Below are 144,179 nucleotides of genomic sequence, written 5' to 3' on the forward strand. Positions count from 1 at the left end.
CTGGGATGGCAGAATAAAAGCTCTTTCTCTGGATTTAACCCCTTGGTGTCGTTTGGCTCCTTTCGCCCCTGCTCGGGTGCAACGTTTTCCTATCCATTTTATGGGGCCTAGAAAGGCTACAATATCCCTCCTTGATCACGAGGGTCTTCCAGGGAGCCCCTCTTAGTGGTCCCCCAGGGCTCGGGTGGAGGGCTCTCACCCACCAGGAGCTAGCTATTCATTCAGTATTGCAGGCCGAATTTTGTGTAACTCCCTTTCACTTGGGATCAAATAGGCCCTCTCTCGGTTGAACTTCCAGCACTTATTGAGGACTGTTTTTTTAAAAAATAATAATAATCAGAAGGTTTTAAATATTGAGTTCTGATTTTACATTTTAAATTCATTTTTACCCTTATTGTATTGGGTTTCCTGTACACCAGTGCTTCGTAAGCTATCTGATGTGGTATGCTGTCACATGCTCTAATGTGCCAGGAACTGGTAGAGCCATTGGGGACCAGTGGTCAATGGCTTGTGGACCACCACTTTGAGTAGCCCTGCTGCAGCCCACTGGGAGATGGCCTTGATTAAGCAGTATACAAACTGTTGAAACATACAAACAAAATAAATAAATAAACTTCCTCATTTTGACTGTATGGCTTTTAATTGAGAAACTGGCTGAGTTACTAGCATGAATCTCAGTTTGGGCCAAGACACCATTTCCCCCAAACCACCCCCACCTGCCTCACAACTGGTGTGAAATAACACAATGAATATAAGCAAGCCTATCCAGACATGTAAATTTGATGTATATTTTAGTATGTGGGTGTACTTTATTTAAAAACAACATTCCTGCTGTATATTATTTATAGTTTGAATTTTTAATGGCAGACTTAAGGTATATTTTATGTAAGCTGCTGAGAGGTCAGGTGTCGGATACATGGAAATATGGCTGCCAACTAACTGGCACTGCTGGTGCAACACTCTTCTTTAGCGGCAATCAGAGCACTTGTTTAAATATTGAATTATCTGTTCAGCAGCTTACCACACAGTCAATTATCTCTCGTTATAGGCCTTTTGTTTTCAGCCATCATTGTTTGGCTCTTCTTTAATTTCTCTCTGGAGCAATTAGACACTCAGTGTTTTCGAGTTCTGTGGCTGCTGGATTCTTGCCCATCCTGCTTTCTGCGGTGGCCCACGAACATTTAATTGGGCAAGACATTCACTTCCGCAGATTTCCGCAGATTTCATTGTGCTCCTGATGGCTTTGGAAGGCCACTTGTCCCTTAAGAGCTGGCTCACTCGTTCATGTCTTGGTCAAAGAAGAGGCCATTTGGTCAGAAAACTTCAGATTCCATCCAAATGCACACTATCCAACCAGTGCTATTTTTCTAGAAAAGAGATGCCAGAATTCACCACGAATGTCTCCCTTCTTCTCTTATAATGGCAATGGCATCCACCTGAGAGGAGCCAGAACTGAGTTCCAATGAGCGTCCAAATCAGCCACAAGTTTCCAAATTATCTTCAAGGGCAGCCCCATAGAGCACATTGCAGTAAGGTAGTCAGTTAGTCAAATAAATTGAACCCCATACCATTTTTGACTTTAGATCACTGGTTGGGAACTTCAAGCCTGGGGTCTTAATGTGCCCCTCCAGGACTCTCTGTCTAGGCCTTGGGGTTTTCTGTAGACCTTGCCCCTTTCTAGCCCACACCCCACCCTGACAGTATTCCATGCCCTCTTCAAATGCCTTTGCCTTGGTTGAAATATGTCACTGAAATGTCATAATGCCTCTTGATTCCTTCATTGCTTGATTGGGAATCTGGGACAGAGAGACAGAGGTACAGGAACCACTGGCTTGTCATGGCTGGAATGTAGCCTACTGCGCAAAGGTAATTCCCTATAAACAGAAAATGGCTGCCCAACTTTTCTCTAATCTAGATAATATGGCCCTCATGATAAATATTTTTGTATGCAGTTTTGACTAATATGCTAATTTTGGCAAGCAGTTTCCCAAAATGCGATGTTTTTTGCATGTTAATTTATCTAATACAGTGGTACCTCAGGATACGCTTCAGGTTACATATGCTTCAGGTTACAAGGTTACAGACTCTGCTAACCCACAAATAGTGCTTCAAGTTAAGAACTTTGTTTCAGGATGAGAACAGAAATCGTGCTACGGCAGCGCGGCGGCAGCAGGAGGCCCCATTAGCCGGATGTGAGGGCGATCTGGCTGCGACATCTGTCACCCCATTGATCGCCAGGGTTGATTTGGCTGATCTGGCTGGCTAGGCGGGTGTCCCCTTCCTCCCTCACGGCTCCATGTGCGTCCCTCCCGAAGCTGCGCGCTCGGTGGAAGAGGACGACCATCCCAGATAGAAGGAGAGTACCGCTCTTCGGTCAAGGGTATACGATAGCTGCGCTCCCCTGCTAGAACCTCCAAACAAGCTCAAGGAGGCCCCATTAGCCAAAGTGGTGCTTCAGGTTAAGAACAATTTCAGATTAAGTACGGTCCTCCGGAACGAATTAAGTACTTAACCTGAGGTACCACTGTACAAGCTTTTACATGCACATGTTACACTAGTATATACATTTTTTTTGGTACAGATGACTGCACTGCAAGATTTAGAGAAATGTGAATTTTAAATCATATTTGTGTTTTGGTTTGCATATTTTTTTTGAAGTGTGAATTAGGTAGGTTCACCTTTAAATGAGAACCAAATCAAATTTCTCCCCTGTCCTTATCTAGAAGGCATTCCTGCTTCATATCATTTTCCTAACCTCCCCATGCAATAATATAACTTTGAGGTGATCCAAGGCCTGGAAAAAACCCAATATGGAGGTTGGCTGGCTGAAATATGAGGAAATTATAGAAAAAATTGGAGAAAATTGGAGACTGCAGAGTTATGAAAAATTAAAGACTAGGGTGCAAGATTGGTTTCATTATGCTCAAATACAAGAGGTTTTTAAGTTGGACAAAAAAACAGGTTTCCAGGTGGAAAAATCGAAACTAGAGACAGAGTTGTTAGAACCAAAGACTAAGGTACTTTCGAGAATGTATAACCTGCTGCTTAAATGGAATACAGTGGTACCCCGCAAGACGAATGCCTCGCAAGACGGAAAACCCGCAAGACGAAAGGGTTTTCTGTTTTGGAGGCGCTTCGCAAGACGAATTTCCCTATGGGCTTGCATCGCAAGACGAAAGCCCATAGGGAAATGCTGGCGGTCGGGAGCAAGGACTTTCGCCCACAGCCGGCCTTCAGAAGAGGACCTCTTCTGAAGGCCGGCAGGGGGCAAAAGTCTTTGCTCCCCCCCGCCTGCCTTCCCCCCGCCTGCCCCGGGCGATCTTAAAATGCTGGCGGGCAGGAGCGAAGCGTTAGCTGCCGACCCCCCAGCATTTTAAAATCTCCCCCTGTCCCAGCCGCCCCACTTCGGAAAGCTGTTCCGAAGTGGGGAGGGGGGGCGGGGACACCTGCCCCAGCCGCCCCACTTCGGAAAGCTGTTCCGAAGTGGGGAGGGGGGGCGGGGACACCTGCCCCAGCCGCCCCACTTCGGAAAGCTGTTCCGAAGTGGGGAGGGGGGGCGGGGACACCTGCCCCAGCCGCCCCACTTCGGAAAGCTGTTCCGAAGTGGGGAGGGGGGGCGGGGACACCTGCCCCAGCCGCCCCACTTCGGAAAGCTGTTCCGAAGTGGGGAGGGGGGGCGGGGACACCTGCCCCAGCCGCCCCACTTCGGAAAGCTGTTCCGAAGTGGGGAGGGGGGGCGGGGACACCTGCCCCAGCCGCCCCACTTCGGAAAGCTGTTCCGAAGTGGGGAGGGGGGGCGGGGACACCTGCCCCAGCCGCCCCACTTCGGAAAGCTGTTCCGAAGTGGGGAGGGGGGGCGGGGACACCTGCCCCAGCCGCCCCACTTCGGAAACCTGTTCCGAAGCGGGGCGGGGGGGGGGCGGGGACACCTGCCCCAGCCGCCCCACTTCGGAAAGCTGTTCCAAAGCGGGGAGGGGGGGCGGGGACACCTGCCCCAGCCGCCCCACTTCAGAACGTTGTTCCGAAGCGGGGAGGGGGGGCGGGGACACCTGCCCCAGCCGCCCCACTTCGGAAAGCTGTTCCGAAGTGGGGCGGGGGGGCGGGGACACCTTCTGAAGGCGGGCAGGGGGCGAAAGTCTTTGTCCCCCCTGCCTGCCTTCCCAGGGGCTTTTAAATCGCCCCGGACAGCGGAGAAGTCCTCCGCTGTCCGGGGCGATTTTAAAATGCCGCCCGCCAGCATTTTAAGATCGCCCCGGACAGCGGAGAATTCCTCCGCTGTCCCAGGGTTTTTTAAAATGCTGGGGGTGGGAAGAAAAGCCCTTGTCCCCCCCCCCCAGCCTTCAGAAGAGGTCCGGGGACAGACTGTCCCCGGACCTGGTCTGAAGGCGGTTTCCCTAGGAACGCATTAATTGATTTTCAATGCATTCCTATGGGAAACCGTGCATCGCAAGACGAAAAAACCGCAAGACGAAGAGACTTGCGGAACGAATTAATTTCGTCTTGCGAGGCACCACTGTACTCAGGATGAGACAGTCAAATCAGCCATGATAAAATGGACTCAGGACATTGGGTACAACATTATGTTTGAAGACTGGGAAAGGTTATGGACCACTGGTATGAAATTTACGGCATGTAATGCCTTGAAAGAGAATATTATGAAAATGATATACAGGTGGTACATGACCCCAGTCAAGCTTGCTAAGATATATCATTTGTCTGACAATAAATGTTGGAAATGCAAGGAGGCTAAAGGGACATTCTTTCACCTCTTGTGGACTTGCCCAAAAGTGAAGGTCTTCTGGGAAATGATTTACAATGAGTTAAAAAAGGTGTTTAAGTACACCTTTCCCAAGAAACCAGAGGCCTTTCTCCTGGGCATTGTTGGCCAGAAGGTGTTAAAGAAGGACAGAACTTTCTTTATGTATGCAACAACGGCAGCAAGAATACTCATTGCAAAATACTGGAAGACACAAGATTTGCCCACACTGGAAGAGTGGCAGACGCAGTTGATGGACTACATGGAATTGGCGGAAATGACTGGCAGAATTCGAGATTTGGGAGAAGAAACAATGGAAGAGGATTGGAAAAAATTCAAAGACTATTTACAAAAATATTATAAGTTATATGAATGTTAAGAGTTTTGTATGACTTGGAAAATTTTGCTTCTGCAATAAGATTCGGTATATGGGAAACTAAGTTATAATTATGAAAGGACTAATGTTTAAAATAATATCATATTTATTTTAAAGTAAAGTAATTTGATAATAAGTATCTTAAACATAAAATAGAACTATTCGAAAGTACAAAGGAATGTATGAAACAAGGAAATAATTTGCTGATATCTTTATTGTAAAGAATGCAGGGTGAGGGAGATGTGGGGAAGTCCAGTTGGTTATGAGAAAACATTCTGGAAAGATGGTTTTTTCTTTTTTTTTCTTCTTCTCTTTTCTTCTTTTTCTTTTACTGTTTATTTCTGTATACTCTACATTTGTATCTGAAAAAGCAATAAAAATATTTTAAAAAAATTAAAAAATATCATTTTCCTAACCTCCCCGTGCAATAATATAACTTTGAGGTGATCCAAGACTCCACAATGCTGTTTAAAGTTCAGAGCTGTTTATACTCTATGCATTCCCAAGAGCATCACCTCCTTCTAGATCTCTCAGCAGGGGCCTGTTATTCACAGACATGATGAATATTCAGCATTCGTTCCATATAATGGTCGCTATACCTTTAAGCCTGGCAACGGCACTCTCAGAATTTCAAATGACACATCAATAGGAAGTAGCTGATTAGAATTCTAAGGATGTGGGCTTCTTTGAAGAGGTAGTTTGGTACTGTAGTGGCTGTCATGTGAATGGGGGAAAGGAGATGGAATAGATGTGTTATCCTACACCTCTCCCTGAACCACTGAATGTTTCATCAATAGGGTACCATGCAGATGCCCTACTGGATTACCAAATAGGCAGAGTTGGCATCAACCTATGGGCCTTTTAGGGGACTCGCGACAATGGATCAAAATAATATTGATTTGATCTTGAAACAAAATTACAAAAGCCTATTAGGAGATAATTTGCAAGCTGCCTAGGGGCCTCCACAGGGTTTAATCTGGCAGAGGTCCATGGGAAGTCAAGGGGGATAGTTGCTCCCCTAAACGAACCATAATTCTCAGGATCACAGATTTCATTTTTTAAAAGCAGACGTTTCTAGCATTTGTAGAATGTGAGACAAAATGGAATAGCAGAGGGGAGAGCAGCATTGAGCCAAGGTGAATGCCCTACGACAGGGGTCGGCATGGTTTACCTCGCCTGGGCCGGTTCACTCCAGCGGAGATCTCTCCGTGGGTCGGATTGTGCTCACACAGGAACGCATGCTCCTGCGATTTCTGGCATCTGCGCAGACACGATTTCCAGTGCCATGGAAGTGAGTTCCTGTGCCACGCATTGCTGGTTTAGCACAGCTCGCGGGGGCTCGTCAAGCGGGTGGCTCGGTTCGGGGGTGGCTCGGGGGCCTTAGGTTGCCTACTCCTGCCCTTCGATATTTAGGCACATCCAGATTGCTTAGATATTCCATAAACGTTGCATAATAGCTCTGCAAAGTAATCTGAGAAACAGTGACAGGCCCAAGGTTACTCAGTGAACTTTGTGGCATAAGTGGAGATGTTGTTGTTTTAAAATTTTCAAAACTTTATTGTGAAGTTTAAACAACAGCCCAGTCATAAATATGAAATAAACCACCCAGTAATAAACATGGAATAAAATAAAATGTATTTTAAATACTGTACAAAAAACTCCAGGCAATATCAGTCTGACACTAACCACAACACCACACTGGTTACCACTGGTTGCCATTGACCTTACCTTAGAATCATAGAATCATAGAGTTGGAAGAGACCACAAGGGCCATCGAGTCCAACCCCCTGCCAAGCAGGAAACACCATTAGAGCACTCCTGACATATGGTTGTCAAGCCTCTGCTTAAAGACCTCCAAAGAAGGAGACTCCACCACACTCCTTGGCAGCAAATTCCACTGTCGAACAGCTCTTACTGTCAGGAAGTTCTTCCTAATGTTTAGGTGGAATCTTCTTTCTTGTAGTTTGGATCCATTGCTCCATGTCCGCTTCTCTGGAGCAGCAGAAAACAACCTTTCTCCCTCCTCTATATGACATCCTTTTATATATTTGAACATGGCTATCATATCACCCCTTAACCTCCTCTTCCCCAGGCTAAACATGCCCAGCTCCCTTAGCCGTTCCTCATAAGGCATCGTTTCCAGGCCACCTTGGGTGGCAGTGGGGTGGCTCAGGGGAGCACATTGGTAGATGGTGGCAATGCAGGGGCAGATAGATACATGAGAAGATGTGCCTCCAGGTACCTGGACCCCCAAGACGCATGATTCTTAATAGGTAAGCACCACACTGAACCGAGTTGGGGAATGGGTTGGGGTCCAACAAAGTTCTTTCAACACCAGCAAGGCATTACCCCAATGGTCAGTTCCAGTTAGTACTCTAATGTTTTCATGCATCCAATAGTGCCTCGTTCTTCTAGTTCAATGTCCTGAGAAAATTGATTTCTTTCCAAGCTGGACCATTCTAGGCTGACACCTAGGCTGGGCTGATGCCACAACAGGCACCATTTCACTTGTAGCCTGACAGGGCAGCAATATTGTCTGAAGCCTCCATATGTCTGCATTGCATTGGATTAATGTATGACTTCCACTTTCAAATGTGATGCATTCAAGCAATTACAGTGGTACCTCGGGTTACATACGCTTCAGGTTACAGACTCTGCTAACCCAGAAATAGTGCTTCAGGTTAAGAACTTTGCTTCAGGATGAGAACAGAAATTGTGCTCCAGCGGCACGGCGGCAGTAGGAGGCCACCATTAGCTAAAGTGGTGCTTCAGGTTAAGAACATTTTTAGGTTAAGTACGGACCTCCGGAACGAATTAAGTACTTAACCCGAGGTACCACTGTGAAAGAAACACGAATACTTACTCTTGTTCATCTCACCTGCTTCATGGCAAATGTTGTTAACTTGCAGTAGTGGCAGCCAACCACCAGAGGGCATAGCTCTTCAATTCATCTTGACAACGACTCCATAGATCAGTGTTTCCCAACCGGTGTTCCGCGGCACACTAGTGTGCCGTGAGACATTGGCTGGTGTGCCGTGGGAGGGAGGCGGGCGAGTCGGGCGGTGAGAGGCGGCGGCGGCGAGGATCCGCGTTGAGCCGGGGGCGGCTCCGCGGTGGTGGTGCCGAGCGGCGGGGCAGCGCGTGCAAAAGGGAGGAGCGCGAGACAGCGGAGGAGGAGGAGGAGGAGGCCGGCATGTCCGGGCAGCAGCAGCAACAACAGCAGCAGCAGCAACTCCCGGCGACGGCTCCTCAAGCCCCGCCGCCGCCCCCTCCTCCGCCCGCTATCGCCGCCACCACCACAACAGCCGCCGCCGCCTCAGTTGCCGCCGTCCCTCAGTCCCTCGCTCTGCTGCCTCCTCCCACCCCCAAAGCTTGGAGGTTCCCCGGCAAGGGGGAGGGAAAAAACTTTCACTTTCGTGCGTCCCTCCCGGCGTGACGCTGCGCGCTGACATCACGGGGCTGTAATGGTGGTGTGCCGCGAGATTTTTTTCATTAAACAGGTGTGCCGTTGCCCAAAAAAGGTTGGGAAACACTGCCATAGATATACTCTGCATTTTTTACATGAAGGACTTGGGTTGACTCCAGAAAGTTTGGGGTCAGCTTATTTAAAGTTCCTTCCTGTAAAAAGCCCACTGCTTTGCCTTGTGTAAATTTAGAAACCACACACACACACACACACACACACACACACACACGGGCCTGAAGTGCACCCAAGGATACCTTAACTTCAGTCAGTCACATCATTTGTTTTTGGTTTTTTTTAAAGATGCATTAAGAATTAAGAATGAAATGTCCTGAATTCAGCTATGATCAAGCCATAGATATTAGTGGTATGAATCCAGGGTCCTACAATAGTTTCTGATCTGGTTTAAGCCATATGGCTGGAAGAAGGATCTTTACAAGCTGGAGAGCAGCCAAGGTGATCAAGGGTCTGGGTACCAAGCCTTATGAGGAACGGTTGAAGGAGATGCTTATGTTTAGCCTGGAAAAGAGGAGACCTAGAGGAGATATGATAGCCATCTTCAAATATCTCAAGGGCTGTCACATGCAAAATGGAGCAAACCTGTTTCATTTACTCTGGACCAATGACTTGAACCAATGGCTTCAAATTACAAGGAAGGAGATTCCCACTAAACATTCGGAAAACCTTTCTGACAGGAATAGCTGTTCAACAGTGGAACGTCTCCCTCGGGAGGTTGTGGACTCTCCTTCCTAGGTTTTTCAGCAGAGGTTGGATGGCCGCCTGTCATGGATGCTTTAGCTGGAATTCCTGCATTGCAGGGAGTTGGACTAGATGACCCTCGTGGTCCCAACTCTACAATTCTGTGATTTTATGAACCTGTACCCATCTTTCGTTCAAGGAAGGGGATGGCAGAGCTTTGCACTAGGCTGGGGAGGGGTGGACTGTCCCTCTGGAGTTGTCCCTCTGCCCAGCCCTGCTGGCCTCCATGTGCAGGGTAATGCCAATCATTCTGCCAGGATGTGGTGCCCCCCCTTTTGCCTGCCAGATGTGAGGGTGAATTCAAGGGGGATGAGGTGTTCTGAGGGTGGGGAAGGAAAGGGGTGCAGCTGGCCCTGGTTCTGTTGCATCCTGAGCCAGCTCCATGGCCATCCCATGGCGGCACTGGGCCCATTCTGCCTCCTCCACGCTTCCCCTGCTAATGTGCATGCTCCGCAGGGCTGCAGATGCAGCAGTGTTCCTGCTGCTCTGTTAAATCCTGCATGGCAACACCTGGGCTTGGGATTATTGTTTATTATTTTTAATTGCAAATTCATTAAAGAAAAAAGAATGAGGGGAAAAACACAAAGAGGGTGGGCAAAGACGAATCAGCTCACATTAACAATACATTAGCTCTGTATGCAGGTGATTTAATAGTAGACTTGAAACTCTCCTCCGGGATTAGGCCTCACAGAGGCGCATCTGAGGGGGAGGGTTCTTCACAAAGTCCTGGGGGTCATGTGCTGCACTAGGGGTACCCTCTGATCCACCAATTATCCTCTGCCTACTCCCCAAGGCCAGTGCTGTGGCTGCGGCTGCTGGGGGTTTTAACTGGAGGACCACTGCTTAAGGGTTCTACTGCTCCCTAACTCTCAGCAGAGGGGCAAGTAACAACACGTTCTGGTGAGCCAGTGTGGTGTAGTGGTTAACAACAGTGGCCTCGTAATCTGATGAACCAGGTTCGCGTCTCCACTCCTCCACATGCAGCTGCTGGGTGACCCTGGGCTAGACACACTTCTCTGAAGTCTCTCAGCCCCACTCACCTCACAGGGTGTTTGTTGTGGGGGAGGCCACGTGGCCACCACCGCTTTTTCTGACCACGTGCAGGAGTCAGGAAGGGTAAGTAAATAGCTACTCTATTCTTATGGCCTAATTGCCTTGGCTTAATGAATCCTGGCCCCGTGCTAAGGGCATACTGTGTTGGAGGCAAGCATGCATGATGGGTCATATGAAATTTAATTTAGATGGGTTGATATATGGATTTAGGTTCATCAGTTTGCCTTAGAAAGCATCTATAAGTTATTATGTTAAGCTATAATGCTAAAAAAAGAAGCAAGCCTGTCCTGTAACTTAGAGTTAATAAGGTGCTCAAAGACGGGGTCTTTAACGTCCCACCTGGCAGTGGAGTCCTTTGCTGCCCTTTCTCTAAATGCTTTGTCATATTCTAGGCTTCACCAGCCATTGATTTAGCGTTTAAGATAATCTGCTGGTAGTTAAACAAATGCCAGCCCTTGTTGGGACAAACTGCTGAGACCACACCAGCATAAACTGAAAATGCCTCCGTATATTTAGAAAAAATGCACTCAGTTGTGATGTATTTCTTGTCCTTTCTGCACTGCTTGTTAGGTGCTGACTTAGAGCTACGGGCAGCGGATGGGAAAATGAGAGTGAATAGATTGATGTATTCCCCATTTAGGATATGTTCCCATATTTTTCTACAGAGATTGAAACCAGGGGGCTGGTCAGTATCAAATAACACTGGAGTCTGATCAGCATTACAGATTTGAGAAAGTGAGTATGACGTTTCCTGTCACATGCGCAAGACAAATCTATGAAAGCTTTCAAGCTTGTCAGGGAAATCAGGTGGCAACTTTTGTCATATTGTGGTTCTCCTTGCCTTAAACTGAGTTGTGGGAACGTTGTGTTTGCATGCTGCCTCCTGTGCCTTCATTTGCAACATCTCATACAATACACTGCAGCCCTTGTTTCACATTTCATTCACATACCCAAACAGTTTCATTGATTTGTGGAAACCTGCCAGTTTTAGAACCTCTAAACACATGTCTAGAAAGGTTTATGTTTTTTAGCTTGTCTTTCACTTCCTGCCAGTCTCACACCAACATTTCACTCACTGAAAACTGCCTTTCTGCAGCTCTGTTTCCATGCTGTTCAGCAAAACTGATCACTTCCAGCTTGAAGCCCGCAGAATACTTTTTATATTTACCCATAATCACAAAGAAAGAATCAGAATCAGATTCAGAACGCTGGTTCTGTAAGAATGAGAAAGAAATGCTTCACGCGTTAATGTGGCAGTGTACAGTTTAGCTGTCATGGGAAGATACAAGTCTCACGTGCTTTGCTTGTGAGATCCAAGTCTCTTGTGCCTCACTCATGGCAGCTTCGTCTGCCCACCCGCTCCCCTTGAGCCTTCGGCTGCCACTGAGAATGTGTGATGAGAATGCCATGTGACTATTATGCAGTGAATACTTTGGGACCGATTTTAGGGACTGAAAAAGGGGTGTGACTATTATGCAGTGAAATACAGCAAAATAAATTTAAACAGGTTGATCATGGAAATCTCCAGGGAATTGGAAAGATGGGCATCACTTAAACTTACTATTTGGGGTAAGGTCAATATGCTTACCCCTTCATGGGTCACTGCTCTGTAGTGGCAAAGGCACTTGAATAGCTATGTGCTTTGCCTTGCAGGGCCACCCAAGACGGACAGGTCATAGCCGGGAGTTTAAATGTGATCCACCTGGAGAAGGAACTGGCAAACCACTCCAGTATTTTGCCAAGAAAACTCCAGGGGAAGCTTTGAGAAGAAAGTGAGAGTTTCCATGGCATGCTCTGGTACATGGGGTCATGGAGAGTCGAACACGACTAAGACAACTAAACAACAACAGCAATATGCTTGAGATAAAATTTCTGCCACAAACAATATTTACGCTACATGGTATTTGTCTATGTATTCTCCAGCTGTGTTCTCAAAAGATCAGTGTGATATATTTCAAAAATTTATGTCGGGTAATTCTTCATCTCATTTATCTACCAAATGCAGTTGTCTATACAGGAAGGATTTAACTTACCAGACATTAGACCTTATCATAAGGCGTATCTGTTAGCACAGGACTGGGGGACCCTTTCTGGTCTTAATCTCCCCCACCCCATCACACCTTCAAAAGATGGGAGTCAGCAACATCCACCACATGGGCTGCCTCAGCCCTAAGGCAACAATTTCTCTTAGTAAACAATTCAAACAGATGAGGTGGGGAAATGGATAGGAAAATTGTATAGGATATTTGGACAAGCTTTCCTAAATAAAAATAATATTGGCATATTCATCCTGGCCATCTTCTCTCAGTTTCTCATTTTTCCAATCTTTAGGTCATCAGTCAGCACTGGCTTTTTTCTTCCTGCCTGTTCTTTCCCACTTTGTCTTGTGTCCATTAGATTATGAGTCTGTGGAGAGGAACTGTCTTAGAGTTGATTTTATCTCTAGTGTACGAATTGCCCTTAGACATTTTAAAGCCCTTTATGTGAATAGTAGCAGTAGATTACCTTATTTTCTAAAGCCATTTTAAAACTTCTAATGAAAGAAGGGTTCCATAGTTGGGAAAAGTCTATATTTTTGCTTCTTTATTACTTGTCTCCAGATAAACTTTGGAAAGCTTATATTTTAATTTCTATGAATAAGAAAAAGGATCAGCTGTTCTGTATCATAACTTTTTTTTAAAAAAAATCAACTCTTGCAGAGCTATTGTAGGCAGGATAAACAATTGGAGGCAAAGCACACAGGAACAGATTAGCTGTCCTGTAAATCTACTACTTCTCACCTTGTTGTCTGATACAGCCAAACTCATGTTGAAAGCAACATTTCTAATCTGAACACAACAGTGAATGCATGTACAGTGCAAGGTAACTAGGAAGTTAAGTTCTACCTCTGCTCAGTGTGACTATGGCTTCATCTACACTATATTTTTAAAGCACTATGATACCACTTCAAACACTCATGGTTCTCCCCAAATAACCCCTCACAGAGCTACAAATTTCAGTATCTAGCAAGAGTGTTTTATACAGTGCTGATTGCAAATCAAATAAGGCTTTGCATGTTGTGATTATGTCTTTAATATAATTTATAACCTAGAAAGAAGTCACAGCAAGAGGGAGGTCACAGTAACATCCTTCTTCCTCGTTCTTTTCTGAAAAAAGAAAAGAAAAAGAAAAGAAGAGCATAGCACTGCTGGAGGATGAGGAAATGAGTGAGCAACTGGCAGTGCTGGGAGCCGTCTAGTGGTGGCCTCGCCACATGCTGCTGTAGCAGCTGTTGGAACCCTTTGCTGCGACAGTTACCCGGTGGCTTCTGACCATATGGAGAGTTTCCATGGATTTCTGTGCAACAGCCCATCCAGATTTCAAACAGAAAGTGTGTGACAACACATTCATTTGCCCATGGCCTTTGATGCACAAATCTCAATGCATCCCAGTAGCTGTGTTTGGCAACCTATTATAGTTTTGACGATAACCCTCCAGAATGATTGTCAAGAAGTTGGAAGGCTGCAGTAAATGAATTCTGAGTTGCAGTTTGACTTGGTAGGTACCAGTCTGGGAAGGGATCGGGGACCTTTTCTGACCTTCTGGACTATATGTGAGTGGGGACAGATGCAAAAGTAGGAGGAGCAACTGATATAACTCCTACCTCTGTACAGTGAGCTAGTTTCTTCACAGTCATCACCATCATCCTGTTACACATATTCATTTTGCAACAAATGAAAATTTTGGGCAAAATATTGGGCCATTATTTGGTCCAATTTTTTCATTGGGTACGAAAACAAATGCACACCCCTTTCAGTTGTGCTGTTCTTTCTTGGGATGATGTCTGCAGTCTTCCGGTCCGTTTTGCTCATTCCACTTGGCTTGGTCCACTGGCTCTAAAAATAGGTCAAAATACAAAACAACCCCTTGAATTAAGGAGAGGAACATCTCAAGATAATATTAGCACTTCTCCGAGTTTGGAAGTGAAGTCTGATGCCCAGTGTTAAGGAATGAGAACTCCTATTTTGAGAACAGTAGTTTGGCCTCATGCCTGGTCTGTGGGTTTGATTTAGAAATAAGGAAAAGTCCAGATGCCACAGCTGTATATCTCTGCACTTCCTGGGCTGGAATTTATTCATATGATACTTCGCCTGTCTTCTCCTGCCTATGAAAGTTCATTCCCAAGCCAGATATGTAAGTCCTGAAGGAGCAGGGATGGGCAAATCTGAATTTCTCAGTTTCTCAGTCTTAAATCCAGTTCTTTTCATTTCCAGATCAGGTTGCATTTCCTCCCCCCAAAATTCGTCCTAAAATTCATCAGCATTTTAGTGTGATTTTCTCCTAACATACACATTTTTGCAAAGTATTTCCCCCCTTTAAATGCATTTGTGTGTGTTTATTTTCACCAATATATGCCTTTTTATACTCATTTTTATCTTAGTGTACACATTTCTGTACATATTACTTGGCTGGAGAACTGCATTGCAAAATTTAGAGAAGTATGAATTTTGAACAATCACTGCATTTCAGTTCACATATTGTTTCAGAAAATGTGAATTAGTTAGAGTCACTTTTCTCCCCCATGCCTATGCAAGGCTCACAGGCTCTGGGTTGTTTTTTCTGCAAGACACTAGAATGGCTACTTTTTTAAAAATACATTTTATATGAAAGTTCTCCCAGTGACTGGCATTGGCACTGAAGTTGGCAGGGTGACCAGTATGGTTGGTATTCTACTGTGTGATCTTTGGGGCTTCCATGTAAGGTAAAAGGTAAAGGACCTACATATGGCTAAGTCCAGTCAAAGGCGTCTATGGGGTGCGGCGCTCATCCCGCTTTTCAGGCCGAGGGAGCCAGTGTTTGTCCACAGACAGCTTTCTGAGTCAGGTGGTCAGCATGAATAAACCAACACGGAGGACCATGATGAGTGCCAGAATGCACGGAAACACTGTTTACCTTCCCACTGCAATGGTACCTGTTTATCTACTCACGCTGGTATGCTTTCAAACTGCTAGGTTGGCAGAAGCTGAGACAGAGCAACGGGAGTTCACCCCATCGTATTCCTATGAATATTTATTGAGGCTGAAAAGAAATACAGGCTCAGCAGAAGGTAATGAGTCCCAGCTGCTACACTCAGGCAAGCTGACAGAAAAGGTGAGGCCAGCCAGACTAGAAGCTGTGGTCCTAGTTTAAGTAGCCCAACATCAGGACAAGTAGTTCAGAACTGCATGGAAGCAATGGAGTTGTCTCAAAGGGTGGGCACCTCCACCTCCACCTGCTATAAACAGGAGCAGCCCATCCTGTTTTGCCACCTGAAGCAAAATAGCAAGGTGCTAACCTGTGCCTGCCCCCTTGTTGCCTCCTTCGAAGCCTTGCTTACTGGGGTTGTATGACTGCAGCTTCCATGTTCCAATGAAACCATGCAAGAGCCCTGAGAGATCAGGCGGAGGCCTCTGCACCATCTTGTGGGACTCTTGCACAATCTCCCAGGGTACTTTCTTGCAAGATTTTGCCAGAATCTGAAAGCCACTGCAGCTACTTCTCTTCAGTTTTTTGGTGCTGCTGCTGCCTGGGCAGGAGGCTCTTGGATTCCACCACCTGAGGTGCCTATCTCCGTCTGCCTCATGGATGGGCCGGCCCTGGCTATAAAGATGGACAAGGTGAGCTCAGTCATGAGACTCTTACGCAATGTAAGACTGTTGATCACACAGACACGCACTGCATCAGGAAGGATCTGTGTGTTTCTAGATATGTCGCTGGTCCTGGGTCCCCTTCTGACTCTGGTTCCACCACTAGAGTTTGGCTGATTCCCTCCCAGAATTGCTCTTTTCCCCAAGAGGGAAGGGGGGAGATGGGAGTCCTGCTTCCCCAGCCAGGGCAGCTCTATCCTGGGAGAGGGAAAGACCCGCTTCCTCCAGACTCTCTTCCCCCACTCTCAGCCCCACCCCGTGCCATCCTGTTTCCCCTTCCCTACTCTCCTGACCCTGGGGATGCCTTGGAGCGACATGGGCAAGTAGATTGGTGATGAGCTACAAGGCAGCTTTTGACTTTCTGTTTCTATACTCAGAATGGGTGACACTTCCAATTTTGGTTCTCTCAGATTCTCATTTTTCCAATCTTAAATTTCATTCATATGTTTTGGGCAACTTGTGCATTTTTGGGGCAACTTGTGCATCTTTATATGCAATTTTGCTTACGTTACACATTTTTGTAAAGCAGGAAATACTATTGTACTTTTTTATTAAAAAAAACCAAAAACTAACATATGCATTGTCATGCCCGCTCTGATTTGTGCATATTTGTACACATTACTTGGCTGGGGAAATGCATTGAAAAATGTGGAGAGGTGCAAATAGTGAAGCATGACAAGGTATCACCTCACATAGAGTTCCAGAGAAAGTGAATTTGGTAGCTTCATCTTTAATAGTGAACTTATTCTGATTTCTTGCCCATCCTAACTCCATACCAGATGCTCCAGCTGTCCCTGATTTCTGGTAACTGCCTCTGGTAAATTACTTTCCACTTGTATGACACTTTTCTGTGTAAATATTTGCCCAAAGCCACAACACAACACACTAAATGCAAATCAATATAGCATTACAATAACACCCCAATGCTAGATCGTTTCAAAGCTTCATATGACAATCCAAATAATTCCTTTTTATAACATAAACATTTTAACATTTTAAATTATTATAAAATAAGCTGTTATTAAAATGTACTGGTTAATGTCAAGCAAATATAATAAGCATTCCAAGTACAATCATTTTAACAATAACAGGAACAGGAACTCACTCCATCATAGTACTGTACAAAATACTAATACAACAAAGAGATTGGGCTCCTCCCTCCTCCCAAAAGGAATAATGCAAAGGGAAAACGCTCTTAGGTCTATGGCTTATTTTGTCCATAGAATGCCTTGTGGCTGTTATTATTATTTTTTAAGAAATGTGAGTGGTTAGATCTGTCATTCTTCAGAATCTCTAAAAGTGAACAAATCTCTTAGGGGCAGAGAGTTGCCACCTCTCTTCCACGTCACGCTAGTGGTGTCATTGTTGCTGGGGGAACTGCGCCTTGTGGGGCGGCCCCCAGCCAGTCAGCACTAAGAGGGGGTGTTGCTGCAGGAGATTTAACTACGGCACGACTGGCAGCACCCTCTCACTCGCCCTAACGCCAGATCACCCTACCCACCCACCCACCCACCCTCTTTTCATGCTTTGCTCAGATATGACCTTGCTATGGACAATTGTTGGTCACCATATTGTTGTGGCCAGGTAGGAATTTTTCCATTTGGCAAATTGGCACCGGCCATTTGGTTTTCACCTACCTGGTAGCAATCATCACAACTTTGTGTGAGGCATTGGGTAAGCCTTTGTTTGGATGGAGGGGAGGTTGCAGACTTCACCTGCCCCTTCTCAGTAAGAGTATCCTGTTAAAAGGATCTGGGGTGTGAATCCTGACCGATGCCTGGACATGGGCTAGGACCTTTCACAGCCTATGTGGGGACCCCTCGGATGCCTCTATTTGATGTAAGTCATAGGGTGCCCCCTATCAGTTGTTTACCCTTAGATAGACTCTCTGCAGATGGACAGGAGTCAAGCTATAGCTTGGTCTCACCCCAATGCCTAGGCCAGACAGCTCACATCTGTAACCAAGAAGGTTGTGGCCTATTTGAACCCATAAACCAAAATACTTTGTGTCTGGGTGTTTATTGTTCTCCTGGGAACTTTGAAGCATGGAGGCCTTGGCATGCAAATGACAATTGTTCACATTTTTTTAATCAGAGTAACCGACTGTTTTAATACTAGGAAGAGGTTGTACTCCAGGGAAAGTTTAGCTATTCTTCTTATGTTATGATTCACATTGAATGTACTGTATATGCATTCTGTTGGCTCTGACCTTGCCATTTGCTAAGGAGAGCTTTCATCTAAATTTAGGTTGGCCGGTTGTTAGCTGTAAAGGAAGGTATTCAGAACCCTAGGGATAAAAGTAATGATGCATTAATTTCAGTGGCCAGAAGAACATTGGATATGATCCTCCATTATTTAAGACATGACAGCCAACTTGGAAAATAGTGTTTGGCAACTACAGCCAAAGCCCTGGGAATATTGAGGTGGGATTACTAATCATAAAGTGCCCCAAACTACAGCAGATAGAACAATATTATCCAGAATGTACTGTTACTGTTGTAGGTGTGTTTGCAATATTTATGGCACACTGTTCAATTTTAAACTCCCCAGGGGCTAGTCATAAAAAGAGACAATTAAGACCTTACTTCTAAACAACAAAAGCATGAGTGTTTCTATAAATTGTTTCAACATTGTATTTTTAAATTGTTCTAAGTTTTTGTTGTTGTTTAGTCGTTTAGTCGTGTCCGACTCTTCGTGACCCCATGGACCAGAGCACGCCAGGCACCCCTGTCCTCCACTACCTCCCACAACTTGCTCAAACTCATGCCGGTAACCTTGACAACACCATCCAACCATCTCGTCCTCTGTCGCCCCCTTCTCCTTGTGCCCTCCATCTTTCCCAGCATCAGTGTCTTCTCCAGGGAGTCTTCTCTTCTCATGAGGTGGCCAAAGTACTGGAGCCTCAGCTTCACGATCTGTCCTTCCAGTGAGCACTCAGGGCTGATTTCCTTGAGAATGGATGCGTTTGATCTTCTTGCAGTCCATGGGACTCTCAAGAGTCTTCTCCAGCACCACAATTCAAAATCAAGAGTCTTCTCCAGCACCACAATTCAAAAATGTTCTAAGTTACCTTATAGTAAAGGGCAGGCAAAAAAAAAATCTAATTCTAATCACCACCTTCATCATCTTGACAATGCAGCCTCATCCGCCGCCCACTGTTCTTCACTGAAACTACAGGAGGAACAATCAAGAACAACTCCTCCTCAAGAGAGAGCCCAGGAGAGCAGTGTAGTCTTATAGTTAGATGCAATCATATGCTGGGGAAAAAAGAAATAAATTTATGGAGCAAAATGACCATTTCTGTTGTTGCCCAGTAGGGGTCAGGGATGATGGGACATATGGTCTCACTCAGCACACTGCAGATGGCACAGTGCTTCCGGGGGTGGTGTGGGGGAGCATGAAGCAGTAGCAGAGGCGTCAAGTTGCCCCCAAGATTGGGGGTGGCAGCTGGTGTGCATCACGCATGTCATGTTAGTATGACATCACATGCATCTTAAATCATGCATGTGTGACGACATGCGTGTTCCAGAGGAGGCAAGGGGGCTCTGGAGGAGCTGGCCACTGAACCTGCAATGTGCAATGCGGACACCTCAAGATTGAGGGAGCTCACCCCCATTAAAACAAATATTGAGGGGTCTGAGGTCCCCTTGGCCCCCTGGAGTTGGCGCACCTGAGCAGCAGTATAGATGTGCAAACCTCCTGCCCAACATTTACTCTTCCCCCTCCCTGGAATGACTTTGCCTTGTTGGATGTAGCATCCTGTCTCCAGCCAGTTGCCTCTGGGAAGCTCACAAGCTACACTTTCCCTCAATTGTCCACCAGCTACTGGTATTCGAAGGTCTGTACATACTACATATTTAGCAACTGGGATGAATATCTGTTGGGATACATACCTGATGAGGAAAGGGTGTGGATCAGGGGTAGAGCATCTGCTTTTCATGCAGAAGGACCCAGGTTCCATTCCTGGCCTTTCCAGGTCAGTTTGGGAGATACCCCGCCTGATACCACGTGCAGCCAAGGCCAGACAAGACTGACATTACTGAGGGAGCTGGACTAGTAGCTACATGGTGGTTAGCCCTGAGGGATATGTTCCAAGTCCACTGCTGGAGGCAGCGATGCTTCTGTATGCGAGCTGCTGGAAACCACAGAAGGGAGAGTGCTGTTGAACTCAAATCCTGCTTTTGGACTTTCAAGAGACATTTGTTGGAATAGATGGGCTACGGGCTGGATCCAGCAGCATCTTTTTAGGATATGACCAAAGGCCTGACAAATAAGGCCATAATGTTTTTACTGACATGTATAAAACATAATTCCATGTTTTATACATGTCAGTAAAACCAGCAGATTGAAGTAAATAAAATTGCTTGAGGGTTCCCCCCCTTGCCTCTTAATTATGTATCAGCTCAAATACATACACATATTCTGAAAATTGTAAGTGCTGTACTATCATGGAGTGCTTACTCTGAGTTCCTGCTACTTACAAGAGGCAGGTCATTCATCTCAACAATTTTCTCCTTTTTCTTTCAGCAGTCAAGGTAAAGGCTATGGACTTCTGTGAAGATAATCCAGCAGGATGTTAGAGGTGAGTCATCTCTCAAACAGAGGATTAAAGAACACAGTTTAGATGACTGCAACAAGATACACCTATTCTAGCCCAGCTTTTTAATTTTCCTCCAGTGCTCCTATCAGCTGGGTCTGGCAGCCATTATATAAATTTTCCTGCAATGCCCCTGATGCAGCAAAATCTGGGGCACTGTGGGAATTTAAAACGGTAGCTCTCAGCCTCTGAAGACTGAACGGAGCATTGCTGCTGCCCACCAGTGCTGTGAGGCAATCTCTCTGGGGCTCCCCGGAGGGCCCTTCAAACCTTCAAAGACAAAGCACGATGCAATTACTTGCCCTGCATACTTTTAAAAATCTTTTTTATTTATAATTTTTTCAAAATACAAACATAACAGATATAAAAAAGAAAGAAAAAGAAAAAATACAGATAATTGACTTTCCACCCATCCTTCCATGGTTTCCTTAAATTAACGGTTACTGCTGCATGTTCTATTTTAACACAATCTTGCTTGTCTCTGTATTTACTTCCATACAATTTTAAAGTGCTGAGCTTGCCTCCAAACTGACTAGTGTCTTAACACTTTTACAATAGTTTTTCAAATAATCTACAAATGGTTTCCAATCCTCTTTAAATATGGTCTCTTCTTCTCCTCTAATTTTATTTGTTAGATTTGCTAATTCTGCATACTCCATCAATTTCATGTGCTCTTCTTCCTTTGCAGGTACAGCATTTTCACACCATCTTAGGACATATAACATTCTTGCAGTGGTGGTCTCATACAAGAATAGATTCATTTCTTTAATGGTTACATCTGGACCTGTTACATCCAAAAGAAAAGCCTTTGGCTTCTTAGGAATACCTGTTTTAAATATATTTTTCAGCTCATTATGAATCATTTCCCAATATTCCTTAACTACTCTACAGGTCCACCACATAGGATAAAAAGTTCCTTTTTTACATTTTCAACATTTACTTGACTCTGACTTATACATTTTTGCTAATTTGCTTGGTGTCAGGTAACATCTATAGATCATTTTCATGTAATTTTCTTTCAGATCGTAACAGGCTGTTAATTTCAACCCTGATGTCATTCTCTCACATATTTCTAAGTCATTTTTAAACTTCTTTCCATAGTTATCTTGAAATATATTGGGGTTCTTAGTTGTCAGCCACAATCCTAAATACTTCACCTTTTTATCCACCTTCCATCCACTCAGTAATTCTAAATCCTTTTTCATCTACACATCCAGGTTTTTAACCAACATCTTGGTTTTCAATTTATTTATCTTAAATCCTGCTACTTTATTAAATTATTCATTTCTTCAATCACTTTGTGTATGCTGCTCCCTGGTTCCTCTAATGTAAGAACTACATCATCTGCAAATGCCTTCAATTTATATGTTTAACATCCTACTTTCGCACCTTTCGTATCTGCCCTGCATACTGTTAACTCTCATGCTGCTGCAAGAATGCATCCTTCCAGGAGTGCGCACTCTCTCTCTCTCTCTCTCTCTCTCTCTCTATATATATATATATGAGTGAAGGGAAATGAAGTGGAAGAAGCTTGGAGGGACTGGTGGTGCCCTTGGGCTACTCCTTGAAGAACAAGGGCTTAGCAAAATACAACCTGGGCGCTATACATACCATACATAGTGTACTTAACACACAGGTCTCTTGCTGAGAAGCATCAGGATTTACAATGTGACTTTTATGAGTTATCTGGATCCCCAGTAAACGTTCCCTAGCCCATATATAACTACAGTTTTCAAGGAGATTTATAGGCAAGTATTCCCCTGATGATGCCTGAAGATACTCCCAACATGCTATAAATGAAACGATTGGCGCAGAAGCCTTATCCTTCCATTTAGCTGCACATATTTTGAGATAGCTGTCATGCAAATATTCTGCAGAATACGATCAGGCAGTAAAAAGCTAATGCAAAGTTATAGAAGTCTGTAAAGATAGCAGTACAATAAACTCCTGAAATACTGATTCCTGGCAAAGGCCATTGAGGCATCTGGATTCATGTAATATGTATTCTTTTTTCCCTTTTCGTTAGTTAGTTTTCGAGTGATCATGCTCTTCTGAAGTTTACTATACAGCGGAAAGGAGCAGCCAAGCATACTAGGACTCAATTTCTTGACTTTAAGAAAGCCGACTTCATAAAACTTAGGGAAGTGCTGGGCGAGATCCCATGGACAGCAATACTAAAAGGAAAGGGAGTTCATGATGGCTGGGAGTTTGTTAAGAGGGAGATAGTAAAAGCACAACGTCAGGCAATACCAATGAGACGGAAACATGGAAGGTGCCTAAAGAAGCCAGGGTGGCTATCTAAAGAACTTTTAACTGAATTAAGATTAAAAAAGGATGTGTACAAAAAATGGAAAAGGGGGGAAACAACCAAAGAGGAATTCAAACAAATAGCCAGTACGTGTAGACACAAAGTCAGAAAAGCTAAAGCACAGAATGAACTGAGGCTTGCTAGAGAGGTTAAAAGCAACAAAAAAGGCTTTTATGGGTATGTTCGTAGCAAAAGGAAGAACAAAGAAACAGTGGGGTCACTCAGAGGAGAAGATGGTGAAATGCAAACAGGGGACACAGAAAGGGCTGAACTCCTCAATGCCTTCTTTGCCTCAGTCTTCTCCGATAAAGAAAACAATGCCCGACCTGAAGAATTTGGAGCAAATGATTCAGCAAAGGAAACACAGCCCAGAATAACTAAGGAGATAGTACAAGAATACTTGGCTAGTTTAGATGTATTCAAGTCTCCAGGGCCAGATGAACTGCATCCAAGAGTATTAAAAGAACTGGCAGATGTGATCTCAGAACCACTGGCAGTCATCTTTGAGAATTCCTGGAGAACAGGCGAAGTCCCGGCAGACTGGAGGAGGGCAAATGTTGTCCCTATTTTCAAAAAGGGGAAAAGAGAGGACCCAAATAATTACCGCCCAGTCAGTCTGACATCAATACCAGGGAAGATTCTGGAGCAGATCATTAAGAAAACAGTCTGTGAGCACCTAGAAAGGAATGCTGTGATCACCAATAGTCAGCATGGATTTCTGAAAAATAAGTCATGTCAGACTAACCTGATCTCGTTTTTTGACAGAATTACAAGCCTGGTAGATGAAGGGAACTCAGTGGATATAGCCTACCTTGATTTCAGTAAGGCATTTGACAAGGTGCCCCATGATATTCTTGTAAAGAAGCTGGTAAAATGCGGTCTTGACTATGCTACCACTCAGTGGATTTGTAACTGGCTGACTGACCGAACCCAAAGGGTGCTCATCAATGGTTCCTCTTCATCCTGGAGAAGAGTGACTAGTGGGGTGCCACAGGGTTCTGTCTTGGGCCCGGTCTTATTCAACATCTTTATCAACGACTTAGATGATGGACTCAAGGGCATCCTGATCAAATTTGCAGATGACACCAAACTGGGAGGGGTGGCTAACACCCCAGAGGACAGGATCACACTTCAAAACGACCTTGACAGATTAGAAAACTGGGCCAAAACAAACAAGATGAATTTTAACAGGGAGAAATGTAAAGTATTGCACTTGGGCAAAAAAAATGAGAGGCACAAATACAAGATGGGTGACACCTGGCTTGAGAGCAGTACATGTGAAAAGGATCTAGGAGTCTTGGTTGACCACAAACTTGACATGAGCCAACAGTGTGACGCGGCAGCTAAAAAAGCCAATGCAATTCTGGGCTGCATCAATAGGAGTATAGCATCTAGATCAAGGGAAGTAATAGTGCCACTGTATTCTGCTCTGGTCAGACCACACCTGGAGTACTGTGTCCAGTTCTGGGCACCACAATTCAAGAAGGACACTGACAAACTGGAACGTGTCCAGAGGAGGGCAACCAAAATGGTCAAAGGCCTGGAAACGATGCCTTATGAGGAACGGCTAAGGGAGCTGGGCATGTTTAGCCTGGAGAAGAGGAGGTTAAGGGGTGATATGATAGCCATGTTCAAATATATAAAAGGATGTCACATAGAGGAGGGAGAAAGGTTGTTTTCTGCTGCTCCAGAGAAGCGGACACGGAGCAATGGAGCCAAACTACAAGAAAGAAGATTCCACCTAAACATTAGGAAGAACTTCCTGACAGTAAGAGCTGTTCGACAGTGGAATTTGCTGCCAAGGAGTGTGGTGGAGTCTCCTACTTTGGAGGTCTTTAAGCAGAGGCTTGACAACCATATGTCAGGAGTGCTCTGATGGTGTTTCCTGCTTGGCAGGGGGTTGGACTCGATGGCCCTTGTGGTCTCTTCCAACTCTAGGATTCTATGATTCTATGATTCTAGTTGACACATTGGGGTTTTTCATAATCTTCCTATACAGTTTATGAGCTCTTAAGTAACTGTTCTTGCTGCTTCCCAGTACTCAGTCATATACTGATTCTCAGCTATCCTCCTAATAATTTTTTTTAAGAGGGAGCAGCTGTGCTAGCACACATTGCAAATTTCTCCTACATCCCCTTCCTCATTCAATTACAACTCAGGGGCAAAAGGGACACAAGCAAACCCTTTGCTGATGGCTTGTACAGTGAAGGCAGTTCTTGGTTTAAGCCAACATGTACCACATTTTAAAGTTTTAGGTAGGGCTCAGACAAATTGAGAAGTGTTACGGACTTTTCCAGGTGACCCCCCCCCCCCCATATCGTTCATCCTGATTTACTTGCACAGTTTACATAGAGGTTAGACTGTGTCTAGTCTCCTTTGAGCATTTGGTTTGGGGGAAGGTTATACAACAATGAGCATTCAGCCTAATTTGATTGTGGGCTGACTGAATATTATTAGTATCCATTCATCTCACTTTTCAGATCATTTCCCTGTCCCTGTCCCTTTCCTAACTGCCAAAAAGTTTATTTTGTTGATGTGCTTTAATCCCTTTTAATTGAGCAAATTAAATGGTATAAATTTATGGTATAGACTTGAATAAGTATGGAGGCAACTTCCGGGTTGGCTGTGGGCAATGGCAGACGATGGAGACCGCTCGCCCTGGGTTGTCCGATTGCTGTGAGGGGGCAGGAAGGGAGCACAGGCAAAGCACTTTCTCTAAAAAGCCCAAAAGGAAAAGTTTGGGTTCTGAAAGGTCCAGCAGTGTTGAAGGACACACTCTAGGAACTCCCAAAGCTCCGGAGGGAGCATGAGACCTCCGAGACTGAGCGCAGGTACATGGCGCAATTGAGACCCACAGCAAACTGCTCACCATTGAAGCAGCAACTTCTCCAAAAATAAAAGCAATTTGGACCAATTAGATGAGGTCAAAAGATAATATTAAGAAGAATAAACTAAACTACTCAAGAGGCCTTCAAGGTTTCGATCCAGGGAGGCTGGTGCAAGAAGGGTGCAACAGCCATGTTGCTTCGGGCTGGTGTCACCCATGCGGCCACAGGGGCTGGGGGGTCACAGTCCTCTGCCCCTTGCCCCACCCCACTCCGGTGCACGCACACACATGCACACCAGCTCCAGGCAGCATGGAGATGTGCTCCATTGCTGCTTAGCAGCACTATATTGGATACAATCCTATGTGTTCAATATTCTTTTTGGGAGGGTGTGGGTGTTTTGCATCGTTTTGTCATTTCAAAAGAGAATAACCAATCCCAATGCCTTGCAGACAGGCACAAGCAATACATGTGAAACATATATCAAATCGATGAAATGGGAATGTTCAGGCATGCACATGCTAAAAGTGCTACAGAAATAATGAATAAATGCCTTCTGTTCAGAAGGAGACAAATTCTTTATGATTTTGAAAATTGTTCTAGAACTGTCAAATGTGCAGTCATGTGCCCAGTCTGCAGCTATCAAACAGAATTAATGGTTTTTCATTCCCACTGGTTTCAGTGGGAGAGCTATGAACATAATTAAATATCTCAAAGGGGCTTTGCTCAGGGAAACTATAGATGTCTCTCTCTGTGTGCACATACAAACACAATTAGAAAATTGGGTTGTTTAACCTATGTCCTGTTTCAGACCTCCAAAAAGTAGCATTGACTCTAACATTTTATGATTCTCTAGGGAAACTGAGCATTCCTGATGCTGGAGTAACATTCTGGATTCCCTAGTATCTTTCTCAAGGAATAAATCATGAAAGATGACAGCCTTTGGAACATTTGGCTTAGGAGGCACCCAGCCAATAAACACGGAACAGTGATACTATCATCTGAGTCGCTGATAAACACTAAAGTAGATTGATTTAGGCCTAGTTGTCACTGAATTGGTAAGTGGTCTGGGCTGTTACACTTCACAAATTGCAGGTGAGGCTCAGTTGATATAAATACCTAATGTTAATTGTTTAGAATATCTACACCCCATTCTTCTGTATCAAAATAGGCAATAAATGTGCCTAACAAGCAACAAAAAACAGTGTGGTGTCAGGGGTGCCAACTTGAATAAAATATGGGGGGCAGGCATGCCCCACCCTGCATAATTGATCACATGATGTGGTGCACACACACCATTTGAATGGCAATGCCCGTCAACCTTGTGGGGGAGGACCTGGCCCCCTCAAATATTTTAATAATAATAATAATCCAACAACTAATGCTCATGGACTGCAATCCCCACCCTCCAAATCTTGTGGAGCAGCTGAACCCTTGGTGACGTTTAGTTAGTGTGACCTCCATGTAAGCCTTGTTCAAGTAAATTAGGATGAATGCTCAATAAAGAGATCATACGGAAGGGAAGGAAGGCTGGAAGGAGATGAGGGCCCTTGATAGCATTCTGGAAACATCGATTATGCTCTGATTTGCCTGTGAGAAGGTTACATGTCTTCCTGTTGAACATTAATTTACCCCACACTTTTCAGTGCATTTCTCCATTATTTTTCTAACTGCCAAAGTCCACTTTCCCCTGCAAAGTGGACTTCTTGTGCTAGAGTGGCCATTTCAGTTGCACGAAGCTGACTTTCCTGTGTGCGATTGAATCCCTCCCCCAAATACTGAAAGTCTGCAGTTGGCCAACAAGAAGCAGGAATGCTATTGAAAGGCAGCCTCAGGGGTGGTGTGGAGGGTTAGGGTTAAATCTGGTGGTGACACATTTCCTACAGGTTTGCATTTCATGGAGCTTTCTGATTCTCCCTTCTGTTCTTGCTTTTGTTATCATTACAGCCTTGCAGGTTGCTTTCTGCAGGTGGCAGGAACAGAGCAGCCAAGTATTTTAAAGCAGAGATCAAAACAGAAATTACAGAGCTGAAAGGCATTGTTCCAGTCTTTGAAACAGCTCCATAAACTTGCTCAAGCGTGGGATGGAATCTTAATTTCCCCCCAAATCATGTTCCTGAACTTCTACATGAGTAATGTTGTGTATGCTACTACTGTTGCATTAGCGCTGATATCCCTCTCTCAAATCTGTTGTATATATCTAGTTCCTCTACTTCGGTTGTTTTTATTATCTTGAGGTTACACGGATTCCTGGGCCTGAGGATGATTGCTTTTCACTGCTGTAAATGAGGAATAAATCGGAACAATAACAACAACAGTGTGGTGAAACCAGGGCAATCATAGACTCATCGTTGGAAAGGACCTGAGGGTCATTCTGCCTAACCCCTGACTGAGGTCTTCCTTGGCATTGCTTTCCTTCATCTTGATTTTTAATAGGTGGGTTCTTTCTGATCTTTCAGAGGGCTCTCAGACAACTCTAAAGTTATTGGAAAGTGCAAACCCATTTTGAATCGAGACAGTTAATATTAAGGTTTATGCAATAAAAACAGGATTGATGGTGACACCAGAAAACCAGGGCTCCATTGCTCTTATATTAATCACCATATAATATCACAATCCACCAAAATAATTACAGACAAATAATTACTCGCAAAATATGCATTCCTGCAATAATTTATTTGTCAACCTGTTAACATTCCAAATACAATGAATTGTGTTCAAGGTAACGATAAGCACTAATTGCACCATGTTGAATGAGGTACAAATATCTTTAAAAATGGCATGATAGAGAAAATTCATTAACGCTGAAAACAACATCCAAAATGCGCTTGGAGGTTCCTCCCCTAAATTCCATCTGCATGAATCTGAATTGCACAACAGATTTTTTTTGTAGAATCCTGAAGCAGAAACCCAGGCGTTATCCAAGATTCCCGACCCAGATTTATTGGTGAATGTGGAAGGGAGGGATTATGGAAAAGAAGCAATTGAATGAAGGGAAGTTGCCATGACCCTTCCCACACCCACCACTTTCCCTTTTCAATCCCCCCCAGAGGCACCACCCCAAGCCAATATTCTGTCCGAGCAGAGCCCAGCTAAAATCCAACAGAGAAGGGGAGCTGCTCAAGGAAGCTGAAGGATTAAGAACTCTCTTCCAGCCCACTGCTGCTTCTCTCCAAATGTCCCTGTGCCCACATCCATGGTCAGTGAAAATTACAGGTTTCGGGATCCCATGGCTTCTATGCTGTATCTAGTTCCAGTCTCACCTATTTCCAGCAGAGCAGCAGAAGTTCCTAACAGGACAGGCCACATGCATGTCCAAAATGTTGTGCTGTGAATTGGGAATGTGTGCCTTGGTTCTCAGTCCAAGAAAACAGAACACATTTTCTGCATTGGAACAACACATGAAAAGACACCACACTAGTTTTCAGGTCTCTCAACAGGCTCAACACTTCTGCAAAGAAAGATGGGGAAACATGGTTGATTCCGGCTATCAGTCTTTTTCACATAAGAGACACAGATTGCACTTTGCTGGGACTTGTGAAATAGCAAGGAGAAGAGAGCAGGACAGAGAGAACATTCAAGCCTGAAATCATTCTTATAGCATCAGTCCAGACATGTATGTTGCCAGGATTCACTTTGTCTACTACCGGTATGTTGACGGATGGGAAATGGGGTCACATTGCACATAGGCACTGTGTGGCTTCCATGTCTTAGAAGCAATAGTCACATTCACTTCCAGATACAACAAGGAACGAGTGGAAACATGCCGGACTAGCCCTTTAATGATGATGATGTATTTGTTTCCTGGCCTTCTTCCTAAGGTCCCAGGGTGGGTTTCAATATTAAAACACCATATTAAAAACAATTTAAAACAACTTAACACGCACACCAGCAACATTCCCCATCCAAAGCACAATCAGCTCAGTTCTCCAGGGAGCTGCTTCAATGAATGTAGTAATATTTCCTCTTGGCAGAGGTGGGAAACCTGTGGCCCCACAACTCCCATCACTCCCAGAAAGCATAGTCCAAGAGCCTCTGAAGGACCCTCAGTTCCCCACGCCTGCTCTAAAGGGACAAGAACCTTGACTGGTAGAAACCTTGGCTTATATGGAAGCTGGATGATTAATTGTGTGTTGTGGGACATTGCTAGTGTGTGTGATCGCATCAAGGGACTGGGGACAGTTCCACTCATGCCTGGTCCCATGTATTTAGAAACGAATGCTTGAATAGAGCTTCTGTGTGGGGACAAAGTAGAATTGCCCCCCCCAACCTTGTGTGGAAATGCCCTTGGAACTCCTGCTAATGATTCTATTGTATACAGAAACAGAGAAAAACTCTATTAGTGAGACCCCACTAAGTCAAATTGACTTGGAATGTAGTCTATTCTGCAGAACCCCAGGTCACAGATTTGAGGTATTGATCTTGGCCAAATGCTGAAAAGTTGCCTAGCCTCATATTCTTACTGTTTAAACTTTGTAACGGTCCGATGACTAGATTCAAATAAATGAATTTGATCACACTGAGGAGTGTGAAAAGGTCAGTGCCCTGCCTGCATTTATTTGCTGAAACCATTTATTTTGTCAGAGAAGGTTATCAGAAATCAGAAATGGAAGCTCAGTCTCACAGCTCTGCAAACCTCTTGTCTCTTCCAATTAAAACATTGCCCAGAAAATGGAATGAATTATATTCTATTTTGGCCGCAATACAAAACTTGGAAATGAAGATTCTTTACATAACTTCTTGGAGGAATGGTATGTGATCCCATATTTTTAAAAGTTGTTCAAATATTAGTGCACCCAAATGAGAGGGCTAAAAGAGTATTAAGGGTCTATGAAAATTTATAGCCTTCAGTACATTAATGCTGGCATTTTAGGTGTTTCCTTACATATGAGAAGTCCATTTTCATTAATGTTAAGCAAAAAAACACACACACCCTTTTAGTCCCATACACAGGCCAACAAAATGAGAGGCCTTTGGGACACTTTTGATAGCAGTGGCAGATTTCAGGATAGTTCCTACCATTAGGGAACTGTCTCAGGCGAGAGAAGTTGGGGAGAAGTGGTGGGAGCCTCCCAGCCTTTCCTGATGAGTCAATTTGCTGTTCCACTTGAAGAATACAACTGTGTGTGCCACATGGCCTTCTTAGCTTGCTGCTCCCAATGTGGCAGAGGAGTTTCAAGGGTTGGGGTGGGAAAACAGAACCTGCTCTTGGAGTGTCACCATATTTATCATGCTCTTCCTGCAAGGCATTCAGAACAGCAAACATTACAGTCTCCCCCTCCTTAAAAAAGCCCACAATGTAGGCTGAGAGATAGTGACTAGCCAGAGGACAACCACGGAGCTGCGTGGCCAGGTAGGGATTGAACCAGGGTCACCACAGTTCTAGTCTGACATTCTTGTGGGAGTGCATCCAAAAGGCTATGGAAAGAGTTAATGTAGTACAGAATCCTATGATGTCGCCACAGTAAGCAGTTTTTCAGTAAGGTCTCTTATCACCTGTAGAGTGTTAGAGAGTGAGTGCAGCAGGAGTTTGTTTTATGCTGCTATGTGCCTCAGAATACATCATAAGTCTGGCAGTCTCATATGGTCTCTCTCTCTCTCTCTCTCTCTCTCTCTCTCTCTCACACACACACACACACACACACAGAGAGAGAGAGAGAGAGAGAGAGAGAGAGAGAGAGAGAGATGTAAATTTGTTTTGGGATACCAATGAAAGTTATGTGTTATGTTTAAACTCTACAATTCTAACCACTACAACTGGAGATGGCCAAATCTGTCCTTTTCTGTGTCTCACATTTCTGACCTTCACTTCACTGTGCCCAACTTTAGTTTGCAAATATTCCTTTTAAAAGTTTGCATGAAAATTCATCAGCATTGCGTGGTGCAGGAGTTTTAGGGCTCGGCTAGGACATGGGAGACCAGGGTTAAAGTCCTACTTAGTCATGAAGCTCATTGGGTGACTTTGAGCCAGTTGCTGCTTCTTAGCCTAACCTCCCTCATAGGGCTGTTGTGAGGATCAAATGGGGATGGAAAAACAGGTATGCTGCCACCTCCAGCTATTTGGAAGCAAGGTAGGATATAAATCTAATAAATATATTTTTGAACACAAATTTGCCTAATATGCACATTTTTGGAAGCAATTTCCCTAGAATCTCCCTCTCTTTTCTCCCTTCCTCCAGTTTGGCTTAGACACACCCACCCACCTACCCCACAGTGTGGCTCCTAATATTTTAACAAATAAACTTGGGTAAGCTGGATCTTTCTGTCTACAGAGCTGTTTGTCATCCAGCTGATTCTCTGAATTTGACAGTCACTGTAAGGACTCTCCCCCTTCTCTAAACACAGTTCTTGAAATAGCTTTTGTAATCACTGATCCAGATGTCCATCAATTTAATGAACATTTTAATGAGCAGGGAGCCTCTTTGATTGCCCACAGCTGTGAGATTATTATTATTCTGAAAAGAGAAAACATTTCACCTTTGTCCAGTAGTTAGGAACACAGACGTCTGCCTCCATGCCAGGTGAGGATTTGTCTGTTTCACCTACAGGAACTAGGAAGGTGCTTTATACTGAATCAGACCATTGGTCCATCTAGGTCCGTACTGGCTACTCTACACTGAGTGGCAGAGGCTCTCCAGGATTTCAGATACTGGACATTTCTAGCTCTGTCGAGAGAAGCCAGGAACTGACCCTGGCGCCTTAAGGACACAAAGCCACCACTGAGCTCTTGTTTAGCAGCATAATCTTTCCCACCACCTGGCACGAAACACTTTTAATTGGAGGTGCCAGAGGCTGAACCTGGGACCTTCAGCAGCCTCGTGCCCACCAGAGCTTTTGAACTACAACTCCCACCAGCCCCACCCAGCATGGCCGTGCTGGCTGAAGCAGATGGAAATTGTAGTCCAAAACTTGTGGAAGGCACCAAGTTCTATAAGGCTGTTCTATATGCACTACCCCTGAGTTGCAATCAGGGTGGCAGCCTACCTCTTAGTGTGTGAGGGTTTGGCTGCAACTTTGGATTGTTCTGGGAGCACAAAAGTGAAGCATAGCTGCACCTCCCTGCAAGTGAAGCTGCCTTCTGCCATGTCAAATCATTGACTCGTCAGACCTGGTACCATCTCCTTTGACTGGCAGCAGTTCTGCAATATCCACTGGAAGTGTTGGGATGCAGCTCAGCTTGCTAAGGGGTTTGCATGGGGTTATATTATAGAGAAGGGAACCTTCACATGACCTTTCCTTTGATGTTACTGACATTCTCAGCTTGCAGCTTTTCCTTTTGAAGAAGAAGAAGAGTTTGGATTTTGTGCCTCCCCCTTCCTCTTGTTTGAGCTCTTTTGGAGACAGGACATATTTGGATGTATCTCTGTGGAGTGCAAGAGTCCTTTGCACCTCCACCTTAGTTAGTAAGAGCTAGGAACCTTTTCTACCGAGGTGTGCATTTCCTATAAAAAGAAACTAAGCCTTTTTCATGATTCCACAGCAAGGGTATCTCTGTGTGATTGCAGCCAAGGTAAGCCTGCCATCTCTCAGCAAAGGATCCATTGCACAGTCAGCTTCATGCTGTGTGCTAACTCTGCAAAGTAATTCAATATACTCAGGATCTTTTTAACCCAAGGATGATGGAGGACTTCTGCCCTATCTGTATGCTCTACAAAGTCACTTCAAAACAGTAAGAACAGTCAGGGGTGGTGTCAGCCCCTCTCGTCCTTGGGCAATTTCAAGGGCCCCAGTTCCTTCACAGGGCTCACTGACAATGTCTGCTCTACCCCCTTATTTATTTTTCTGACCCTGAAAGGCAAGCCATGTCAGGTCCAGTCTAGTGTTGGCCTGGGGCAGTGTGGGAAATTTATAGAGTGGCTAGACACAGCCATCCATTGGTACTTGTACAGCTGCCGCTGCAGCCAAGTAAGCTAATCAGGCACCATTGAGAGGGGCAGAAGAGGTCCATAGGAGGACATATTGTCCAGGGTCTCCTCAAACAAGGAGATGGCTGACTGCAGGTTTGGGCAGTGGCCCTTGGCGTGATGCCCTTGTGAGATGGCCTCTCCTTAGGAGATGTCCCCTCCACCTCGCTTGTCACCTGCTCACTTAGAGAGCGCTTAGCTGAGCAAGTCAGCAGGCAATGGCAGCTGTGATAGGTCAAAGATTGAAACTGGCCTTTCCAGAGGGTGCTTATGTCTTGGTAGCTTTCCAAGGACACCGGTTTTGAGGACAACTCATTATTCCAGAGATGCTGTTAACTTAGGGAGCAGAGAAGTCCATTGTTTTTTCTTTCTTTCCCCCCAGTAATCATGATGGGTGCACAAGAGACAGTCTTTTTAGATATAGCAGTTGACTAGAAGGTGTTTCCTTGGCAGTATATGATGCTTTGGCTGTGGAGCAGCAGCAGGTTAAGGAGCAAAGGAAGTGGAGGCTGGTCCATTTGGGTGAATGGGACACTGCACCACCTTCTTTCTTCCAACCAATACATGGGATGGCCCTGGCTGTCAGCTTCCTTCTCCTTAGTCCCAGTGGTTCTCCATGTAGAACTTGGCAGGCACAAAGCTAAAATTAGTTGGTTCCACCTGACATTGACTCTGGCACCACCTACTGCTGGCCTCCCTGTTTTTCACCAGCCACCACTATGGCTATATCTATAGCAAATGTTTAAATCAGTCTCATACCACTTTAAGCAGTCATGACTTCCCTCCAAAGAATCCTGGGAACCGCAGTTTGTTATACATGCTGAGAGTTGTTAGGAGACTCCTGTTCTCCCCACAGAGCTACAATTCCCAGAATTCCCTGGGAAGAGGGATTGACTGTTAAACCACTCTGGGAATAGCAAAATTTGTCTAGGAAACCTATAGCAGAACTGTGAGACAGAATACCACAATCCTGGGATTAAATGTTTTAGCAAATTACTTCCAACTCACAAACTGTCATTGGTTGCAGGTTCCTCCACGGGGTTTATTTGGCAAGCCTCTACCCTCCAAGTCCAGGGCTCTGTGTCAACCCAACCTTGACTTTCACACCTCATGGAATGATGCCGGCAGGAGTGTCACTTTTCTAATTTTAGCCTGTCCAAACACACTGACACCTTCCCGATAACATTTCAGTTCAGGAGCAGAGTGTTTAGTTTAGGATTAGTGTCTGAGGGACTGTACAGCGTGACCAAACCTTGGTACAGCTCAGTAAAAACTCCCCTGCTATAGATCTACAATTTGGGGTTTGTGTGTGGAGGGGGGGTGTATTATAGCAGGTAAAATCCTGCCCAAAATAGAATGGGTATGAGAAATGCAAACAATCCAACTAGCCATTCAGCAGCCGTGTCTGGAGCACCATAACAATCTGCGCAGGCTGTAATTCTCCCAAACACACCAATCTTAACAAACTCTTAATGAAAATAAATTGATATGGGGACTGGGAGGAAGAAGTCACCAAACTAGCAGTTTACTCGTGAGTTGCAATCAGATCAAACCGTGAGATGCGTCTGGCTCTGAGAATCTTGTAAAAGGCTCAGTGGGAGTCATGGAAAGCGGAGGAGATATTAGAGGCCGCCTCTTGAGGGGAGGAGGTAGCAGGAAGTGGGGAAAGCAATCCTGATTTCCCCAAAAGATCAGACTTTTTCCAAGGACAGGGAAATGCACTGGATGGTGTGAATAATGCTTGATGTGATGTTGTCTAACCTGCCTGCAAACAGATCAAAATGAATGCTCAGAATGCAGGTGATGTGGAATAGCAATGAGCAAGAAATTAGTTTGAAATGCATTGGAAATACCTTGTTTTGCAATTTCTGAAACAAAACAGAAATTGAAATTGTGCTCCTGTGAAATTTGCACATTTCTGAATTTTGTGGTACAGTTTGCCAACCAAACAATGTATATAACGGAGAAAGTATACAGTAAAATGCACAAATTAGTGGAAATTGCTTGCAAAAATTAGGAGAAAATGCACAGAAAAATGTGCATTTTGGGAGAAATTCACACAAATAATTTTCATGATGATTCCCCCCCCCCGAAAATAAATAAATCACAAGCTTATGCAGAAATGTGAAGAATGGGACTTAAGATGTGGGGTGGGGGTGGGGATGCGAAACTTAGAAAAATAAACATTTGACAAATTGGTTATCCCTAGCCTGGTAGTAACCCAAGGGTAATTGATTCCTATTTTGAGGAGGTTTGGACCCCAGAAACTGTGACAAAATAAAATCAGGGATGAGCAGAAGGTAGGTCTTGATCTGCTAGTCTTGATCCCTGGGTGACTTGCATAGAACAGCAAGGATTTTTGACTCCAAATAGTTTAAGAATAGTAAAAAGGAAATGATTTCCCCCAATATGAATAAATTGCGGAAAATAAGAGGACTGGAGGTAATCAGAAGTGGGATTTTTATAGGGAAGGACAATGAGCTTTGTTCAGTTCTGTTACAAATTCAGAATGATTTGAAGTTTATATCATTCGTACCGAGTTCTAGGTGGTGGGTATTTGGGTTCTAGTAAAAACAATGTAGATCCTTCAACCCTGAAATTGTCTACTTCCCTGCAGCTGAAATACTTATAATTAAATAATTGTATCAGTCCTGAATCTTCCAACTTCACTGGAAGTTGGTTTACGAGTTCTGGTGTTACGGCAGAGGGAGAAAAACTTTCCCCTATCCCTTTCTTCATGCTATGCATAATTTTATAATCTTCTGTCATATCGCCTCTAAGTCACTTTTTTTTTATAAAAAAGGCCCAAATGCTGTAACTGTTCCTCTTAGGGGAGTTCCTCCACCATCTTAATCACTTGGGTTGCCCTTTTCTGAACTATTCCAACTCTACACTATCCTTTCTGAGGTAATGAGCAATTTTAATGCTCATTAAAATCCGCAGTCCCTCAGGAGAAAGGGTTGATTCTGCATGCAAATCATATGCATTATTATCCTCCGCTGAAGTTTTTCTCTTTTCTTTTCTTTTCTTTTCTTTTCTTTTCTTTTCTTTTCTGCTGTTCCCACAATGCATCTCAAAAAATGCCCCCCTTCAAATGTATACTGTCAGCTTCTATTTATAGTCAGCCTTGTCCTGCGCTAGGGCTTGGGACCCTCTTGCAGCCTGAGGGCTACACTCCCTGAGGGCAGCAGAAACAAAGCACTGCATCAGGGCTCCCCAGACATGGTAGGGTTCCAGACTCGCCCAAGCTGTGGTCACTGGTGGTGGGAGGAGGAGGAGGAGGAGGCAGTGGCGGTGCAAGCAGCAGTGCCAGCGGTGCCCCTGGCTCGCCTTGTCTCATGGGGACGAAGGAGCAGCTCCATTCCATGCCCCATGCCAGAAGTTGGAGAAACTGGGCCTATCCCAGTGCTGCGCTCTGCTCAGCCTCCTCTACCCTCTCAATATTGGAGGGCGGGTGCTGAGCCCCCTGCTAAACAATATCTAGGGGGCTGAGGTGTCTTCAGCCCTAAGGAGTTGGCGCCTATGCCATACACCCTCCCAAACCAGGGCAGGGCCCAGTTCTGCTTGTAAGGGCCGCAGAATATGCTGCTGCTGTCATGCTCAGCCATCTAATTCAACCTCAATACAGTGGTCCGTCGGGTTACATACGCTTCAGGTTACATTCACTTCAGGTTACAGACTCCGCTAACCCAGAAATAGTACCTCGGGTTAAGAACTTTGCTTCAGGATGACAACAGAAATTGTGCTCCAGCGGCACTGCGGCAGCAGGAGGTCCCATTAGCTAAAGTGGTGATTCAGGTTAAGAACAGTTTCAGATTAAGACCGGACCTTCGGAACGAATTAAGTACGTAACCTGAGGTACCACTGTACTGAAATCCAGAGCTAGAGCTTCCTTCACAGATGGCTGCCCAGCTTCTGCTTAGAGACCTCCAGCAAAGCAGAGCACACCATCCCTCTAGGTAACTGTCATATTGCCCATACCATCAAGACATGTCTCCTAATGCTAAACCAAAATCTGCCTCCTTGTAACTTAAAGCAAGAAGCACTGTAGCTTAGTGGCAGAGGATCTGTGTTGCAGGCAGGTAGTCCCAGGTTTAAGCCCCAGCACTTCCTGGTGGGGCTGGGAGAGATCTCTGCCTGAATTCCTCAAAAACCACTAGCAGTCATTGCAGAACAATAATAAGCTGGCTGGATGAGTAGAAAAAGCAGCTTCCTATGTATTGGATACTGGAAAATTGTGAAGATTTAAGGATTAGCATGGAGTTCAATTCAGTTCTTAGAGTTTGCTTACTGCATTGAATCCCATTTTCTTCTGATGCTATAGATGCATTTTCTGCCTACATTACAAAGTTAATTGCCAGATTATTTCTATAGATAGCGTGTGGTGTACGGAGCTGAGAACTATTAATTCCAAATGTGTACTTTACCTCTTTTCTACAGAGGGTGCAGAAATCTCCTGACAGGCTGAAACTAAGGAAAACACCCAAATCAAATTACTTTCAAGCTTCCTTAAAGGTCAATTACTACATGGCAAACCTCACATTTGTTGTGAACTGCTTTTGGTCCTTCAATGTCTAAAACACATTCTATATAATCCCTATGAGGCTATAGCAATAGGGAGGAAAATGACAGCCATACTGTCAGGCCTCTAACAAGATATAACAAGATGGGAAAAGCTCTTATAAATATGTTTGGTCTTGTGAATCTTTGAATGACACTGGCATGGTATGAAGAGAGGTTATCTGAAAAGCTTTTCATGTTAGGCTCTCCAGAGAGAAAGCAAACTTTGGCAACCCGAAATCTATAGATTTTTTTTAAAAAATAAACATAATATTCCTGGTCCAATATATAGACTGATGTTGTGCTACGGTTGTCATATTTCAAAAAGTGAATGTCCAGATACAAACGTTGTTCAGCTTTTATCCCCCCCTCCCCCCCCTAAAATCTCAGTAAATAAATAAATGATTTTTTAAACCTATTTTTTAAGGGAAATTGCCAAAAAAATCTACACTTCTGATATGGGCTGCCATACACCCAGGTTTCCCTGAACATTTTTGCTGCTTTTCAAAAATTCCACCCGGACGCCATTTTTTGACAGACAAATCCTGGCTATGTCCAGGAAATTCCAGATGTATGACAGCCCTAGATAATGCAGACATGCCTTTTCACTGTTTTATTTGTCTAACATGATGACTGGCAGCTGAAAATGTGAGATGACTTCACTTAAAAGTATTGACTTAAATCTATATTAAGTTAGCCTTGCTTTAGTTCTATCAGAATCAATTGGACTTAAGGGCGTCATGATGAGCAACTTGTCCTACTGATTTTAATAGGGCTACTATCAACACATGTGATGGGAATGCGGTATCGGGGTGGGGCTGTAAGTATGGCCCCATTTCTGTTGCTACATGCAAGCTCTCTACATGTGAGTAGACACATGTCTAGTGCTTGAATCTGGATCCTTTCCAATGCATTTTGGTTTAGAAGTTCTGGTGTGACATTTGATCTTAAATGGCCCCTTCACCCACTTGCTCATCAAGCAAGAAATCATGCACGTGTGCATCAGCTTAGAGTCCACTAGCAGCAAAAGTGTCCTCATTAACCTCAGTGTTTAAGAAATGTTCCACACAGAGTTCCAATGAGCATGGGGCACATTTCCCAATGTTGGACCTAGTGTAGGAAGCTCTTGCTTATACAGAGCTCAATGGACAAATTCAAAGTTATTCAGAATTATGTATTGTGCGACTGCTATTCATTCCTGTTTGTTTAGGTTTCTGATCATCCAAATTCAGGTAATCTGGTTTAATGAGGGAACATGGTTTTGTTTTTTATTTTTTAATATATTAATGTAAAATACTCTCATTGACGTCAACAGTTGAAAGATAAATTGCTTCATCCTTGTTGCAGGGGATTGATTTATATTTTGGTAATCCCACAAAAAGCAATTTAATTTAGCCAAAGTCAATTGAAATAAATATCCATGGGCACAGTTATACAGCATACCTGAACTTGTTTAAATTCAATTCCCTTTCCCTGGGGTACTCTATGAAATCCAGGACCAAGAGAGGATCTAAGAAACAATTTTGAACAGAATTTCTTGCAGGAAAACATAAATTAAATTGACCCTGTTGTAAAGATGCACGGGGGGGCGGGGGGGAATAGAGGCTTCTTTGTGACACCATCAAACCTGAATGTCAATCAAGTTTACTGTAGACTGAAGTTTGCTTCAATTCAGCAGTAAAGAGCGGGTTTTTGCAGGAAATGCAGTGAGACAAACAGAAAACTGCTCAGACCCATGCCTAGAAACATGAGACAAGTGGAAGACCTCTTGGACTCATGCTTTCTAGGCACAGGACAAGCAGAAATGTGGACAAACTCTGAATCTTACTGAATCACTGTTTCATGCACTTTCACTTTTGTTTCCTTGAGATGGCTCCAAATAACCGTGTTCTCCAATCTCCAGCACACGATTTAAACAGATTGAATCTTTGATGTTGACTTGTGGCAAAGGCTGCCTTAAACCCTAGTCTTATCAATGGTTCAACAAGTATCCCCATAATGAATAACCCACATCACAGGGATCTGAACCTCTCTTTCATTGGTGCCTTAGTAAATCCTGCTGCTCCACAATTCTGCAAGTGATAATTACAAAAGGCTGCCTTGCAGTGCAGTGCTGGCTAGTGCCCATTTGGACTGGCAGGGTGGAAGGCAGGGAGGCCAATGGTACACGGAGCCAGAACAATGAAAGGCAGAGCCAACTAATTCTGGTTTTGTCTCCATCTTCCTCCCTAATGACTTCTGCAGGGACTAAAGAGGAGGGACCTAACAGCACAGGCCTCCCCTTGGGGTGGCTGTATGTAAGAAGTCAGGCAGGTAGGGGCTGGCTGAGGGCAGTGCCCCATTTGCCCTCATGGACCAGTGTTGCAGTGCAACCTTGTGATATGAATCTCCACAGTTTCCAATTATTTCACATTGCACGCGTACCCTAAGTGAGTGTGTATGACAACAATAATGGTTGGAATTCCCAAAAGGAAGCAAAAAGGGATTGAATGACCTGAAGTCTGTAGAGGTAGGCTATTGAAGGGAGAGGTGTGGCCCAGGGATGGGATGGAGTCAAACAAGTACAAAGGAAAGGCAATTGGTGTTGATGAAGGGGCTGGGAATTGCCCCACAAACTCAGAGGGCAGTTTCTTGGCATCATTATTATGCCAAAGGTACATTCTTTTGCTACAGAATATTTTCCACCATTACATGCTGCACTTCAAAAATGAATGTACCACAAGACAGGCAACAAAGAGGAACACAGAGAAGGTGAAGCTTCAAAACGACACACAGAGATTTTTGCAAATGCTTTTGGAATAAGGAAATGGTCCCTATGAGAGGGAGGGGAATAAGACCCACTTCACATCTGCACCACAAATTGTGGGAGCTGCTTCTCTTCGATGATGTCCCATGAGTGAATATTATAACTACATGCCCAGAACTAATCGTATGGATTAGTCCACTTGATTAGCACCCCAGAAGGAGGGAGTGTACTGGTTTGTTATCATAGACCCCCATATGATTTCCTTGCCTATGTGACTGTAGTGTTTCCCCTCCCACATTTTGACCACATGGGATGAAGGAGCTGTTCTCAGCAAGTCTGCCATCCATATGAAGGGTACACAAGCTTCTGAACAGTTGTTGCCAAGTGCAGAATCAGGGCCAGTTCTGAGCTGTGTACTTCCTATTGCAAAGGTGGAAAACTCCCCCCCCCCTGCATCCTCGAGGGCTGCATTTCTCCATGGACAACCTTCCAGTGGCCACATGCCAGTAGTGGGCAGGGCCAGAGGCAAAAGTGGAGGGCGCAATGGCTGTGCCTTGACTTTGTGCAGTAGACTATATTCCAGCCACACAAATGTCCAAGGTCCCTGTCCCCAGACCTCTCCATCCAGGCAAGCAAAAGGCATTATCACAGTTCAATGACATATTCCAGCCTGGCAAAAACAATTAAGGGATGTATGGAGCAGGGCCAACTAGAGGCCTGGGTGAAGGGATGTACCCCAGGAAGAGCCCCAAAGGCTGTTTGGAGAGGCCTAGGGGGTTGCATTCTGCTTCTGGGACTGAAGTCCCCCACCCTTACCCTTTTGGTGTCTTTTAAGCTATATGGTCCAAAGTTTCACAGGACTGGAATCAACAAAAAGAAAGGAGTGAAGTTAAAAGACCATCACATTTCTCCAATTAACTCATGGTTCTGCCTTGTCAAATTCCCCCTTTAGGTGTATGAAGTTACTCCACGACATAAAAGCTGAGAGCCAGAAAGAAGTTCCTGTGTTGAAACCAATAACAGATATTCATAGATCTCTATTGTAGGACACGCCACAACACTTTCCTCCACCCCACCCCCAAAGTTAAGAGCGCAATGGCTAAACAATTGTAAATAAAACTAACTGAACCTCAGAGCCTTGAAAATAGCAAGGAAATAATAGCAGAATCGCTTGAAGAAGTCCAGCCTCAAGTGGTCCCATTTCTGAACCCCACAGATTTCACCTTGCCTGAGATTCCCTCAATAACTTGGATTCAGTCGAAGCTCGCATGCTTTGTTCTACGTTAGCATCATTCCCTTGCTGGCATTCTCCCTTATGTATTACCCCATTAAAAGCAGCCCCCTCCTTGGGTTGCCCATATTGAAGTACTGCATGTAAACCTCTTCTGGTCCCACCGGAATGATGGATGCCTTTAAATATCCTCTCCATTATCGCTGACAGAGACAGTGTGTATTTTAATGGTGGGCACTTTCTGGTCCTTTGCAATGTTATCCCCTGATGTTCTTGCACAGCAGCAAACCTGCAGGAAACCTTTGCTCTTGACTTTTGCTGTCACACAGCTGGCCTTATCCCTGGAGGCTGTGCTCTTGGTGGACACACTCTGCATGGCCGAGAAGAGCTTCCACTCGCAGACACCGTCCGATTTGGAAATCTTATAGAAGGTTTCTCCGGAGCCGACGGGGATGCGGACAACGTCTTTTGGAGCTTCGGCGACGTGGTTGCTTGCATGATTGAGGTTGAAGCTAAGGGAATATTTGTTGGCTGAGTATCTCCGTGGTGGGAGGCACTGGGCCCTTAGAACATTCTGGAATGCCTTTTTAAACTCTTGACTTGAACAAGGGTAGATGATGGGGTTGATGCAGCTGTTCAGGTATCCCAGCCAAAATGCGATTTTAAAAATTGTCTCTGAGGGCTTGCTCTCGGGAAAGAAAGAACCTGGAATTGAAAATATATGAACCATTACTGGAAATAATAGAAGCACAATTCCTGATTATCAACTAGTTAAGAAAAAAGTGATGGCAGGGGATAAAGTTTTTGATTGTGCCCACCGGCACCACATTATTCGATTACGTCTCCGGAGATCAAGATGGCTAAAGCTCAGCTTCTAAGTCCTGTTTATTTCACTGCGGGAGACTGAAGCACATGCATGACTCTCTCACTAAAATGCTCTGCAGGGTGGGTGGGGTGGGGAACAAAAATGGTGGGTCAAGAGGGGGAGTGAGAATGCATAGGGTGAGGCAGCAGAAACACAAACACAGAAACACAGGGGCAGCTGCCGGGCAGAAGAGAGACGGACACACACTCAGACACAGATACCCATCCACTTGTCACATAATCCCATATTGCGAAGGGATGAGTGGGTGGGTGGAAGGCGCCCCACTCCCAGAAGTACCTGTTCAGGTAATGAGTGTGCTGCAACCCGTTGATGTGGTGCTGGCACTCACCCTTCCTCTGGTGGGAAATGTTCTGTGTGGTGGCTGAGGGACACCAAACAAGTGGGGGACAGTGAAGGTCAGCTGGGGGGGGATTAAGAACTACGGGGGGGCCCCCAGAAACACATATGGCAAAGGGGCAGCATAGCCTCCAACATTACTCAGATGAAACAGGAGGAAGGAGAAATGTTGGAGGGTATGACATTGCTGGTACTAGGCACATACATTTCACAGAGACTAAATCCACAAATCTTGGTTACAGCTGGTGGTTAAGTCTGGAAAAAGGTAAACCATGAGCCAATGTTCATATGATGTTCAAATCCAGCTATGGCTTAGCTCAGCATGGTGCAGTAGCAAAATAGCTAAGGAGCAGTGAAGCAGCTGTGATCTCCTTCCTAGGAGGCCGCACACTTGCACATCCACACTAAAACATGTTTTGACTTACTGTGACATGCAAACCAGGCAGCTGATTGGCACCTGCTCCCAAGGGTTCAGACAGAGGACATTTCTGGGCTACCTGCAGAGGCCGGGGACTGAACCTGAGACCTTCTGCATGGAAAGCAAATTCTTTTCCACTGAGTTACAGTTCTTGTCTTCCCCAAATAAATTTCTGGTGAGTCTGATTGTTTAACCTAGCTGATGTATTCTGGATCAGTCAACGTTTTATAAGGCAGGTCCATGCATTATTTACTTAGCTACTCATTTCTTCAATTACTTCTTGCCTTCCCTCTCATGCCTTGTGGGATCGAACTATCCACAGAAATAAATAAAAACAGCCTTAAGGTGGCTTACAATAAAATGATTAAAACTAGAATGAAATATAAATGCACTAATGAACAAACAGTGGAAGTCACATACATATTCAGTAACCTGGCAGCTGAAAAAGACAACTAATGCAAATAAAAAAGCTATTAAAATCAGATAATTTAAACAAATTGACTATCATAAACAGCCCATGAAAGGCTCCAAAGAACAGGACACGCAATAGCTCAGTTGCAGGGGTGGCAGAGTCCCCTGTTTGAAATCCTAGAGAGCTGGTTTCAGTCAGTGTACACAATACTGAGATAGATGGACCCATAATCTGAAACTGATAAGGCAGTTTCCGTCTTTCTCATGCACCTGGAAAAAACAAAAGTGATGGTGCCAGAGCATGCATAACTGTGGCAAAACTCATCTCTTTCCAGGAGGGAAAGCAGCAGACATAGGACATCCCGGCTTCATGCCTTCTCCCCCAGCTCTCACAATGCCTGCACTCAACACACCATGGGTTTCCTCATCTCTGGCTGCCATTGGTGGGGGCAGGAAAGCACATGGCATAATTATGTCCTCAAGTGGTACACTACAGGGTCAAGGGAGTGAACTCAGTATAGGGGGTGCCCAAAGCATCTCCCATTCATTTGTCTGCCATTTAGGATGGCCACACGGAGAACCCTTTATCTGAAAGAGGTGGTTTAAAGCAGGTGTGGCTAACCCTTTTCAGGCAAAGGGCTACATTAATTCCTGGTCAACCTGCCAGGGTTGGCATGTCAAACTGGGCATGGGGCAAGTATAAAAGTGGGTGTGGCCAAATAGTAATAATGGGTATGACCTTTTTTAAAAAAAGAAAATGTCATCTGGGGGTTGGTTGGCTGGCGCACTCTCACACACAGCTTTTGGCATAATGGCATTACAGCAGAGGACCCATAGGAGCAGTCTATTAAAACAAACTCCCGCCCCCCTTAAAAACAGCAAAAATAATTATTGGGGGCCCAGTTGTATCCTTCAACTGTGATAATGCCTCATGCTTGCCTGAATGGAAGAAGGAAGGAGCTGTGTGCTGAAACCTGTGCCTTTTTGCATGGAGCGTCGCCCACTGTAGAAAAGTGAGAGTCACATCCATTGATCTGCCTGCCATTGCCCCAGCACTGCCAACCACTGACATGGGGCTCCCAGAAGGTCCCCCATGAGGGAATGCTGCCCTCAGGCTGAAAAAGAAAGTGCTCAGGGCTGGCATCAGAGATGGGCATGGCTGGGCACCTGTCAAAACCCCACACCCTGGCAGGGGGGAAAGTACCACCACCAACAGCCCCCTCGATCTGTTTCTTTCCCCACTAGCTCATCTGTGTTGAGCTGCATATCTGTCCACCTTGTATATTTTGTTTACTTTGTACTAGTCATCCATTGCAAGATAGGAAGCAGAAATCTTTTCAAGCTCTGCTGCCTGGAAGCCTTTGAGGTGGAAATCACAGGGATCAAACATAGGACCTTCTCTGGGCAAAGCATGCTGCATCCCACTGAGCTATGCCCCCCTCTTTCCACATTGCCATTGTCTCCGCCTGACTCTGCTGTTAGCGCTCCAAGGCAGTTTGTAATTTCAGCTGTGATTGAATTGCGAGCTTTTCTCCCACCAAAGTAATTAAAACGGGAAGAGCAAAGTGGCTCAAAGCCAAAACAGACTTCCGATTTCTGCAGCTAAAGCCAGGCACAGACGAGTCATAGTTAGAAGTAAAATAACTTCAGTGAGAAATGTTTGTTCAGAGTGCTCACAATGCAAGAATGAGCCAGCAGCTTCTTCCACCCTTAATAACTTAGAGTTCAACCAGCATATAGCAAGCAAATGAATGGGAATGTATGCATGCACAGTGCCACAGTCTACTCAGAGTAGACCCATTAAAATTAATGAACATAAACTAGCCATGTCAATTAATTTCAGTTGGCCTACTCGGAGTAGGATTAGCATGGGCTACAACCCCATTCTTTTTATTGTGCCTTTGCAGAGGTTGAAAAGCATTTTGAACACTGTGCATCTTTCAGCAAAGAATACACCTTTGGGTTAAAACAGATGCAGAACTGAGCTGTACCAAATGTTCTCCTATTTTACATTTTAGGCAACTAATGCAGGGTTGTTTGTTGCCGTTGTTTTCCGATCTGCTACAATTTTTATTCCTCACATAGTGTTTTCACCTTCCAGGATTATTTGCTTGGCTGATACTGGCCAATTAGTGTGCAAGCAGTAAACAGAAAGATAACATGTTGCTACAATATAGTTTGGGTATATGACGTCATAGCCAACCAGTCATAGCCAACATAATAGTTATCAAGACTGCATTTAAACGTTTCTGGCACCCTGGGCAGGTTGTTGTGGCAGCTTCCATTTTCTCTTGGGGTGTAGATCTCGAGAGGATATGGGGATGCAAACTGCCCCACTCAGCTCTTCATAACTGCAGCACTTATGCTGTTTCCTGGCCTCCTCCATCTTGCCATGAATGGGCAATGTAAGATAAATGTTGTAAGCATTGGGATGGCACAGAGACCTCAGCAGCTGGGGTGGTGGAAAGGACAGGGAACTGCATGTTCCGGCTCCGAAACATGTGTAAACTGCTTGTTGGGGTGGGGGAAACTCTGGCAACTTTTGCAGCCAGAAAGGCAGGTGAGGCAGAGGCTGTGGGAGCAACGGGATGGAGGGAGCTCGCACTAACATAGCCAGAACCTCCTTTTTCACTGCTCCTCATTCCTGGCTCCCCAAAAGCACAGACGAGAATAGTCTGAGCAGTGAAGAAGGAAGCGCCTTCTGTTTGCACCCTTGAGAGCTTGCTCGTTTTCTGCGAATAGCATCACAAATCAGAAGTGATGGGCAGTTTTATCCAGCCCTACTCCCCACCCCCCACCTCTCTCAGAAAGCACCCAGGCGCCTCTATGGTGCTGGGCCACATGAATGTATTGATGTCTTGAGTCTGGGGTCCAAATCAGCATCTCTGGCCCTGGATAACACATCTAATATCTTGGACTCATTTAATACCTTGGATTTGACCCCCTCTGATCCTAGGCTGTTGTTAGTAGATGAATTATTGAAGCCTAGCAGTGAACTGGAGGCTAACACAGGGGAGCTCAGTTGGCATGTCCCAGTGCCATGGTGTGCCAAACTTGATAGCGCTCTTCCCCTGGCAGTCAGCCAGTCCCTCCTTCCATCATGGAGAGATGCTGCCAGTGACAGAGGGGGAATGGGTCCCAACTCAATGTTCACAGGTTGATACAGAAACTACTCCCAAGGACTCAAATCTCAAGGGGGCCCACCCAGAACACCATGATGCTGCCCAGAATTTGAGGCCAAAAGTCATCATACACAATTGGTCAGCTCAAAACTTTAGAGGAGCACTGAGGTCTGAGACTGAAATAATCCAGGACATTCAAGATATTCTGGGGACACATCTCAAATTATATAATGACCTGTGTTGTAATTGGGTGGATGTACTGTATACAAGGAGACGTGGGTGGCGTTGTGGGTTAAACCAGAGAGCCTAGGACTTGCCAATCAGAAGGTCGGCGGTTCGAATCCCCGCGACGGGGTGAGCTCCCGTTGCTCGGTCCCTGCTCCTGCTAACCTAGCAGTTCAAAAGCATGTCAAAGTGCAAGTAGATAAATAGGTACCTCTCCGGCAGGAAGGTAAACAGCGTTTCCATGCGCTGCTCTGGTTCGCCAGAAGTGGCTTAGTCATGCTGGCCACATGACCCGGAAGCTGTACGCCGGCTCCTTCGGCCAATAAAGCGAGATGAGCGCCGCAACCCCAGAGTCAGCCACGACTAGACCTAATGGTCAGGGGTCCCTTTACCTTTACCTTTACTGTATACAAGCAGTGAGGCAGCACTGAGTTGATTTTTCATGATTTTGAGTCTCAAGGTTCTGGTCCGTAATATATTTGTTGGCAAACAGAGATCTTCTTTCTGAGCTGAAAGGGCATCAAACAGAGCTTGGGAACAGACAGAGAAACCGAAGGCCCCCAATATTGAAGTTGGGGCCCGAGACCCAGGCCCAGAAATGGAGGTCAAAGCAGCAGAGGGAGGGGGCAATGGAGAGCTGAGATTCCAACGTTTGTCACCTTCTCAAATAACACTCAGACACAACCTAAGAAACCCACAGAGCCCAGGAGGTTTTCATCTAGGGAAGGGGAACTGACACTTGCCTGGTGCCATAATAGATTCACAGCTAAACACTTGGTATTCTCAAGAAAAGCTGGTGTAAAGCTGGTGACATGGGCAGGCGTAGTGATGCTGGCACTATGGGGAGACGGCCAGAGAGCTCCCCGTATTGACTTAGCAGGCACCAGAAAGATTGTAATATCCCCACATGGAATTTGGCAAGATGGGACAATAAGAAAAGCAAAGGGTTTATGACTCATACAAAGTGATGGATAGTGGCTTTGTAGAATATCTTAAGCAGTTTCATGTAATTTGCCTGCAGGAGACTCGGGTGGAAGAGATGACGATGCAAGGATATGCTATCTACTCCCAGCCAGCTATTAGAGTTAATAGCAAGGGAAGAAGAAGGGGTTGATTGACTCTGTGTGTCTTGACAAGTCTAAATGTGAGGGCAGAGGAAATAGGATCTCTCTCCCCAGAGTTCCAAGTGGTCCAGCTGTCCAGTGAAAATGGGTTTAAAATACCGTGTGCCAATGTTTATATACCAGTTACAGGCTCCGTCCACCCTGGGAGCAACATATGGGCTTTGTTAGATGCCCAGTTAGAGAAATTGCATAACCAATCACATTTGGCTACATGCTGACATCACTATGGGCAAACTTAGCAACTGACACCTGGATGAGAATGATAACACAATGCTACTTAATGGATCAGATGTGACTACATGTTAGCTTCACTTAGGCAAAATTGTGGTGTACGTTAGGAGAAATAGGATTGCTCAGCTGGTAGAGTGTGAGACTCTTAATCTCAGGATTGTGGGGTTGAGCTCCATGTTGGGCAAAAAGATTGCAGGGAGTTGGACTAGATGACCCTCGTGTGGCCCCTTCCAAATCTACAATTCTATGATTCTGTGAAATAATGTCAGTTCAGAGTCAAAGCTATTGTTACAGTAACAGGAGAATACTTTTGAAATTATAACTCCCCTCCTTCCCAAAACATTCCCAAAAGATAGGGCCCAAATCCATCAGTCCTTGAAATACTTTAGCTGAATTCTATGCATGAAATCATACGTTCTCTTTGGTATTCTGCCAAAGCTGGCAGAACAAAGTGGTAAAGCTTTCCCTGGACTGTACCATTTCAGGCTGCACATGAGATTTGGATGTCCCTTCATAAAAACAGCAAATAGCTGCTTGTACATTGACAGCATGTCAGGCAAAAGTGTTTTTTATGATGTGCTATTTGTATATGGACAGGGAACCCCACAACATGAGAGAGCATTTGAGCATGCTTACACCTATGCACTAATCTGCAGCCTGGAGTAGCAGATTTCTGGAAAACACTTGTCACTTAATTCTTTTCATGGTACAATCTGGCCTTGACATCTGGGCACTTTGTGAATCCAAAGGGGAATGAAAAGGCTGTTCTCTTATGCAGAGTTGACCAACTCCTGTGAAGTTAAGGTCAGCCCTGTGGCCTGACTGTAATAGTTGAACTGCAAGTCCGACTGGGAAATTCTAGAGCATGAGCGAGACTAATTTGATATGGGTCCTAATCAGATTTCAATGAGTCAGAGGAATCCAGCCTGAGACTTGGAGAAGTTCACATCTTCCTTAGTGGTGAGTTTCCAGTAACGTATCAGAAATTCTGCCTTAGTGGTCAGAGGCCCACTGGAAAGTGATGCTCCTCTTCAAAGAGCTGTGCTTGACAGTGGGGATCACTGACTGATAGGAATGTTGGAGCATATTGGAGAAGAAAATGGAAATGGCAGCTGAAATTGCCAGTGTTCACTTATTTGTCCCATCTCTGGAAGAGAACTTAGTCTAGTGAGCACAATAGGTATTCGTTACTGTTGTGTGCAGTCCACAAATGATGTGCGGCACCCTTTTGCATTGCACCTCCTTTGCACTGAAATGAATGGGGTGGAATAATGTAATGACAATTTAATCAATGTCGACAAGGGTGGGGGGAGGCCAGTACAAATTAAAATGGCCCAGTGGTCTAGAAGGGCCCCTGGCTATCTTGCATGTGTTTTATATAATTCTTAATGAAATATATGTTTCATGTTCAATGCATGCACAGTTCTGAAATATGGCATGCCATGAATTCAGCATTTCCAAGTATTTCCGACTCTACATGTACATTTGCCTAGCCAGTACAATGCAGTCTCATCTTAATTACACACGATCACATTTGTATGTTTTCATAACTGAACACCCTGCAAACACAACAAAGTTGTTGTGTGATATATATTGTGTTAAGTTACACATGCAAATTTAATGTTTAAAATGTATGGCTAGTTCAGCAATAATCATGTGGGTGCTTATATTATTTATATTAGTCATTAGGATCTTAATATTCTCTACAGGGATGAATATTATCATATTTATTATCAACATACAAATGACAGCACACATGTATTTTATATCCCATGTAAAGATTTCTAGCTGTTCTACCCTTGGTGGGGCCCCCGGAATTATTCCTCACCCTGGGGCCTGAACTCTTTCTCGGTGGCCCTGAATGTAATTTACAGTACATAAATTAGTTATGTAATTAATTTACAAAAGTTATATAATTTTGCCACAGTGAACAGTGGAAAAAATATTGTAGTTTTTGGCAGAAGATGAACTGCAGTGGAACAGAAACGGCGCTGCAAGTAGTGACTATAGGGCAGAATGGAGAATGGTGCCTTATTGCTTTACTGTTGACTAATCTCAAACAGAGCCAACCCAAAGGTGAAAGATTAGATAGAACACACACCATTCCATGTATAGAAACTGACTGGCCACTGAATCTTACTCCAATACTGGTAACAGAACAGTACCTACTACATTAAGGTAGGTTTTTTGGGGGTAGGGAGTAGGCAAGAGTACATACCATACACAGGCTGTCATCCAACAGAGGGAAATAACTGGGAATTTTAGGAGTGACAGCCAGAGGGCTGTTGCAGCTGCTTTCCAGTATCTGCCACTTGAGGCAGTTGCCTCACTCTGCTTTATGGGAGAGCCTGCCACAACTCCAAATTTAGGAGCATTAATATGGAAGCTATTACTTCCTGATACGCGAGAAGGAACATAGTTCAGTAATGATGAGGTTACTGTTGTTATTTTGCCTCAAAGTCTTCATTTTGGAAGAGTAATATTCATCTAGAGCAGGGAAGGGGAACCTGTGACTCCTCAGATGTTATTAGACTATGACTCTCAACATCCCTGGCAGGGGCTGGAGGGGGCTCAGAGCACAGCACCATCTGGAGAGCCATCAGTTCCCAACCATCATCCAGCACTCCAGGCTATAACCCAACATTCCCCAGCATATTTTAAAAAAATTTCAAAAGATTTACACCTTTCACCATGTGCTTGTGTTGTTCCAAATATAACCCGGTTGCAGCAATTTCCACTGATTCGGATGAAAAAATTGTTTTGCTGTCATCACTGAGATCTATCCACTATGCTGACTTAAACATGAAATCCTAAGGGAAGCAATATTTTGGCTGCTTTGTTTATGCAACAGCAGAGATTCAACAGTAAACAGCCATTTCTTGGTTTCGTTCCATGCTGTGGGCCACAAAGAGAGAGATGGATCTGAATCATGTCCAAATATTTTAATATCTCATTGGCTCCTGGGGGCAGCTGTTTGGTCTATAAAAAGCTCAGCCAGACCCCCCCCCACCCTGACCTCTTGCTGAGAATTTATTGTTTAACACTGAGGATGTTTGAGTCTGATTATTTCAATATAATTATATATACACATGTCATTTTCCCATATTGCACAAGGGTCCATCTGTTGGCTCACAAAATTTGAATGCTGAGGCTCCAAAGATTTAGATGTGTTCTCTTAGGCTTGATATCCCAGGGTTGTTATCATCGCACACACTATGCACCATGCTTAATTTTGCCTTCCTGCCTGCTTTCAACAATCTGCTCAACTGAGTTGTGCCAGCAAGGTTAAAAGATTGGGAGTGTAACATCTCCATGAGTCCAGTGTTCCAGAACACACTATGGGTTGCATTCAGCTAAATCCTGCTTAGAGTAAGCTCACTGAAATTAATGGACCTAAATTAGGCCACAGCCACACCATACAATTAAAGCACTATGACACTACTTTAAACAGTCACGGCTTTCTCCAAAGTGTACTGGGAGCTTCAGTTTGTTAAGGGTGCTGAGAGTTGTTAGGAGACACACAACCCAATCCTCCTCACAATTTCTTGAGTGGTTTATTAATCAACTGTCCCTCAAAGGGAATTCTGGGAATAGTAGCTACAGTCCTTGAGTCTGTCAGGGTTGATCCCTGCCCAGATCTCAAAATCACACAAGGACCAAAGCAGGTGGGGCCCTCTAGCAGATTTCCGCACCACTAATAACTCTGAAGAAACGTTGGACCAGGACATTCCTATCCCAAGGCTGGAAGTCTCCACACCAGCTGCCTGGGTTCCTGGCTAGCTTTTAGAAATCCCTGATCTTCCCCACGGCCCCAACAGCAAAGAAGATGATGAGCCAGGTAGAAAGCTGAAGTTGAGTGGTAGAAGACAAAAGGAAGAAGTTCCTCACAGCTCATAGTTACACTATAGTTACACGCTGGTGTGATCTGGGGCTGAGATTGTTGGGGAAGGGGGGTGGTCCAAGCAGCCTCTTCGGTTCTCGCATTGGGCTCTTCCCTGTTTGTTGTGGCCGTGGCGATTGCAGCGCTGGTGTCGGTGGCATGGGGACCAGCCAAACCATGCAGCTGGTGTTGGTGGTCCCTCACAGCTCTGCAAGGCCATGGCAACTGCCATCTTGCCTCCCTTTTCCTCTTTTTAAAAAGGGATTCTCTCCCTCTAATTTTTAAAGATTGTTACTACTCCCCCTTTTATTTTTGTTTCGTTATTATTTTATTTTATCTAAATACTCACCCCCCCTTTCCCTCTCACCCTCTCTGCCAATTTGAGGAGGTGGGAGAGAGCTGCGTTAACTTTCAGCTGAGTATACCAGGACCCAGAACTAGAGAGAACCTCACACTAGCTTGTTAAAAACTACCTCCAAAAAATTAACCTTTCAACTTTCAATTTTTGGTTTATTCCTTCAAACTTTAATTTGAATCTCCATTTAGGTCACTAACGAGGTTCAACCCTGCGGATTGTCTCATCTTTACTTTGAGTCTATGACGTACAATCAAGCTAGAGCTGTGATCTCCCGGAGACTGAGTGACATTGCCAGACAAGAGGACATAGCCCAGGTAAAACCAGGGATGTTCCTAGGGGACCAGATCTATTGGACCATACCAGCCCCCTACCTTGCAGAAATCCACTATGTGGAATACCGCAGACTTCTTACAGCGGCTAGATTAAATGTCCTTGACTCTGCGATATTGTGGGGAAGGTACAGGGGAGTACCATACGCCCAGAGAACCTGTCATTGTGCCATGGGTGTGGTTGAGTCCACTGAACACATTCTCTTGACTTGCCCTTCTTATGCAGAGCTTAGACAAAATTTTATAGACCCACTCCTATGTCAATTTAGCTCCCTACCCGGAGAAAACCAGGTTTTACACTTGCTGAATAATGTCGCTAGAGCTATACCTTCCTTGGTGGCCAAATTTCTTTTTTTAGCTTTTAAGCGCCGCAAGACTATAATTGACTGTATTGATATGGGGCTATCTGTTTAGCCCATTTTAGTGTTGGCTAAGTTCTAAAATCTTCTTTGATGTTTTAACTGTGTATTGACAAATGTACTTTTTTCTGACTGACAGTCGAATAAAAGGTTGATGATGATGAATCTCCATTTTGATTTTGCATTTTTATCCTCAAAGAAAGAGGGGGGATGTTTACATTTTGATTTTTTAACTTAACCTGCCATTTTTAACTTGATTCTCAGTCTTGAACTCTGACTTTTACCTCCAAACCCTTACTCCTACTCTCACACTTGCACTCTTTACCCTCATTCAATAATTTAATCTTCCCCTTCCCTCTCCCCTACACCATTTCCCTTCCTTTTCTTTTCATTTTAATCTTCATCTATCCTCTCATTCTACTCTTTCCTCTACACCCCTCCCCTCCCCTTCTCCTCCTCTCTTATATGAGTGCATAGATACACACACAAATTCAGACACACACACTAGGGTTGCCATTTGTTGGGTTAAAATTCCAATCTGTAGTTAAAAGTAGAAGTCGAAGAGGGGGGGGAAGATTTGCTCTTCCAAATATGGCAACCCTATCTGATACCCACACTTGCATAATATTTGCACAGTAAGACTGTGACAGCACCTTATTAAAACAAACAAACTCCTTTTACAAGTTAGTGTTAAACACCCTGCAGTAGTAAAGTACAGTAAATTATACATAATGTTTTAAGTATGCCATTACTGCCCACTTATTTTGTTCAGAAGGCTGTCAGCACTACAGGTGTTGGCAGCTGAATCTGATGACCAATCTAGCCCTGCTGATACTGTTGGATGTAGTTTCCATTATCCCTGGCTATTGGCCATGCTGGCTGGGGCTGATGGCAGCTGGAGTTCCACAACATCTGGAGGGTCTCAAATCAACCACCTTTTTGTAGAATAAACTCCCTATTGTAAGGGGCAGCAGGAATTATCTTGCAAGCTCTGTCTCTTCATCCCCCTCCTGCCACCATCATTCTAGTCACTATTCATGAATTGCAGGTTAACTGTGAAAATTGGGAGTCTCCTGCATGCATGGTGTTAGGTCAGTTTTTGGCATGAATCTCTGTGTGTGGTGAAACTGATCACCCTTGTAGCTGTGGGGTACAGTGGAAGCAAACTCTGGTCAAGAAGACTCTAGCTCATGGTTTAAATTAGCCCAAATGTCAATTTAAAGGACAGAAGTGTCAGTCAAGCTGAGATCATATATCAGGATGCAGCAGGCTTATGCACAGCTCTGAGTAAGCTTCATGAGGTTTCTAAGCCTTGAGAATATGTCAATTGCCCAAAATTGTTGATAAATAAAATAAAATAAAATAAAATAAAACATCTGTTTTGCAGGTGTGTGTCTCTAATGTCATTACCAATGTGGGTTTGAATTTTCATGAGAAAAAGTAGGGGGGGGGGGAGACAGGAAGTTGGAATTGTAGGGAGATTAAAAAGACTGCACCCTAGTGTTAACTTCACTACTTCTCCTTTGTTTCAAGTTTAGTTTTGCAAGGAACAACCTATTAAGAGTCTCATAGCTGTTGGGGAAGGAGAAAAAAACCCACCACCCAGTCATTCAACTTTGCTGTGACTTCTGGCAAACTTTAAGTGGAATCCTGATATGCTGCCAAAGTCTGTTAAAAATAGTGATGACAGATCTCCCATTCTTTTTGGGTGCAGGGGAAGTGAGCAAGATACAAACTTATTGGCCTGTCCTCAGTGTTGAAATGTCCTGTTTTGAAGAAGCATGCGCTCAATGAAAACACACACAAATTAAGAACAAATTAAGAACAAATTGTGCCACCACACATTTTCTTTAACTTCTTTATTTTTTAAATGTGTCCAACTTTCTCTTTTATGATTTGGTGAGTTTATCTCATGATAAAACAAATATACTAAATGGTAACACGTATGGAGCAGTGAGGATGGTAGTATGTATAGCTGCATTGTAATGCCAGTATTAGACATTTCTTCTCTTCCCTTCCTTTTATTTTATCAAAGGCTAAGAGCAGCAAGGCAGCAAAAGAAGTGGTAACCGATGCCCATTGGGGCAGGTGGGGTTGGGGGCAGGCAGACCAACCGAGCCAATTACAGGCATCCAGCTAATTCTAGCTTTGCCCCATCCTTCTCCCTGCTGAGCTGTACAAGGGGCAACACTAAGACTAAGGTGGAGGAAGCTGACTGGCTGGTGCTACCTCCTGGACTTTGTAAGTAAGAAAGCAGGGCAGGTGGCCTGGAGACTGGCTGAAGTCAAGTTGGTGGGGCAGTGCCCCATTCGCCTAAATGCAACAGCCTCCAGTGAAACAAAAGTGTCGCCCAAGGATTCCAACCAGTGATGACCCTTGAGATGCTAAAAGCCTCTCTGATCCTGCTCAGGCTACCATCAACAGAGCAAATAGCATTTTTGCTGAGTCCCCCATCTCTCCTGCATTTCACTCTCCCCCAAAATCTGTTTGGAAGAGTTGGGGTCACCTCTGGAACAGCAGAGGAGGAGGTTGTGTGAAGGGCCTGCAGGACTAGGGGGAATCAACAAAAACACATCCCGAACATGGAGGCTAAATGGCCAAAATACTGGGAAATTCTAGAACAGGAAGGTGACAAATTGAAATTGCAGAGTTATGACAAGCTTAAGGAGAAGGTGCGAGACTGGCTACATTACTTTCAAATAAGAGAGGTCTATAACTTGGACAAAAAAATTGGTTTCCAGGTGGAAAAATCAAAGTTAGAAACAGAATTGTTAGAACCCAATGTAAAGACACTTTCGAGAATGTATAATCTGCTGTTGAAATGGAATACTGAGGAAGAAACAGTAAAATCGGCAATGATAAAATGGGCACAAGACATAGGCCATAACATTATGTTTGCTGACTGGGAGAAGTTGTGGACCACCGGGATTAAATTCACGGCATGTAATGCCTTAAGAGAGAATATTATGAAAATGATGTACAGGTGGTACATGACCCCAGTCAAGCTTGCAAAGATTTATCATTTGTCCGATAATAAATGTTGGAAATGTAAAGAAATTGAAGGTACTTTCTTTCACCTTTGGTGGACGTGCCCAAGGACTAAGGCTTTCTGGGAAATGATATATAATGAATTGAAAAAGGTATTTAAATATACCTTCCCGAAGAAACCAGAGGCCTTTCTCCTGGGCATAGTCGACCAATCGGTGTTAAAGAATGATAGAACTTTCTTTATGTACGCTACAGCAGCAGCAAGAATTCTTATCGCAAAACATTGGAAGACAGAAGATCTACCCACCGTGGAAGACTGGCAGATGCAACTAATGGACTACATGGAGATGGTGGAGATGACTGGCAGAATCCGAGACCAGGGAGAAGACTCAGTGGAAGAAGATTGGGGGAAATTCAAAATCTATTTGCAGAAATATTGTAAAATTTCTGAATGTTGATGACATTGAAATGAATTGTGGGGGTTCTAGCAACAAGATAAAAACTAAGATTAAACCAACAACAGGTAAATTAACGGGCTATGAATTTGCTGAACTAACTTTGAAAAGGGATACAAGAATGGGGGATGCGAGGAAGTCAGGAGAATATGTGGATTTAAGTTCTAAAATTATGAAAGAAGGAATTTTTGTGTTTTTCTTATATGTGCTTTTTCTTTTTATTATTAGTTTTTAATGTATGTATTTTTTGTATTTTGTATTTTTGTGCTAAATGTGTGTATTGTTGTATTTTGTAGTATGCATTTGTGTTTTTTATCTTTCTCTTGTCCTTGTCTTTGTACTTTTTCTATATTTTGTAAAATCCAATAAAAATTTCTAAAACAACAACAACAAAACAACAACAACAAAAACACATCCCTCCTCATTCCATTGGCAAAAGAGCCTTTTCTCAGTGCAAATGCCACCATTAGGTAAAAGTGCAAAATCTGACTGATAAAGTTGAATTATCTCGATTGTAACTGAATCCTGATTCTGGGAAATGTTTCTGGAAAATGAGGTCTTACTGGCCATGGTGGCTCTGTCCTGCCTCCACAGTTGGAGGCAATGATGCTTCTGTGGCTCCCAGCAACTGGTATTCCGGAGGGGAGAGTGCTCTTGTGCTTGTTTGTGGGTTTCCCAGAGGCATCTAGTTGGCCACTGTGGGAACAGGATGATGGACTAGACCCAGAAGGCTCTTCTTATGTTCTTATAGTCCTCACAAGGATACTTATTACTCACTGACTTGTATATGTTAATGTGCCATCCCTGACTGACCACTCACTGAAGAAGTAAACCTATGTTTAGGCTCTACTATTTCAGACTGTAAGTGGGGCTAAAGTTGTCTATTAAAATAAAAATTCATCCACCCAGGAAACTAGCCATCAGTTCCAACTAAATATTTTCCATGATGTGCTAGTACTCCAGGCTCCCGCCCAAGAACAGCCACAGGTGTACTTTCTTGTAAGCAAAAAAGCCAAGATTTATTCTAGTGGACTGAGAGTGTATATACCGGTAATTGGAATGAGAAGAGCAGGAAGTAATTCAGGTGCCATGAGGCACCAGCAATGACAATGATCAAACCACCTCAGGAGAAGAGCTCCAGGGGACTCTAAAGGCAGGAGGCAGAATTCCAGGACCAGGAGCTTTGATCTGACGCTGCACAGGAGCAGGAAGTTGTTTCAACAATCAGCCCCGTTTGTCTCACATGGTTTTAAACAGAGGCTGGGAAATGCATGACTCACCAAGAGCTCCTGACCTGAAGATGGGCACCTCTGTTGCCTTGGAGAAAATGCATGGCTTTGCGCCTTCCCTGGAAGCTCAGTCCATGCTGAGGAACTCCCCCTCCTTCATAGCCTAGCAGGGGTCTCCTTGGCATTGGATGGACCCAGCTTCTACCCCTGAGCCAAGGAAGGGGGGGCCTGTGAGACTTCTAGAGGGAGAGTCTCAAAGGGAAGGCCCAAAGGCTTGAGGGGAAGGGCCCTGATCCAGAGCCAGTTGCTCCCATTCGCCATCCTGATGAGAATCCTCAGGGAAGGCCACAACACTGATTTCCTGTGTGCAGAATCTTTTATTTGTATTTTTGTAGTAAGGGACATTACATCCTGTGAGACTCTACCTGCAGTCTGAAGTGGGACAGCCCAGAAACAGGTTTACTGTCTCAATAAGTATAATGTAGCCACATGTCCTACTTTGCACAACAGAGTCCTCTCTTTGAATACTGCCTGAGTACAAGTAAAAATCAAGAGCCATCAGAAGGGAGAGCAAGGGGGCCCTTGAAGTCGCCCCTCAACAGTTAACATCTAATACTGATGAAGTTTCATGAGGGCTTAAAAAAAAGAGTAAACTGAAGTGGAAATGTGGAGAACCAAGATAAGAAAAATGAGAAACTGAAATTGATAGATTTGTCCATCGCTACTAAGGCAAGGGCAACACGATGCCTCCCCCATTCCATGCGACAAAGGCTACCAAATCAGCTGTTGGTGCTTCATTCAACACTGGTAACACCACATCTGAGGCATGGCTCACAGAGCTCTGTCCACTTCCCTTGAAGCAGCCAACTCTCTCTCTGCCTAATGGTGGGGCCAGCCCTGCTGGTACAAACTGTAATGACAAGAAATACAGAAATTGGTTCTTACCGTGAATATCTGTTTTCAGAGTAGATTGGAGGACGTTCATTTGACAGGATGACTCCTCCCAGGCCAGGGGGAGAATTAAACCTCTCAAACAAATGTCTTCCACTCAAATGTCTTGAAAATCCAACTGGAAGCTGCCATGGGGGACACACAACAGTGATATTACCTCGACTTTTATTGGCTGCCACTTTCACTCTAGACCCAGTTAAAAGGGTTTCAACCTTCAGAGCCTTTAAATGGCCTGGAACCATAATATTTGAAGGATTGCTCTTTACCATATAAATCTACCCACATTTAACTTATCTCTCTTACGATGACTATGATGGCTCAGTTAGATGTCAAGGACAGAGATATTTCCTATTTTGATGGACAATATCCTCACTTACCCCCAGCCCAATTATGCCTGTGCAGTTTGTTTCTTAATCACGGGTCATTTCTACCCATGGTCTTCAAGCGCATCAGCAGAAGCTACTCTTAGCAATTAATTCCCAAGGAGTGACAAGGGACAACATTAAATTATTCTCTGTGCGAGGATTCTTCCACATCCATATGTTTGCCGCCAAGTTAATTACTGGTTTCACTGCTAAGGGGGTTTGCTACTACTTAAACACACATGAATGCTTCGCAGCGTACCACACAATGCCAGACAGATGCAAAGTCTGGAAAAGAAGGAGAAGAAAGTGAACTTTATAAATAGATGCTCGAAGGTGATGCAGCTCTGCTGAACCAAATGCTTTGGAGAGATGAGAACCGGAATTGCAGCAAAAGGAGGTTCAATTTTCTGGGACTCATCAGTGCTCCAGATGAATTGTTTTCACTTTGGAAAAAAGGAAGACTAGATTGCAGCCCTGTGCAAAAATTCAAACGTGCGTCTGGGAAGAAATGCCTACTGTCACCATCTTCATTCTAGTCTCTCTCTCTCTCTCTCTCTCTCTCTCTGACACTGGCACACACACACACACACACACACACAAAAACTGAACAGGGTTCAATATTCAGCCAATCATATTGTATATGATGTGTACTGAAGCACCCTGTGCTTGTAACATGAAAAATAAAGCATATATAATATGATAATAATAATTTATTATTTATACCCCGCCCATCTGGCTGAGTTTCCCCAGCCACTCTGGGCAGCTCCCAATCAAGTATTAAAAACAATACAGCATTAAATATTAAAAACTTTCCTGAACAGGGCTGCCTTCAGATGTCTTTTAAAGATAGGATAGCTACTTATTTCCTTCACATCTGAAGGGAGGGTGTTCCACAGGGTGGGTGCCACTACCAAGAAGGCCCTCTGTCTGGTTCCCTGTAACCTCACTTCTCGCAATGAGGGAACTGCCAGAAGGCCCTCGGCGCTGGATCTCAGTGTCCGGGCTGAACGATGGGGGTGGAGACGCATCTGGAAACCTTTCTCTGTCTGTCCTCTTTATGTTAAGCTGGTGTGAGATTCTAGGCCAGGCATCCCCAAACTCGGCCCTCCAGCTGTTTTGGGACTACAACTCCCATCATCCCTACCTAACAGGACCTGTGGGTAAAATCCTAAGAAAACCTCAACAACTTTGGTTGGCCCTCACGGTCCTTCACTTCATCAAATCTGGCCCTCTTTGAAAAAAGTTTGGACACTATGCATTTTGACAGCTCTTGAGATACCAGCAGTGTAGCTAGCCGCTCGGGCCCCTGGGGGTGGGCAAACTGCCCATGGGGACGGGTCAAGCCACCCACAGGGCGGGGCGAACCTGGGCAGGGGCGCTGCACAGAGCCACTTTGGAGCCCACCCGCTGCCTCCCCCTCAGCCACCCTACAGCTGAGGGGGAGGCAACGGGCCGCCCCCACAGTGTAGCACCCAGTGCATCCCACCCCACCTCCTAGCTACGCCTCAATAAGACACCATAACCAATTTAAAAAACAATTTTATTCATAATTTTCCAACAATTAAAAATTCAACTTTTCAAATTTAGCAATCAATCATTCCACCTGCAACTTCGCCTCCCTCCCTCCATGGTTCCCTCAAAATTTCAATTTATGCTGCATATTGTAGCTACTCTATAGCAGGGGTGGCCAGCTCCCAAGAGACTGCAATCTACTCACAGAAGTTAAAAACTGGCACTGATATACCACCTTTTTGGGGCTGGGGGGGCTTTTTGGAGCTTTTTTTAGGGAAGAGGAAGGCCCATTTTTTAGGGGTTTAGGTCAAAGTTGTTGAACTTTTTTTAGGGAGGGGGAAAAGCCACATTTTTAGTGGTGCCGGGCAAAAATGATGAGCTTTTTTTTAGGGGAGCCAAATTTGCTGAGCTTCATTGGAGGGAGCCAGTGGACTACCAGTGATCTACCACAGATGTCCAGTGACCTACCGGTAGGTCATGATCTACCTGTTGAACGTACCTGTTCTATAGTATATCTTTACCTTTTCTCACAATACTGTAAAAACAATGTTCACCCCCACTGCTGTTATTACTCAAATCCTTTTTGCGTTTTAACATCTTTACACTAGGTTTTAAAGTAATCTGCATTTTCCAATCTTCTTTAAAATCAGTCTCTTTCTGATCTCAAGTTTACATGTCAAGCTTGCCAATTCTACATATTGTATCAATATCAGCTGCCATTATTCTTTAGTAGGTACCACCTCATTATGCCATTTTTGTGCGTGTGATATTTGTGCTGCCGTTGTTATGTAAAGAAATAGGTTTATCAGGTTTTTTTGGAATATCTCCTCCAGTTATCCCTACTAAAAAAGCTTCTGGTCCTTTTGGGAAAGTGAAATTTCCTTTTCATCTCCCAAAAGTCCTTAGCTACGAGCCTTCTACTATTTTACATTTCCAACAAAGGATTGATGTTGATTTATACATTTGGGTTAATTTACTAGGTGTTAGGAACCATCTATATATCATATTTGCTGTGAATTTCAACCTGGATTTCTACAACTTTCCCCATGATTCTAATTCTATGATATGTACTATATCTTTAGCCCAGTGGATCATAGCATATTTAACTATTTCATTGAAAGCATAACCAAATTTTGTTTGATGATAGTTATCTACATTTCAATACAATTGGATCCCATTTTCACTCAAGGTGGCAGACTGAACCTTTCAAAACTGCACTGTTTTGGGGGGTTTTCTTAGCATTCTGAAGCAAGGCTGGGCACTTTCCATTAGTTCTCTTTAAGTTCTCAAACAGCTTTTCCAGCTGAGGACTCCTTCAAACAGAGGACTGTGCTCCGTAAAGTAGATGTGGCCACTTCAGCAAAGTTGTGCTTTGGATCCCAACAACAGAGTTAAAAGGCTCATTAAGAGTCTTCAACATGCTTCAACAGGCCCTTATTAAAAACTAAAGCAGCCCCCCCCCCTTTTCTTTTGGTACATCTGCTTTCTAATTTACTTCATTTCCTGGGAGTTGCCCTCCTTCCATAAAAGTGGAAGATTTTGGTGGTGTTTTTTCATTTTATTCTGCAGCTAAGGGGTGTGTGGGTGTGTTTACTGCTCTGAGCTGACAGCTGTAACATTTCCATGTGCCTCCTGACGATAAAGTGCCAATTTGGTGGCATCCCTTGATTCCTCCGCAAATACATTACACAGAAGCTGTGATTACGGCTTGTTCAACAATCAGGCCTCACCTCATGCAGAGATGAGTTAAAATGGCAAGGCAATGGAATGAGGAGGAAGAAACACTGCGGAGTTCCAATTAATGCAACTACATGCCCATTAGGTAGGCATCACTTGGCCACACCTGGTCTGCGGACATGGTCCTTTCCTGCAGCACTCTTCCTGTCCCCATAAAGCTGTGTGACTGTTAAGGAGGAGGGGGGTTGCCTGAAGGGAGAGGTAAAGGAGAAGAGTGGGGAGGGATGTTGAGGGTAGAAGGAGGGAGAAACACAGAAGACACTCCTCACTTTCAGGGTTATTTTTAAATCCCTCCTTACAGAGTACACATACATCCAGGCACACACACCAAGAAGCTACCGTTGCTATTTCCTTGCATTTAGTTACTGAAGCTGGGGGAGATTTTTGTTTGTGTGTGAGAAAGATTTTAAGAAGATAAATAGTCATGCAAAAGTGTTTCCCTACTTTTTTTGGCCACTGTTTTATTTCAGGAAGAGAATGGGCTGCAAGTTAAAGTGACCGGTTCTTTTGAATGTTCGTCAGAGGGAAGGAGATAGAGATGATGCAGGAAGATATGGGCTGCAAGTTAATGAAAGGAGCCCCCACCTCAAGTCACCCCAGGGTGCCATGGAACACTGGTTGAAAACCACTGGCTTAAGGTGAATTCTGGCTATGAAAAGGTGAAGACGAAAGAGTCTCTCTCCCCCCCACCCCCGTTGTGCTGCAGTATCAGGGACAGGCAGGGGTCTGAAGGGTGGGCAGTGGAGAGAGGGAGCGGGATGATGGTCCAGGGGAAGGGGCCAGTGAATTGTGGGGTTTGTTGCCACCCATGAGGCAGAAGGAAGAGGAAGAGTCTGGGCAGTCAGAGATAGGAGAAGGGGAGGCAGGGGTAGAGTTGCACGAAGGTGAAGAGGGGGAGGAGCTGATCCCAGACAGAGTCCGGCCATTAGAATCTCCTCCATCCCCTACGCCACTGTCTCCAAAGATGAGAAGGGGTTTAATTTGTCAGGAGCTGCACAGGAGAAGTTGCCAATTTCCTGTGCACAGTATGCAAGAAGAGAGGGTTTAGATGTGCTGATGGAGGTGTTGGTCCAACTGTCTGGGTCAGAGCACAAGTCAGAAAAGGTGCATGTAATTCTTGCACCTTAGGAACTGGTGTAGCCAAGTGCTTTACCAATAAAGAAATAAACTTCCAATTGTGTATCTTCAGTGGTTTCAACCAGTCTGCCGTGGCACCCTGGGGTGCCTTGAATGATGGTCAGGGGTGCCACGGGCAACACTGGCATCTAAACCTCTTTCTTTCCCTCCCTCCTCTGATGCCCTCTTGCCGCTCTGCCTCCCAAAAGCTTGCACAGCAATGTTTTCCTCCACCGTATGCAAACTGTGTAGGTCTGTGTGGTAGTGAAGAGTTAGAAGTTGTAATGCATGTGTTACTACTGTGTAACTTTTATACTGACAAAAAACCCAGATTTATTAGTCCTTTGATTGCTTCCTTCGTGGGGAGGTCTTTAGAATAGTACATGAAGCGTGGGTGGGTTCATACATGACCCAAGACTGAGATTCAGCTCAAAAAGTATTAATTGGAACATCAAGAAGAATAAGAATAGCAAACAGGGCATTCAGCCCAGGCCTAAGGTACAAACTCTGTGCTATTTTTCTAGCAAAAGAGGTGCTGGAACTCACCACAAACGTCTTCCTTGTTCTCTTGTAATGGCAACAGGGCCAACCTGAGAGGAGCCGGAACTGAGTTCCAGTTTTTATTGTTGCCGTAAATACAATTCTGCCCCTTACAGCGTTTCCACAGTGATTTACAGCTAGGAATGACTTTGACAGAAGATCACAGGTATTTAGGAGCAGATTTCCCGCTACAACACGGCAAAATTGTTATCTATACAGAGATGCTGTGGCTTGGGCGCCCACACGCTCCGTGCTGCCCCAAACGGTCTACCCACTGCCTCTCCCTCAGCTGTAGGGAGGAGGCAGGCAGACTCCCCAGAGGCCCCACGGAGCGTCCTGTCCCCCGCCCTGCAGGCCGCTGGCATCGCCCCAGGGGCCCAATCGGCTTGCTCCGCCGCTGAGGGCAGTCTCCCATTCAGGGGTTCAGATTGGGATTGCTGGATATCCCCCTCATCATGAATTTACAAAGTGGCCCTAACTTAAGCAAGAAATTATTTCACAGTACCAGACGTCTCCACACCTCTGCCAGACAAATATGGAGATAATACTTGTCTGTCCCCATAGAGTTTTTATAAAAAATTTCATTTCTAGAAAAGGGATACTGGACTAGTCAGATCCACCAGTACTATCGAATAAAGTTGCTGTAATTCAAAGTGGTGTTCAAAACCAATGTTACTTGTTTATTTGTTTATTTCAAATCTTGCTCTCTCATTCCTTTGAAACTGGCAGCTGGGGTGTTTATTTCCACATTCTGTATCCAATCTTTGCATAAGCTTACATCTAACAAAAAAGTGTCTTTTAAAAGTTGCAGAATCGCACTGGTATTCAAATGCAAACTGCCTCCAAGCAGTTGCCAAATGTTCCAAACGACCAGTACCCTGGAGTTATGATTTGTGTTCTTCTGAGCGTTCAAAGCAAGCTGCATTCTAACTGCCTCAGAACTCCAAGGAGCAGTTGCTACGGTGCTCAGACCAGCTTCACTCTTTCCAGGTCCTCTCCTAGATCAGACGCTGGAAGAGAAAGACCTGGAAGAAGGCCTCGCTCTGGAAAAAGACTGGTTGAAGAACTGATTCACGCAGGTGCATATATGCAGCGCTCCTCAGTTCCCCACCAACATAGCAGAGTTTTCTCAGATAGGAACAAATTGACTTTTATTTCCTTTTCTCTTGAGAGCCACTTGGTAGGCTTTTCACAATGTGTGTATGTGTGTGTGTGTGTGTGTGAGAGAGAGAGAGAGAGAGAGACAGAGAGAGAGAGAGAGAGAGAGAGAGAGAGAGAGAGAGAGAATGAGGACTAAAGCCAGAAAGGATTCTTTCCTGAACAGGAGCTGTATTGGTCTGTTGCACCAACTTTCTTTCAAGGGTAGAATGCATAACTTTGGTGGGATCATGCCTGACATTTTACCAATGGAGAGGGAAGGGAAGGGAGCATAGGAATGCAGAGGAGGAGTGGACTAGACAAGAGCCCAATTATCTGCATGGAGGGGGTCCCTAGAACAAAAGGGGTTGTGCGGTTGTGCAATTTCTTCACCCCTGGGGAAGTCTGATTCCTGGCACTTATGATTGCAGGTACAGCAGACTTTTCCATTCCTACGTCTCAAAGTGGGAAATGCAGAATTTGCCCTAGAATGATGGCATTGTTTTAGCTGCACATCACTATTTGCTCAAACTTTAGGAGGTGTCCATATGATGCTGTGCCGAAGTATCTAACGGTTATCTTTTGTCTGTCTTTTTCTCCAGCATGCCTTCTATCGCCAGCCTTCCGAGCACTAAAGCAGAACTTCCACCCAGGCGCATGATGGGTCCTTCCCAGTCCGCCTCTTGTGCAGGGTGTCCTGCGTGCAACTGGCTGGCTTTCTCCTGGCTGTCCTGGGCTGCCTAATGAGCATCTGCTCCACATCTGCCAACCTTGACTGGAGAGTGTGGCAAGTAGACAAAATCATGGGCAGCAACCAGCAGGGCATTGTGGGCATTGGCATCTGGGGCGCCTGTTCTGTAAGAAGAGTTACTATGAAGAAAACCAACATGATATGTATACCATTCAATGAGGAGGAGTCCCTACCACCTGAAATCATCGTGGCCCAGGATTTGATGCCAATGGCCTCAGTGGCCAATGCGGTGACCGTTCTTTGGATGGCCTTTGCTCTATGCAACATCTTTGAGCCCGGAAAAGACGAGAATTTCATTGATACCTTCTTTTCAACTGGAGGAAGGATAGAGTTGGCAGAGGGTACTTGTGTACTGATTTCCATTTCATGGAATCTTCACTCTGTATTAAGAAACGAAGGAATTCCGCTTTCGGAGGTTTTGGGAGTGCCTCCGATTCCCACAGAACAACGTGCTGGAATGGCCATCTATATTGGGTTTCTTGCTGCAGCCTCGCAGCTTTTAAGTGGAACTCTGGTTCTGGGTGAAAAATATTTTTGGAAAAGGAGTGAAATAAACACTTCCAAGCCAAAATTTGTAAATGACCCAGAAAGTGTTACAGACACCGAAAACCCAAAGCTGAGGATGAAATACAGACAGGACTACTCTTCTGTGACACTGGAATGTGAAGAAGAAAAACCCACTATCTGGCGGAGATGTCATAGTCATATTAAAATGGAAACCATGCCAGGTTCACTAGCAATATGGCTAAGGAATGGTTCCCGTCCTGTGACTGGCTTTTTTTAACTGGAAGCAGGGGACGTTGTGTATATTTATTTTCTTATGCATATTCTGTTGGTTTTTTTTTTTTTAACTGAATGCTTCTGGGATGCTTACAACATAGTGTTAACTATAAATGGGGGAATAAATGAAAAGTATAAAACTGTTATATTTGCCTGTAGATATTTATGCTATATCTCTTTTAACAATAAAAAGAATGTTATCTCATTGCAAACTTATGCTGGAGTGCTTATTTTGCTGCAGACTCTACTGTCTATGGTGCTTTTTGAATTTTCTTCGGAAACACTGCAAATCGCAAAAGGTTCTGGGGCATGCTTCGTGTGTGTGTGTGTTTGCAGTCTGTTTTACAGAGAATACTGGCCAAGCCTTTGAGTGCCTGTGTGCTGCTCCCAGCCCTGGCCAGCAAGACCAATGATCAGGGACACCCGGTTTCAGGGGTCCAGAGAGACCTAGGCCACTTCCAGCTTTAGGCAGAGTAAAAAATTTTAAATGGTGGAACACAAAACAAAATAGCGCCACACACCAAAGAAGTGAGATGTAATTAAATATGATGAAATATCTGCGAACAAAAAAGAACCATGTCTTTTACCAAATCACATCTCTCATTTGCTTAAGTTTGCAGCTCTAAGCTGGGAGTGGGAGTCACATTTTGGTCTGCTGCAGGTAGAAACAAGTTGAGAGAAGAATCAAATACCAAAAATATTAAGAAGTGACTAAATCTGAGGCCCCCTTTGAGGTTTTGCCCCAGGCCAAATGCCCCCCTGCAACCCCTCCCCCCAACTGGCCCTGCTTACAGGATTCCTTCAAAAACTCCTGCTGCTGAACACCAAACATGACAGTGGAGCGGGCCCTAAGGAAGGTCAGGTGGTGCCTGGTGCGGAAAATTTCTTCTCACCCCCCCCCCACATTTATTTATTTATTTATTTTTAGTTTTGGCTGCAAAAATGGTTTTACTTTATTTCACATTTTCTTACAAAGAAATGTGGATTTTAGGCCTCTGATAACAAGTAGGCGACAGTGGACAGATACTTAAATCTACAGGATGGATTGTGTTTTGGCTTGTGATATTTTATTCATATTTATTGTTTATCTATTTTTAAAAACCTGGTTTACCAAAAAGTGGTTTACCAAAACAAAAAACAAAAAAACCCACAGCAGTAAAATAAAGAAAAATTAACAATTCTACTTTAAAACATACAAAAGCTAAAATATTAAGATTAAAATTACTACAACTTCCTAAGCATCTAGGTAAGCCTGCTTAAAGAAGAATGCTTTTAGAAGGTGCCCGAAAAGAGTCTAGCAAAGGCACGTGCTTTGTTGCAATAGGCGGGGAGTTCCAAATAATAATAATAATAATAATAATAATAATAATAATAATAATAATAATAAATTTTATTTATATCCCGCCCTCCCCAGCCGAAGCCGGTCTCAGAGCGGCTAACATCAAATGTATAACACATTAACATAAAATTAGACAATCAATTAAAATACATCCTCAAATCAGATCAGGATCAGAATAAAATCCAATCGGATGGCAACCCGCAGATTAGGGTTGGGGACCTTAAATGTTCACCAGGCCCAATGGTTTGTGCTGAACTTACATGGGCCTGTGAGAAAAATTGGAAGGCCACTTTCATGCAAGTTCTTATGAAAGGGGAGAGGAGTCAGACTGAACCCTGACCAAAGGCCTGGTGGAACAGCTCCATCTTGCAGGCCCTGCGGAAAGATGTCAAGTCCTGCAGGGCCCTGGTCTCTTGTGACAGAGCGTTCCACCAAGTAGGGGCCAGTGCTGAAAAGGCCCTGGCCCTAGTTGAGAGCAATCTAACCACCTTGCGACTTGGGACCTCCAAAGTGTTGTCATTTGTGGACCTTAGGGTCCTCTGTGGGGCATACCAGGAGAGGCGGTCCCGTAGGTACGAGGGTCCTAGGCCGTATAGGGCTTTAAAGTTAAAACCAGCACCTTAAAACTGATCCTGTACTCCACCGGGAGCCAGTGCAGCTGGTATAGCACTGGGTGAATGTGATCTCTACTACTGAAGGGGAGGTTTTATTTATTGTGATTTCACTGTGCTCTGTATTATCTGAAATGGAAAATGTTTATTTAAAAAACAGGACTGCACAGCAGCAATCTAGTCTCATCATGATCAGCGGGACCTATTCCTTAGCCGAAGTTGCATAAGATGGGCTGCAATCATTTGCACCCCTTGCATCCAACTTGTACCTAAACCTCTGCACAAGCCTGCACCAGAAAATTGTAGAGGAGGAGGGGACCCCTGAGGGTCATCTAGCCAAACCCCTGGGGCAATGCAGGAATCTCAACTAGACCATCCCTGACTCATGGCCATCTGTCTTCTGTTTTCCCCCTCAGCCAGGACACACAACAACGGAGACTGGAGTGGGGGGAAAGGTAAATTTTGACAATGGGGCAGATTTGTCAGGCGTGTGCAGGAACAGCATGAAGACTTTACACAGAGAGGAACCCCACATGGGTTTCCCCACATGTAACGTAACAGGCAGGGAGCCAGATCAGATAGAGGGAAAGACATTGGGGGAGGGGAGGGGAAAAGAGTGCCAAAGTCCGTCCATTTGATCCTCTTTGGGTTGTTGGCACTAGGGCTCTGGGACCACCCTCCCCAAAATATTTACTTGTCTTCAATGTATTGTTACCACTGTTCTTCTATAGTACAGATCCTTTTTCAATTAAACACTTTCTCTAAAATTAAAACAGCAGAGGTAATCAGTAGCATAGATATCAACGGAAAGGCGAGAGAATAGTCCCTAATAGATACAAGGGAGACGCAGATACACTGCAAGCACACAGAAGCCAATAATCCGGCCTTGGGGAGAGGGGTGGGAATGAACAGTTTTCTGGACTTAGCCTCGAGATGGGAGACTGAAAGGGCTTAAAAAATAACAAATAAAAGTCTTGTGTCTGGGAATATTTTTCTGCAAAAGCATCAGACTGGTTGCCAAAAGTGTGAACTTCATTAAAGGTAAAGGTACCCTGACCGTTAAGTCCAGTCATGGCTGACTCTGGGGTTGCGGCGATCATCTCGCTTTATTGGCTGAGGGAGCCAGCGTACAGCTTCCGGGTCATGTGGCCAGCATGACTAAACTGCTTCTGCCGAACCAGAGCAGCGCACAGAAATGCTGTTTACCTTCCCGCTGGAGCGGTACCTATTTATCTACTTGCACTTGGACGTGCTTTCGAACTGCTAGGTTGGCAGGAGCAGGGACCGAGCAATGGGAGCTCACCCCGTCACGTGGATTCGAACCGCCGACCTTCTGATCAGCAAGCCCCAGCTCAGGGGTTTAACCCAAAGCACTACCTGTGTCCCTTCATTAATAGACCCTATTTAGAGGAATTCTTCAATTAGCCACAGAATTGCTTTGCTGCTTTTTCTCCTCTTCTTTGAATTCCACAACTGCTTTTGGGGGTCCTCGCTTCTTGCAGGGGAGGCTGGGGGCAAAGGGGAGGCCGGCCTGCTGAGTGTCCAGGGTGGCACTGAGCTGCTCCTCCCGGTGCCACATGCAGGCAAAACGAGGCGGCAGCACTGCCATGGTCCCCCACGCTCCACTTTCGGGGGCAGAAGAGGCTTTCTGGAGGGGGATCGGGGCCCAAAGGGGGTGCACAGACCAGGCAGCGGCCTTGGCAGGCTTCCCCGGCAGCCCGGAAAGTCGCCTAGGTGAGGAAAAGGAGACTAGGCTGAGGAGATTCGGCCTGGCCTTGCCTTCGCCCCCAACCCAGCTGGCCAGTCTTGACCCTGCTTCCCTGAATGGAAATTTCAGCCTTCACAACATAGGAAAACAGCCAAGTAACCATCTCTTTTCGTGGAGGAGGATATGAACTGATATGCATGAAGTTTCATAATGCCTAGTGTAGTAAATAAGACCTTTGGAGCAGGCATTTTTTTTAAAAAAATGGTTTTTTTATGAACCGCCCTAATAGTGCAGTAATTGTTCCTTGATAATTTGTCACCCCCCTCCATGATGGCACCTCCAGCTCCTACAGCAAGCACAAGTACCCTTCAGGCTGCTTCCCTCAAAGATGGACCACAGCCTTCCTTCCCCCTCCTTCTGCCCAGAAAGCCTTGCTTCAAGCCTCCCTTTTCCTGTCCCCTCAAACACACAGTTACCCCCCCCCCGCAACCTTAGTGACATCTGACTCCCCAGGCCAAAGGGGAGTTCAAAGTTATCAGAGTTCAATGATACCTTCCAGCCAGGTAAGACACTCATGGAGGGTGCAGAGCTGGACTGGTGATGGATGTGGACCGGGGAGAGTCAGGATTAGGATTGGATGAAAGCATACTAAGGCCCTATGTCAAACTGAAAAGGCCCCATAGCAGGGCTGGATCAACCATTAAGCAAAATAAGCACGTGCTTACTTAGGGCATCAAGGGAAGGTGGGCACGGCAGAAATTCCCCACACAAATTGCTCAGCTGAGCATTCATTTTCTCAATTGAAGTATATTAAAAATCCCAACCGAACAACTATGCAACAAGGCAAGGCTGGATGCCTCCCCTCTACAGAAGCAGATGTGTTACGTAAGATCATTTCTGAGTATCTAATCAAACACTTTGCAATTAGAAAAAGTAGGAGATTTCCCCCCAAATATACATAAAGTGGAAGTATACAAAAATAAACATTATTTTCCATCTTAATGCAGGTTTCATTTCATTTCAAAGAATGCAATTTTATTTTACGGTTTACTATTGTTGATATTTTGAATTAGATTTTTGGCACACCAAAATCTTTTAGGTGCTTAGGGCCTCTAAAGGTCTTGATCCGGCCCTACTCCATAGCATTACCCCGCTGCTAAGTGCATTATTCTCACAGAAAGGACAGTGGAAATGGACCTCCAGGAGCTACAGGAGAGGAGCAGCATCCAGAACAACTACAGGAAAGGCAAACTTTCGCCACCTGTCCCTGCTCTGCTTTAGCTGCTGCTTTTCTCTTCAGGGAGAGAGAGATGTTCCCTCATCCCTGGAAGACATCCGCACCCACCAACCCAATTTGCAGCTGCCAGCCTTGAGGGGGGAAGAGCTACATTGCTGAGCTGACTTCTGAGCTAAGGGGTGGGTATCTGTGTTTTATATTTATCTGCTGGTCAGTGTGTGTATTATTTTCTAATGGAGCCAGGAATTATTTATCAAATCGATCATGTGCCTAGGAAAACGTACCTTGGGCCACGTGGGGGCAGTAGATGGGAGCCCATTTTCAGTGGCCTTGGATGAGGGGCAGCTATGGAGTTGGATCAAGGGTGCGTCACGTTGAGCGGAACTCACCTAGCCTGGACCACGGCACAGGGCGCTGCAGCCTGTGTTCTGTTCTGACACTTTTTCCAGCTGAAGGTTTGTTGGTGGCTGTGCCAGGCTGCCCGTGGGTCTTATAAATGCCAGGTTGGTTCACAATAAGATATCCCTTAAGCATGGTCTAACCAAGGATGAGAAGGCTGACCTTGCGTGCATAGCTGGGGGGGGGGTGCAGGGTGGAGTTTGCTTCTGCCCCCAACCAGTGTAGGCATTGCATCCAGGTACCAAGTGCCTGAACCTTATGTTAGACCAGTGGGAAAGATGGGGGGATTCTGTTATTGTACTTTTATATTTGGATATATATGAAGGTGAGGATGCCATGGAAAACCAGCAATCTAACTAAAGCATATATTGCAATAAGACTATTTGCATATGAAATACCTTTAAATGAAAATACCTTGTGATTTCGTACTTAGCATATACAGTATGAGTACTGTACAGTCGTACCTCTGCTTATGTATCCCTCTGGATACGTAAACTTTGGGATGCGAACGCAGCAAACCTGGAAGTATTTTTCCAGGTTTTGCCGCACATGCATACGCAGACGCGGTCCTCCGGTTGGGAATTCCTCGGGATGCGGCCGGATCTCCGGAACGGATCCCATTCACAACCAGAGATATCAGTGTACTAGTCTTACAGCTTTTCTGAACAGATTTATAAATACAATATGGCAAATGCTTGTGCAACTATTAAATAGAGTGGTATCTCGGGTTACAGATGCTTCAGGTTACAGACGCTTCAGGTTACAGACTCCGCTAACCCAGAAATAGTACCTCGGGTTAAGAACTTTGCTTCAGGATGAGAACAGAAACTGCATGGCGGCGGCGCGGCGGCAGGAGGCGCCATTAGCTAAAGTGGTACCTCAGGTTAAGAACAGTTTCAGGTTAAGAATGGACCTCCATAACAAATTAAGTTCTTAACCAGAGGTACCACATATGTCAGAGGTGTATGCTTTAGAGAGTCCCCCCCCCCCATTTCCATTATTTCTTAACCAATAATGTAAAACTTGGAATCCATTAATTTTGGGCATTTAGAGGTCCCTCATAAATGTGAAGCCTTAAGCTGCAGCTGATCCAGTTTGTGCCTGGATAGCTCCACCCCCCCCCCCAAGTTGGGCTTATTCTGATCTTGGAACCACTTTGCCCCCCTGGCCCCTGCCCAGCAGCCGACTCTCTTCTGGCCCCTGCCCCATTCCTCCTTTCCTGTCCCTTGCCCCTTTACGCTCCAGCTATAAGGCAATGGAGAAGAATGTCCTGGCCTGTATATTTCTGGCATACTCAGATTTGGCAGGAAGGAGCTGGAAAACCTCTTCCCACAAGCAAAAATTCAGTGAAATGACTGATACGTCTGTTAAGAGCCTGGAGATATATTGTGCCAGATGCACGACATTCTCCCAAATAGAGTGCATCAAATATGGTGCAAGGACTTTTCAGCAAGGTCTGCAGAGCTATTTGCAAAATCCCTATGGGCTAAAAGGATTCAGAGGATGCAAGCAGTATCCCAAGACTTTTGAAAAACCAAACTTAAAACATTGTAAGGCAACAACGTGACAATCACTTTCAGATTTCTGGCATTGCTTATATATTTTTGGCCATAGGGAAGATAGATGGAGCTTGTTCCCTAAAAAAGGCATTTTATTTTTTGTGTGTGGTGCAGCTCCTGTGGTTATTTTTATTTATTTATTTTTGCAAATGGACATTATCATAAATCTTCATGGAACCCATGGAAGAATGATTAGAATCTAGATGCAGCCAAGCACGTAGGCAGATGTGGAGGGTTTCAGAAACTGAATTTATAGAAGTGTGACTTGGTTGCACAGCAATGTCTCTTTGTCATGGATTCTTCCCATGGAATCTTGGGATTTTAGGCCCAGGTCTCTTTAGCAGAGAATTGTACAGTGGTACCTCGGGTTACATACGCTTCAGGTTACAGACTCCGCTAACCCAGAAATAGTGCTTCAGGTTAAGAACTTTGCTTCAGGATGAGAACAGAAATCATGCTCTGGTGGCGCAGTGGCAGCAGGAGGCCCCATTAGCTAAAGTGGTGCTTCAGGTTAAGAACAGTTTCAGGTGAAGTACGGACCTCCGGAACGCATTAAGTACTTAACCGGAGGTACCACTGTAATGATATTCAAAATGCTACAGTACTTTAAGCGCCATAAGACATATTTTGAATTCAATATATTACATATTCTGCTCTGTTAGTAGTTATCTTCTGTTCTGCCTTTGTCAGGCCACACCTGGAGTCATCTGTCCAGTTCTGGGCACCACAATTTAAAAAGGATATTGACAAGCTATAATACGTGCAAAGGAGAACAACCAAGATGACCAAGGGTGGTCTGCAAACCAAGCCTTATAAGGAAGAGCTGAGGGTATGTTTAGCCTGGAAAAGGTGAGACTGAGAGGAGATATGAAAGCCATTTTCAAATACTGTATTTAAAAGGCTGTCACATGGAGAATGGAGCAAGCTTGTTTTCTCCTGCTCTGGGGGGCAGGACCTGAACCAATGGATTCAGAGTACAAGAAATGAGATTCCAATGAAACATCAGGAAGAACTTTCTGACAATAAGAACTGCTTAGCAATAGAATAGTTTGCCTCATTCCTTGAAGGTTTCTAAGCAGAGGGTGGATAGCCTTTTGGAACATATGTTTTAGTTGAGATCCCTGCATTGCAGGGGGTTGGACTAGATGACCCTTGGGGTCGCTTCCAACTCTACAATGCTATGTCTACTCAGAAGACAGCCTCATTGATGATGGAGTCAGAAGTGGGGATTATTGCATTAGTTTTCCTGGTTCTACTGCTAGCACTTTTCCGGTTCCTGGTCCTCCTTTTACATTTCACATCATGGAATTATGGCTTTTTGATTTATTTACCCCCTTGTCACACTAAATTTCATTCACACCAGGGGCCATGGTGTGACACATCAGTGGACATGCCACCACACTATGTACTTGTTCTCCCATGATTCACACATGAAAATGGTGGGAAAGAACTGTATGCCAGAATACCATTCCAAATTTCATCACATTGTGTGACCATGAAAACCATTGGAGAATTATAATGCTAAACTCCCACAATTTCCCTGGTTATTGGGGGTTGCAAACAGATTCCCCCCACCCAGAAGCAATTCATGCAGAAATAAATGGTAAACTTCTCCTAGGTTCCATTAGATTTCCAGAAGTGAGTTTTACATTGTATGAAAGATCACATAAAACATAAAAGTTATCAGGTAAGGAAATGTCAGGAAAATGGAATAAAGTGCTGTCTGGGTGCAGCCAGTGTCATGCAAAGGAGTTGTTGATCACAGCTGACCTCCTAAGAAGTAAATGTATTACTGAAACTGGACAAATGTCCCAAAGTCCAGTGGTCACATTGGCACACACAATCTCTAGCCAGACTATTCGCAAATTATCAGCCATGTCTGGCAGTGACATACTCATTCTGGTGTCTGCTCAGAATCTGAGTAATAAACAACATATCTGGAACAATTACAATTGAAGTTTTATCAGGCTCTTCTAAGATTTTGTTACATGCAGTTTTCACTTACACAAAGTCAGGAGATGACTCTTGTCTGAATCATTTAACTTCATGTATTCTTAACTAGTTTCCCTGCCTTGTTGGAACAAGTGCTAAATAACTACAAATCCCAGTCAAGTGAGAGAATCTGTACATGGTGAATAAAAATAGGCCACGTTTCACTTCTCTTTCAGCGTGAAAGACCATTGATACCAAAATCCAGCATCGCCTGAGCTCTGCGAGTGCGGCTTTCTCCCAAATGAAGTGCAGAGTGTTTGAGGACCAGGACATTCGCAGGGAAACTAAAATGCTTGTTTACAAAGATATTGTACTACCAACCTTACTATATGCTTGTGAAACATGGACCCTTATAAATACCATCTCCAACTCCTCGAAAGATTCCATCAACGGTGTCTGCGAAAAATTTTACACATCACTTGGGAAGCAAAGATCACCAGTGTTGAAGCAATGATTCTTCAACTTCAACTTCGTTGGACTGGTCATGTTGTGCGGATGCCTGATGATCGTCTTCCAGAGCAACTACTCTATTCCGAACTTAAAAATGGAAAGCGTAATGCTGGTGGTCAAGAAAAGAGGTTTAAAGACTGTCTCAAGGTAAATCTAAAAAAATGTAGTATAAACACTGACAACTGGGAAGCACTGGCCTGCGAGTGCTCCAGTTGGAGAACAGTGTCATGGGCGTTGAAGACGCTTGAACTCAGGACACAAGGGAGAAATGTGCTAGGAGGAAGGCACGCTTGGCAAATCCACACCATGATCAACTCCCACCCGGAAACTAATGTACCCACTGCGGAAGGATGTGTGGATCCAGAATTGGCCTCCACAGTCACTGACAGACTCATTGTTAAAACCGTGTTTATGGAAGACAATCTTACTCGGCTACGAGTGATCACCAAAAAAGAAGAGACTGAAAGGCATGTGTGTGTGTGCCGAATGTGGGCTTCACACAGGATGCCGCTGAAATTTGAGATCCTATTGTTTAATCAGTCTCAAGGGCAATGCGTTATACATCGGGCTGCCTCTGAAGATAGTTCGGAAACTTCAGCTGGTGCAGAATTCAGTGGCCAGGTGGCTTACTGGAACAAGACGGTTTGAGCATATTACACTGATCCTGGTCTGACTGCACTGGCTACCAATTAGTTTCCGGGCCCAATTCAAAGTGCTGGTTTTGACCTATAAATCCTTAAATGGCTCAGCACTGCAGTACCTCAAGGACCGGTGTCAGGGAACTGCCATCAGCTCAGAGCCGAGAGGTGGAAGGGCACTTGTGTTATAGGGAACCTCCAAAGATCTTGCGAAGCAGTTCCTCCTCTGGCAAGGAGGAAAGCCCCGCCTCCAGTGGGGAGGAGGTGCAGGGACCAGGAGATGCTAGGGAGAGCCTCAACATGGAGCCTGAGCAAAGCGGAGGGGAGGGAAGTACCCCTTTGCCAGCACCCACTCTGCGCAGTAGGTTTCGGCGCAGAGAGGGGAGGAGAAGGATGGGGGTCATACGGCTGTTATGCTGGGGGAGGTACAAGGACCGGTCACTCCCAGATTCTGCTAGCAACTGAGCCAGACATGAAATTGCGATGCTCTTCACTGTAAATAGTTTGCACTAAGAATAAAGCTTCGAAAAGACAGGTCGGAGTCTTGCCTGTTTGCTCTCGATCAACCACACCACCACCTGACAACTGGGTATAGCGATTCAGGATGAGAGGAAGGAAGAAATTAAACAGCACCCACAGAGCATGTTCAAAGAGTGGCCATGTCTGCAAGTCGCGATTAGAAGCCAGCAAAAGCAGCTACAGGGCAGGCAAGTCAGGAGAGCCAGCCTACTCTCTCCTGCTGATTGGAGCAGAAGAAAGACACTCGGTTATTCACACAAGCAGCAGCTGCCACACAGCCAAATTCTGAATGAATTGCAATTCAACTCACTCAGGGATCTTTTTTCATTTGACTAAAAAACAAAAACCCCTGGACATTTTGCCAATATTTTTTTAAAAACCTGGGCAGAAATTTTAACCCTGAAAAAACCAGGAAAACCAGACATATGGTGCTCCTATATTTGCAATATATAAAATATTACTCCAAGACACCACAAACGCCCTCAACACAATTAAAACCAATGGGAACACAACATAGGATACAAAATAAACTCTACCCAGTGTTCAAAAATGTGGTCTAAACCATCATTTAAATCCATATCAGTGAGAAAGAGAGAGCTCACTCTGAAACTTAACTACAGGTGGTACCTAACACTAAAGTTGTCACTAATACAATATCAAAAGACAGTAACACAAAGTGAAGATACGCAAGTGAAGGCAAAAAATAAATGCAGTAGCTGCACAAGATTAATTGTGCCACTTGTCTAGGTCAAATAAACAGCAGCGGTGTGACCTGGTACCTAATAATATGCAATGTATGATCTAGGTTTCTTTTTTAATATTTAGTTTTATTTGTGTTTCTGATACAATTCCATATCAAAGAAATGAATGGAAATGATGCAAAGGACACAAAAAAGAAACTCTGAAATAGAAAAGAAAGAACAGTTTTAGGAAATCAGAAAGTAAGCAGAAAACCAGAAAGCATTCCTCCACTGACTTCTCATCCTCTCCTTCCATGGTTCCTGTTGTGACGTGTGGTTTGTGATTTCAGCTCTCTTGACATAATATGCTGGAGACAGTTCTCCAGTAACACTTCTTTATTACAGCAAACAAGACTAAGGTCTGGGGAGAGGAAAGCTACATTTATAGGGACAGGGAACTAGCAAGAAAGGATACATTTTGGAGGGAACAATATCAGGCAATCACAGTCCTGCCTTTTGGAGGGAACCAATAAGACAGAGGATCCAAATACAGCAGCTTAAATGAACCAATAGTAGCTGTACCTCTGGAACCAAAAGGCAGTTACTTTACCCTAATGCAAATACAGACAATAATAATACAAATATAAAATCCTTTGACTCAATACACAACAGTTCCTTTTGTGTCTTCTGTTTCTCACATTTTCTTGGTTCACCCCACCTATCGTAACTACTTAAATACACCTTAGTTTTTTCTTACACTGCTGAAAATCTTACTATCTTGCTCGGTTAATTGTTTGTTTATTATATTTTTCCACATATTCAATAAAAATTATCCAGTCCTCCTTATAGCTTTCATCTTTTTGATTTCTTATCATAGTGGTCATCCCTGCTAACTCCACGTATTCTAACAATTCAATACACCATTCTTTTTTTTTTTGGTGCCTTATCTGTTTTCCATTTTGGGGCTAGTAATACAGGTGCAGCGGTTGTTGCATAGAGGAACAAGTTTCTCTATTTTTTAGTCACTTCTGTTCTTATTAACTCCAGCAACAATACTTCTGGGTTTTTAGAAAAGGGTTTCTAAAACATTTTTTTTTTTACTTCATGATGGATTGCCCAGTAGTTTTTAATTATACTACGTGTCCACCACATGTGGTAAAAGGAACAACCTAGGTTTCTGTCCCAGGCCAACACATTCCAGAATCTGGATCCCACCATTGAAAAGGCCTTCCTTTGCAGTGCCTGCCCAGGGTTCTTGAGGCAGAGATGGAGTAAGCTTTGCCTCAGGGTAGCTACATGCAGGAAGGCTCTTTCAATGGGGAGAGGGAGCAAATGGGCTCCATTGTAGTATGAAGTTTTTAAGGATCAATAGGATCATTCCAAAATGAGTGATTTTTAAGAATACAGCTGCACTTGGTTGATGTCTCTCTTAATGAGAAGCCTGCAAACTTGAGTTATGGAACTCTGTGCTTGTTGGCTGGATCAAGATTTGCCCGTTGTTTCTAATGGGGTAGCTTTCATCATGTTAGCCTGACTGTTGTGTTCAATTTTCTGCATTACAAAAGGGGCAAAAAAGACTCCAAAAAGACTAACGATGTGATTCTAAAATAACACAGGAGTTGTGGAAAGTGATGGACACAAACCATGGGCAACTGCCCTTATAAGGGATCAAATATGTGAGGTCAGTTTCAAATTGAGGAAGATTTCTTAAAGCTCAACCCAAGGACTCTATGGCAACAGCTTGATTGCAGGCTCCATGTAAGCAGATAGAAGGGGGAATGTTATGTCTCTCCTTCTCTTTCTAATCCTTTTTGGGTATGTTTGTGGCTGTTTGGCAACCAGCATTCCAACATCATTACAGCCCCGGCATTGAAAGCTAGTCTGTTCAAGACTTTACCTTCTGAAGAGCCGAGCAAACCTTGTCCACAAGCCGTTAGTCAGAGCCCAATAATTGTTCTAAAGAATGAAATGTGAAATGTGATTACAGCTTTGTGAATTCAATAACTGAATTGTTCACTTTCTAAGCTTCCTTGAGTGTTTAAATGAAAACATGTAATTGAATTGTCTTTCTTGAAAAACAAAAACTTACAGACATCACTGGACATCCTTATGATTATAAACCATAATTGTCAATCATCAATTCAGTTTATCAATAAGGTATCATATTATAAGAATGTCTAAATGTAGAGACTCTTTTCAGTGTTGGCAAAATATATATGCAGCATTGAAATTCAATATATAAATATCAGAAAAGAAATGTTGAAATTGATATTTAAAAAAATTGTTAGATATCGTTTAACTTTATATGAAGCCAACTATGAATTATTTGCAATTGGATACTGAATGGGTGCTACCTTGCAATTTTGATAACATCTATAGAGATGTTTTGGAGCTCCTGGAGACTCATTCCCAGTCAGTGTAGACAATCCCAAGTTAGATGAACCAATGGTATAAAGCAGCTTTCCTTTTTTGCCCTGCCCTTCTATATTTCCCTTACACTTCCATGGGGCTTACACATGAAAAGACACACAAGGATTGTGCCAATTCATTTGTAAACGTCAATAGATATCAATTGTTTGTTAGTAAAGCCTGTAAAAGCGAGCGTCTGTGAAATGAAGAAATAAATATGCTCAAATTAGACTTATTAGAAGTAAAATGTTTTTGTGCAGTCCTAAATGTACTTGGTAGAGATGGGATTGAGCCTCATAGAACACCGTGGCAATTGCATCTGAGTAGACACACAGAGGATTGCAGTGTAAGTGGGTTTTGATAAGTTACATTAATTCTTATGTGTGTTAATAAGTTTCCCAGGCTGGCAGGTTGATTAGCATAATATTTCTCAATAACTTGTATTTTTTTCTTTACCTTGAATTATAAGGAAATGATCACTTTAAGAAATTTAGCTGCTAATTATCAACCAACAGACAAGCTTATCCAGATAAGAACTGTTCTTCCTATATTGCAAAAAGTACAAAAAATTCCCCATTTCATCTTGTTGGAGGCGCATATGATTCTGCTTTGTGATTAAGGTGTTGCAAAACTATGGGGCTGCATAAAATATTTTTTTCAAATATTAGCTTAATTATACTTTTCTGTTGGGGGGGGAGGTCAACAGTTACATTTATTCATGTTACATGTTTTTTCAGGGGTGTTTCTGTAATAGATAGACGAGGAGGCGATAAATGAACAAAGAGTCACAGAGTGAATACCCCAGGGATGCCAAACAACTGAATATTAATTAAAATCAATAAATAATTCAGAAAACGCTTATGTATACTCTCAGCTGAAAATAATGAACTCAATTACTCACCAATGAACTGTACCTAAATAATTTCTGTCTGACTTTATTCAGGACAGTTAACCAAATCATAACTAGCACAGGGAGCATTATGGTGTGGCACTTTCCCCCAAAACCCTCTTTTTATACAGTTTGCTATTTGAATGTAACAATTCAGTAAAAATATCTAAAAGATTTGGCCCCAAATTTTAATTTAATTTTAATCATTCCCACCCCACCTAACCCTTCCTCGTAAAACTATGTCACAGAATTGTAGCATTGGAAGGGACCACAAGGATCACGCAGTGCAGGAATCGTGTGCCCAACGTGGGGCTGAAAACCACATCCCTGAGATTAAGAGTCTTCCTTTAAGTGTCCTTCCACCCTCCCAAGCACCCCAGCCCTAGGATCTCCAAACCACAAAACTCATAAAACCAATGAACAAATAAGCAGTGTGGAGTGGAAGAGAGTAGATTAACATTTCTTTAAAATTAATTGAGTCCGACCCCTTGTGAGCAGCCTTGTTAAATCAGACTTGGCATTAGCACTGTACGGAATTACATTACAGCATTTCAAAGCTGTTTAATTCCCACTCACCCCCCTGCAAAAGAACGGCAGTTCGCTTGGCCACACCTAAGGATTTAGCCTGCTGGCAATTCTAGTGCTCTAACAAGTTTAAACTAGAACTAATCTAATATCCAGGATTAGTAAGCAATTCTTCATTCAGACTATTCCCTAAATAGGAGAAAAATCTGCATATAGTTCTTGGCCAGCAATTAGTTTTGTGGAAATCTGTATTTTCTTCTCTTGGCATACTTAAAAAAAAAAATAACAGAGAGAAAATCTCCATTGTGCTCACTTCCCAAATTTTCTAAAATTGTAATGATATACTAATGAGAATAGACTGAGACAACTTACTCAACATACCTTCTATTTTCCCATGATCTAAAATAAGCACAGTTAGAATCATATATCTCAGTTATGGGTGCATGCCACTGGTTTGCTTGTATATAGCACCTTCCACCCATAATGTGAAGAAGTCTGATGTTTATCAGAAACATAACTTCACAGATGGTCCTTTTAAAGCTATGCACTTGATATTTGAAAATATATTTAGGTCTCCAAGTTTCAAAATTCAAGAGACCCCCTTTTCTGAAAATAATCACCAGGAATATGACATTTCCAACAAGTATTGCATATTCAGATAATTCAGTCATTGTGTATTACACCTTCAGGTAACTATATATAACTTCCCATTTTAAAAACCTGTGCATTTTGATAGCAGTAAATTGTGATTTACATACAGAAACACGGTTCCGTATCCAAGTGGCCAAAGCAGAGGAGAAGAGAGATTCCTCATATCCAGTGGCCCCGATTGTACACATAGCTCTAGCCCCAATCAAATAATGGTAGAAACAATTAATGTGTTGGGACAGGAGTTGAACTCAGAGCAGGTACACTCTGCACACAACCTTGCCAATTATCTCTTCAAGAAGGTAATGGATTTGCAACAACTGCTGCTTTCACATATGTCTGGATTGGGGCCATTAAATAAAGGCCAAGCCAAATTGGTTCACACATGTATGTTTTTTGCTTGCAACACTGAGTGAATTGGCTTTCAGAGATCCAAAATCACTTTAGCTCCAGTCCAATGAGCTATAAGCATCAAGTGTTGAGAAAGCAAGTATTTTTGTAAATGCTTTGAGATTTTTTGCAATCAAGCAGTGTATAAATGTATTGATAGATAGATAGATAGATAGATAGATAGATAGATAGATAGATAGATAGATAAAATAGGACCATGCAAATGCATTTGGGAGTAAGCCCTAAACCAGCTTGCATCCAGGCTTATGATTTGAGTGTTTGACATATACAGATTGTACATTGAGCAGATGTCTGATCCCCAACACATTGATTATCAAGGAAAGATTTCTTCTGAAATAATCAAGAAAATCCACTCCTCCACAGGCACTAGAATAGGGTACCAACTCAGATTTGGTACTTCACTGACAATGATGGACTTTTGAAAACCACAAAGAGGATAGCTTCCAGCCAGTTAGTTATATCAGGTTAGTTTTAAAATACACAGATCTACCCCAGAGTCGATACTTTGCAGCCTGGTCTTAGGTCTCTTGACTAAAAGCAAGAGCATTCTGTGGGGTTTATTCCTATATAGGCACACACAGAATCACATCCTTCGTCCTTTGGGTCAAACTCAGCACAATGAAAGCAGTTCAACCCTATGCCCATGCTGTTAACATATCAAATAGACTGTGAAATCTTAGTCCGACATCAAAAGGGGGCCAAGCATGAGTGGGGGAGAACCACCCCCTTTCCTTGTCTCATTTCCCCATTGTTAGTTGTGCAAAGTTGTGCCTTCCCATTTTTCTCCAGCTCCAGGACTGGAAGCTGGGAAAGAAAAAAGCATGGGACCACAGGAAAGGAAAGGGAGAGCTCAGTTTCCTCTGCCATAGGTGCCAACTCCCTGGGGCCCTGGGTGCCTGAGCACCCAAAAAATTCCCCATGAAGGGGCCAGGCACCCACAGCACTCCTGCCCTCTGCTGTGCACTCCTTCTAAACAGAACCCACATACCACCATTTAGATGTGAATGAGAAGGACATGCAGCTAAAATGCCGCAGTGGCTGTCACATCTAGTTTAAGAAAAGCCCTACTGGATCAAACCAAAATCCATTCAGTTCAGCTTCCTGTTCTCATATTGGCCAACCATATTGCCCTATGGGAAGCCTCAAGGCAGGATTTGAGTGTGACAAAACTCACCCTGCTTGTAATTCCCAGCAGTTGGTCTTCAGCAGCATACTGCCTTCAAGGAACTTAGCCATGATGGCCTGTAGCCCCAGAAAGCCTTATCCAGTGCCTTTTTTCCTGGGGCTGCTCAAGGGTACTCAGCACCAGCACCGTCCCCCCCCCAAAAAAATGTTAAAAGTGTGGCACTTACTGTAACAACTTCATGGTGAGTACAGGCACCTTTCCCCCTAAAAATAAAGCACTGGCCTTATCCTCAATGGATTTGTTCCCTAGCTGTCCCAGAGTTACATGAGCACCAAATATCTCATTTACAATCACCAGAGGATCTGATGCAGAATCGTGGACGTTCATGCAATTCACCACAATAGTTGCGCAACCCCACCCCCTTCGTGACCAAATGCATTTGCTTGACTTACCAATGGGCATGATGATAAAGAAGGGGAGCCAGCAGAGTATGAAGCATCCCACCACAATCCCCAGACTCTTAGCTGCTTTCTTTTCCCTGGAGAACTTCAGGAGCCTCACGGAAAAATTGGATTTGTGCTTGGTGCTGGGTGTTGATCCAGTGGTTTCTGTGGTGGTTTTGCGGTGGATGCGAAGAGTCACTTCCTCTGAATGGGACTTCTCTGTTTTCAGGCCACAAGACAGTCCTTTGCTTTCCCTTTTTGCCACCACATACACCTGGCAGTACATTGCCAGTATGATGATCAAGGGGAGGTAGAAGGAGCCCAGGGCAGAGAATAAGACGTAACCAGGGTCAGTATTGATCTGACAGATAGTTTCATCTTCTGGAGCTGGCTGTTTCCAGCCAAAGAGGGGCCCTACTGATATCACAAGGGACAGTACCCAGACACACAGAAGGGCTAGCAGGCCCCTCTTTTCAGTCACTATGGCCGGATATCTTAGCGGGTAGCTCACCCCAATGTATCGGTCTATAGAGATGACACAAAGGCTCATGATGGAAGCTGTGCAGCATAGAACATCCACAGCTGCCCAGATGTTGCAGAAGATCCTCCCAAAAACCCAATACCCCAAAATCTCAAAAATAGCAGAGAAAGGGAGGACTGTCGAAGTCAACAGGAGGTCGGCCACAGCCAAGTTGATAATGTAATAGTGAGTTACGCTTTGCAGGTGCTTGTGACAGGCTACTGACAGGATAACCAAAATGTTACCCAGCACTCCAAAAACAATCAGCCCCCCCAAGATAACACCTAATAATATGGCTTTTGAAATGTTTACTTCCTCCACAGGCTGGGTGCAGTTGAAGCAGTCAGAGGCAGAGATGTTCTCGGAGTTCAAAGCCATTATATCAATACTGGTTAATGTTCATCCAGTGTTGTTTGTGATTCACTCTGCCCTTTCTTTGAAAGAGCGAAGAACAAATATTTGGTAGTGTTGCAAGAAGCTTTATTTCCACATTGTTGATAAAAACTAACTGGAAATGTGGTTCTTGCTTTATAAATGCAGAACCTGGAAGGACACCTCTGGCTGGGAAACTTATTTGAAAATCCACATTTATTCCTTGGTATCTGTTCCAGTTAGGCCAAATAAAAATACTGCTGCAATTTGGAAGACTCTCTTTAGGACGCTCTCCTTGATGTTCTCTGGACCTTGTGGGATGCTTGATGACACAGTATTGCAGAAGGGGTCAAAGATCTCTTTCCAAGTTTCTGTTGGGCTGTTAAAAAAAAGAGCCATCAGGTTACAGAATGCTTTCTGCCACTAAGCAAGGAAAATATGTTTGGGTTTGTAGCAAAGGAAAATATCTGAGTTCGTGGAAAGGCCATCAACATCTGAAGTGCGTCCATTTAAATTTGTCGCATTAGACACAAATGGCAGGAACATTCTCTTTTCTCCCACTTATTTGGGTCTTTATCATACTTGATTTTCAAATATGTTTAAAGTTGGAATAGTGGAAGACCACAAGGATGTTTCCAATTAAGCTTTGCTTTTGTTATCATCAGAGATGTGCATAACAGTCTTGAGATGTGGAACAAAGTTTGCTGCAGCCGTAAGATTCTCAGCGTTGTGCCAACTGCCTCCAGGATGTAAGCTTATTAACAAATGTTGGTCATAGCTCGAAACAGGGACTTCTGCTTGTTGTGCTCCTTGCAGGATAGATATGCTAACTCCTAAATAAGAAAAAAAGAAAAGGAAGCTTATTTTAAAAGCCATGGCTACCTGCTGCTGTAATGTCCTGACTGCAAAGGTTTTCTGGGACCTGGGAATCAACTTGACTGATTTTTCCTTATCATCTGCAGCACTAACTGCTGTTTACTAGTATATTGCTTGCTCAGTAGATGCTGTTGCTCAACCCCATTGCTTTTGACCAATGGTGGAGCATCCCCCACCTGCGTCCGGAGCAGGTGCACACCAGGGCGCATGCAGGGCATGCTGTGGGAGCAGGGGCAGGGCGCACCACAGGAGGGACCCCTGCCCACTGCTGCAAAATGGGATGAGTTCACAGTGCCCTGCAAGCCCAGTGTTGCTTTGCAAGACTCACAAAAATGGGCTTGTGGGGTGCTGCGAGCAGGCGTGCAACTCGGTCCTGCAAACCCAGTGCTGCTTTTGGAAGCAGTGCTGGGCTCGCAGGGAGGGTGCCGTGAGCTTTTGTGGACTTCTCATGGCATCCTCCAGTTGCATTGCGGCTGAGAAGGGCACAACAGGGCTGTGCCTTGGTCCCTGTGAATGCAGCACTATGGCACTGCTTGCAGGGGCCAGGGCGCATGCCTGTTGCCTCCTTCTCAGTTGCCCCCCAGCTGGAGGGCTCCGTGTGAAGGATGCAACAGCTCAGGGCATCTGCCCAGCAAGCAGAGCCACTAGGAAAAGCAGCGCTGGGCCCACAGGGGCCAGGGGGCACACCTATTGCATCATTCTCAGCTGCCCTCTAGCTGGAGGGTGCTGAGAAGGACGCAAGTGCTCACAATGGGGCAGGGTGCTAAATGGCACCAGGGGCAATGGCCTCCTCAGCCCCCCCCCCCAACATTACGCCATCCTTTCTGACTCTCAGTGCAAGAATGCTATTGCTGCCTGGTGGTTTTGTCAATCACAACCCTGCAGTCTCAATATAGGGACAATGCCACATATTTCAAAAGAAGTCTCTCCATGTTTTCCTTTTTCATCTGATGTAGACAGAAAAGCTTGTGGCTACACAGTGAGAACAAGTCTATGGACATTTTCACACTACAGGCTCAAAGTGATTTGTAGCGCAGACTAGCAGCTGGAATTACAATGATCTCCCACTTTCTCTTCCACATTAGCAATGGTCCCACATATGCATAAATAGTGGGCAAGATAGACTTTACACTGATTCAGCTCTTAGATACGAATATGCCATGGCTACTCTGTGGGGATTTTTCCAGCCTGGATTTTCTTTTTACAGCCAATGTTTTGTCCAGGCAAGAAGGCCTGATCCATGCTAGGGATGACCCCACTATCAATACTTAGATATAGCTCTGTGCCATATGTAGAATACCTTCAGCACTGAGTAATGAGTGACCACCAGCAGCCCTTGCGCATAAGAGAAGGTTCAATGACACAGCAAAATCAGAAGACCCCTGCTTCAATCACTGGCATCCCCACTTAAAATGATCTGGTAGCACATTAATGCTAAAGACTCCACTCTGATTGAGACCATTGCCAGACAAAGCAGAATAATGGGATGAATGGGTAAATTAGTCAGACTATGGGCAGTATCTAATTCACTCATTCCTTTACCGTTTTGTCTGCATGGGCCAAATTCGGCAGGTGAGTGGGGCCACCCATCTATCAATTTTCTGATGTCACAAATGGCACCAGGGGATTTGGTGCTCTGAGGTCCCAAAGTTGGGGCTTCAAAAAGCAGAACTGACTTTTATCTCATTCAGTTGCAACATCTTGGACATGCTGAACCACCAGGGCTCCTCAACCCCTTGGCTTCTCACCCCCCTTTCCCAAAGACAAAAAGCAGGCAGCCCCCGTTTGTTTCAGCAGCTGTTTCAGTGAAACCCCTTTGCAGTGAATGAACTGCTGAAATAAAGGCAGAAAATACACCCAGACCAAGGAAAGGTTGTCCTCCTTTCACATCAGCTGAAGGACAGGGGGAGGTTGCTTGGTGCTGGGTTTGGGTGCTCTCCCATAGACACAGATCAAGCAGGATCATTTGCTGTTGGCATCAGTTGGTGTGTGTGTGTGTGTGTGTGTGTGTGTGTGTGTGTGTGTGTGATCCTGCATAGCCCAGGCCTCCTGCTCTGTGCAGTGCTTCAAAGCCTTGTTGTTGGGCAAATTGGAAGCAAATCAAGCACAATGTTACTTGCACAATGTGGGGTGTAGGGTGGGTAGGTAGCCTTGCAGGCCAAATGGGGAAGCCTGGGTCGGGACTGGCCTGTGGGCTGGAGGGTCCCCATTCCTGCATTTGCACAAGGATTTATGCTTGTGCAATGAACCCTCACTTCTCCCTACATGTACACTCCATGCCTTCCCCAAATCTGCCCTGGAGGGTTGTGGGAACCCATAGAACAAATTTAGGGGGTGCAGTGGGAGTATGGAGGGAGAACATTCCATTGTGCAAGCAGAAATCCTTGCACTGTTGGACTGTTCCCATAGTACTACTTTGGATACAACCCCAGGCATTTGAATTAAAGCCCATAGCTTCCACCAAAGAGTCCTGGGAACTGTAGTTTATCCCCCAATGAATTACTTTTCCCAGCACCCTTAACAAACTACAGTTCCTAAGATGCTTTGAGTTAAGTAATGTTCAAAATGAGCCTATGATTAGGGTGTTGGGCATTCATAGATCGAATAAATAACTTTGGGGTACATGTGAACCCCAATGGCCCTCTTTTAAGAAACTAAAGCAATGGTATAACAAATAGTTTATAGCAAAACATTTTTAGAAGTTTGAAAACAGTGATTTTCACTCTGTATGAGAGCTGTGTATACTCCAGATATTGAAACAGCATGTGCACCTCTCCAAGTAAGGAAAGAGGACATATTCTCCAGATGGGCAGGGTAATAATAATAATAATAATAATAATAATAATAATAATAATCTTTGAATGTTCCAAACAAATAAACAGAGGAGCAGAAAGTACAACATGCTTTCTTCCCTCACTTGCAAAGAGATTCCGAAGTCTCCCCTGAGTCAAACCATGCAACTCATCCATCTCTTTAGTCATTAGAGATGGCAGCACCTCCCCAGAATCACAGAATCTTTCCTAGTCTTGCTCCCCAAGTTCTCTCTTCATTACATGGAGATGTCAGAGTACAAACTGTGACCAACAGACACACAATATTGTCTGCTCTGCACTGACTGTTCTGATTGCCTAAGTTTACAGACATCTTTCCAGCCCTACTTAGCTATTCCAGGGACTGGACTTAGGACCTTCTGCATTGCAAAATGTGTCCTCTGTCACTGATCTGTGACTTTCCCAAAAGGCTTCTACTAAGACTAATGCAGATAAAATAAATCACAGAAGAGCTGGACCCAATCCTTGTAGGATTTATACGGTTGGGAACACAAAAATTAGGTATCAACCGGGTAACAATGCCTCCTGTAACTGGTAATTGTCCAATTTCCCAGTATGCAACACTTGCTAGTATTTTGGGAAACAATATATTAAACCTCACAGATTCTTCTTCATTTTAGGACTTAAGTGAGACCTGAGATTTTTTAGCCACAGTAGGGATGAAATTAACACAGACAAGCTTGGAAAGTTATATTACAGCTAGTTATTGGTGGTTGCATGTATACATTTAAGCTTTGAATAAAATTGCTACAGATCGACTAGACTTATATAATTCCTGACCTTTTGGACCCAACATTCACATCTCTCCCCCCCCCCCCCCGTACATGGATGTCCACATGTGTACTCAGGCACACATATTTTGGCTACCTGAGGAAACAATTTGAGCATCTGATGAAACAGGTTCTAGACACAATAAATCTGTTAGTTTATAGAGTGCTACAAGTCTCTCTGTTAACAACAACAACAACAATGAAAGTTACTACCATCATCACTTGGTGCCATTAGGTCCCTGAGTAGGTTACAACAATTTAAAATTCAGTATTGAAAACAGTTAAAACAATTTACAATCAGGAAAAAGTCATTTCCCTCTTCTTCACACATGCTAGTCACTCGGAGAGAGAAATACTGCAGAATTTTCCCTCCGCAAGTAGTTTCACAGTTTTAGTTTTAAAATGTCAAGATATAAACACAAAGTAGCCTCTTGGACTGTTCTGAAGTTGTTTCCTTGTCAGAAGCAAAGAAAGAAAGAAAGAAAGAAAGAAAGAAAGAAAGAAAGAAAGAAAGAAAGAAAGAAAGAAAAGAAAAGAAAAGAAAAAGCGTATCGAAATGGTAAGTTCTAAGATGAACAAGTTATGAGGTAAAAATTATTGAGGGGGAAATGATGACAAATAATGAACACAGTTTCATTCAAATGGTATAGATGTTTCATAACAAGTGGGGAAAACTGGAGCATTAAGAGTATCCCCCCCCCCATACACATATACAAAATTGGGAGCAGAAAATGCACCAAGTCCCAGCAGAGGTCTAAACCGGTCTAAGCAAGTCTAAATAAACAACAACAGTGCCTATTGGGGGACTAGGAAATTAAAATGAGAAAATCGCGAATGGGTGTAAGGTGGGGAAACCCCAAACGGACAAACAAACCGTGTCAGCATTACCTGGGGGAAAAAGCAGCTGGCAGATGCAATTGGGGAACGCGGGTCTCTAGCTCCGACCACCGTCTCTAAGCTGCTGCTGCCTGCGCTTCTCCTTCAGGCTGAAGGGCTGCAGACCTCCTGTTGCAGAGCGCGCGAGGCAGGAGATGACAGGCAGGCATCTCCAGCGCACCGTGGGACATTCTGCTCGGAAGCAACACCAAACCATGCAAGCACTCTCCCCCCCCCCCCCATGTATTTTGATGACTCACATTTACACTTATTCCCTCTGTCCCAATGGCTGGCCGGGGATGGAGGCCAGCTCCGTGACCCCCCCTCCCAGCCGAATAATACTCCGCTTTGCACTGTCCAGGAGAAGCAGCAACTTCACGGCTGCTGAGCTGATGCAGCTGGCTGGGTCGGATCCCCTTCGATTTTACCGTAATCTCCCGCCTCTTACCGTATTGCAGCATAGTAAAGAGCACGTTTGACAGTTGTCAACGTCTCTCACTGCTGACTCTCCCTCCCTCCCTCTCCTTCCCCTTCCCTCCACCTACTAGCTGCAAAAGCAAGGATAGAATTTGGTTCGTTAGCTGCATCTCGTAAGCACGTAAAATAATATTATAGCAACAATATTTGGGAAATGTTTGTGAGCTATACATGCACACCGGGCTCGTGTGATACAAAGAAGAAAAGGGAAATGCAGAAAAGGAAAAAAAGAACGGAGGGGGTGATGTTAGAACTATTGTAAAAAGCTTGGTGTTTTTTTACGCAGAGGAAACTGTCACGACCTTTCTTGCCAATGCTTTGGAGTACATTCAGAGGACCTGTTTATCGAGCATTTCCCTTGACGTCTTTGCAGGAAGGTCTGATAATATTGTATCCACCAAGTGCCATCGCACACTTCTCGGCGCATTTCCCTTATCGCAAAAAGTCCAATCTTTCAGGGAAGCGGTTTATTGTGCAAGGCTTCCCTGTCAGCTGTAATGGAGCAGCCTGAATTTGCTGGCATGTGATTGAACGGTCCTCAAAATATCAGCAGCTTGGAAGTGCCTTTAATTAAAAAACAAAGCGAGATGAATGTGACCTCTCCTACTATCAGCACTGCGGTGCACATTCGCTGGCAAAATGTGTTCAAGCGGCTGTCAACCACACTTGCAATTTGGGGCCAGCCCCTCCCACCTGATTTACCCCAGCAAAGAACTTGCTTGATTGAAGATAATAGGCTTGAAAAGAATTCATTTAAAGAATAAAAGCTTCTTCTCCGAGTAGGAAAACTACTAGTTGAAAAGAAAAGAAAAATCGGGGCAGCTATTCCACCCCCCCCCCATGCGAGTGCTCTGAAGACCATCCATCTGATTCTGCTTATTCTGAGCACCGCATGTTCTCTACTTTTTCACAGTAATGAAAACCCTTATTGATCGATTCCCCTTCAGCTTCTAAAACTCGCACAAGCACCGTCTTGCCTTTTTCTTTCCTTGAACCTGCGCCTGGAAATAAGGCAGCTCCACCAAGCAAGGGAGGCTGAAAAACTCCACTGGAGTCCCACTGGGGACTGGATTTCTGTGCACTCAAAGTGAGGGCTTCGAAATCCTGAAATGACAATGACACGTGAAAAGCTGGCCAACAGAATGTATCAGAGCCACAACATAGAGGGTTTGGCACATGGCACCAGCTGGGGCACACAGCCACCACCAATGCCAGAAGTGAGCACATGGCTTAGCTTTAAGATCAGTCCTAAGTTATTTCCTATTTGCACAGGAAAGCACTGCATTAAAAAGAATATTGATGCACACTGGTGCATCTTGCTAATGCTGGGAGCTTGCTGGGGCAACCCAATCAGAAGGGCAGGGTACAAATTAAAATAAAATAAAATAAAAATAATACAAATTAACTGAAGGAACTGAAAGGCAGGCAAGCTCCAATTCCTAGAAATTCCTAACGCTAAACCAGAATTCAGGAGGCAAAGGAAGCTGAGGACACCCTCTAGTTCTTAGATATCACTTGATGTTGCAGTCATCAAATGATGAATTTGCTTATGGGAATCAGTTTGTATACTGCCAGTAATGTGGTTCAAGCAGGGAAAAGTAGACATTATATTTCCTGTTCTTAATGCATGAATCCGGTGGTTTTGAGGCAGAGTTTGGTTTGGATGAAAGAAGGCTTATCAAGTGATCCACACACATAGATCCTGAGGAACAGATCTGAACTGGATTTAATTTATAAATCCACAACACAGAATGGCACATAGGATTAATGTTCTCTGTCTTTGGTTTTTTTGATTGCATCAGTACTGCTTTCTCAGCACCATAGAAGAATATCTATAAACTGGAGTCAGGTAGGTAGCTGTGTTGGTCTGACGTAGTCGAAATTAAAAAAAATATTAAAAGTTGTTCGAATCCCCGCGACAGGGTGAGCTCCCGTTGCTCGGTCCCTGCTCCTGCCAACCTAGCAGTTCGAAAGCACAGCAAAGTGCAAATAGATAAATAGGTACCACAGGAAGGTAAACGGCGTTTTTGAGCGCTGCTCTGGTTCGCCAGAAGCAGCTTAGTCATGCTGGCTACATGACCCGGACGTTGTACGCCGGCTCCCTCGGCCAATGAAGCGAGATGAGCGCCGCAACCCCAGAGTCGGCCACGACTGGACTTAACGGTCAGGGTACCTTTACCTTTACCTTTAATGAAGTTCACACTTTGGACAACCAGGCTGATGCTTTTGCAGAAAAATAATGGTCAGGGGTCCCTTTATCTTTATTTTAGTAGCACCTTATAGACCAACTGGGACACAGGTGGCGCTGTGTGTTAAACCACAGAGCCTAGGACTTGCCGATCAGAAGGTCGGCGGTTCGAATCCTCACGACGGGGTGAGCTCCCATTGCTCAGTCCCTGCTCCTGCCAACCTAGCAGTTCGAAAGCACGTCAAAGTCTAAGTAGATAAATAGGTACTGGTCCGGCGGGAAGGTAAACGGCGTTTCTGTGCGCTGCTCTGGTTCGCTAGAAGCGGCTTAGTCATGCTGGCCACATGACCCGGAAGCTGTACGCCGGCTCCCTCGGCCATTAAAGCGAGATGAGCACCACAACCCCAGAGTCATCCACGACTCGACTTAACGGTCAGGGTACCTTTACCTTTACCTTTAATGAAGTTCACACTTTGGACAACCAGGCTGATGCTTTTGCAGAAAAATAATGGTCAGGGGTCCCTTTATCTTTATTTTAGTAGCACCTTATAGACCAACTGGGACACAGGTGGCGCTGTGTGTTAAACCACAGAGCCTAGGACTTGCCGATCAGAAGGTCGGCGGTTCGAATCCTCACGACGGGGTGAGCTCCCATTGCTCAGTCCCTGCTCCTGCCAACCTAGCAGTTCGAAAGCACGTCAAAGTCTAAGTAGATAAATAGGTACTGGTCCGGCGGGAAGGTAAACGGCGTTTCTGTGCGCTGCTCTGGTTCGCTAGAAGCGGCTTAGTCATGCTGGCCACATGACCCGGAAGCTGTACGCCGGCTCCCTCGGCCATTAAAGCGAGATGAGCACCACAACCCCAGAGTCATCCACGACTCGACTTAACGGTCAGGGTACCTTTACCTTTACCTTTAATGAAGTTCACACTTTGGACAACCAGGCTGATGCTTTTGCAGAAAAATAATGGTCAGGGGTCCCTTTATCTTTATTTTAGTAGCACCTTATAGACCAACTGGGACACAGGTGGCGCTGTGTGTTAAACCACAGAGCCTAGGACTTGCCGATCAGAAGGTCGGCGGTTCGAATCCCCGTGACAGGGTGAGCTCCCGTTGCTCGGTCCCTGCTCCTGCCAACCTAGCAGTTCGAAAGCATGTCAAAGTGCAAGTGGATAAATAGGTACCGCTCCAGCGGGAAGATAAACGGCGTTTCCGTGCGCTGCTCTGGTTCGCCAGAAGCGGCTTAGTCATGCTGGCCACATGACCCGGAAGCTGTCTGAGGACAAACGCCGGCTCCCTCGGCCAATAAAGCGAGATGAGTGCCGCAACCCCAGAGTCAATCATGACTGGACCTAATGGTCAGGGGCCCCTTTACCTTTACCTTATGTTCTAATATTGGATATAGGAACCTAGCAAGCTTCCTAAGGGTCCATTTAGTTCAGCACTGACTAGCAGGGTTCTCCAGGATTTCCGACAGAGGTCTCTCCCATGATGCCAGGAACTGAACCTGAGATCTTCTGCATGTAACCATTGAGCTAAGGCACTTCCCCTGTAAGGTGAGTTGCATTGGTGGAGCTGGAATAGATGACCTGCAAAGTCCTATTCAGGTCCATAACTCTGTGATTCAGTAGCCAAGGACTGAAATGCATAGGTGTAGGATCACCAATCTTTTGGGAATTCTGTATACATTTGCAAACTGGTTGACATTATATGCAACACCCCAAATCAAAGAATGGATGGATAAAATATAGGATTTTGCTAGTACCAAGCAGACAAATTTCTTAAAATATCAAGAAGGAAGAGAGAGGCAGGGCATTTTATTATTATTTTTTGTAAAGTTGAAGGCGTGCTGATTACAGTAAAAGATGCCATTTATTACCACACATATGTTTTGAGTTCGCAATGTATTCATGGCTAATTTGGTAGTAAGTAGTAAGCATTGCAGTACACACACTGCATGCCTTTACTAGTTTTAAATGTGCTTTGGGAAATAGTCCTAGACTGATTAGGTGTAGTGGCTTTCTCCTGGCACAATAAGCAATTTCCTATCAATTTCTTGTTCTGTTATCACCTATGTATTAACATTGTCAAATGATGTTGAGTAGTAAATTATGAAAAAAGGGAGAGAAGGCAATCAGCAGCTTTCTCAGAACATGTGGAGGATGTGCTCTCACCAGTGGCGTAGCGTGGGGGGTGCAGGGGGGGCTGGCCGCACCGGGCGCAACATCTGGGGGGCGCACTCGCACTCGCAGCTCTCTGCCCCTACCGGGTTAGGGGGCGCAAATTACTTGCCTTGCCCCGGGTGCTGACAACCCACGCTACGCCACTGGCTCTCACCCCTGTGTCCCTGTCCCCACTGGCCTGGGTGTGCATCCTGGAGTTTTCCAAGTGGTTGGGAACCTGCACAATTGAGATTCCCAATGATCCAGAGGATTCGAGTTGTGTTTGGCTGGGTGTGTGAGGATTCCCTCTTTGGACCTTCCCACTCAGTGGATAAGGGTCTGGGGTGGGGTTGCTGGCGATGGGGATGTTGTGGGAAGGCTATCTTATATTGCTTTCTGTCACCTGCAGATAAGCCCCCTGGGTGTTAATGTAGAAGTGGCTTCTTCTTATGAGGGTGTTTTGCAAGAGAGGCATTTTTACATGCAGCTGCAGAGTAATATGTAGTTATGCCCTGAGTCATTTGGAGGAAGTGTTAGTTACGAAGGAGCTCAAGAAAAAAAATGAGTCTTCAGCACTGTCGCAGTTTTGATTTTTTTTTTTTTTAGCAAACCACACAAATCTAAGATCTTTTCTTCTTCTCTTTCTCTCTCTCTCTGAAAGATATTTGAGACCTTGTCCTGAATACTGAGCATGCTATATAACAAAATCCAGACAAATAAGGACTAGTTGAAGGAAGGTTTTTCTTTTTTCTGCAAACCTTCTGCACAAAAATTTCCTATAAGGGTCAAAAGCCTAGCCGGTGTTTTTGCTCAAATGCTTTGAAATGTAGCAAGTGATGATGTCCCAGATTGCGTGGATTGGGAGAATCTCTGGGTTTCATGTCCAGAGTATGCAGTTTTTAGCAAATGTTACATTTGAGTGGATAGAAAGCAAGACAAGCACTTGATACAATCATCTATAATAGTTGATGGAAATATTTCTGCCAACCTCCAGGCGTAAACTAGGCCATCACATGTCACTGTGGAAGTTTCCTTGGTTTCTTGAGTGACTGCCATTACAGACCACTACTCAATTGTAGAGATGGACTTTCACATATGTGCACCAACGAGTAATCTCTGTGTTATTCTGTAATTTATTTTTTTAAGAAAGCGCATTAAAATGCACATACAAATATTTCTAAATGAATTTTCTCTCCAAAGATGCATTTCTATATGTGTTTTCTCTCAAAAATAACTACTTTGGTTGAAAAGTCATATTTAAGGAATATACAGTAAAGGTATCATTGGCTCCTAGCCACCACGACTGTGTTCTGCATTCACTGTCAGCGGCAGTTGCAGGAATCACAAGTGCTTTTGTGCTCTGTGTTCCGTTTGTGGGAATCCCATAGGCATCTGGTTGGTCACCATGAGAACAAGATGCTGGAATTTATTTTAAGCATTTATATACTGTACAACTTAATATTTTAAAAATCTAAGCTGTGTGGGCGATTAGCCTGGGTGGACCAATGGCCTGATCCAGTAGGCTCTTCTTAGGTTCTTATATCCTTGGGATGCTATTCTAAGTTGGGAAGGCATGGGAAACTGAAGTCACTAAATCTTCCTGATGTCATGCACTGTTGGTCTCATGCCAACTTCATATATATCCACCAATGTTACACCCCAGTCTCCACAGTGGTGTCAGATTCCAAGGATTCCAGGCATGCTTACCCTGTGTTTCCTTTTGGAAATCAGGCACAGAGGAGACTGTGGTGTCTGTATGATATGTGGTTCATTTACACATATATACAACCTGAGACTATTTGGGAGGGGTTCACAGCATTAGCACTCCAAGAGAGTGTTGCTTCTCCCAAAGGCCTTGCCTCCAGCTCTTCTATTTCTCTGTCACCTACTCCTCACTCTAACCTTTGGCTTTAACTGCGGAGTAAAAGGGGCCCATCCCTTTGGTGCCTCACACAGGTCCTAGTCTGACACTATCACCACTACACCACACTGACTGGACACTGCTACAAGAGTGTGACTGCAAGGCTTCATCTGAGCCTCAGGAACTACCATGGACCCAGCCCTGACATTTTCTAATAGAGGAGTGATCCTTTAGGTGCAGAGTACATTTGTTTAATCAGTGAGTAACCACAGCTAGCCTTTCAGCCCCTGTGATTACTGGACAAAGTTCCTGACAGGCCAAGAGCACATGGTTTCCTGGCAGGTACACTTGCCCCATCATTTCTCTTTTGAGAACTTAATTAATGTGCAGGCAGGCATCCTCCCCCAATGTCATCCTCATCCTGCATGCAGCTGGGTCCAGGAGAAAGGAAAGGGGACCCCCTGCAGTGGGAACTCCATGGGAGGGGGCCACCAGTGTCCGCCTGCACAGCAGGTTGCGGGGGGGGGAGTGTGGGAAGTCGAAGGGGAGGCTAAGAGTCATTCCTGGCTCCTTTGTCCTTACATGGTATTGCTGAGATCTTATTTTTTCTTTCTTTTTCTTTTTCAGCATCATTAGGCTCAAAGGAACTGCTGAGTGCTCTCTGTTAAGTAATTACTTCATTTCATAGAGATTAATGATACTTGCAATGTTTCACTGACAAACACAGGTATGGGAAGGGAGCTCCAGGGAAGATAGCAATTATCAAAAGGGAGGAGGAATTGTGCTTTGGAAACGTGAGTGTGGCAGCGTTGCCAGAGCATCCGTGTTCCCATACACATGCAAGAATTGAAAGTCCTTTTTGTTCTCTTTGATGCAGATGTATGGGAATTCAGTGCTGTCCAGTAAACAGCTTGATCCAAACCCAAGATCCACCAGGAGGAGTGAGTTTGGAATAGAGGGTGCTTGGGCTGCGCCAGCTGAAGTGCTGGTTTCAGTCGAAGGAACACTGATGTAACTCCTGCATCCTGGCTGAGTCAGTGATTAGCCAGCTCAAATGAAGCCTGAACAGACACAGGTGTAAAGCTGTTTTAAAGGTTTGTTTCCAATTTGTCTGGCTGGGGCTAGTTCAGCTGGGAGTAGCCCTGTGCCTGAATGAGCTTGGAACAGGAGGAAGTTACACAGCCATGATTTGTTGTTGTTGTTTAGTCGTTTAGTCGTGTCCGACTCTTTGTGACCCCATGGACCAGAGCACGCCAGGCACTCCTGTCTTCCACTGCCTCCCGCAGTTTGGTCAAACTCATGTTCGCAGCTTCGAGAACACTGTCCCACCATCTCATCCTCTGTCGTCCTCTTCTCCTTGTGCCCCCCATCTTTCCCAACATCAGGGGCTTTTCCAGGGAGTCTTCTCTTCTTATGAGGTGGCCAAAGTATTGGAGTCTCAGCTTCAGGACCTGTCCTTCCAGTGAGCACTCAGGGCTGATTTCCTTCAGAATGGATAGGTTTGTTCTTCTTGCAGTCCATGGGACTCTCAAGAGTCTCCTCCAGCACCATAATTCTAAAGCATCAATTCTTTGGCGATCAGCCTTCACATAAATTATGGCCAGCAAGATTAAAGCAGGAGAAGAATGCAGAGTAGGGGCAGGAAACCTTTATTAGCCTGAGGGCCACATTCACTTCTCGGTACCTTTTTGGAGGCCACATGTTCATGGCTGGTGGTACCAGAGGCAACTGTGGGCAGAGCAATGAATACAAATATTAGCCATTGTCCAGCAGGCCACTTTGTATACACCTTTTCTCTAGTTTCTGGAGGTTGGACATAAATACTTCTCTGTCTTGATTTACAATCACAGCTGGGGTTTCCCCCCTCACACACTTTCCATTTATTGTGGTATAATTTTTGTTCTCTCCCACCACAGATTTCTTGGCATGCTACTACACTATGACATCATTATTTAGCTAATATTTCAGAATAATGTATTAAGGGATCCCATTTTTTATTCCACTGCAAAAATAGTAACTTTAATGAAAGATAAGAATGAATTCCCAATATTTTCATTGTATGGGATGTGTACAAACATCATCCCAGTTTCTGCATGGTGGGGAAGGTTTGTGAGACATTTGTTTTGTGCCACTTCCCTCTGACTTGTGCTAGCTGTCAGTTTGTGAATTTAGTTCAGATGAGAGATATGGAAGATGGAAATGATGGTACTGAGTCTTAGTCCTGCCCATGACAGCAATAATTAGCTGCAGACAAAATTTCTTCACAGTAACCAGATTTACCAGGCAGACCCAAGGTTAGAATTCCAGAATACTAGGCATTAATTTTTTTTATTAAAAAATCCCCAAAAGAAAGAACAGTGTGAAAGGGCTCTGTCCATGCTCATAGTTGTGAATGCTCATAATTGCAACATTTATTGGCTGGAGGAACATGAGGGTACGTAAAGCACCACATAGCCTGCGATTTCAATTGTTATTTTGACTTATTGATAACTCACTGATTTTTCTTTAAACCATAGAACAGCAAAGATCCTTCTTGATTTTAAACTGGTAGAGAAGTGGCCACAGAAAGACAAATATACCTTACAGCAGAGCTGAGCCTTCAGCATTGCAATTTTTGGAAGTATTCCTAATTTGAAGAGCTGTTGGTAGATTTTCTGCTGCTCACAATAAGCAAACATATCCAGCTTTCCTTAGTGAAAAAAAAAATGCATTACTAGTGCAATCCCTCCAGTCAAAATTATGCTGAGTAATCACAGACAACTCAGCTCAACTAGGCCCCTGAAGGGATGTTGCTATCAGCATGTAGTAAACTTGCTTCTGTGTTGACCCTGAGATCACAGAGGCAGACACATAAAGGCGGAGTGGGAAGCAGAAGTCAGGATGCAAGATGGCAGTCAGAGAAGAAAGAGCAGAGCGTTAAAGCTATGTCCTCACAATGGAAACAACACATCGGTTCAGACCTATGGCAAGAGTGTTCTTTCCATCACCTAGACCAGTGGTTCTCAAACGTTACCTGCCACAGACCACTTGAGGGTCTTAGTAGACCTTAGTAGACCTTGAGGGTCTTAGTAGACCTTTCTGGTGGTCTTAGTAGACCTCATGATTTTTGTGCCTGTTTCATCAATTGTAATTTCATAGAATATTGTAATGCAATATGTAAAGCAAAATTAAAAATTAAATTAACCCCCCCCCAAAAAAAACCCCAATGGAAACAACACAGCCAGTTTGTTAAATTGCACTGAAGATGCATGAGGACAGCTTTCTTTTTCTGGGAAAGATTTCTCCTGACTTTAGCTGCAGATCATTCTTGCAAAAGGCTATTCTTTCAATTTGAGATTAATACTTACCTTTTGCCATCCTTGTGGCCTCAAGGTTCATCTTTCTAGAACTTTGTGGCTTTGCTCCACCCAATATTTCTATCACCAGACAATATACAGCTATTGTCTTGTCTTCCCTTTAAAGCTTCCATCTCCCTCTTGTGTCTAAATAGCAACTTTGGGCTGCCTGTTTTTCTAAACTGTTGAAGGCACGTCAATAAATAGACAGATCACTTTTCATCCAAAGAGGTGCACTGGCCATTTAAATTCTTTTTTAAAAAAATGCAAGCTCAAAACTCAATTTTGCCAACACTACCTTTAGGGGAACAGCTCTGTGTCAGCAACATTACACTATATAGTATTTAAAAAGGAGACATGAAATGTTGTGCAGCATGGCCAATTTATCGAAGTTTCTCAAGAAATATGGTTTCCCATTAGTTGCTGACTATATATCTTGTTTAAACTCCTTTAAAGCAGAAAAGTCCCAAAGAAATAGCTGTGTGAGCCCCAATTTTCAATAAGAAGCCCACTTGCTAACCAGCTTTGGTGCACAGTTTCTGCTTTGGGTCTGTGCCCTAAAGAAGTTGAAACGCTGTTTCAGGGTTGACCTTTATCAAAAGAAAAATTACCATTGTCGTACTTCTGACAGCAGCTTCTTTAAAGGCATGAGGTGGCTCTTATAGAGATGTGAGAGAAATTAAATTCCGTTCACATTTAAAGGTAAACCTACCTCATTCACACTTTCCACAACAAGAACCAAAGCAAAGCCATCTATTGAAATTCGCACTGCTCCGAGTTTTTCAGTGCAGTTCCTCAGTCAAGTAACGTGTACAAAATTGCACGTGGTTGGGTAATGTGTCCATAAAAGTGTATATATAGATGAAAATAACATACAGAGATGCACTATAATAGTGAAAACTGCTTTGCAAACATGGTGTATATTAGGAAAAATTGCATACAAATTTGTGTTTGGTAAGAGAAATTCACACTAAAATACTGGTTAATTTTCAATGGGATTTTTTATTAAATCACAAATCAATACAGAAATGTGGAGAAGTATATATTATGTTGGAAAAATGAGAAACTTTCAAGTTGCTGCATTTCCCCTCTTTATTTTATTTCAAGCCATCCTCCAAAGGTGCTTCTGTTCACCCTCAACGCAACATCTGCTAAGCTGGACGCTGGACACAGAATTGGCTGTTGCCTATCCTCACTTGAACATGCCAATCTAAGCGCTAGAACAAGCCAAATGATTGCATGGCATAAATGAAAATATCCTTGTGAAAAGGGGAGGGAACTGTGCAAGGGAATGTGTGGGGTGGGGAGAGGGAAGGGATCAGAAGAGGCAGAATCATTTTATTCTAAGAAAGGCCAAAACCCTAATAAACTATAAATAAATAAACAAACCCAAGTTTGAAGCTTGATTGAATCCAGATAATCAGTCTCTTCCAAGAGTCCCTTGAATCAAACCACTCTTTTGCCCAGGAAAGAAGTCTTAGTGACCAGTTGATATTTCCTAAAATTATCTGGATCTGTGTATTCAGCACTGGCCACACAGCTCTCTCCTTCAAAGGCAGCTAATACTGCCCCATTTTGAAGGAAAACATTTAGAGTATGAACCCCTGAACCCAGACAGACAACTAGTTATTTGCTGGAAAATCCCAAAGAAACATTTCTTGGTATATTTGCAAGGGTGATGTATGTGAAAGGGGGTGATAAATAAGCCCACAAAGTACAGGTGCTGAAGAAATGAACCTATGCTGCCAATTCTCATAGTAGACCAGTATAAAGTAAGCAGCACATAAGCGGCACACAAAACGCTACCAAACCATTCTACGTCCTAAATCTTATATTAATAATCCAAAACTTGAGAGAACAATGTACAAGATCTACTACAGAAGCCACAAACAGAAAACTCATTCAAATTGTGTCCAAAAGGAAGATTCAGTCTTTAAAGTTCCTTTAGCGAGGCTCCTGTAGATATCAACAAAGATACCGTAAGTTTGATCAAACGAAGTGTTGGCGATGTTGCGCTCAAGGGTTAGATATCAACGAGGATAAGTTTGATTTGTTTTGCCTATAAAGCTTAGTAAATGAATAAATGCTTAAGTCAAGAAAGAACTTAGCATATGAAGTTGAATGTATGTAAATACACCAAAAACTTGAGGGAGAATTTCCTGAAGAAAGAAATTAAATATTGTAGCTTAATCTAAGAAGAAATGTAACATATGGACTTGAATGTTTAAAAATATATCAAAACCGTGAGGGAGAATTTACTGAAGAAGCCTGAGACTCTTCATGGGCGAAACAGGTGACAAACGCCAGCACCCTGTCTAACTCTTGTGAATGGTCAAAGCTCAGTGGTCAAGCATAAGCTTTGTATTCAGAAGGTTCCAGTTCCAAACCCTTTCATCTCCAGGTATAACTGGGAATGTCCTTCATCTGAATCCTGGGGGAGCTAACACAAGACTATGTAAACAATACTGAATTAGATAAACCAATGGTCAGAGTCAGTATAAGACACCTTCATGTTTGAAATGGTTGCTGGAAGGATTGCTGATATAAAGTGCTTTAAACACTTTATGGAAAGAGACAATGATTACCGGTAATCTGGTCCCAAACGGAAGAATCAAATGTCACAATTTTTTAAAAAGCCAAACTGTGTGTGAGTGAAGTTCTGACCTCTATTTAATCTATCATTCTAATATAAGAAGTCCTTAGTTAAAGATATTGGTGCAATGGAGGACATTATGACATTTCAGCTATGTATAATTCTCTCTCTCTTTCTCTGTGTGTGTGTTTAATGTGGTATTTGATTAATCCTTTCGGGGCTGGATGACTCATTGCCTCTTTCCACAAATAACCCTTTGCAAAACCCCTTTTGATTTAATGACAGCATTTGGAATGACAGTAGGGAACAGAAATGGAAGAAATGTCTGACTGTCAGAATTTTAACAAACACCACCAATGAAATCAACTATTGTGAAAATTTCTACTTCCCTTTCCTTTGGTTTCTGTAAGGCAGCCAGGATTCATTGGCCTGTAGATCAGCAATAGCCGACATGATGTCTTCCAGATGTTAGACTACAACTCCTATCAGGCTCAGCTGGCATGACTAATGGTCCAGGATGACAGGAGTCAACCAGATCTGCTGGGCTCCATGTCAACTGCGTCTGCTGTAGATACTGCAGACTTAAACAGGCTTGATAACGTTTATTTAGAAAATTTCTTAATTGCTTTGTATTCAAAAGAACCTCAAAGTAATGTACAAAACAGAAATCAATACAATATGGTATACTGATAATTAGATAAAATCCTGCTAAAATAGCATTATACTGCTCCAAAATTAACAGGCAGGATTATCCTTCTGGGAGGAGCTGGTGGAATAAAATTGTCTTCAGTGCGCACCAACATCCCCTGTGGGTTCCCTTTGCCCATGAACTCCTGGGAACTGTAGTGTGGTAAGGGGGGGTAGGAATCTATTGCACAGTTTCCACCACAATTCCCAAAACAAAGCAATTCAGTGGCTTTTGGAAACTGTGAGATAACAGCTTCTCTTGAGACATGACAGGAACCAACAACAGTTGCAGGAATAAAGGATACAATGCTATATATATATGGACTGAAAAACATCATGGAAAAAATGGTCACACGCAGGAAAGTATAAGGATTATAGCTAAAGAGCCAGTGTGGTGTAGTGGTTAAGAGCGGTAGTCACGTAATCTGGGTAACCGGGTTCGTGTCTCCGCTCCTCCACATGCAGCTGCTGGGTGACCTTGGGCCAGTCACACTTCTGTGAAGTCTCTCAGCCCCACTCACCTCACAGAGTGTTTGTTGTGGGGGAGGAAGGGAAAGGAGAATGTTAGCCGCTTTGAGACTCCTTAAAGGGAGTGAAAGGCGGGATATCAAATCCAAACTCTTCTTCTTCTCTTCTTCTAAAGTTCCTCACTTGAAACTTTATATATTACCTATTATACCAACACAAATTGAAATCACAAGATTGTAGCTGTTATATAAGGGATTATTAAATCTGAATGGAATGGAATGGAAATTATTTAAATTTTGGAATGCAGAAAAAATGTAGAAGAATGAACTCAACAAGTCTAGCATGCGAGGGGGCCAGTTTAATTAAATAATTTGACATTTGAATAATTGGCATTAATAGTTGTATTAATTGGATTAAAAGGTATTGTGCTTATTATTGCACCGATATTGGAAAATAAATTTTATATATTAAATTGTGTGTGTATGTGTGACTCACTAGACTTATCATTTCTAAAGTTTCAACTCCCTTCTCAGTGTTTCTAGAAGTTAAATCTCTCGGTTGAAATTGGATTTGTGGTCTCCAGTGCCAAAGCATGCACATGAACACAGTAGCTGAGGTGTGCTTTGAATGGTTGATAATCGTACTGTAAGACACTTGTGTGCCCCCCCTGCCCCCCTTAAGAATATCTTTATCCCAAAGAAAAAAACATGTTAAAGGTAAAGGTAAAGGTACCCCTGACCATTAGGTCCAGTCACGGATGACTCTGGGGTTGCGGCGCTCATCTCGCTTTATTGGCCGAGAGAGCCGGCGTACAGCTTCCGAGTCATGTGGCCAGCATGACTAAACTGCTTCTGGCGAACCAGAGCAGCACACGGAAACGCCGTTTACCTTCCCGCCGGAGCGGTGCCTATTTCTCTACTTGCACTTTGACGTGCTTCTGAACTGCAAGGTTGGCAGGAGCATGGACCAAGCAACGGGAGCTCACCCCATCGCGAGGATTAGAACCGCCGACCTTCTGATCAGCAAGTCCTAGTCTCTGTGATTTAACCCACAGCGCCTACAAAAAACAAAAACATGTTACTGAGTTTTAAACAGCATCTGGAAGAGCAGAGCTTTCTGCAATATAAAAGAGCTGCCTGATGGACTGTGGGGCAGCTCTTACACATTAATCGTCAACCTTAAGGTCTAGCATTAACTGCACCACTGGATACACAGTTCAGTCTCCAAACAGAGCTCTATGGATGACATTTCTCTTGTAAACAAAGTTCAGACTGGATAATGAGGGATTTCAGGACTGTGAGAAGTTTAGTAGGTATGCTTGCATCAGCAAGCAGCTCTTTCGATTGCTTGTGAGCACAATTTGGGTGAAGCCCACAGCCCACCTTGAGCCAGCCTCTCCTCCATCCCAGTTGTTTTCCATAAGCACTTGCTGCTGCCTCGCCATTCTTAATTCTCTCCTATGGGCATCAATGAGAAGCACAACACAATTCTAAGCACATGTACACGGAAGTTAAGTCCCAATTATTTCAGTGAGGCTTACTTCCACTGAGCTGCAAATTTAGCATCTTTAGGACTGCACCCTTAAACATTGGTAGTCTTGGCTGCACTGGGCCTTTGTTCCTTGCTGTTCTATATCAAATTCAAAGCACAGGTGCACAATATTGCATATTCCACACAAAACATATTCCAAACTCTCAGAGTTGTAGGCTGGGTCCCCCCCACTCAATTCTGTTTAAATTTTAAAAAAAACAAATCTCTTACTTTCTTCCACTGATTTTCTGTAATTGCTTTGCATAGAAAGGGAACTCTATTCATATCTGCATGGAAGACTTTTAAACTACAGGGGCTCAGATATGAATTTATCTAATCCTTAACAGCAAATCATTGCAACGTCCACTTCGTGTTACAGGATTTTTAGTGACCCATTTCTCTTATTTTTCTCACCGTGCTCCTCTTACATTATGCATTTTGTTTATTTTAAAATCTGGCTCCTTGCTTCTTCTAATCTTGCCCAGACTGATCCTTTTCTTTCTCTGTGCCAAACCTTGTATGAAGAGAACACTTTAATAATTACACATGATTATTTCATGACAAACAAAAAACAAAACATGGTGTTCCAACTGAGAGGCATTTGAATGCTGCTCTTAAAATACCAGCATGGAGAGGAAATGCTCATTAAATTCACAAAGGCAACATATTTTGACATGTAAAGAGCTTTGCTGTTAACATTGTAAAGTGTTTTTCCAGTTGCATTTCAGATAATTTTCCTCAAGAGACTTACAAAGTGAAAATATTTCTATTACATCACACAAATAATTGTAGATTTTAGGCAATGGCCCTGATCTGTAGGAGTGTAAAGAGGCAATTACGGTACTTGCTCAACTTGACTTCAGCTACTTGTGAAATTCCCCCCAGTGCTGCAATCTCTAAGATCACTCACCTGAGAGCAAGTCCAACACAGTTCAGTTTAAGAGTGCTATTAAGACCAGCTGCAATTCAGTATGTTTGGGGTTTTGGTAGTAATCTATTGTGCTGTTGTTAGAGAATGAGGAGAAATTCAGTTCAGTCCACATTTAAAGGGGAACCTACCTACTTTTCACTCTTGCAAATTTATGCAAAGTGAAACAAAGTCTTTTAAATTTGCACTTCTCCAAATTCTGCAGTGAAGTCCTCCAGCCAAGTAACGTGTAAAAAAACCCCATGTGCCAGGGTAAGGTGTGCATAGAAATGCAACTATTGTGAAAATAAATACCAAAATGCATTACATTAAATGAAATTGCTTGCAACAAGATATATGTTAGATGAAATTGCATACAAAAAATGTGCATTTTAGGAGAAATTCACACTAAAATGCTGATTTTTTTAAAGGTCTTTAGAAAAAGAAAGCAAACTGATGTGGAAATGTGGAGAACTGAACTAAAGAATTTAAAAAAGGAGAAACTGAGAGAAACCAAAATTTCCTAGCTGAGATAGGGAAGTGGACTTCTTGGAGAAATTCAGTCTAGGTTGTTCATGCATCCATACATGTAGCTGCATCCCACTTGCTACTGCAAACTTTCCAAATTATTATTTAATGACTGTGAGTAGAATTGTGACTCACACTCATGCCAAATGATTTTACTGACATTCAACATGAGTACCGGAATCTATGAATAGCAGGAGAAGAAAACAGCACAACAATGCGAATTAACCTTGTAAAAGTGAGTTAGAGAGTTTCAAGAGCAAATGAAACGCAGTTAGGCAATCAGGGGTAGTCTCTTAGACAATATTTGATTCAACTATGTATTATTGCTCTTATCAAGGACTAAGGCGTACCAATGCACTTCCTAGAATTGTCATCCATTTTTCAAACTTGATTTAGAATGCAATGAACATTTTCCAGAAGAGGTCTGCAATCAGTTACTAGCTATAAAACTGCCAGATCAGGACTGGGTTCCAAATCCATTCGTGACAGATATTTTTAGCAACATAAAACACTTCAATGAATACAAACACCTTTCAGTACACCGGGAGTTGGTTAAGTGGACCTGATTTGAAGTACAGTACAGTATCTTGGTTTGGATCAAACATCCTTGTTGTTTCCCCCCAAGGGAAGACTCAGTGGTAGCAGAGGTGTCAGGTTCAACCCCTGGAATTGGCAGGTAGGGCTGGGAAAGCTCCAGTCTGAAATCTGTTGGGAAACAGTGTAGACCAGAGATAGGAAACTTGTGGCCCACCAGACGTTTTTGACTTCCATCATCCATTACTTTTGGCCATGCTGGCTGGGGCTAATGGGAATTGGAGTCTAACAACCCTTGGAGGACAACAAGTTCCCCATTCTTGGGGTAGGCCTCTATCTGGCCCTCAGGGGTCTCCCCTTCCAACCCAGCCACACACCCTCTCCCCAGGCCCCACCCCTCACCAGCCCCACTTCATTTGTTGTCTGCCTGGAAGGAGATGATGACTCTTCCTTGCCAGAGAGGGGTGTGTGTAGCCTCCTGTACAAAGGGAAATTTTGCATTCCTTGCTCTCTGCCCCCTTTTGCCTCTGATCCTGTTCACTACGCCTGGAGCCCTCAGAAGGCTGCAGAGAAAACATACCCTCTAAATGTCCCAATTTTCCAGGGACAGTACCAGAATTATGAAAGCCATCCCAGACTTAGAACTGTATCACCAAGCGTATTTCTTGTCAGGTACACAATTCCGGAGACCCAATAATGAAAACAACTGTCCAAATTGGACTGCTTTGGAATATTCCTATGTAGCACCTTTAGAAAGATGGGCGGCACCTGGGTCTAAATAAATTAATACTCAGGATGCTATTGAAACAATAACATTAGTTCGAACGATATGGCACCACATATCCAAAAAATATAAATTTGACCTTTTCTCCCACAACAAAATGCCTTTGTGGGGAAATCCATTTTTAAAAATGAGGAAAGAAATGGTTGTATGGAAGAGGTGGATGAATTTGGGTATTTTAACATTAGATCAGCTGATAAACAAAGAGGATGAATTTTATACATATTCTGTCTTAAGAGACAAATACAGATTACTTACAAATGTTCAATGGCAATATCTCCAGATAAAACACTTGCTAACCACCATCTAAGGGATGCTGGTGGCGCTGTGGGTTAAACCACAGAGCCTTGGGCTTGCCGATCAGAAGGTCGGTGGTTCGAATCCCTGCTACGGGGTTAACTCCCGTTGCTTGGTCCCTGCTCCTGCCAACCTAGCAGTTTGAAAGCATGTCAAAGTGCAAGTAGATAAATAGGTACCGTTCCGGCGGGAAGGTAAACAGCATTTCCGTGCGCTGCTCTGGTTCGCCAGAAGCGGCTTAGTCATGCTGGCCACATGACCCGGAAGCTGTACGCTGGCTCCCTCAGCCAATAAAGCGAGATGAGCGCCGCAACCCCAGAGTCGGCCATGACTGGACCTAATGGTCAGGGGTCCCTTTACCCTTTTTAACCACCATCTATGGACCAGCAGCTTGTACAGCCTCAGAGACCCCAGAGCTATTCAAGCAGTTGATTATTTCTTACGCAACAAAAAAAATGGCCATCAGCATATATAATGCTTTCTTACTAGCAAACCAATTTGATATACAGGTATTGAGGGAGGAATGGAATAAAGAATTAGAGATCTCAATTTCGACCACACAGTGGGAAACTTTTAAGTGCTATAACAAGGGTGTCTCTGGATCTTAAATTGAGCCTCATACAACAACAAAAATGATATTTTAAATATACTGGACCCCATTATGTTTGTTTTAAAAAGGGCTACCTAAGGTATCTAACTGTTGGAGATGCAATAGGGATAATGCTTCTCTAAAACATGATTTTTCATTGTCCTATATTGAAAGGTTTTTGGCAGAAGGTTACTGAAACTTTCAACAGAACTATACCGAACAACCTTCCATTTACAGAGCAAAATATCCTTTTGAATTATATGCCCAGCAAATGGAATCTTACAAAAGGACAATATGAGTGGACTCTCCGTGCCCTGACCATGACAAAAAGACTGGTGAATTGGAAAAATAAAAATGTGGCTCCCTACTATGATTGGACTGAATGCAATGTAAGTGCAAGTAATAGATAGGATATTTTTAATTTAAAAACAAAACCTTTCTAACATTTTGTTTGACTACCAAGTCAACATTTCGGGGAAGGTATGTAGTGAAACATATTTTCTTGCATGGTAACTGAAGTCTATGCAGGGCAGTAAAAATGACTCTCAACAACTTCCATATCGAAAGCATGTGATGTCTCTGCTGAAATGACGGGCTGTTTATAACTGCTGGAGAATGTCATAAAAGGGGAAGGCTCAGTACTTTTTTCTTAAAAAATGCTTAGGGGTACTCTCATTTTGACTCAAGAAAATCACCATTTTATAGTACAAATTGGGAAAAATAAATACAATAAATGGACAAAAGTACAAAGATTCACAAAATATTTAGGGGTATGCGTACCCCTGCGCCCCCCCGAAAAAAGCACTGGGAAGGGCTATTCATCACTTTTGCGTGCTTCTTTACAACTTCAGACAGTTTTGCGTCGAAGAAAGTGCCTTTACAAAGCTGTGTGGATTCACTTATTCTGCCAGTTAGGAAAGTGGCTGATTTATTTACAGTGGTACCTCGGATTAAGAACTTAATTCATTCTGGAGGTCTGTTCTTAACCTGAAACTGTTCTTAACCTGAGGTACCACTTTAGCTAATGGGGCCTCCTCCTGCTGCTGGAGCACGATTTCTGTTCCCTTCTTGAAGCAAAGTTCTTATCCCGAGGTACTATTTCTGGGTTAGCGGAGTCTGTAACCTGAAGTGTCTGTAACCTGAAGTGTCTGTAACCTGAGGTACCACTGTACAGTGAATTGTGCTGTCAGACTCTATAGTTTATTGGGCCAACTTGTGGCACTTTCTTTCAGCCTGAATGTCATCACAATGACCTTGTTAAAGTGGGGTAGAGAACAGTATACCGTTGCTTCCGCATGGATAAACCAGGCCTGAGGCCACTTCCATGGCCTTCCTCTGTGTTAAGTTGTGGGTGAACATATCAGACGACACAGCGATTCTTCAAACAGCTCTTGTTTATTCACAGGCCAGAACAGAACAGAACTGAAGAGTTCAGCCAGCCTGCTTATACAGAGCTCCACTACAACACAACTGTAACCATTTTCTGTGACTATCCAATCACTGAACATCACTTTCAATCCACTATTTGCATATGTGGACCTGAGTGAAAACTATCTACAGTATCCCCCTGCTGGCCCAGGGTGAGAACTTCAGTACATAACACTCTGCACCAGGCACACCCTTGGAGTAACACAGCATTGTGCATGTGCTCGAGTTCCTGGAGGATTCTTGTGACTATCTTCTGAACCTATGTAAGAACACCCACATATCTTCAAAGCAATGCAGAATTTCAGGGGACTTACACACTGCAAATATAAACTGGTTTGAAACTGAGTTTGTGTTTGGCTAAAAACAGACCACAAACAGAGCTGGCCCAATACCTTTTACTCCATGTGGTGAAGGACAAGATGCCACGTCTCTCATTTCGCACACAGTAGCTGAACATACTGGCTGTTGAATCTTATTCCAATACTGACAAGGGGACAGCTTAGGGCTTGTCCACACTTGTCCTGTGCCTAGAAAGCATGGGTCCAAGTGGTTTTCCTTTGCCCCACCACTTTCCTCCAGAAAACCTGCTCTTTAGTGCCAAATCAGAACAAACAGCAATATCAACAGAAGGCTGTCTCCTGCAGACTGCAGTGATTGGTTAGGTATATAAGAAGACAACCTGCTCAGGGAACTGTGGTGTTAACAAGAGTGTGTAGTGTTCTTTGTTTAAAATGCCTTGCTACATGTTTCATAACTGGAGAGCACTGGCTGGTGACAGTTATAAATGCAGAGTGCATGCTAGCAAAGTCACTTAAATAACATATATGGAGTCCAGAAAGAGGAAAGTATTGATGGTGCTTTATTGAGGAATAAAACAGTGTATAATCTGAGGGAAAATAAACAGAGAGGTATTGTCTTTGTTAGTTCAGGCCTTGTACATAACAGGGAGAAATTCAATCAAACATACATACGCAGGAAAAGCTCCATCAACTACACAGCCAATCATAGCAAGTGCTACCTCAGTGAAGAACATGCTGCTCTGCTTGGTTGCTAAGCAACACCTCTACTCATCCACCTATTGATTGTTGAGTTTAACAGTCACAGAATTAACCCTTAGATTACAAGTTAAATAATCCCTGTTGTCCTTCTTCTGACAGTGCAGACATTCCTTAAATGGAGGGGGGTGGGGAACCCAAAGATTATAAATTTGCAGTAACTGAGGAGCTCATATTTCTTCCAGCCTGATTGGGGAGAGAGAGAGAGAGAAAATGTTTTTTTCTTCCCATGTACTTACCATAAGTTTCTCAGAGAGAAAAACAAATGCAACTGTTGTTCTCATAATGAATTTTATTGGAATGTCTATTAATTCCTCCGCCCCTACCCTCCCACCATGTGTCATATTAAAAGGGGGGAAATAACTCATTTTAACTACAAGGAGGTGGAAGAATCACAATTTAATGAGAAGAGTTTTGTAATAATTTATTTTCTGACAAGCAAGCCAATAGCTATGGCCTAATTTGACTTTCCCAGCCTGTTCTGCCTTATGAAACCAAACTTAAAGAGACTTGAGCACTAAGGGGGAGAGAGAAAGAGACACAGAACCAGCTTCTTCCTGGAACTGACAGCATTAAGGAAGAACAATTTGTCTAGTCTAAGAACCTTTAGGACTATTCCATGCATTTCAAAACAAACTCTTTCCCCCCATATATTCACTGCATTTGGTGGTTAATTTGGACTTTAGGCTCTGGAAATGACAGAAAAGACTTGTGAGGGGCAAACCTCATTTCAAGCTGAACACAAATTCAGAACTGTTTGGGTCCACCATATAACTGGAATTGCTGGAGTTCACTTGGAGTTCCAAGTGGGAAAATTCCTGCCTGGCCCCTAATATGGTGGCCAGCATGGGACACAGCAAGGTATGGAAGTAAAAGATGAAAAAGAGAGGGAGGGTGGGAGTTCCAGCAATGAGCTGGGGAGGAGGGCTGTACAGGGCTCAATTTGTTCCAGGAATGGACCAAAGCGATGCCCATTGACTGGTTAGGCCCACCCCCGAGGAAATTCTTGCACCCAAGCTTGCCTGCAATTGGCCAGTATGTTATATTTTTCTGTGTCCCCAACTATTCTGTCTGTCTCTGTCCAATGATTTGTGCATACAACTCTTTCCCCTTTCCTAAATAAAGGCTTTTCCACTGACATCAATGTGACTGAATGCAAATAATAATAATAACAACAACAACAACAACAACAACAACAACCCCCAGAACCCATATGCATAAGTCATGTCACTGGCATTTGTTTTGTATGTATGTTTGTATGTAGTATGAGTGACTGCAAAAGTCATTGCTCATGAGAATACATGGGATGCCAGCCACCAACTCAGCAACTTGCCTCAAAGATAATGCAATAAAAGTGTGAAAGCAACACTAGACAGAAAAGCTCAAAAGTTAGCACTGCTGGCCCTTACACTACAAGGCCCTTAAAAACTTGGGTGTAATATACCTCAAAGACCACCTAATCCTTTGTATTTGTCCCTGACCACTAAAGTCTTTGGAGTCATAGGGTTCATCCACAGTGACCTTTGTTTTGCATCTTTAGGCATGGATCTCTGGTTCCCATGTCTGAGAGCTTCTTCTTCTTCTTCTTTTGGTCCTGCCTCTTTCCCTGCAAAAACCTGCTCTTTACTGCTGAATCAGAGCAAACAGCAATCCGTGGGAAACCCAAATTGCTGTTTGCTGTAATTCAGCAGTGAGGCAACAAATAAACATCCATACTGCTGGTCTATCCATACATGGACCGTGAAAGCCCAGATCTACACCTAGAAAGTGCAGAGCAAAAGGTACGTGTGGATAATAAGCCCACTGTTCGTGGCACCACATGACTCACATGCACAGCTCCATCAGGAACTGTGTGTTCAGTATTGTGGGCCCAATGTTATGGAATTGCCTTCCAGTGGTGGTTAGATGAGCCTCTTGAATTTCAAGTGAAGCCTTTTTAAAATTCTAGCAGGCATTTTAATTGAAGTCTGATTTTATAGTTTCATTCATTTTTTACTTCTCTGTATTGCATTTCTTGAACACCATTAGAGACAATTGTTTGAATAAATAGCCACAAGTCACCATATCTCTAAATGCAGAAAATCACACAAAGCACATTCCACACCATGGAAATATTGTGGAACCATTCCAGATCATTCACAAATGCATCTATCTACAGGTTGTTCCAACCACTCCTTTGGACGGCCTGCTTTACTTGAAGCTGGCTCCATGAGACAGATTTTTATACTTGAAGACGTAGTTCAAGTATCTGTCTTAATCTCAGAGGGATTTATAATTTGATATAGCTGACTGTTTAGGTTTCCTCAAGGAGTCTCAGTTTCCTTTTCTTCTGACCTTAAACAGTCATTCCTGGTTCTGAGGCTGCTGTTTACATTACAAAAATGTGCACAATTACATCCACATAATCAACATGACAACTAGTTTGGCTCAAAGGTCGGCTTGGAATCATCTGGACAATTCAGGTGTCAAATGTGCCACTGATGGGGGAAACTTGGCACATTTTCTCAATGGCTGCCTTGTGTGCTGTTTTCATTGGCTTAGAATTTGGATTGCTTGGGTGCAGATTTTTTGTTAATACAAAGCCTAGTCATGCCTCTGGCTAAGATGATCATATTTTGGGGAGCCAATTCTCACAGTCTCATTTTCCGTCTGTCCTAATCAGCTTTTCAAATAGCCAAGTGCTATCTGGTGGACTTCAGAGATTTGTAAGCTAATTCCAAGCAGATGCTCCTACTTTCCTGCTCCCTCTGTTTCTGCCAGCTCCTCCATGCTTCATGCAGTTAACAAATTCAGACATATTGGAAAATATCCTCTCTCTTAAAAAAATAAATATACCAGGCAATCCAAAGTACTCACGCTTGGCACATACCCTTTATGCTCCCTGGTTTAGAAGCTTTGCTTCAGCTAAACGCTGATCATTGCATCATAGGCAATGATGGAATGGGTAGGGAAGCACCTACTGTGTAAACATATGTTAACAAATGCACAAGTTCAGCATGAATGTGCATCCATTCAGACGGCGCTTCCAGAAGACCTGTTTATTGAGCATTCATCCTCATTTGTTTGCACAAAGCCCAGGCAGAGATAGAGGTAGGAGAATCTGTCAATTTCGGTTTTTCTCAGTTTCTTTTCCCACAGTCTTCAGTTCAGAGGGAAGCAGGAAGAAGGCAGTCTTCCTCCCTTCATGACAGTTTTGAATTTTTAATCCCCCCCCCAAGTGCTCTATGCCACAACCCCAAAGTAGTGATTGGTTCTGTCTCTAGTGGAGTTTTTCAGCATGCACACAACACATCTGAGTACACAATTTGCCTGCATATAAACATGGCAGATGGGGCTCTGAGAATCCTAGGGACCTAAGAAGCAGGTGTGTGACACTTTGATTCATGTGGCAGAAAAGGGATACAAACAAATAGTTGGGGAAGAAGGTAGCTTTCAGCACATACCATATTTTTCGCTCCGCAAGACGTACTTTTTTCCTCCTAAAAAGTAAGGGGAAATGTCTGTGCGTCTTATGGAGCGAATGCACTGGGCGGCAGAGGAATCCCTCGGCTACTGCTGCAGTTGTGAGCTGAGGGATGCCTGTGCAGCCAGAGCCACGGCTCCTGTCTGTCGCACTTGCTCTGCTGGTTTCTCAGCGAAGCGGGATGTGGGACGGAAGGGGCTACTTGTAAGGGCTCCCTTCCGTCCCTCCTACCGCTTCGCTGGGAAGCCAGAAGAGCAAGAGCCATGTTCTATGGGACAGAGGGCTGGGGGGGGGGGAGTGCTGTGTAAACTACGAATGAAAGCTAAATCAATTTTGGATCTCTTAATTTCCCCCCCCCCCCCAAGCTTAAATTAAGTTCTCTGCATTTCTGCAGCAATTTGTGGTGGTTGTTTTTAATTTCTCCCATTTAAGAACATTTCTGTATGCAGTTCTCACTAATGTACTTTTTTTTTTTTTTGCAAGCACTTGCAAACAAACTATTGCGTGTTATTTTCATGAATATATCCTTTTTTAATGTACACTATCCCCTAATACCTGCATTTTACTACACATAGCTTGGACAGAGAATTGCAATGCAAAATTTGGATGTGCAAATTTTGAAAGATAACCATTTTGGTTCTCATATTTGACAGATTCATTTTTAAATGTGAAGTGAATTAAATCCCTCCCCCATAGGTAAGGAGCATAGGTATTGGAGCAATTTCCAAGATTGCAGCAGAATTTATGAGATACTGCACCTATAAAAATAATTGCATAGGGTACATGGCTGTTTGGATGCTTTTTCTTTTTTTTTATAAATTTTTTTATTGATTTTACAAAATTTTTATAGACAAAACAAACAAATAAAAGACAAAACAAACATGTATAAATTCATCTCCTTTTTTCATAAACTTCATTTCTCTGACTCCCCCAAACCTCCCCTTTCTACATCCCAATTCCAAAAAATGTTTCAGCAAGTCCTAAATTAATTTTTTATCAAATTTAGTTCCTTATTTGTTCTTTTCTTTTACTTAGTCTTTTGTCGCTGTAATCTCCTTTTCTTACTAAGAACCTCAACATTTTAGCATTCATTAATTTTATAATATTTCTTAAGATAAGTTTTAAATTTCTTCCAGTCTTCATCCGCCGTCTCTTTCCCCTGTTCACGGATTCTGTCGGTCATTTCAGCCAATGTCATATAGTCTATTACCTTCATCTGCCATTCTTCCAAGGTGGGTAGATCTTGGGTCTTCCAATGCTTTGCGACGAGTATTCTTGCTGCTGTAGTAGCGTACATAAAAAAAATTCTATCTTTCTTCGACACCAATTGGTTACTAATGCCCAAGAGAAAGGCCTCTGGTTTCTTAGGGAAGGTACATTTTAGCACCTTTTTCATTTCATTATATATCATTTCCCAGAAAGCCTTAATCTTCGGGCACGTCCAACAAAGGTGGTAGAAAGTACCTTCAGATTCCTTACACTTCCAGCACTTGTTATCAGGCATATGGTAGATTTTTGCTAGCTTGACTGGGGTTATGTACCACCTGTAAATCATTTTCCTAATATTTTCCTTTAAGGCATTGCATGCCGTAAATTTTATACCGGTGTTCCACAACCATTCCCAGTCAGCCAACATAATGTTATGACCAATATCCTGTGCCCACTTAATCATGGCCGATTTAACTGTTTCATCTTGTGTATTCCACTTAAGCAACAAGTTATACATTCTTGACAATGTTTGGATGCTTTTTCACACATATTCCTGTGAAAGGTAAGTGGTTTGCATAATCAGTAGCAGTAAGTGTGCAAACCAGCCCATAGTCAGACCAAATGATGTGACTCTTATGAAGATGTGCAGACTTTGCATTATTTATTTTAAATGCGGCACTTCTCTTTCTTTGCCTTATGTTTCCCCCTTCTCTCCACTGTGTAGGGAACATCTATGGACAATCACTGAATAACATTAAGTTTTTTTCCAGATTCAAAGGGGGAACTAGGAGCATATGGCACACCAGAAATTGTATTTTCACTGTATTGTTTAGCAATGTGCATGATGCAGCACTGAACCTCTTTAGCTAACCCATGGCAAGATTAAGTAAGGTTATCCGGGGACAGTCCCCGGATTTACAAATCAGTCCCCATACAAAATACATTGACATTGAAAAGTGTCCCTGGATTCACTGAATTTATTTTGGTAACCTTAAATTAAAGGAGATTCCAGGAACAAGATGCTTAATGAACTGAGATAAGAACAATCTCCCCCTCCATCCCATGCTACTGATAAATGAGGAAATATGGATGTCTAAGTTGGCATCGCTGTATTCAAACCATGTTCATGACATTTCTTCAGCACAAATTGCCTTACATAAACTGCTATTTAAAAATATCGAAAGAATGAAACTAAAACTAAAACCATAAACCAACAATGGCACAAAAACCAGGTGAAATGATTCAATTTATATATAATATTCAAAATGTGGGTGCTGCTGCTTATTAAGCCAAAAAGCATCGCCCATGCATAAGGGGGAAGTATTTGGAGGCTCCCCCCCAAGTTATAACAGTACACACTCAAAAAGGCAGGGGGATCTTAAAGGTGTGTGATACCTTCCAAATTGCCCAGTGAGGAGTAAATAATAATAATAATAATAATAATAATAATAATAATAATAATAATAATAATAATAATTTATTTATACCCTGCCCCTCTGGTTGGATTTCCCCTGCCACTCTGGGTGGCTTCCAGCAAAATATTAAAATACAATAATTCATGAAATATTAAAAATTTCCCTAAACAGGGCTGCCTTCAGATGACTTCTAAAAGTCAGATAGTTGTTTATTTCTTTGACATCTGGTGGAAGGGCTTTCCACAGGGCAGGCGCCACTACTGAGAAGGCCCTCTGCCTGGTTCCCTGTAACTTTGCTTCTCACAGTGAGGGAACCGCCAGAAGGCCCTCAGAGATGGACCTCTGTGTCCGGGCAGAACGATGGGGGTGGAGATGCTCCTCCAGGGATGCTGAATAGAGTGCATGATGGCCATGGAATGCTGCTGTGGATGGAGAACTGGGGAAGGGGTAATGGAATGGGGTGGTTGGAGTCTTGAGTAACGGCACTCCACACTGGAATTCTTGTTGCAGGTCCTGCTTGGAATAACAAAAAAGCTCAGTGTTAGGCAGTATCATAAAACATTCTCATCATCACTGTTCTTGTCTGTTAAAAGTGGGGGAGAAAAGCGGTGTGGGGAGGGTGTTCCATAAATGAGACATAAATGAGGTTACCCCAGTGGCACTGATGGGCAGTAGGTCCAACTAAGAGAAAACAAACGCCTCTTCAGTTTCTTTCAAAACATTGCTTTATCCTCCAAACTTTTAGAGGACATATATGAGAATGCTCCTATCAACAACAGAGGCTGCCCTTGTAATAACCAAGAGGTGAAGTCAGTGTCATGTACTCTTTTAAAATGAAGTTTTCATCAGGGGGCTAGAGAAACAATCATGTATCCTATTAAACAGTTATTTGGAGTCTCTTTGAAGCCTCCTGATCGCTTTTATTGATCATTTTATTGAATGGCTCTAATTATTTAATTACTAAGCAAGTTGCAAAGCTTCTAAGGGTGGTATCTACTGCTAGTCCTTCTTGAAGTAGATACTCTGACTAGCATCAAATGCACTTCTAAATGTTGCAATTTCCCTTAGATGATTAATGTTTGCTTTCTGATAGTTTTTGGTGTGCGTATGTTTGTGGCGTTGGTGTGACATGGGGTTTGTGATTTCAGCTCTCTTGACATAATATGCTGGAGACAGTTCTCTAGTAACACTTCTTTATTACAGCAAACAAGACTGAAGACTGAGGAGGGGAAAGCTACATTTATAGGGACAGGGGACTAGCTAAAAAGGATACATTTTGGAGGGAACAATATCAGGCAATCACAGTCCTGCCTTTTGGAGGAAACCAATAAGACAGAGGATCCAAATACAGCAGCTTAAATGAACCAATAGTAGCTGTACCCTTTGAAACCAAAAGGCAGTTACTTTACCCTAATGCAAATACAGACAATAATAATACAGATATAAAATCCTTTGACTCAATACACAACAGGCGTTACATATTTTAAATTCTGCAACATTTTATTTTTGGTCGTTGGACCATAAATAAACTATATTTTTATTGATATGAATAACATAATTTTATTATATTTATTATATTTATTATACCCTGGTATATAGCCTTTGTGAAGGGACGCGGGTGGCGCTGTGGGTTAAACCACAGAGCCTAGGGCTTGCTGATCAGAAGGTCGGCGGTTCGAATCCCTGCAACGGGGTGAGCTCCCGTTGCTCGGTCCCTGCCAACCTAGCAGTTCAAAAGCACGTCAAAGTGCAAGCAGATAAATAGGTACCGCTCCAGCGGGAAGGTAAACGGCATTTCCGTGCGCTGGCCACACGACTCCCTCAGCCAATAAAGCGAGATGAGCGCCACAACCCCAGAGTCGGCCGCGACTGGACCTAATGGTCAGGGGTCCCTTTACCTTTACTATATAGCCTTTGTGTCTGAAAAAGCAGCCTAGAAGCCCATTAAATAAACAGATAAATAATTTGATAAATTCATGGTGGATTGGCATATGCATTGCTGTTAGCCATGCTAGTGCTACTGAATGTTCCTCTTCAGAAACCAGAATACCAATCCACAGCTGTTGCTGGGAAGCAACAGAGGGAGAGAGTTGGCCACCATGAGAGGAAGAAAGTTAGGTTTGATGCAATTTTGGAACGTTGGCCTGATCCTGCAGATTTTGTTTTCCTTTCTAATGGCGAGATTAAACTCATCTTAGATTATGGTTCTGGTTTCTTCCCTCCAAACAGAAGGCATGAATAAATCTATTAGGAAAGATGCTGTAAGCGAAGAATTCCTTGAGTGGAAAATGAGTAAGTTAAAAAAAAAAGTCTGTGAATAATTGAAAATCAGATCAACCAAGAAGTGAATTTGTCCCTTGATAGTGTGCTGGTTATTATAGTGATATTAGTCTTTTGTGTGTTTCTTTTAAAAAATAAGAATGCTAATGCTTTCATGCTCCACTGAAAATTCTTTTTTAATGTAGCATATTCATTTTACCTCTCCTTCCACACACACAGAAAAATTGTTTTTTAACTTCTTTTTGCTTCCTTGACATAGACTCCGATCAGTTTCCTTTGAGTTCCCAGGGAGTTCTGGGAATATACATCTGTTTTGAGTTACTGCTTTCTTTGCCTTCATTTCCTAACTTGTTCTATGTTGTTCCAATTGTAAAGAGCATCTTAGCTGAAGAATATGCGTCCCATTCTGTGAATGATGACCTCATCCCAATACAGTGAATGCACAAGCGGAGGAAAAAAATCCTTTCAGATAATTCACTCTGTGCCAGTTCCATCCTCATCTGTCAGCTGCCACTCACAAACTTGTTTCCTGGTATCCTTTGCAGGTTTGTTGGGCTGCCGTTCTCCTTTCTGAGACTGAAAAAATGCATCTGGAACAAATCAGGATCTCAGAAACAATCATCCCAGAAAACAAAATTATTATGAGTCAAGAAGGTTACATGATTCAGGGAAGCAATTATAAGGTCTGAAACAAGATGCTTGATTCTGGCTTACAGTGCAAATCTAACCGTATCTAAGCAGAATTAAGTCCTATTGATTTCAGTAGGGCTTGCTACCATGTAAATGGGGTTAGCTTTGCAGCCTTAATTTTATTTTCAGGGTGTGTGGGAGGAACTGATTTATTTCTAAAGTGGCCTGAATTTCTGCTTTGAATTCTTTCCCCCCTAAGCAGAAACAGGACAAGTAGGTTTAAATAAATAAATAAATAAATAAATAAATAAATAAATGTCCATTTCCTGAAGGTTTGGGGTGTGTTTTCCTACTAATATGAAGGCTGCAACCCTATCTACTTACTTATTTATTTAAGGTTTTTTTTTAGGCTGCTTTTCTGGGCAAATGCCTACCCAAAGTGGCTTGCAGTCAAAAATAGAAAAAGATAAAAAGAACTATGGTAAAAGTAAAGGTGAAGTCATGTGGCCAGCATGACTAAACGGTTTGCCTATGCCTGGTCTAGTCTATAAAAGCTTATGCTGTAATTAGTCCTGGATAATTTGAAAGGTTTTTTTTATTATCATGTGGCTTCAGACTGATAAGTGATTCAAGAATGGATAAAGGACCACTGAAAGCAGCTCCATCAAGATAAAGACAAAAGTCCCACCCACTCAAGGGATGTGTTTATGTAGATTGAGTTATAGAATCATAGAATTGTAGAGCTGGAAGAGTTGTAGGTAACAAAACTATTATGCGTAAGGGATACTTCTTCTGTCCCACCGCAGGATCCTTGTGCATTCCGATTTCTTACAATTTTTTATTTTTCACATACAGAGTAATACTTGGTTTCCATGCTTTGCTGTTCTCCACCTCCACTCACCCACAGCACGGCAACCCAAAGGCCATAATTACCGCTTGATGCCTCCTGATCTTGTTTGCGCTTTGTGATTCAAAGTTAGAATAAGTGCTCCTAAATAGTTATAATTACTCTAATTACAATGTGTACCTTTTTGACATAGGACTTTAGGTTGCCAGAAACCTTTGTTAATTATTGCAGAAAGTCTGTTCAATGGAGGGCTGTGGGAGACAAAGGATTTAGCAATAGTCTGGGAAGTGGGTGGACTGGGGTAGCATTGCATATTACATTGAGCATGCTTTTCCTCTTGCATGGATAATACAGTGGTACCTCGGGTTAAGAACTTAATTCATTCTGGAGGTCCGTTCTTAACCAGAAACTGTTCATAACCTGAGGTATCGCTTTAGCTAAGGAGGCCTCCCGCTGCCGCCGGGCCGCCGCTGCACGATTTCTGTTCTCATCCTGAAGCAAAGTTCTTAACCCGAGGTACTATTTCTGGGTTAGCGGAGTCTGTAACATGAAGGGTGTGTAACCTGAAGCGTCTGTAACCCGAGGTACCACTGTACTTCATATAGGCTGTGCAATCATGTCACAGTTACCAAGACTTTGAACTTTTCATAAAAGAGAGAGATATCACTGAAGGAGCTGGAATAGTGGTGACATTTAGTGGGTGGAACTACATGTAAACAAACACAAGTTTCCCAATGAGAATATTTTCTTATGGTATGTTGTTTTTTAAATTAAAATAGCAACCCTGAAAAGCATTCAAGACCGCTTTATTGGAGCAGTAACACTAAGGTGATGCAGCAGTAAAAAAAGCTAATGCTACTCTAGGCTGAATCAACAAAAGTGTAGTGTCCAGATCAAGGGAAGCAACAATACCACTCTATTCTGCCTTATTGAGACCACACCTGGAATCCTGTGTCCAATTCTGGGCACCACAATTTAAGAAGGATCTTGACAAGCTGGAAGGTGTGCAGAGGAGGGCAACCAAGATGATCAAGGATCTGGAAACTAACTGACCCTGTAGTGGCACCATTTTTATGGGACTTGTGTTTGTTATGCCAGAAACATTCATATGAGTGTTTAATTATTCTGACATATAAAGGTTACATTACAATGGCAAAGAATCTTGCCATTTTAGTTGAAAGTGGGAGGCTTCCAACAGTTATAAGAAATTTGGATCAATTGGATGATGGAAGTGGTCTTTTGCAAATTAGGGTGATGTCCTAATAGGAAACTGACACATACAAATAAGGTGCCATTGCTGTGAGAGAGAAGGTATTGTATCTGAATGCGAAATGAATGACATTCAATGAATGGCTATTCTATGATGCCCCAAGGGGAGAGGGGGAGAAGCATTTAAGCAGAGAACTGTTTCTTTGAGTCATCCACTCCCTCACCCTTGTCACACCTCTCTATCTCTATAATTGAGAAAATGCAGAGGTGGTGATGGTGGGTTAATCTGCTTTGCACTTTTAATTCCTTGCTGTTTGTTCCTCCATGTGCACCCTCACCCCATGCAGGTTTTCACTTTGGAAATGATATCCACAAAGCTTGTATGTGATGACAGCATAAATCAATTTCTCAGCTCTGAATTCAGTGCACCTCCGTAAATGTTCCCAGAGGCATCTGTGTGCCTGGGAACTGACTGTGGATTAAAGCCAAGGCAGCAATTGGAAAACGTGTTGCTTTCCTTCATTCTTTTCAAGATTATGCATGTGCAGATAATTACCGTATTTTTCGCTCTATAACACGCACCTGACCATAACACGCACATCGTTTTTAGAGGAGGAAAACAAGGGAAAAAATATTCTGAATGAAACAGTGGACGTATCATTTTTGTGATTCATGCTGTGGCCACAGACATGTGATCTGATGGTGAATTTGGGGTGACCCAATGCAAAAATCCTGAGAATCCCTGTGGATCCATGCTTTGTAACCACGTTTTTGCACCATTGCAGCCCCAGGCAACAGTGGGTGCGTGATTTTGGGGGGGGGGGGGCAGGCTGTAGCCATGGACATGCTATGTGCTCTGATGGTGAATTTGGGGTGACCCAATGCAAAAATCCTGAGAATCCCTGTGGATCCATGCTTTGTAACCACGTTTTTGCACCATTGCAGCCCCAGGCAACAGTGGGTGCGTGATTTTTTTGGGGGGGGGACAGGCTGTAGCCATGGACATGCTATGTGCTCTGATGGTGAATTTTGGCTGACCCAATGCAAAGATCCTGAGGATCCCTGTGGATCCATGCTTTGTAACCACGTTTTTGCACCATTGCAGCCCCAGGCAACAATGGGTGTGTGATTTTTTTTGGGGGGGACAGGCTGTAGCCATGGACATGCTGTGTGCTCTGATGGTGAATTTGGGGTGACCCAATGCAAAGATCCTGAGGATCCATGTGGATCCATGCTTTGTAACCACATTTTAAGTGGGGAGGGAAGGAAAAACACAGAAGGCTAAGAATGCAGGAGAGGGCTATAACGTGAGGAAAGGAAGGCAAAAGTTTTCCCCCACCCACCCACACAAGCCAGCCACTGTTTAAGGATTTCATCCTTTTAAATGGAAGAAAGCATATTTGAATGCTGTGTGTCTCCAAAAACAAAAAGCAGGAAGTCAAATCAGAATTTTAAGCCGAACCTGTAATCTCTCTTCCCTTCACAAACATTGTTCCCTCCGGAGCAGGGACAGGATAGAGCGAGGGACGCTCTGCTTTCCTCTCTACTTGCCTGGAGGGGAGGGGCTTTCCCTGCTCTTTGTTCCGTTTGAGCAAACACAGCAACGAAACAGAGCAGGGTGGGCAGAGAGACCCTGAGGCAGAATGCAGGGAAGCAACAGCTTTCTCACGGAGCTCCCTTCTCCCTGAAGCGCGGTTTGATTTTTGCCTTATTTTTCGGCTACAGGGACCACACATTCGCTGCATAACACGCACAGACATTTCCCCTTCCTTTTTAGGAGAAAAAATCTGCGTGTTATAGAGCGAAAAATACGGTACACACTGGTGGTCAAATTTCATCCATTGATTTTAACACTCCATTATTTCATTTTCACTTCGGCATCCTCCTAAAAGAAGCTCAACAACTTAGGGTTGCCTGTCAAAAAAAAAGGTGGGAGTTCCTGCACCTCTTTTTCTAGAAAAAAAGCACTGGGTACAACCCAACATCTCCACAACAGTTTTTGGTTTGTTTTTGTTTTTAAAAAACATACTGTATGTCTGACATCCCCAAGACTTTCACATCCCAGTGTCACTCCAAAGCTCATGGCAATAGTGCCTAGCAATACCCTCCAACTTTCATACCTAGGCCCAAAGACCCACTCCCAGTTGTTCTTGCATGAGTTCCCTTATGACTGAAGCATGGGGCAAGGAGATGGAAGCAGTTGTTCCCCGGTGGCAAGCCTAGATACTATCTTCCCTCCAGTTTGTAGAAGGCAGGTAGTGATGACCACCAGGTTGGATGGCTTTTGAAGATAAATTCATGGATGATACAGCTATCAGTGGCTGTAAGGCATGAAGACTATGTTCTACCTCCTGTGCTGGAGGCACCATGCCTCTGAATACCAGTTGTTGGGAATCTAAAGAGGGGAGGTTGCTGTCGCACTTGGGTCCTGCTCGTGAGAGTCCCATAGGCATCTCATCGGCCACTGTGAGATCAGGATGCTGGTCTAGATGGGACTTTGCTCTGATCTATTAGGGTTCTTCTTAGGTTCTCTAGAGTTTTTCCAAACTGCTGTTCAGGTGGAACTGATTGCTGCTCCCCCTGCAGCCCTTAGTGCCCTAAAAATGAGTTTTGAGGGTTGAGGGACCCTCTAGACAGCATGGTGGATGGCACTGAGGGAGATGCAGGGAGAATGGGCATTGGGTGAAAAAAGTGTTCCCTCTTCCATTAATGGAAGATATCAATTCAGGGACTGCTCAAGACATGCTTTTTAAGAGCTTTTCAGCTTCAGGAATTAATCTGAACAAGGTCTTGATGTATTTACTTGATGCCTCCCCTTCTGTGTCTCCTTCACGGTAGATTTTATTGGTGTGCAATGTCAGTTTTATTAGTCTAAAATTAAGACTACGCACTCAAACAAGAGGACTTTCACGGAAATGATGATAAACCTAGCCCAATAAAAGCAAGCAAGGGGATTCTACCCATTTTTAACAAGCAAGGCATGTTATATCGTCATGCATTTTTACCAAGGGCAAGTACAAAGAGTTTTGTCATGTAGCCAGGGAGGTACTTTGCCAGTTATCAGAACTCGTTGATAGGCAGTACTCTTAGACCTCTAGCACATTTTTTTGCTTCTGAAAAGTGCTTCTTGGCAAACTGGTTTTATTCCTAAAATAAAAGTTCATTTTAGATTGATTCCACATTATCCCCCTAGTATATACACTTGCAAACAAACCATTCAGTGTATATGCAGGCTGAGTTGCTGTGTGATCTCTCCATCTCAATCTGTATTTCAGGTTCTCTGTATAAAACTCTTTGGTCTCCATTCACTACAATGAGGAAATCTATAAGCAGATATAACCTTTTCCCCTTTTGGCTAAAGCTGATGAAATTTACAGGCCTCCTGGGCTCTAACAGAATGGATTAAGCCTGCCAAATTGCAGACAAATGGGTCTAGGGATTTTTGTGGAGGAAGGAAAATGTATTCACATGAGGGTTTATGGAGGAAAAGTGAATACATTTTCCTCCATAAACCCTTATGAGGGATGGTTTTTACCTAACTGCCTCCAATGAAGGTACGGCCACCTCCTTCTGAGGCACTCTTTTCCACGGCCAAACAGTGCTGACCACTAGGAATATGTGTACTATGGAGTACACTGGCTTGGCTTGTGTCCCAGCCCACCCTGCACACTGGAACTGCCTATGGAGATGTTGTGGAATGCGTTTGAATTGCAGCTATTCTGTACTAAGTCCAGATTCAATTTGTTTTGCATTTTTAAAGTGTTATGCTCCCAGGTGGTCTCATCTACTTACCTATCTATCTGTCTGTCTGTCTATCTATCGGAAAGGAAAGAAACTGCTTTGTAGCACCTACTTCAGAAACTACTGCAGGACAGTCTGTTGCAGAATGACTGAGTACAGCTGCTGGCAAGTGCACCAAGTACTCAAAGTTGGGAGGGGGCTCAGGCAATTATCTTTTCTGTGAGAACTGAGTTGCTGCAAGCACAGTCTTATCTGTGCTGAATCTATTAGTATCAAAGTTAGCTGGAGCTAGAGCACTTTGGTATTAAAGTTTCAGTGCAAACATGAACAAAAAAGAACAGTATCCCTTATTTAATTTGCGGCACAGTGTGGAAATGATGCATGAACATTTAAACTGTTAATCTAGAGATGCATTTTTTTTGCAATAGATAACTGGGCCGATATTTATTCATTATAGATAACTATTCATTAAGGGGGGGGGATCCTGAAAATGGAGGCATTGTGCTTTAAGAAGTTCCATTGCGTCTCTGTCAGGGTAGACATGTACTACGGCACAGGCTTCACACGCAGAAGTCCCAGCTTCAGTCCCTGATACACATCTGCAGCTGAAAGGATCAGGTAGCCAGTGGTGGGAATGACCTTTCTCTGACTGAATCCCTAGGAAACTGCTGTATAACACACCTTCTTTCTTCCTATGCCCTTCTGCTTAAATAAGTGTTTGATAGTGATGTGCTTTGGCACATGTGAACTGAAACATATAAACTACCATGTGGGAGGTTTTGCCCATATGAGTTCTTAATAAACAGGAGGGATTTTTTAAAGGAATTATCAAAGTGAAGGGATACTGCAGGGGAAGTAAAGACTGCCCACAAACTATCATGAAAACTGTAGCTGTACACAATTAATGGGAATTAAAGTGGTCTGTCACCCCAGCACAACAAATTCACTTTTTAAAAAAATGACACATCTTTTGTGATTAGAAAAGTGAAGGGGAAAGGCATTGAGGATAAACAAATGGTTAACTGGAAGATGTATAAACACCATGCTAGCAAATCCGAGTGAGTGCTCCTTAAAGTCCAGTGATAGTCTAACCTCCATGCATGATTTGTGCAAGGAAATCAGGATGAAAGCTCAATAAAGACGTCATCTGGAGGATCCCAGAGTTTATACCTAGTCTGAGATTACATTTGGATTATAATCATAGTACAGTGGTACCTCGGGTTACATACGCTTCAGGTTACATACGCTTCAGGTTATAGACTCTGCTAACCCAGAAATACTACCTTGGGTTAAGAACTTTGCTTCAGGATGAGAACAGAAATCGCGCAGCAGCAGCAGGAGGCCCGATTAGCTAAAGTGGTGCTTCAGGTTAAGAACAGTTTCAGGTTAAGAACGGACCTCTGGAACGAATTAAGTACTTAACCCGAAGTACTACTGTATAGTAACAGCACTAAAGAAAACATTTCTGAACATTCTTTACCCTAACTTTATATATACACATATTCATAATTGCTGATTGTAGGTTATGGAATGTCTCTCCATGTCTTTGATAAAGAAAGATCACAAGCAAATAAATATTTACACAGGCAAAGCAACTTGGGGCTACCAGGGATACAGCTTGACATTTGCTCTATCTAGGCTCCTGTTTCACTCTTCAGTCAGCAATGTCAACATTTAAACCTCAGTCTACTTATATCATCTACTTTGTGCTTAATCAAGTTCAGAAAAAGGTTAACTGTTCAGAAAGTTCTGAATGTCATCTTCTTTTGAAAGGCAAAAATAAATATTTCAATAAAACAAATTTGACCTGTCATGTGTAAATTCTGTCCTCTCCTGAAACCATTAGGAATATATTAAAAGGAGTAATGTAGCAATAAAATAAAGGTGTATGCTAAAACAAGGAGGAGAGTTGCAATGATGATCCAGTGAAGTGAAGCGAGTAGCGCTTAATCCAAAGAGGTGTAAGGGATTTTTGTTCTTGGGTAGCTTTTAATAGCCAGGATCACTCAGACTGGGGGCCAGCGGCGGAGCAAGTTGATCGGGCGCCTGGGGCGGCGCATGTGCCCTGCGTCCAGGAGCGGGGCCAGCCGCCCACAGGAGTGGAGCCAGGGCCAGCTGCCCACGGGGCGGGGCAAGCTGGGACAGGTCACTCCGCAGGGCCTCTGAGGAGTCTGCCTGCCTCCTTCCACTCAGCCACCCTACAGCTGAGGGGGAGGCAGCGGGCAGACCATTTGGGGCAGCGCGGAGCCCCCAGCCACCACATCACTCCCAGGAGAGATGCGTGGCTCGGGCGTGTGGCAGGCCCCGCAGTGAGTGCTGCCTGGCATTTTGTCACCCCCCTCAGTGGTGACACCCAGGGCGGCCCGCCCCACCACACACCTCTTCCTCCACCCCTGCTGGGGGCAACTAAGATTTATCAATCAGTTAAAAAAAATAAATCTGCCTTGCTTCATAAAAACCGTACAAAGTTCAAATGGCAAAAAGTTCCAGAGGAAAGAATTCCACAAGATCTGTGAAGGTGTTGTAACATTTGGGTTTATACAGATAGCACAAGGCAGGAGTCCTATGATGTTAGCACTAGGGAAAGGCTAATCTGTCAATTTCAGTTTCTCTCAATTTCTCATTTTTCAACTCTTCCATTCACATTTCAGTGTCAGTTATATACTCACATATATATTCATTTTAAAAACTAGGCTTTAATATTGTTCTTATTCCTTTTCAAATTGAGTCTTGTCTTGGATCTAGCACAAAATGGCCTCTTAGTAGCAGAAACACAACACTCTGGAAAGTGATCACTCAATAACAGCCAACATTAATCAACTCCTCTGGACTAGCTTGTATCATCCATACCAAGTTTTGGCTGCTGGGAACTTTGTTCATTCCAAGCTCATTTTGCCTTCCTAAACTAATTAAGCCACCTAATAGAATTGCCTGCAGCATCTGATAAGAATATAGATCTGTGTGTGTGTGTGTGTGTGTGCGCGCGCGCATGCAAAATAGCTGACACTTTCATTTTCATGTAGGAGAAGCTTAGGAAAAAGGGAGCACTAGCCTGCTCTTACATTATGGTGCAAGTGTCAGAACTCATTATCAGGCTACATGGTAAACAGAGTAACACATGTGTGTGTTTTCTGACCGAGTCTGCATCTGGTGTCTGCCTTAGGACGGAAAGAGAGGGAAAGTGGCAGACATTCCAGGCTATATAAAAGTTGAACATTAAAAATGTCAATAAGCAACCTTGCCTAACACTTCTTCTGTCCTTTGTGAATAACAGTAAGGAATCAGAGGCAGCAGGCACTTAGCATGAGATAATTTTCTCCACAAATGAAGTCTGCATCTGTTAAATGAAAAGCTGAAGTAAAATCCACAAAAGCCGCATACAATCTTCCACCAATGCAACTCACAGAACCTTCAAGTGTCCCAAACTATTCGGGACATCCCAAATTGGCAGAAGATGCCCCTGCTTCTCCTCCCCAGTGCCCCAATTTTGCTCCCCTGTGCGGTCACGCCAGAGCGAGGGAGCAACAGACAAGCGTTTTTTAGTTCTGCTCGGCACGAGTCCAGAAACAGGACTAAGAAATGGAAAAAAGCGTACCTTGGCCTCCTCTTTCAGAAGTTCGTCTGTGGTGCTGGAGGAGACAGGTCCACTCTGTACTGCCTCAGGAGATGCAGCACAGGCCGGTGCAACCTTCCCCAGGCCTGCTGCATGGAATAATGAATGGCCCAGACCTTTTAGACTTACTTAACAGTGTGTGGTCTGCTTATTGCAAAAGGGATAGAGAGGGGGCAAGCGCTTTAAGGCAGCCTAAACAGGATATGCAAAAAGGGTGAACAATGCAATGCTGCTAGTGGACTCTGATAAGTGTTTTTAACACTGCTGGGGGCTCTCTTCCACTGGAGAGTGTGCAAAGCCCCGTGTTTTGAATCTAGGCACCCTGCGATTCTTCTGTTAATTACTCAAATGTGGGTCAGATCTATTTTTCACTTCCACTGTACTAAGGCTTGCAAAAGCAGCAGAATAATAACCGCACACTCTCATTCTCTGTAAACACAAGAATTGTCGGTGGTCCATGTGACTGATAGTTATGATTTTCATCAATAGATGAAAATCAGTGGCTGGCAAAACTCTGTCCAGGCTGCACCACTTCAGACAGAAGCTGGAGGGTCATATCCATACAGTTAAGCGCATGGCTTCACCCACAGTGCATGATTCTTCCCCCCTTTTTTTTTTAGCCTGAACGCCCCAGAACTTCTCAAGGGGTCAGAAAGCGGGGGAAACCTGAGCAGCCACAGCAAAACCCCTCTGCACCTCTGGCTCACGAGGAGACCCTCCCCAGAGGCGGAAGCAGTCATCCGCTCCAGCTCCAGAGAGGGTCTCCTCGGGAGCCTGAGGCATCTCCCGCCTAACAGCTGACGCGTGAAAAGAAACCTCCCTCTGCGTCAGCTCTGCAAAGAGCCCTGCTCCTGCTGCTTGTTTGCTTGAGCCGGAGAGGCAGGGCTGCTCTTTGGACCGGCAGAGCTGAGGGGCAGGGAAGAAGCCTCCCTGCGCCACAGCTCTGCAAGCCACCCGTCTCTCCTGCTTGCTCAAGAGGAGGAAGGAGCACTTTTTCATGCCTTTAAAGCCCCCTTTGCTGCATTCTTCCTGCTTGTGAGCTGAGCTGCCCAGCCGGCAGAAAGCAGGATGCTGCCTCGAGCCTTCCCTTCCCTTCGCTCTCCCAGACAGAGGCTGTTGCTTCAAAGTTAAGGGCGGTGGTGGGGGAAATTGTCTTGCCCTTAAAACCTCTTTTGCTCCATTCTGCGTGTTTGTGAGCTACACTGGACTTCCCTTCTCTGTGTGTCTGCCTCTCCATTTTTCCTCCTTTCCCATAAACTCTTCCCAATTCTCCTTTTGTCTTTTCACACATTTGTTTCCCCAACCCTGCACATCTTTATGTGCTGCATGTACAGTATGTGCTGCTGCTTCATTTTTCTTCCCTTGCATCCACCCCCCACTAGCATAGGCGCCGACTCCATGGGGCTTGAGGGGGCCCGAGCCCCCTCAAAAATTCGTTTGGGGGGGCTCAGCCCCCCCAATAATCTCGGGCGGCGGTGGGCGCGTCCGCGGCTTTTATAGGGCGCCCTGCGCGCACCAGCTCGATAACGGGCACCAGCGCGGCGGGGGGCGCCGGGCCGGGGGAGGGGGGCGGCCGGCCTGTCTCCTTGGCAACCCCATTGAGCAGCGCCGGCTCCCCCGGGAGGGCCATCCCCCCGCGCCGCCGATCGCCAACACCGCCGACGCTGTGGCTGCCCGAGCCCGAGCCCGAGCCTGAGCCCGAGCCGGAGCCGGAGCCTGAGCCCGACCCGGAGCCCGAGCCCGAGCCTGAGCCCGTCAGGAAGGAAGGAAGGAGAAATGGGGAGGGAGACGAGGGAGGAAAATTGCGCGCAGGGTGAAGAAAGGAGAAGGGCGAACGAGACGAGCTTCCAACCCAAAAAAGGGCTGGAAGACTGGGAGGATGCAGGATCGGGAAAGAAAGCGACGCCTTCCCCGCCCGCGACGTCGCCCGCTTGTCCTTGGCAGCGCAGCGGGCGCCCAGAGGGGCTGGGCACCGGCGCAGGGCCGCTCCGCAGCCGCGGAGGACAGTTTTCAAATACAAAGTTAGAAACATACACTGAAGAAAAAAGTAAAAGAACAAGAAAAAGAAAAAAAGAAAAAGAAGAAAAGAAAACCAACCATTCAACACATTTTTTATATAACTAACTGGACTTCCTCGCATCTCCCTTACCCTGCATTCTTTATAAAGATATCAGCAAATTATTACCTTGTTTCGTACCTTATTTTGTACTTTTCAAATACTATACCTCTAAATTTAACATACTTTTCATCAGTTACTTATATCTTAAATTAAACATAGTATTACCTTAGATTTTGACCTTTTCTTACTTAAAATATAATTTCCTGTTTCCCAAATCTAATTGCTGAAGCTATAGTTTCCGAATCGTGTAAATTTTTAACATTCATACAACTTATATTGTTTTTGTAAATAGTCCTTAAATTTTTTTCCAGTCCTCTTCCGTTGTTTCTTCTCCCAAATCTCGGATTCTGCCAGTCATTTCAGCCAGTTCCATGTAGTCCATCAATTGCGTCTGCCACTCTTCCAGTGTGGGCAAATCTTGTGTCTTCCAATATTTTGCGATAAGTATTCTTGCTGCTGTAGTTGCATACATAAAGAAAGTTCTATCCTTCTTTAACACTTTCTGGCCAACAATGCCCAAGAGGAAGGCCTCTGGTTTCTTGGGAAAGGTATACTTAAATACCTTTTTTAACTCATTATAGATCATTTCCCAGAAGGCCTTCACTTTTGGACAAGTCCACCAGAGGTGAAAGAATGTCCCTTCAGCCTCCTTGCACGTCCAACATTTATTATCAGACAGGTGATATATTTTTGCAAGCTTGACTGGGGTCATGTACCACCTATAAATCATTTTCATAATATTTTCCTTCAAGGCATTACATGCCGTGAATTTCATTCCGGTGGTCCATAACCTTTCCCAGTCCTCAAACATGATGTTATACCCAATATCCTGAGCCCATTTTATCATGGCTGATTTGACTGTCTCATCCTGAGTGATTTTCTCTTCAACCTGCCCTCCATCCTCTTGCAGAAAACTCTTTGCCTGCCCTGCCCGTATCTCGTTTTTGCTTTTTAATTCCACACACGCACCCTTCGGACTTCGTGGCAATCGGGCGCGCGGGTGCGTTTCCTAAGAGAGTGAGGACCCCCGCCTCCTCCCCACCTGCTCCCTCGCCAGCCAGCCAGCCGCGCGCCCTAGCCGGAGAGCCCCGGCCGTCCCCGTCGCGCAATCGGCTGGATCTCCCTTCAGCAGGCCGTGCTCACAACTCGGCCCAGGGACCCCCAGCAGCGGATCTCCGGTTCAGCTGAAGAATCCGGCAACAAGCCCCCTCCTCCCCAATCGCTCTGCCGAAATACGCTCCAAACCCCCCCCCCCCCAGATAGGCCGCCGGCCGCCAAGTCTAGTGGCGCCCTGAGCGAGGGTCTCTCCCCAACACCGCCACCTCGAACTGCGTTCTCCCGGCTACCCGAGCGAACCAGCGGCAGGACCCCGGTATGGGCCCCCCCAATATTTTTTATAAGTCGGCGCCCCTGCCCACTAGCAAAAAAGAAAAGGGGAGGAATGTTTTATGTTTATTTGGGGGGGTGTTTATGTTGGTTCCCCATAAACAGCTTTCCTGTTCCCTCCATATTAAAAACGAACCTTGTAACAAAATTAAAAGGAACCTTTAAAAAAATTAAAGGAGGCTAGCTCTGCTTGACTGCCTCCCCTTTCCTTTGATAAAAAGGGAGAGATTGGTGGGATGGGGCGGGGGGGGGTTGCCTTATGTTCTCTTAAGTTGAGGCTACTTGAGTTGAGGTACCTCCATTGCTGGGGGTTGGACTAGATGCCCTCAGAGGTCCCTTCCAAATCTGTGATTCTGTGATCATCCCACAGTCATATTCTCAAACTCCACTTCCAACTCCACCCCCAGCTTTCTCTCCTCCGGACTTCTCAAGACAGCAAAACAGCTTTTCTGCACTGCAAGGACACCTCCAAATTCCTTCGCTTTCCCTTAAAAATAGCTTCCTGTGCAGAAAACTAAACACATCCAAAAGTTAGTGTTGCCTAAAAAATGGGAGAGAGCTCTGTCAAGTCTTGAGGCAAAACGTGGGGTGGCATTGATGGGAAGGGGTGGGAGCTTATGGCGGGACACTGCAATCCTCACCATCTCTACCCAGAAGTATGTATATCCCACTCACTTCAGTGGGACTCGCTGCCAAGTAAGTCAGAGTCAATCTAGGATTGTAGGTTTTGAAGAGAAGATAGAAAGCGGGGAAAGGAAAGCAGGAAGGTAGTGAAGAAAGAAAAAAGGGGAAGGCACTAAGACTGAAGTAGCTCTTGTGTGTGTGTTGGCTATTGATACACACTGCCAAGGATATTACTTTTGCTAAAAGCTGTGCAATCAGTACGATTCCATCAACGGTGTCTCTGAAAAATTTTACACATCACTTGGGAAGACCGGCGAACTAATGCCAGTGTACTGGAAGAAGCAAAGATCACCAGTGTTGAAGCAATGATTCTCCAACATCAACTTCGTTGGACTGGTCATGTTTTGTGGATGCCTGATGATCGTCTTCCAAAGCAATTACTCTGTTCTGAACTTAAAAATGGAAAGCGTAAAGCTGGTGGTCAACAAAAGAGGTCTAAAGACTCCCTCAAGGCAAATAAAAAAAATGTAGTATAAACACCAACAACTGGGAAGCACTGGCAATCAAGCGCTCCAACTGGAGAACAGCCTTTACCAAAGGTGTCATGGGCTTTGAAGATGCTTGAACTCAGGACGAATGAGCTAAGAGGAAGGCACATTTGGCAAACCCTCACCATGATCAGTTCCCACCTGGAAACCTATTTCCCCACTGTGGAAGGATGTGTGAATCCAGAATTGGCCTCCACAAGTCACTTATGGACTCACTGTTAAGACTGTGTTCATAGAAGACAATCTTACTTGGCAACGAGTGATTGCCAAAGAAGGTAACCAATAACTAAAACTGAATAATCCCAGGAAATTAATCAGAAAATGAAACAAGGGATAAAGCAGTCCTTTTTAGAGCCCTTTTTACATTTTTCAAGCTTTGGGATCTTGAACTGCATTTTTCTTCGGTTACGATATATTACAATGGGTGCCGAGAATGCAACCTACTTGAAACTTGGACCATTTGGCTTCAGACATAGACTAGATGTTTCCAGACATTTTCAACTGCAAAACATAAAGTGGGAGGATTCCTTCCCCCTCCCTCATTCTTTTAAAAAAGCATATTTTTACATCATTTATTTTTTTTTGGTTGTCCATGTTTATGCAAAAGTACTTGCAAAGCATTGATGGAAGCTAATCATGGGAGCTATTTTGGCCTCACTTCCTTCAGGATTTCACAACCTCCATCACCCAGTGAATATAGCTCAAGACTTGTCCCCTCACTCTCCAAAATGTTCTGACTGAATTCTTCAAGCTCTGGTATCCATGTTGAGGGATAGGTCCCTTCTAGTCTAGCTTGTTGTGGATTTTTAAAAAAACATATTTTCTGTGCCTGTCATTCTTTAACTATTTAGCACTAGTGGTGTGGGTGTACATCTTATGGATATTGGTACTTTGTACACAGTCCAAGGTAAAGGTAAAGGGGCCCCTGACCATTAGGTCCAGTCCTGACCGACTCTGGGGTTGTGGCGCTCATCTTGCTTTATTGGCTGAGGGAGCCTGCATCACAAACCACAATCACACATAATGTGTATTGTAATTGGAACTCAGTCCCAGCACCTCTCAGATGGGCGCCATTGTCATTATAAGAGAACAAGGGAGATGTTCATGGTGAGTTCCAGTATCTTTTTCAAGAAAAATAGCACTGCTCTTTATTCTAACTGGCTATAGACCCATTAGCCAACTCCCCACCACTCATGATGCCCTGCCCTGTCATGAGCAGTTGCGACCTCCAGCTGGAGAACAACTGAGAAGGACACAGCTGGTGTGCACCCTGGCCTCTGTGAGCCTGGCGCTATGGCGCTGTTGTGTCCTTCTCACGGCACCCTCCCTGCAAGCTCACAAAAGCAGCGCTGGGCTTGCAGGGCCAGGGCAATGCCTGCTCAGGGTATCCCATGTTGTTTTTGTGGGTCTTGCAAAGTGATGCTGGGCTCACATCCACTTTGCAGCAGTGGGCAAGGGTTGCTCGTGTGCATGCCCTGCTCACCCCGGGCACAGGCAGGGGATGCTCTGCCACTGCCTGGAATCACTTCAGATCAGGGCTGTGGTGCTAGGTTATTTCCCCATCTAAATTCCTCTTGCCCACAATGCTGGTTGGGGTGGTGATGGAGGTCCATCACTGGCATTATGCCAAGGCCCCCCACAGTCTTTCACTGGTCTGCCTTCTGTAGAATGCTACTATTCACTGGAATATAATAAACATGCAATATTATGGTGGCATGTGTACTAACATTATGAGTAGGAAAAGAACATTTTTTTGAGGTGGGGACAAAGAATTGTAGAGTTGGAAGGGACCCAAAGGGACAGCTACTCCAACCCCTTGCAATGCAGGGATATCAGCATGCAGTCCCCCATCCAATTTGAAAGCATACCAGACTCTGCTTAGCTTTGCAAATGTGTTAGTAGTTTTGTTGAGGCACCATTACTTCTTTTCAGACTTCCCCCAGAAAAATATTAAGCTAATCCGGAACCAATCTGAATGGAGTTAACTCATTTCTAGGGTGGACTGGTGCAAAGGTAGAGAGACCAGTAGGAGCTTTGTATAATCCGCTGTGAGCTTTCTAAAAGGAAGACTAGGCTAGAAGTATAATAAATAAATAAATGAACAAACTCAAGAGTTTAATAAAGCCTGAACAAATCTTCCTAGCGAGTTAAAATCAGGTCATGTCTACTAAATCTAATTTCAATGTACAAACAAACATTACAGATTATTCCCACATGTGATTACTTTTCTTGTTCAACCTATATTTTTGTTGTGAGAAAAGTTGGGGCATTACATCTAGCAATCAATTCCTAACAGTGCTTATCTCTGGGATGATCACAAATGTGAAGCATTAAAAAACTCAGTGCTTCTCCTAGAGTATTTATTCAAGTGATCAAGGACAATTTTGTTTAGAATGAAGCTAAAGGCCAAACTACATGTGATGAGCATTTCACGATTCTTGGGCCTGATTTCTTTTGAAATGGGAAAACAACCTGGAATAACATAGGAGAAGCCCAGTTACATCAGACCAAAGCCAATCTGGTCCAGAATCGTGTGACCAACCAGGTGCCAGAATGCTTGTCAGTTGTTAAAAAAACCCATAGTAATACAGTCATACCTTGGGTTACAGACGCTTCAGGTTGCGTTTTTTCAGATTATGGACCGCGGAAACCCGGAAGTAACCCGTTTCAGCGGTCGTGCATGCACAGAAATGCTAAATTGCACTTTGCACATGCGCAGAAGCGCCGAATCGCAACTTGCACGTGCGCAGACGCACTGCTGTGGGTTGCAAATGCTGTGGGTTGCGAACGTGCATCCTGCACGGATCACATTCACAACCCGAGCGTCCACTGTATAATGTATACCACAGATGAGGAAAGGTACCACCAGGCCCAAGAGGATGCCATCATGGCTAATGAGCAGAATGAAGGAAATTATTACAAGAAGGCTTCTTTCTGAAAACGGAAGTTTTGTCCAAATGAAGAGGAGAAGATGCAAGCAGACCAAATGCAAGCAGACCAAAAAGATGTAGAAGAAAAGCAAAGCGAACAAAGATGAACCAAACAATTATGTCTACTATATAATATATCATACCTGCTATATATTTTGGGAAATTGTTCGTTGTTAAACTCAGCACAAGGTGGGGGTGGACTCTTTTTTGTCAACACTGGATAAACCAGGGGCTGAATCTGGCACCTTCTGCATACATAGTAGATGGTTTGCCCCTTCCATGGATAGATCAGAAGCCTGTTCGTACTCATGTTTACTTGGAAATAAATCCCACTGAGTCTAGCTAGGCTTTCTGCAAAGTCAGTGTGCATAAGATTACAACCCAAACAGATAAAATCAATATTGGACATAAAATACTACTCCTTTCTAAGTGTTGTAAATAAATCCTGGTCTCTAAAATTCATCCTTCAATGAGCTTGCTTATGGCGCTTTTGAAAAATGCATAAACTTTGATTATGTAGACACACATTCTACTTCCTTTGGCAAAGTGTTTCATCTTTTCTATAAAAAAAGAAAAGAAAATCACGATGGGGGAGAGTGGAAGGCGGAAAACAAAATGGTCCATCAAAACTAGCAAACAAGAACAAAAGCAAAATTACCTAGAGCAAATGTTTCCAAATGTTTGCATATAGTCGTGTACTTGCTCTGTGTTGACACACCAAGTCAGAATAAAAGAAGCTGTGATTTTAGAGTTGTGGATTAGAAATCCAAAGCACGTGTTTCCCTTTATGTCTGTCTGCAAATGTGAAAACACAAAAGGGTATCAGCTGTCAAGTTCTCTTTTTCCCCTGCCAGGCAAACAATAGCAGGCAACAAGTGCTCTCTGCTCCCTCCCTCCCACTACTCTGTTGTATATATATTTAATAAATAAATGCAAGTCAGGTGCCCTGTTGTTTTCCCCTTTTTTTCTTGCCTAAAGGGCAAATCATTAATCTCCTTCATTACAAATAGCTATCTGCCTGAAAAAAAGAAAAGAAAAACCAGGAGGGAAAAAGAGATCAGCTTCAGGAACATAAAGCATGGAAACAGAGCTGGAAGACCATTCAGCCTATTGATGAAAGGTGCCCCAATAATTCATTACCATTTTTGGCTGGTGGTGGATTCTATGCTGTATTCCGGGGTTGTAGACTACTTGTTAGTGGATTTTCCCTCTTCCTCCTCCATTTAGATTGCTTCAGCAACAAATGGCAATACTACAGTCAGAAGTTTCCTCTTGGTGACTATCATTTCATCATAACTCCACTGCCATGCTCCAGGGATTAGGTCTCAAGAGATAAAACCAATTATCAAAACACTTAACCAAGAGAGGCAGTTTCAAGGTGCAACATAGTCTCTACAAACCTAGTTCAGAGAATCAGTTTAGGTCCCAAAACTGATCCAGAAGCAGATTTGATCTGATCCAGGTCAGGAAACAATCCAAGGTTCAGTGAGAAGGAAGCACTAGATTCTAGACCAAGCTGCTGGAAAGCTCAGAGTGAGATCTCTCATACTGTACTCAGGTCTCCTTGCCTACCCCCTAACCCCAGCTGCTAGTAATAAAGGAGTTCCAGGAGCTCCTTACTTATGAGCATGCCCAGTTCTGTTTTTCTAGAAAAAGAGGTGGCAGAACTCACCATGAACACCTCCCTCATTCTCTGAGAATGGCAATGGCACCCACCGGAGAGGTGCCAGAACTGAGTTCCTGCCCCATCAAATCCCAAAATCAAGCTCCCTTAAACACTCGTATCTTGCCTACCTCTTGGTCAGTCTGTATTATTATTATTATTATTATTATTATTATTATTATTATTACATAGTGCACCAAAAGTCCACAGCCCATCTTTCTTCTTGCTTACCGTCTCTAACAGTGAACAGGAAAGATTGTTATCTTGCATGAGAAACAGGCTGATTGTATTTATTTTAGTTTGAAAATTTCTACCCTGCTGTTCAGCCCAGAAGCTCTCCAACTGGCTAACAATAGATATTAAAAATACAGTTTAAACAATGGAATGAAAAACAAAACAAAAAACAGTCTGAGAAGTTTCAGAAATATGTTAGTGATGGCTTAGACAATACACAGATCCAACACTTGCCTTTGTGTTTCTAACTGCTTTTAATGATATTACACATAAATCACTTTGAGATAGTGGTTAAAAGGTGAATAATGGAGAGAGGCATTTAAAAGAATTTGGGTTGCAAAAATATGTTATTTTCAGAACTGAAGGCTCCCATACTACTGGTGGTAGTGCAATGGAAGATTCATGGAGGATTAAAGGCTTTCAGTGGCTACTAATCTTGAAGTTTATTTTCTGCCTCTACTGCCAGAGGCAGTGATGCTTCTGAATGCCACTTGCTGGAAACTACAAGAGGGGAGAGTGCTGCTGAGCTCACGCCCTGCTTGCACGCTTCCCATAGGCATCTAGTTGCCCATTGTGAGAACAGGACGCTGGACTAAATGGGCCTTTGACCTGTTCCAGGGGGACTCTTCTTACTTCTTATTGTTTTGTTTTTCCCTGTGGCATGCCTTGACTCTGAACTGAAGACCCAAACATATGCATATTAAGCTCAGTACACAGGTATGTGTGCAAGCGTTTGCATGTGTAGATAAGGACACATGGAAACCCAAGTATTCAGAAGGAGTTGTGATGGATCATGAATCATCTATACAAGACAGCAAAAGCTTTATAATCAAAATGAATAGATTAAACTTTTATGGGAAATCTCTCACTTTCTCTCACACATAACCTGGCACATCTTTGTACACACAGCGTGTCTAGCTGACATTTGCAAAGTTGGAGTAAATATTAACCAACAGGCCCAACACCACTAAGCAAATATTTGATCTAATCTTGATTTTGATATGTTTCTTTCCATGTGTGTTGATGTTCAGAGTTAATCCTTTTGCATATTTCTCCAACTGAAGCACCTCAATTTTACCTCAAAGGTGTCGCTAAAAGCTTTGACAGCCATCTCCTAAATGCCAAAGTGGGGCTTTTTTATTGCAGCTGGTTGATATCAGCTCTTGTGTGTTTTATTTCCCTTCTGGGGAAAATATAAAATGTAGCATGAGATCAAATGCTGCCATTTTTCTCAAAGCTTTCTTCCCTTTAGCAACTATAAATCCTACCTCCTTAAGGCTGCAGTTCTATGCATACTTCTCTGGGAGTAAGCTCCATTAGACACAGCAGGACTGTCTTGAGATATGTTTGGCACCAGGTTGGCTACAGGAGTCGCCGGCACTATCAAACCATCTTAGGGACTCCATTCCAGATTTGTGTACGGTTTGCTCCTTAGCTTTTTCTTCTCCTGAAGATATCCCACAAAACTGCAGAGGTTTGGGATAAGAGTTTTCCTACTCCTAGATGGGCTCCCTTCCCATGTTGATGAGTCCCATCTACCCCTCATTTCCCTCTACAGCAGAAACCACCTTGACCATTAGACCTGCTATTGGTTCCATCTGCTCAATCTGCTGGAGCCTGTCTTTACATGCATGGGAAGTCCCTAACTCACCAAGGGTTTTAGACCTATTGGCTACCCTCACCTGGTTTAGCCATCCAGTCAAAGCTGTTCCTGGGAAGTGGCTGCTGTCACATGCTGACAGCTTCTAGGAACCACAGGCGAGAGTTAAGTGCAGGGTGGAGACCAAAGGTGGACAAACTTCCCCAGCAGGAGCACAACGTGTCGCCCCACCAGAGGTGCTACCCCTTCTCTAACACCCCATACACCCCAGCAGGACTTACTTCTGAGTAAACAGAATTACTCTGTAGTTCTTGGTGAATTATGAAATAGTTTTCTGCAGTGATGTTGATGAAACTGTGGCTGAATTGATTGGAAGTTGAATCCTGTAGGTATGCAATTCTCAAATGTGTTACACGTCCTGACTTTGAATCAAGAGCTTTAATACTTTTTTCCCCTTCCAAGTGAATTTTTATTGTTTTCCTTACATATTCTTTTCCAACAAATTGTAATAGCACCATACATTCCCTTTGACTCTGCCGAGTCACGACCCCCCTCCCTCCTCACAACTGGTATATTTATCCTCTTTCCATCACACACATCATTCTCATATTAGTACTATTATACATTGGAGGTATTATGTCAATCCTGCTAGTGTCTTGACCTCTTTACAATTCTTCTTTAAATATTCAATAAATTTACTCCAGTTATTTTGGTATCTTTGATCTCCCTGGTCCCGGATCCTCCCTGACAGTTTGGCGAGTTCTGCATATTCTGTCAACTTCGCCTGCCACTCCTGTATAGTTGGTATATCTTGTACTTTCCATCTTTGGGCCAGAAGGGTCCTCGCGGCAGCTGTAGCATACATGAACAAACTTTGATGTTCTATTTTAATTTCTGTTCCTATTAAGCCTAATAGACACGCTTCCGGTCTTTTGGGGAAAGTATATCTAAATATTTTTTTGAGTTCATTATAAATTGATTCCCAATTTTTTTTTACCTTATCGCAGGTCCACCACATATGGAAATAGTCCCCATCTGCCTTTTTGCATTTCCAACATTTTCTTTCTTTTTTCCTATACATTTTACCTAATTTTACTGGCGTCAAATGCCATCTATACATCATTTTTAGCAAGTTTTCCTTTAGAGCCATGCATCCTGTAAATCTCGAACCCTCCTTCCATAATCTTTTCCACGCATCCAATTCAATGTTATGCCCAATATCAATTGCCCATTTTATCATTGATTCCTTTACTTCTTCGTCTTTTGTATACCATTCTAGCAATAAACTATACATTCTTGATAAAATTTTATCTTTACAGTCTAATAACTCAATTTGGAATTTCGATTTTTTATCTTCGAACCCATTTCTCTTTTTGTCTTCCTTTAATAAGTCACTGATCTGGTGGTATTGCAGCCACCCTGTTAACATCTTTTCAGTTTGGTCATATGGTTTGAGCTTTATCCCTTGGACTGTTTTCCTAGTAATATCCTCATATGTTACTCTTTCCCCTTCCATGTTTACTTTTTTTGTTGTCAGCACCTCAATTGGTGATATCCACCACGGTGTCTTTCTTTCCAGGAGGTTTTTATTCCAATCCCATACTTCACATAAAGATTTCCTAATCACATGGTTTAGAAAACCTTTATGTACCTTTACTTTGTTGTACCATAGGTACGAATGCCAACCGTATCTATTGTCGTGGCCCTCTAGATCTAATAGGTCAGTGTTTTCTAAAGTCAGCCAGTCTTTTAACCATACCAAGCACGAAGCTTCATAATATAAAGTCAGGTCTGGTAAATCAAAACCTCTCTCTTTCTTATCTACTAGTATCTTCATTTTTATCCTTGGCCTTTTCCCCTGCCAGACAAACTTTGCTAAGTTTTTTTGCCAATCCTTAAATTCTTATCCCTTTTACCACTGGTATTGCTTGAAATAAA

General features: G+C 43.7%; 1 protein-coding gene and 1 long non-coding RNA gene across 3 annotated transcripts; one reads left to right on the forward strand and one right to left on the reverse strand.

The window, feature by feature from the left end:
- The first annotated feature begins 1,471 nt into the window (after nucleotides 1-1,471).
- LOC310695853 lies at nucleotides 1,472-22,076 on the forward strand. The gene is made up of 3 exons (XR_014520297.1): nucleotides 1,472-1,866; nucleotides 11,073-11,142; nucleotides 20,601-22,076. It is a non-coding gene; the product is annotated as an uncharacterized lncRNA (long non-coding RNA).
- A 14,430-nt stretch (nucleotides 22,077-36,506) lies between these two features.
- Nucleotides 36,507-91,721, reverse strand: ADRA1A (adrenoceptor alpha 1A). 2 transcript variants are annotated; one of them, XM_083480605.1, is made up of 3 exons: nucleotides 91,573-91,721; nucleotides 85,077-86,792; nucleotides 36,507-42,949 (listed from the first exon to the last, which is right to left on the reverse strand). In XM_083480605.1, exons 2-3 carry the CDS (start codon nucleotides 85,963-85,965, stop codon nucleotides 42,426-42,428), a joined length of 1,413 nt encoding a protein of 470 aa, XP_083336731.1. In that variant the 5' UTR covers nucleotides 85,966-86,792; nucleotides 91,573-91,721; the 3' UTR covers nucleotides 36,507-42,425. The 2 variants fall into 2 exon arrangements, with proteins under 2 accessions (XP_083336731.1, XP_083336730.1); XM_083480604.1 differs by having other exon boundaries at nucleotides 91,325-91,721.
- Between the last annotated feature and the right edge of the window lie 52,458 nt (nucleotides 91,722-144,179).

The sequence above is a fragment of the Podarcis liolepis genome, assembly GCF_965112155.1.
Source record: "Podarcis liolepis genome assembly, chromosome: 16".
NCBI classification, from domain to species: domain Eukaryota; kingdom Metazoa; phylum Chordata; class Lepidosauria; order Squamata; family Lacertidae; genus Podarcis; species Podarcis liolepis.

What these genes read in the sequence shown, in the direction of transcription:
- ADRA1A (XM_083480605.1), bottom strand. Translation starts at nt 85,965, where the DNA reads ATGGCTTTGAACTCCGAGAACATCTCTGCCTCTGACTGCTTCAACTGC. An exon ending in CTTTATCATCATGCCCATTG is followed by an intron (nt 42,950 to 85,076) that starts GTAAGTCAAGCA and finishes TTTCAATTCCAG; the next exon opens with GTTCTTTCTTTCCCGAGAGC.